The sequence below is a fragment of the Sinohyriopsis cumingii genome, chromosome 13 (assembly GCF_028554795.1).
Source record: "Sinohyriopsis cumingii isolate HCF-2022 chromosome 13, ASM2855479v2, whole genome shotgun sequence".
NCBI classification, from domain to species: domain Eukaryota; kingdom Metazoa; phylum Mollusca; class Bivalvia; order Unionida; family Unionidae; genus Sinohyriopsis; species Sinohyriopsis cumingii.
The window spans coordinates 69,921,021-70,065,199 of record NC_142973.1 but is presented as its reverse complement, the minus strand read 5'-3'; the positions used below and the strand labels follow the sequence as shown (position 1 = coordinate 70,065,199).

Below are 144,179 nucleotides of genomic sequence, written 5' to 3'. Positions count from 1 at the left end.
TTATAACGTAACATGTGTGAATGACTGGTGCCTTCAAGCAGTCGGGTGATATTGTCGTCTCAACTGCGATTTTATTATGTGACATAAGCGATACACACTGCAGTAAGAATGCATAAGCCAGCCGGCATCTGCTACATATACGGAGTTTGTGGATGTATTTTTTTCAGTAATAAATTTCGCACGATGACAACAAAAGGAATGAATGATAACAGTGCAAGGTTAGTTTCTTTCATATTATTTCCCAGCAAGTGTTTTGTTTATCTATTTTATTGCACCGTGCGGGGGGGGGGGACATATATTCAACACAAAATTATTTCGTTTCTTGGGACATATACCTAGAGGAAAAAAGTTTCACCACAAATTATGGAGCAGGAACAAAAATTAATTATTTTATCGTGTCCCGATATATATGGTAAATAAGGTGTGTTATATATATATATATATATATATATATATATATATATATATATATATATATATATATATATATATATATATATATATATATATATATATATATATGTAACACTGATTCTACAGACTTGTACACCTATAAATGATAAACGTCCCAGAGTAATAACACGTATTTCTTGTTTTTAAATCCTTTTTAGTTCATATTGGCTATAACAATGCTAAATAAAGAGTTTGATCTAAGTCTACACTTTGCACCTTCAAAAAGTATTATGATTATTTTAAGCATTAATATTTTTCATTTGCACTAACACTACTGTACAGAGTGATTCTTCATTTGATATATGTTACTTACGCTTACTATATCCCTCTTCTCATATGCACCATAGAGCTTTCTAAGGGATTTAGGAGGATGTAGGACTTTCCCATCCATCATTCTATTCGATCCCACAGCTTCAATCCATTTTTTGTGGTAAACAGGGTCTTTTGGAAAAAGAAATAACCCTTTTTCCCATCATCACTCTTTTCGTTAATTCTATGTGCAGTACATTGCACTATATCTGATGTACAAAAGCACGATCGTAAGATATATTACATTGACATTTACGTGGGGGAAATTAAACAAACTTGACTGGCTAGGTTGAATAGAAGGGATAAATGTACGTCATATCCGTTTTTGGCACGTGGAAACTACCGATTGATCACGGAGATTGACGAATAAGTTTTTTATTTTAAAAAGCTGATTTTAAGGCTAATTAAACATTTTTATGGTGTACATAAGTAACAAATACGTTTTTTATGACTATAATAATATCACACGTTTGTACAATATAGGTGGCCAGTGACCTTTAACACTCTTTGGCTACCTGGTCTAACAATTTTCTAGAGTTGTGGGCAGCGGTATTCGTTTACTTATTTGGGTCCGGAACCCTCTATATCTTGTTGTTGTTTTAAGGTTTAACGCCATTTTTCAGCACAAGACAGCCTATACATGGCGTCCAGTATAAATGGTGGAGGAAGAACCTGGGAATATCAAGGAAAGAACCACCGACCCAGGAGAAGCTACTGGCAAGCTTTCTCGCGTACCTACACTGGCCGAACCCGAGACTCGAACCCATGCAGACAGAGGTGATATGGCAGTGATAAGGAATGGTGAGCTCTTTAGACCACTCGGCCACTCGCCCCCATGTACATAATCAATAACTTTCATCATATCTTACAAATGAAATTATTTTAAGCATGAATATGTCGGATATTTGAAGACTGTTTTATGAAGGATTGTATACACGTAAGGTCATAAATTAGGCATAAAGCACAACATTCATGACATTCAGCTGTGTTGACTTTGTGAAATTTCGTTTTATCGAATATGAAGAAAAAATAAGAAATTGTGTCATATGAATTATTTCAGTTCGAATTCTGCAAAATCTATAAGGGCTATCAGGTAGGCCATAGCGAAATGTCAAAATGGCTGTGCCAACATCTTCTGTACTGACCATGTCTCGACCCACTAAGTTGCCACTGTAGGCTCTTTCCAGCTATTTCAATTAATAAAAATTATTCACATTTTTTAAACAGAATTAATGCATACATTCAAGCATATTTCCTACTACCCAAATATAACTAAATAACAAAGTTTTACCATAGGAATTCGTACACGTTTTGCTCAGCCTTTATTATTAGTCGTTCAGCTAGTAAAATACGTTTCTAAAAGCCTGTATGTTTAGCATTATGTGAATACAAGACATTTTTAACACGAAAAGAATTAACTTATATGGTTGGTTAGATGCGACTGCTACCAGATTATTTCCATTTTTAACAAAGGAAAAAAACAAGCAAGGCTCCAGTAATGAAGTTTACCAAGCGGTATGTGCAGACAAAGAAAATTGGACTCAAGGAATTGGGTCGATAATAGTGACTTTCAAAATGTACTTTGTGAAAACATTTTAAAGGAACCTGCTAGTTGTAAATAACGTTCTATTCGTCATACTGGCAGCCAGTATCATCATCTCCCGGGGGTGGGGAAGTGGACTAAAGTGCTCGCCTTTACCAATAACTGCCATATTACCTCTGTCCGTGTAGGATTGAGTCTCTTGCTTGGCCAATGTCGTTATGTGAGAAAGCTTGCAAGTAGTTTCCCGTGGGTCAATGGTTCTTCCCAGGGTTTTCCTCCACCAGTTACATTGGCCGCTGTGTATTGTCTATCGTGTACAGAAACAAAAAGGAATTGAACCCACAACATCTGCAACAACCAGATCATCGTTTCCGTCTCATTTGTTAAATATTTTATTTTATTTCTTCCCGAAAATGGGTATGAAATTTCTTCAGGATTCTGTAATTTGTTTTATAGCAACATTATTAGGTTGCGTTAATGCCTGTCACAGCGTGCTGCTAATGTTATTGGATCTATGAGATTTTAGTCATGCTTTACTTTCTAACCCGTACGTCCCGCTATATCTAACTCCGGAAATCGAGTCATCAGAGGGATGTAAGTCTCTTTCTTAATAATTGCTTCATAGGATGGAAGGTGTTGAATTTAACGTGTAAGAAGTGGGGATTGGTATGCACATCACAAAGCTGTTATTCGATTTTTAACTTAAGGTAACTTCAAGTCATTAATTTCATGGCGCAGAGTTTGTAGTTGCAGCTTTACGTTATCTTCACACTTTACCACGGTTCTGCTTTAAGTGTAATTTTCAGTGAAGCAGATGTTTAGTCGCGTTGGTATTTTTTTGTGTTTTAAGGCACGGCAACACTTGAAGGTAAGCAGAATAGAGTACCTTGCCCAAAATCACACCACGGTAGCCTGTCCTGGCTGATTCGAACAATGTACCAAAGAGTCGAACTTAGTGATATGAAGAAACAATGGCAACGACAAGTATTTATAACGTATGCAATCTCCTGGAACACGCAGCTCATGCCTGTCTTAAATATTCCTTTACGGCATTATCTCCTTGTCAGGATGAACGGAGACAGTCCATTACAGTATATCAGAGTTTAATATAACGGAACGAACCCACCCACCCACCCCACCCCACCCCAAAAATATGCATTTTTGAACTAACTGGTTAGTCTGTGTGGTGAAACTGCAAACTTTTTACTTAGGAAAATTTGTAATATCAGACAGAGATGTCTTGGTCTTTATTGTTCTAAAGAATATATTAGATAACTTGTTTACTTATTGAAAAGATGAAAATCAGTATGTTGGTGGCATCGCATTGTGGTTGTGATGGAATCTTTAACCGTTCAAAAACAAAACTATAATCACCGCTCAATTCTCCTTTTCACCGTGAAACTTATGGTTTCATTCTGGGACCAAATTTACAATTTCAGCCAAATAACATTGTCTTTTCAAAGTATTGTGATTGTTTAGCAAATCTATTGCTCAAACTCAAGCTAAACAATTTTCTTACTATGAAACAGAAAGTTACAACGTGTTACTTTGATTCATTTATTTCTTATCTCACATATCATGGTTGTATTTAAATAAGGACTGAGTATGACGTTATTTGTGTGTACACTCTGTATTTATAGGTTACTGCATTTGTATGGGAAACTATGAAAGAGGGTTTTTTTGGAGAGATTTACTGCACGACCTTGGGAGTGCTGTATATCAATCCGACAAAGCGAGTTCATCTTTTCTCATACAAATGCAGTAACCTTTTTTTATATGCTCATTTTCGTATTCTACCTAGGGCTTAATTATATAAACAAACATACACTACAAGAAACAAAGTAACTGATTTATTGTGTATTTTTAACTAAATACACAAGCACAGATTCATCAGTACAAAACAATAATATTAATGCGCACATAACTCCACCCAGCTAACTTTAAATTTAGTCGCGCGGTGTACTTTACTTTCAAAATAAATTGTCATTTTGGTCAACTTAAAATTAAAATCTAGAGTCATATTGTGAATGAATGCACATTGCAACAACTTTCCATTAGGTCTGGAACGAATAGATTTTGTTATTTTTGTCAATTCTACTAAATTTCGTGAATGTGGACTGGATTTATTTGTGTCAATTCTACATGCAGTAACATCTCATATGTGCAGCGAGGGATCAACGTGTTGACTCATCGGCATTTGTGTTTCTATTCTATCATAGGATGCTTGAAATCATAATGTGGGAAGAGTATGAACTTTTTCAATTGTAATTGTCAAAAAGACGATATAGAATATACTGTTGATCTCATTAAAAGTGCATTAAGAATGATGTTATTGCACTTGAAATGTAGTCGAAATTACAGTACAATTTCGAAATGTGTCATCAAGCTGTGAAACCCATGACATGTAATTTGGATTACAGAACTAAGAAAGAACATTCTGAGGAAATCAGGGTGTAAAACTGTAAGTATATTTGTTTCCATTCTTATTATCAGCTAAAGAAGATACCTTCATACCTCGTCACTTGCGGGGGCCCCGAGTGGCCGAGTGGTCTTAAGCGCTCTCCGTTACGGATCACTGCCATCTCACCTCTGTCTGCGTAGGTTCGAGTCTCGGATTCGGCCAATGTGGGTATGTGAGAAAGCTTGCCAGTAGCTTCTCGAGGGTCGGTGGTTCTTTCCGGGGATTTCCTGGATTCTTCCTCCACCATTACTACTGGCCGCCATGTATAGCCTATCTTGTGCTGAAAAATGGCGTTAAACCCTACAACAACTACAACTACAACAACTTGTCGCTTGCACGCTATTTGTAGGAACCCCATTAATTGTATGACCTGTCTGGCGTCTATCGCTAGTCTAAATCCGAAACATTGTATCACAAAAGTTAACGCGGAATATTGCAAAGCAATTGGTATGTGGCAGTCCACGAAACAGCTGCTTTAGTTCATTCAGAAACAAATTTGATCAACCAAAACGTAAAGCGGCTACTACATGAGTATAAAAACTTGTTTACAAAGTAGTTCCTAATACATTATACTACTATTACGTACACGTGTCGTCAACGTGAGTGCAGTATGAAGGGTGCAATGGTGTGTAAAATATTGCACGATTCTGACAATGTAAAGTTAAAGTGTGATGATTCCTCATAAGGACTGGGCATGACGTGATTCATGTGCACACACTGTATGTATGTGATCATTCCTCATAAGGACTGAACATGACGAAATTCCTGTGTACATACTCTATGTGATCATTCCTTATAAGGACTGAACATGACGAAATTCCTGTGTACACACTGTATACATGTGATCGTTCCTTATAAGGACTGAACATGACGAAATTCCAGTGTACACGCTCTGTGTGATCATTCCTCATAAGGACTGAACATGACGCAATTCCTGTGTACGCGCTGTATATGTGATCGTTCCTCATAAGGACTGAACATGACGAAATTCATGTGTACACACTGTATATATGTGATCGTTCCTCATAAGGAATGAACATGACGAAATTCATGTGTACACACTCTATGTGATCGTTCCTCATAAGGACCGCACATGAGGATCTAGTCTACTCTCACGCTGTGTATGTGTGATTTTTCCTCGTAAGGACTATCTATGATAAGAATCGTATGTACGCCATGTATGTACGTGATCATTCGACATCAATACTGAACATGACGAGATTCATGTTTACACACCATATGGTTTGATAATTCTTTGAAGAGTGTTGTTCCAATTAGTCATTACTAATGTCACATTTATCACATGTGTTTAAGTATTTAGTCTATTAAACTAGCTGTATATAGACAGTCGTTGTGGTCATGCCGACTTTGAATATTCAGACACACAACCAAGGATAGATCTCAAAATTGTGTACGAAATATGAACTTTAAAAATTATTCTTAAAATTATGAACACATAAAAGAGATTTCTCATTTTATTTCTCCACCTGACTGTTGAAGATTGCTTCTGCTGTCGTTTATGTTTTTATTAAGGATGGTCAATAATTGCAAGTCGTTGTCAACCACTGGCTTTGATTCAGATCAGTCGTATGCTATATCATTTACCTTTGCCCATGATGTGTCTTAAATACTACATGATATGTTTATTCCTGGATTATTACAACATCCAGTATCGGAATATTAAACTTTAACCTTTAAGTAATATTAAAGCAAATATATCACCATGTAACCTTTTCACAAAATGATTTTATTAAATGTAAAATGTTTTGAAAATTAGATATTTAACGAAGATTTTTGGGCTTTAGTACTTTTGCAGGGGTCAATGTTCCATTTCAATTGTTTGATTATGACATGACTTTCACAATATAATGCACATGTATAACCCTTGAACGACTAGCACAGGCACTCCCACTGATCTGTGTATATTATAGAAAACAATTTGTTCCCATTTAAGGCAAACTTCATTTGAAGCTTCACTTCAACCCCTTCTTGCATTAGTTTCATGATGCGCAAATTTTACTTTTACTTAGAGTTATGGCCCTTGACGATCATCCAAATGGCTTTTGAACATTGTAACGTTCCCACATTTCCTTTGATTCCAACAGAATGTACAATGAAGCCTGTAGTTCAACAAAAGCTTGAATGACTGTGAAGGTGACCAGATTGTTACCTTCGTTTACCTCCCTCGAAAGAATTAGAATATACTTTCATTATGATTTGAACATTATTGTCTCTCCGATTTGACGAATTGTCTTTTGAATTTTATTGTAACAAGGTTTCATCTTACTTTTGACCAGTTATTTACCTCAGCTAATGAATAACATAGGCGGCTCTCTGGCCTCTGTACCGATTGTAGTTGATTTCGCATACATTTGCTTATTAAATTCTCCTCAGCAACGTCTTAGATGAGTTTGGATGATGACAGAATTTGGACTATGTTACAGATTTATGTCCCTTTGCCGATTAGGAAAATCCGTGCATCCACATGTAATGTGAACACTTCAGCACCCACATTTTTCCTTCGATATTTTATATCAACTAAAATTGTTTAATAAAAAGGTTAATTTAGACCAAATTTCAGATAATTTTGGTTATAAACAATTCAGACCGTATGTTTCAAATTTATGGGCCCGTATTCATGAGACATCTTAATGTGAGAGGACAATCAAACTCAGATTGTGATAGCTTGCAGTAAGTACATAAATTGGAATGCAAGAGAGTTCAAACTTGCGGTTTCTATAGATAAATATGTCCTTTAAATATGTATAGTTTAGAAATAATACAAAATAAGCAACAACAACACGTAGAATATATGACCGGTTTCGCTTTGTTGCTTATTCAGACTGAATTCAAACTTAATTCAGAATAATTGTATACGTCAAATAAATACATTCGACTTCGATGAGATAGCGCTAAAAACATTATGACTTAAACAAGATGGCGTTGTAGTTTGATTCCTTATGATACGTTATTGATTGTTTTAGCCTTAAATGCACTGGCATGGAAACATATGCACACGGCATGACATAAGGCATGGAAAAATATACACGCGGCATGAAAAAAGCTTTAAAGGCAGATTTTTTGGATGACAGTTGTAATGGGAACAGGCAAGATGTTATGCCGATCTGTTCATTTACACTTTCATTACAATTTTTTACGTAGGTTAATCTCCGTTTCTGTCGTAGTTTTTTATTATTTGTTTTGTTTATAATCTAAACCAGGTCTAGAATGCTGCTTCCACCATTGGCATTAGTAGTGGAAAGTACAAGGTGGCCAAAGAAACAGTACCTACGATGCTAAAGCACCCTCAGGACAAGAAGAGCGATGCTGCAGTCGTTGAAGTCAGAACTGGTGGAAAGTGGTCCGTTTCTTGTGCAGGGGAATCAGCAGAAAGTAGACTAAAGTTCAAGGACATAGTGGGTGCAACCTACTCTGGAGGACATGGCTCGGGAGAAGGTCATACCCAGTGTTAGACAGAAACTAATCCAGCTACTGGAAGGTCAGTGATCCAGGACGAGCATCAGAACGTGGAGGAAGAATGTCGACAATCAAGGTTTGTCCAAATGGGAAGCAAATAGCATAGACCATGTGGTTTTTACCAAAAGGAAGCTAACGTGGTCCGATGTCTGGAATTACGAGTCTTCTCGCGATCCCGTTTCTGCAGAGACAGTGTATGATATTTTGTCGTTTCCACAAACGACACAGATGGGGCCTTCCTGAGACTCCTGCGTGTCCCCTCAGTGGTAAAGAGGTAGACGAAGCGCATCCCCTTAGCATGCCAGACTTCACTTATACAAGCCTGCTACAGACAAATATGTCGGGATCTCTGAGAGCTAGCAGACAACTTAGACAGGGAGAAAAAGAAGAAAACGTCAGCACCAATCACCAGGCCAAAATTTATAAACTTTGATAGGGAGAAACCAGCAACCCCTCACCACAGAAAAGGGTAATCCTCAGTGAAACAATGAATTGGGACATGCGTTTGGATCTTGAGAAAAAAGTGTTCTTCCGGAAATTGTCCAGAGGTCTCTACTTCAAAATGTTGTGATTTGGTCAGATTCATAGAATGAGCTAGTGGTCATTGAGTGGACTGAAACCGTGGGAGGAGAGGTGCGATGAGGCTCATGAAAGAAAGTTGAATAAGTATGCAGAGCTGATAGGGACACACAAGAACAGGGGGTGTAGTAGGGGGTTTCCTGTTCAATCGGTCTGGAGAAAGTTCAGTTTTCTAAGGAAAACTGAAAAACCTCATTGTGACGGTTCAACGATGGCTGAAAAGGCTGAAAGAGCATCAAGCTGGCTATGGGTGAAGCGTGAGGACAAGAGCTACCACCAATTCGTAGTGACTGATAAAAAATACCCCCACGCCGTCAGTAGGGTCTTCCAGGATAAGGAGCAGAACACCCCACTGATAGATGGACTCGGCTGATGGTGTTGGGTGTGCAGCAGTGGATACGCTATATTACAGTATTGAAAATATATTGATTGCAAAATGAAACATTAGGCAAATAGGACGTTGACGTGTTTTAAAGGAAGAAGCAAATCAAATCTGCACTGCTACTGATTAATATTCATCTCCTTTACGCGGCACATTCTGGTAAAAAAAACTGGAAAGGATATTTAATACTAAGGATCTGAAATATTTCTGACGTAATTAAAGCTTCATACATGGCACTAAATTTGATGATAACATGATTTATACGTAGGGGAATTCAATTTATCTTAAGAGGAAGAGTTTCAGAAGAAGAAAACTCAATTTACTCTCAGAACCATGATGGGTTTTGGGGGCATATTTTTCTAGCATGTTTTATTTATATGTTATAATTTAACAACTGGCAATCAAATCAGAAGACGCAAGTGTGCTAGCAATATAGCTTTAAAAAATATGTGTTTGGTCACGTAATGAATGAGTTCAGTGTTGATTCTTGATATTGATTTCTATGTTGATTAATGTATCTTTATTTCTGCCTGTTGAGCTTGGTACTCTCAGAGAAATACTAGTTTTAAGTGTATGCAACTTATTTCATTAAATCGTGTCTCTTATAAAGATTTCACAGCTGTGGCTACTACAGCCTCGGAGTCAAATAGGCATCACAACTGTAGATCTGAACATTAAACAGTATTGATAGAATGACGTATACACTGATCAGGGCGTAACTTCCAATTTTGGGCCTGTCGCAAGTTCAGAAATGTCGCCTCCCCCTCCCAATCTAATAAAACTTGGATTATACAGTATTGGGGCCCTGCTTGAAATCCCCTAGCTACCCACCCACCCCCTTGCATGTGCAGCCATGACGGTTGCTACGCGCCTGGAGCTGGTTGCTCGGATAGAAACAACTACAGAACAGTGGTAGCCTGCAGGAATCCCGAATAGAAGGAGTGCGCGTTCAGATCCTACAATCGGATCATTCTGGGGCGGCTACCGTGCTGAGTCCCTGGGCAAAGCATTTTACTCGATTGTACTTGACACTAAAATGTTCATGTATTGCTTTGCCGTAAAGCACCAAACCAAATATAAGCAAGAAACAAGTATTAAGAAATACCATATACTCCTTGTTTCACTGCAATAAAAGTACAAGATCTACTTTGTGAATCGTATATCATTCATTACCGCTGAGATGAATATGAAAACATTTTAATTAGCTCAAAGGGTAACATTTTACTCATAGTTTTAAGTAGCTTAAAGAGTAACTTTTTACTCATAGTTTTAAGTAGCTTAAAGAGTAACTTTTTTACTCATAGGTTTTAAGTAGCTTCAAGCGTATGTTGCCTTTATTAGGTTGTAAGTTGCTTACAATAAAATAGCTAACATATACAGTAAAGAGTACATTAAAATTTAGGACTATGTATTTGGATTTTGGACTGTACATTAGGATTCAGGACTATACACTGGATTTAGGACTATTCGTTAGGATTTAGAATTATGCATAGGGATTTTGGAGGACTATACCTTGGAATTTAGGATTATACATTAGAATTTAAGACTGCATCAGTATCTCAGTAAGTGGTGATCGGGCCTTTATCCACGGAAAACACTATATTGGCTAATGTACCAACAGCATCGTGCAAGATATTGCTTGCTTAGTTAAAACATTGAAATTATGTGTATATTTGGACGCTGTAGAGAATACTGGTAGCTGGCGTGTGTGTGTGTGTGTGTGTGTGTGCGTGTGCACGCACGCACGCACGTACGTACGTACGTGTGTGTTTGTGCGTGCGTGGGCGTGTATGTGTATGTGTGTGATTATTTTGCAAGATACCTTGAGTCTTGCCTTGAGTTAGCACTTTGAAATTAATAAAAGATAATAGCTGTACCAGTCATATCTTCCCTGCTCCATTGATACATTATCGTGAATGTCGGTTGATTGAGTTGGTGGAATATATCCCAATGTTCACGAGAATCTCGTGATAATAATGACATTCTAATCATTGAGATGTAGATGAAATGTTTATCTTGTCAAATATTATGTCGATGGTCAGAGACTATTTGGGTGTTATAAATGATTGTCAAAGCTAATAGAAATGTCTATTCGAGATTTGGGCGAGGGTGTATCATTGTTTTCTCTGTCAGCTTAATGCCATTTCAAACAAGTAAATGGACTTGAATCTATATCTTAAACACATCTCTCCATCACAATCAATAAAAACAGCCTTCGACCTTGTGATTTGATTGGCTGTTAGACACTGAAAACTGACACCTGATTGAACGGTGAACCAATACACCTTATTAATCACCTTTCAATGTGAATTAGCCGTACAAAAAGGCTAATTATCCAAATACTCATTACACCACAAGAATGATCAATGGGTGTTTTCTTATCGGCACCTTATTTAATAGGTATCTAAGTTATATTACTGGGCCAATCATATTTCGTATATAGCGTACGGTTCGTTCCCTTTATCGTGAGACACAGGTTTCGAATTTTAGCAAGTTCATTGGAGTGTAAATAGAAAACCAACAATCGTCACTACGATAAACCCCACCGAGCAATAATTGTTTTATAACACATGATCAGAAACATTTTTCACCTCTGTGCCCTGATCAGAAAACATGTTTTGCATTGGTAACCTATTCAGTACAATGCCTTCAGCTGGTTTGATCTGGATGAAGGTGGACTGTATTGGATTTTCACCACCCACCCACCCCAAAAATGAAATCACTCTCAATAATAAAAGTGCAAGGTGTTAAGCCAGTTGTATTTGTTTTATAAAAAAAGCCGATAAACATGCAATATGAGAAAGGAAATCAATGAAATCAGGAAAGATTACAATACAGTATTGTTGTCCATGAAAAAGTAAAACTTGTTTGCAAATTTCATTACATAAATTGTATTATTTTATTATCTTATACTTTAGTTAGATTTAAGGTTTAACAGCTTTTTAAATAAAATACAATGACGAAAACAATGATACAAATAATAACAAAAAGAGAGTCATAGTTCTTTCATCAACTATCCTCTTTTCCTCTCAGATTCGAACTTAATTGCATTTGGGAACTTGACGACATCGGAGAACTTGATAGCATTTGGGCTTGCGTGTTGAATACTACTATCATATCACTAAAATGTTCAATTTTCAAAAAAAAAATAATTGTATCAACACTCAAGTCCCTCTAAGCTATTTCTACAATAAAATCGATACTCTGCGTGGTTTTATTTATTAGCAGATTCTAAAAAAAAAGCATATTTGCTGAATAAACACATTTACTTCAGGCTATTTCGGAGAAGCTGTTTTAAAAGATAAGCAAGCATACGACTTGTAGGATCACCAACCTCTGTAGAATCAATGGCATTTAATTAACACATTGAATCTCTGTCATACTCAGTCGGTTTGGGATTGTTTAAATGTATAGAATTTTACGACACAATAACACATAAATGTCTTCTCGTGACAAAAAAAGTCTCTTACAGATTGGAAACTATAGTAGTCGACCCAGGCTGATCTCATGACATGATTTGAACCCTGGACACTCTGATCGGGAGTCCGACACGTTAAACAAGGAGCCACAGCTACTTTCTGACACTCATTATTAGCAACTCTGCATCGTAGCCATCAACGATGTGACAGGCTTCACTTTAAAACAGAGCCTTAATCAATAACTTGCAAACAGGAGACAAGCGAACGTTTTAATTGGATCATACCTAGTGCTTGTTTTGACGCAATAAAAGTCCAGGGGGTGTGTATGTGTGTGTGTGTGTGTGTGTGTGTGTTGATCACCAAAAGAACATCTTGCTCGTGTGTTTCATTTGACGCAAAGTGTTATCCAGACTACTCGGGTTTATTGAACATTTCGAACTTAAATCTAACCATATTATGATAAGTGCAAAACTTTTCTCTTCAAAGCATGTCATTAGCTAAGATAAATAGTACTCATCTCGAGAAAAACATGTTGAGCTTTAGCGCATATTAAACATATTTGTCACATTCGGAAGTATTTTGGAAATATTGTAAATTCTCTGTATATTCTTAATAATTGATATTTTACTAAATTAGACAAATGCGAAACCAGATCGCAGAAGAATTTATATACCCCTCACCCGTGATTAAGTGAAGGGTGTAATGCTATAGTTCTGTCTGTCTGGCCCTTCGTCCATTTTTCTTTGCTAAGTAAGTTTAGTTCTAGACATCGTACCGTGAAAAAATACTTTGTAAGTTCTGCACTTGGTTTAAGAAAAATATGTTGATTTTGGAATTAAAAAGTCATAATTCAAAGTTATAGCAACGCAAGAAATATGCTTTCTACATAATAACTTTAATTTTTGATTATCTATCTTAACCAAATTTTGGGAATGGCTTGCACTTAGAAAAAGTAGGAAACCTTTTGATTTAATGGTGAAAATATTGATGGTTAAAGTCATTATATCACAAACATGCAACTACGTTCTGCTACGAATCTTTATTTCTGGACCACTTACCCTGACCAAACTTTGTAGTAAGCTTATACTAGGGATAAATCCCACTAATTTTGTTATCAAAAGGTTAAAGGTAGAGGTAATAGTGTCAAAAAGATCATAGTTTCTACAAAATAAATCAGGTTACAAACCGCATGCCTGCACAAAACTTTTCGGCTGGCTTCTTGTCATGGTTATGAAGCAAACTGTAGATTTTAGTCAGAAGCTTAAACCGTCTATGTCACAGCGACTCAAACAAGGAACAATAGTTGCAACATGACAATTTGTTTTCCATACCATCTTCTCGCAGTCTGTAGTCGGACATTTCACGCTATATCCCATACAAAATACTAATAAGCAAAATAATTGCATTTAATAAACCGTTCACGGGACTCTTGTTCACCACCTGCTTCACAATTAAGATCTCTGCTGAAAGTGAATCATAACCAAAAGTCTTTTACTGAAATGGATCGAGATCTCTTCACATAATTAACTTGGCGTCTCCTGAAAGATTAGAATTCAGAACAAAACCATCAATCTGTTTTCCGACGACATCACACCGAGGTAAAGACTTTTAAAATATTAAAAACTCATACTAACAATCCGCACTGGGTCATTTCAACACAGCTCCGGCATCGTGTGCCTCGTTATATTTACAATATCTAATTATCGTTTAAAATTACATTTCATCAAGATAAGTTTGTGTCAACTAGTCGTTACTAATGAATATCACTGCGACATTTCCAAAATATTTGGATCCAATATTCAGACCACCTACGATTTCTGACCGGAAAGTCACCAATTAGGCTGGATAATGGAATCATGCAAGCCGAGAATAAATATATATATATACACACACACAAGTTTATCACATTAGTGAATATTGTTAGTAGAGTGTCGCGCTTCTTGTCATGTATGTTAATATTCATAAAGAGCTTTTACTCTGCTTAGGCAGAGACCTAAGGCTGATATAATACAAACATTTTCGCGTGGGTAGAAGAAATGTTGTGTGTGTGTGTGTGTGTGTGTGTGTGTGTGTGTGTTCGTGTGTGCTTGCGTCTGGTGTACCAAAAGCCGACAGAACAGTATAAGAATAATTGGATATTATTAGTAAAATGGCGTGCTTCTTTTCGAGTCCTTTATGTTCATAACGGAGCTTTTAATCTGACTTCGGCAAATAACTAACGCTGACTAAATGAAATCTGAGCTATGCAAATGTCTCGAGTTGGAAATAAAGTAAGTGTGTGTGCGTGTGTGCGTGCGTGCGCTTGTGATGTATAGCAAGCGGAAAGAACAGTATAGAAATACACGTATAAATTGCTTCCAAGAAGAAAAGAGATCAGCTAATAATGAAAGTGGGCTTCTCAGTAGGACACATCAGTGGCATACAATTTGAGAACTCTTGGCCACCTAGTAAATTGAATTAAATATTTTTGTCTGCGTAAATTTTACATTTATGCCCCACAACAAAACCCAAAACCAATATTAAAAATGTATATGACTCTGAAAATTACTACACCAGTCAATTTATAAAGACAATTAGCGAAGCACAGAACAGAGAAATGGCGAAAGCGTCAGAGATACCAGGTAATCGAATGTTGTCTGCTAGTGTACACGTAATATGATGCCGTCTGTTAGTATACAAGTAAACAATTGTGGTATAGCATAAAAGTAAAATATGTATAATTTGATGTTTCAGTGTTTATAAACAGGGTTGACTAGCTCAATAGCAACAAAGAGTAGTACAGTTCAAAAGGTATGCGATTCGATTAATGTCTAATGTAATAGAAATTAATCTATATAATTGAGCACACATGCTCTTCCACCCTCTCTCTCTCTCTCTCTCTCTCACACACACACACACAACACACACACACACAAACACACACATAGTGATAGGCTGACAGTAATGCTTACGTGATCCAACTATGTGGATAGACGGTGTGAGCAAGAATTATAAGGGAAAAAGGGTTTCCTTATATTTAATATCGTTATTAGAATGGCACCATGTAGTTCGATAAAAGGGTGATACAAACCGTTTTAACTTAATGTGTGTTTTACCTCCATCCAGTTGGTATTTTATCTGTACTGTTTTCAGTTTTTCTGTCTATTGAAGTGAAAGCTAATCTCCATTTGTATGAGTGTATTCGGTAGTAAGACGATATTTCGTACTCGATGTTTACTTTTCAGCATTGCAAACAGAAACCCGACGCTAGGCAGCTCTGTTTGTTTATTGATACCACTGATGGAAGGACTAAATCAGGATGCAACAGCAATATAAGTTTCATTAACGTGCGTTTACGGCATAAGTCTGTTGAGCTTAATGGCTTCAATCAGTGGGAGTGTATCCTATCAACACCTGGGGTTTGAGTTGACATTACTTCGGATAACAGGGTATATGAATGTGCCTCAGGTCTCTGGAGACGGTTTCAATATGCCTTGAGGGTGAATAACTTTCGGAAATGGGATTATAGTCACCTCCGTAATTTAAGTGATTCTGCGACGTCGCTTATGATTTTACGTGAGAAATTTGTGAGCTAGGTCAGGTGCATTAAAAACTCAAAAGGTGGCTGCCCCAGCGATTCACGGATGGGCTTTTCCTGATATCTACGATAAAAAGAATATTTAATGTTAAGGAATTCATACATACATACATACATACATACATACATACATACATACATACATACATACATACATACATACATACATACATTCATACATTAATGTAACGTTTTATGTTGGATTTAACTTTGTTCAAAATTGAGTTCATATCTGTTTGTCACGTTTGCCTGCCCGCGATTACGTAAGTCAGGAACAAAGGAATGGGTTAGCGCCACGTGTATGTAGACCCTGCGTCTATCGTAACGATTCGTGTTTGTACAAGAGCCCACATCGTTAGGTGTCAAAACTGACATGTAGACGATGGAAGCTTTGTTCTAGAACAAAGGACCATCGATGCTGTTGTAAACATTCCCGCTTTGACAGATGGCCTGAAGCTCGTCTGTTAAGCTGAACCGACTGGGGTAGAATTGATATCCAATCGGAACTGAGGAAAGGTGGGGGCCATCAATTCGAACCAGAATTTAACAGTCATTTGGGCTGGGAACAAATTAGTCATTGTGAGGCATCGTACTGAGAAGTTATAGCAATAACTCCGAGGAAGCCACTCGTGAATTGGCGGGAAAAGAAACCTTGGTACATTCAAGGACAGAAAGCTTCGTAAAGGAAGCTTTTGGGGACAGAACTACCGGGTAGTCAAGTCCCGAGTCTCAGAGAGACAGGATAGAACAAGGCAGTAGGCCGAGAACAAGCCTAGTTGCTGAAGAAAGAGAGAGAGAAGGAGGAGGAGAAAAGGAGACAAAAGGGGAAGAGGATAGGAAGCATCGCAGTACGGAGAACGCCGGAAGGAGGAAAGGAATTAGCAGAGTAGAACACAGATGAGTAGAAACCAAGTACAGGGGAAAGCCATCTCACACTATAATCACGTGATGAAATAGGTTGTTACATGGTCGAGAGGAAGAAGATTGGTTGAGAAATTAATATCGTTTAAATTATATTAAATTGTTATTCTTTTGAATTTCACCTTTGTGTTCTTAATAATTTAATTGTCGGTATTGCTGACTGGGGGCTCGGAGCAGTATCTCTCTCTCTCTCTATCACTGATTTCACTTCCTACAAAAACGAGCCAGGGTGGGAATTCCATAGTAATTCAAATAAATATTGGGGGCACCCCACCCCCAACTCATAACAGAACGTGCGTAGAACGCCACACTGTTTGACCCAAATCGATTTGTATATTTTATTCTGTGTAAGCAATTGATACATAGCTAAATTATTCTCGATGTATATGGGATTAAATCAGTTTTATTATTAACAGAAGCAAATATGTTTGCGTGGGTCCTGGACAAGGTCTCGCAATTTCCCTAGTATAATCCAGGTTATGGTTTTTACTTTGTAAACATCAGGATCATTCTAAAAGATTTTTTTATATATTTTCCATTAGGTAATTTTTTTAGAAAATGCTAATTGTTACATGAGGTCAAGTAAAGAACTTTATAATCTTGTAACTGAGATGATTTTTTCAGTTGTGCTTTAAGACTTAGCACTTTTCTGTAGTATTATATGTTGTGTCCAGTTGAGCTGAATTTTAGTTCTTCAAATTATTTAATTCAAGTGATTGTTTTCTCTAGAAATACAAAAGTGACCCGATAAAATTCTTGGATAGAGACATTCACTGGAATTTAAATCAGTATTTACCGTTAGTCAATGGATCTGCGTTTTCATGTTTAACAGATATAACATCTGGTATACTCAATGATTTTTCTTCACATCTTTGATTTCCTGGAAATAGCTTACACTGATTGTTAAAATAAATATGTAACTGCAAATGCCTTTCAAAGTCCATATCAAAATTGTCAGAAGTTAATGTGTATCCTTCGTGAATCGCCTAAAGTTTTAAGTTGAACTCTCGATGTAGACAACAGCTTTCCATAGTCTTGCCTTGTAACTGTTGTTGCACACGAGTAAGTACCGATTAGTCGCTGCCAAGCATATTTCTCTAGACAGCAAATCATTTTGACTTCTTTTCTACAAACCTATGTTACCATTTACATTATATAGCCAGAGATAAACAGCATTTGTAATTCAAATTTAGACTGCTTGAATCTCTTCAGGCAGATATTTTGCAAGAGACTCTTTTCTAATTAATTGCTTCATAAGGTCGAGTCATGCTTTAGTGTGTGTGTGTGTGTGTGTGTGTGTGTGTGTGTGTGTGTGTGTGTGATTTAGCTTTTTAAAGTAGCTTAACAATTTTCAGTCATATCCCTACGATGTCTACTGTGTCAGTTTATTGTGATGGCAAGCACTGGGACATCATGCCGCAGACGTGGAACATCATGTTCCACGCGGTCACATTATCCTGGCACCAGGCCGACCCGCCCAACAGTAACCTCTTAATGCTGAGCGGAAAGCGAGGCAACTTAGTACCATTTTTATAAGTATTTGGTATGACTCGACCTGGTTTCGGACCCGCCACCTCCCACATCCGAGGCGAACGCTCTAACCACATAAGCCACCGGAGACGCCATTCATGTTTTATTCACTACTTTATAACGACAATATATTAATATTTCATTGTCATTCAGCAAAAGAAATTGAAAATTAAAAGCAAATTTCTCATTTTGCATTCTTATGGACTTCATTCAAATAATCGGTTCATGGATTTAAACAGTACTTACTTCCTCACAAATTTTCACCATATCATGGATTTTGCTGTACAGGATGAATCATTGCTCTTCGTCAAATTAACAAGTAATTGTTTTATCCATAAATAGAAATATTATCTGTGCTATTTCTCATTCATCAATAATGTTTTAAAGAGGCAAAAAGCAAAGAAATTCCTTCTAAATGATGAAGTATCCGCATCTGTCTTTGACTTTTAGGACTGACGGTTATAACGGTACGGAATAAACTTGATAACTACTCTCTCTCTCTCTCTCTCTCTACTGATCGATCGTTCGATGGACTGATTAAGTCTTTAAAACTGACACAAAGTTTAATACGAAAAAAACATATTCTGAGTTATAATAAATCTTACTTTTGAAATTGACACATTATTTTAACAAGTGATAATTCTGTAAACAACTTGACATTCATCGAATCATCTTTGGCGTACTTAGTAAACTATGAGTTTACTATATGAAGTTTAAGTTCCGTAAGGAGGAAATCCATTTCAGCTTGAGAGTGTTACACAAACAGTATCCCAACTGAGATACTGGATTATAGTTATTGTATGGACAAACTGCAAGAATTCTGTGACATCTCAGATTGTTTAGTTTGTTGATGTTTTATCTTTTCATGGTTTCGTTATTGCCATAGATACTGAAATGTAAAACATTCAAGACAAAGAACGCATAGGGGAGGTTAGGCATAAGTCCAACATTCTCTCTCTCTCTCTCTCTCTCTCTCTCACACACACACACACACACACACACACACACACACACACACACGCACGCACGCACACACACACGCAGACATACATGCACGCGCGCGAGCTGCTACACATACACACACAAAGACAACTAAACGACCTTTGACAATATGTGCATCATTTAATGACATGCAATAAACGGTACGCAGTTGAAGAATTATGCGGATCCTTTAAATGCTGATTAGACCTCACAATATCGAAGTCACGATCGTACACGACATATTTAATGGCATCTTAAATTCCCTGGGCTAAGATTTTATAAATATATGTTCCATCCATTAATACTACGGATGTGATAATTGTTTTGTTTCGTCCGTTGTTGTTTTTTGTGTTTCATTTTGCTGCATAATTAAAGTCATACTATTTGCTCGAGGAATCAGCAAAGCGGAGTGGCTCATGATATTTATGAAGCAGATTGACTGGCATTAGTATTATGCGTACAATTATCTTATTGATTTTATCATGGAGCGTTTTGTAAAAAACAGCAGATATTTTGAGTTGTAGTGTATCTCTATATCATATGCAAATTGGCACAATCAGCAGTAATATAAGTATTGTAAGATTATATCTGAATCTTGACTTTTTTCAAACCATCATCGGTTTATTTTAAGGGACTTAGGCAGATAAGGGTGTGACAGTGTATCAGTATGACAAGAACTCCAATTAAACTTAGAGTGTCCGGCAAATAGAAATCTCATGGCAAGATTCCCAGGGGTTCAATATGTAAACAATAATATTGGTATTGTTGTATGTTTAATAAAATGATTGATAAAGGTTAAAGTTTAAATGGAGAAGACACATACACCTGCATACTAATTAAACATTCATTGGTATATTTCTTCTTAAAATAAATCAAAATGAAATGTAGGGACTTGGTGAACCAATGCCATTAAAGTGAGAATAAAATTGCCTCTTGCAATACTTCTCATAACGATAAAAGAATTGAGGAGGACAAATAGACAGAATTTAAATCGAGTCATGACGAAAAGACTCGGAGATTTATTTAACAGAAATGAAAATTAATATAGACCATGCACTGGTTTGATAGATGCCTCGTGACATATGATAATTTGAAATAAATTTGATATATCTGTAAATGTTTATGACACGAAGGATCAATGCAACATGAAACATGTTAGAGTAACTGAAAAAGAGAAACTCTTGTTGACATGTCAATCATATTTCCTAATCATGTTATAGATGGTAGGTACCATTACGATGGAATTGGAAAGAATTGTTCTCCGTTAGAATCATCAACCATAGATCGACAGTGAGAACACATCGGTAAGAAATGCCTGAATTTTGTTGTTGTTGATTCTCCACAATTGTTACAGTACATAAAAGACTATGTTATAACAACATTGATTTAATAGATATAGTGCCTGAGTAAGTCTCAATTGCGAAATTAAAACCGATCAGCAGCAGATAATAGTACCGTATGCTATTTATTAGCAGATAATAGTACCGTATGCTATTTATTATGATGTTGACAATATCATCGTGCATTAGGCAAACACTTGTAACGAGCGAAATTCCATTGTTTCCTCAGAAATCCATCAACTACGGCTATAAAATATATCGGATAATCAAATGAGGGAAACAAATACCACCAGGGTTATTTGTTTGTATCATAAATTCACAAGAGATGCACGACAATCGTTTAAAAAGAAACTGATTATAGTCAAGTATTTTACAAATAAGATTTAAAATCTAGTATATACAGAATGAGGATAGACAAGTACAAAAACCTAAAATGTTCCTATACAGAGATAAACAAAATTTTATTTTACTAGATCACCCCATATTTGTGTGTAACAAATCATCCCACAGAGAACGCAAACCGGACAAACAGTGATTACATTATTTAAGTTCGAGACTACGAAATTTAATGAGAATGTATAAAGGTCCATCACATAACGAACATAATATGAATTACAAATATATACAAAAATCCCTTTTAGCTCTTTTTATTATAAATTGGTTATATTATAATTGTTTGAAAAGCTTCTATACCACCAAAAGGAAAGTTTTTTTTCTCATCAGTGAATGATTACAAAATATCAAATGATATTTTAATGCCAAAAAAATGTATCCTTAAGACATTTAGTAATCTTCATGATTACTATAAGATGAGTGACACGTTGTTGCTACATTTTCGTAATGTATGTATGGAAGAGTACAATTTGACATGGTAACAAGTATAGTGCTATTGAAGAAAGTTTTAAAATATAATGCGTTTAAATAAGTGATTTTTAACAGATTATGTGATGTTCTTGATGTTCTTGATTATTGGACTTTAAGTATGTAGTGTAATTAGCATCATGAAACACACCTGTGCCGAAACAAATAAAAAATATACAACTTGAACAAGATAGTAAGAAAGGAAACCAACTTGACCAACCACCCATAAACATGGTCACATTTTAGACTGGATTCTTCATAGACCTGATGATAATATTCTACGGTCCTCCCTGGTATCCCACGAACTTACGTAAGATCACCTCTGCATTATATGCCATCTTGACGAATCAGTCCCTAACTCTCCACCTTTATTTGCTACTAAAAGAAACCTCCGTAAGATTGATAGAACCAAACTAATGCATGACATCCAAGCAAACCTAACAATTTGCGTACCTCGTACAGCAGAACAGCTCGATAACTGACTGCGTTCATTGCTTGACAAACATGCCCCAGCCACCAAGTGCAGAGTGTCAGTTCAAAAGTGTTCTCCATGGTATAGCAGTGTTAGGTAGGGACCAGCTTCACACTGCTAAAAGAGACCGCCGTAAAGCTGAGAAGTTTTGGCTTTCAACCAGACTCATTATTCATAAGCAAATCTATGAAGCCGCTAAGAAGAACGCCACATAGTCCATGCAGCGAAATCAACCCACTACAGTAAAGTTCCAGCTGCAAAGAGCTCTTCGAGTTTAGTAACAAGCTAATGTCAAGGAACAAATGTACACCACTTCCAACTACCTTCTCTCCAGTCGACCTTCCGGATCTGTTTGCAAATTTCTTCCGTGACAAAGTACAAACTATTAGAGATAAGCTTGACAACACAATTTCAATTGACTCGTCGTCACCATACAGTTGGGATACAGAATTTGAGCGACAACCATTAGCAGCACTTGAACCTGTCTCTATGGATTTAGTACGTACAATCATGACGAAGAAGTCATGTGAACTTGATAAAATTCCAACATCACTGCTGCTTGAGTGCTTAGATCCAGTATTGCCTTCACTAACTGATGTTACTAATACCTCTCTCTCTCTCTCATCCAGAGAATTCCCATCATTTTTCAAAACTGCCATTGTAAAGACTCTGCTGAAGAAACCAACACTAGACCATAACGATTTAAAGAACTACCGCCCAGTTTCTAATATCCCATTCATATAAAAAAATCTTAGGAAAGGTTGTTCTATCCCAGCTTGTATCTCATTTGAATTCAAACAGTCTTTTTAGCAATGTACAATCTGCACATCGCCCTTGCCACAGTACTGAAACTGCTCTTCTAAAAGTAGTTAATGACATTCTCTCTGCTTTGGATAGCGGAACGATTACAGTCCTCACCCTCCTTGGGTTGTTCTATACCAGCTTGTATCTCATCTGAATTCAAACAGTCTTTTTAGCAATGTACAATATGTATATCGCCCTTGCCACAGTACTGAAGCTACTCTCTAAAAGTAATTAATGACATTCTCTCTGCTTTGGATAGCGGAAAGATTTCAGTCCTCACCTTCCTTGATTTGTCTGCAGCATTTGACACAATAGACCATTATATATTACTTCACCGTCTCCAGCATATGTTTGGCATTCATGATACAGACTTACGGTGGTTCAAGTCCTACTTGGTCAACAGGACACAAATTGTGTCTGCAAATGGAATACACTCCAGCCAAGTTAATCTATGGTGTGGTGTTACACAGGGGTCTGTTCTTGGACCTGTTCTCTTCAATCTATACACTCAGCCGCTCTCATATGTCATAGATAATCATCCGGTGTCTCACCAATTGTACGCTTATGACACCCAAATATACAAATCTAGCCACCCAACTGAAGTTGATGCTACCATCCAAGGTGTACTGAGGTGCATTTCTGATGTGAAATCATGGATGACATGTAGCAAGCTGCAGAAGAATGATAATAAAACTGAGGCCATTCTGATCACAACACAGAGACTTTCTCGTTCACATCCTTTACCTCAAATAATAAATATCAGCAACACCAACATTAAATATACACAATCAGTATGAAACCTAGGTGTTACTCTGGACAGTACTCTCACATTGCACCAACATGTCATGAACATATGCAAGGCTGCATATCTTGAGCTGAGTTCAAAACACAGCTGCTCGGATCATACTTACCCTACACTGGCTATGCATTCGATCCAGAATCAAACACAATTTTTGTTATCTGTGCAACGTTTCAATGACGGACTCCAGTCCAATATGCCTGTCCGACCTCATCCATGTGTACACACCAACAAGATACTTACGCTCCTCTTCTGACAATCGTATACTCATTATTCCCACTATGAAAACGAAGTTATATGGACAACGTTCTTTTGCATACCAAGGCCCAGCAACGTGGAATGAATTGCCCACTGAACTTAGACACAAAGACAAAGTGACCCCATTCAAGAGTGCTCTTAAAACTCACTTATTTCGACTGCAAGAACAAACTTAAAGACCTAATACTGATTCCTACCTTATTTATGTTCAGCATGTTTTTATATTTTCTAATTACATGGTGGGTTTTTTTTATAATCATATCATTATATGTTTTTTTATCTTATAGGTGTTGTCCAATGTTGTAAAGCGCTTAGAGCTTCTAAAGATTGGCGCTATACAAAGTCCTCATCATTATTATTATTATTATTATTATCTTGAGTACCAAAGGTCAATAGCAAATTCATTCATTAATTACCTGGGCAATTGATAAATAAATACGACGGATGACATAATATCTGCTGCAAATAAACGACGACATAAATGATGGCTGCATTTCGAAAGAAGGTTTCGAGACTCCATTACAATTGCATGGCTGTATAATGACTACCATTAGCCCCAGAAAAATTAATTCCAGATGAAAATGATTTGTTTAACTTGCAAAAGATATTGACAGATGAATACAAGAGTGAAAAAGTTAACGGTACATTGTTATATACGTTAAAAACAAAAGAAGATGGGTAATGTGCCAACGAAACAATTGGGTTAAAAACTGCAGGAAAACAAGATAAACAGATTTGTCTAGCTTGAACCATTACCGTGGTGTAAGAAGCGTCGAACTAAGTACAAGCTGATGATAAAAAGCTACCATTAATATCGAGAAATATTTCTTCAAATCGATAAATACAAAAGTGTATGGTAAATGAATGGAGAAAGGAATAAAATATAAGTAACCAAACCATTTTAAAGTGGATTTAAAGTGTTAGAATTTATCTAAATGCCTGATGTGCGACTTCAAAAAGTACTTAAATGGATAAAGACTGATTATGACTGATACTATTTGTTTATCACTCTAGGTTAAGACTGAACACTTTTACAGTTGGTATGAAGGATAATATTGTTTTATGACTCTAGTGACTACCAAGGGATAAATATTTAGTATCTAACAAACTAAAAAAAATTATGCATACATCAAAATGGTATATTGAATGATTTGCCTCATATGAGTTTCGTGGCGTCAGGCCACAGTTGAATGATTTGCCTCATATGAGTTTCGTGGCGTCAGGCCACAGTTCATTCAAAAGAGACAAATGAAAAAAAAAGACGTTTATAGCGATTTAAGAAGAAAGAGATACACTCAAGAAAAATGTTTCAACTTGAAATGCATAAATATCGACTATTTACTCAACAAGAAAATTAACAGGAAATGAGTTCATTATGATGACATAATTATGCGGTTTCTGATATGTTGGTTGACAATAGAACTATATGACCTCACGTACAGGGAAGAACTACCTAATCAAAGTATGAATAATCTCCCTTAGTGCATCATCTGTAAGGAGATTATTTTCAGGCAAGGTGGTTTTACTTGTTTTTATGTCCTCGATGTTGTTGCTGTTTTGGGTTTTACGCCATTTCTCACCGCAAAATTGGATATATGAGATGGTCAGTATAACTGGTGGAGAAAAAAAACAGGGAACTACCGACCCACGGGAATCCACTGTAATCTTTTGCGCATACCCATATCGCAAGGACGAGACTCGAACCCACACGGACAGAGTTGAGATAGCAGTGATCAGTAAATACTAGAGATTTAGACCACTCGGCCATCCGGGGCCCTTGTCTTTGTAAAATACTACTTAAAAACGTGTATTCTGTCTCAAATCCTTGATTGCAAAGATGTACTACCTAACATATATTGAAAAATGTCCACCACTAATGGCTTGTTTGGTTTGATTAGTTGCTTTCTCAGTTGCTGGATTTGTCATTTAGACAAAACTATTTGTACATTGGTCGATATCAGCCAGTAACTCCAAGCGCTATTTAATTGATCCTCAAAATCTATAACAATTACCATGTCATCTTTCAATAACCACTTTCTGATTGAAGTCTTGTATAGAGTAAAGATGGACACTGATATTTGAAACACGTAACTACAAATCTTTCTATATCACGAAAACGCTGTAGTCAATCATCATGAAAATAGCATCACTTGCATATGAAATATTTTGATGTTTTCCGTGTGAATTCTAATTAAATTGTTTACCAGTGCACTCTTAGCATCCCACTTTGCTTTCATATTAACGAGACAAAAGCACTATCTGGTACAATCAATGTATCTCCATTTAGCTTTTGAACTGTTATCTGCAGAAGTTGCTTAGAGATCCATTCTTGGTGGATTATCCGTGACGAGATTATGTGCTTGATTAAGATATTTAACTTAACTCCTTGTAGTATTTGTTACTGCTATAATTTACCGTACGTTGCCATAGATATGCCGACCCCATGCTACAGGAGTACACACAGAAACATTCATCACAAGTGCAAATAACATGTACTCATATTTTGTTTGATTATTAGATGACCAGTAAATATAATTTAGGTTTTGACTCTTGGATTTCAACGTTTATCGTTATTTTCTTGGTTGGTGTGTGATCAGGGGTAATTTGATAAACCCAGATTAGAAAATATTTTAGTCCAAATAATAAAATAATATTTATCTTAGATAATGTGTACGTGATCCTTTTACACCGAAAACGTTGATTGCTTGCCTCTAATCCAATGTAAAATTAATATAAAGTCCTTATAGTTGTATAGGTTAAATATTCGTAATGAAGAATATTGCACATACGCCTAGTATTAGATCAGATGGACATTTTAATTTACTAAATGTATTGTGACATATGGAATTCAAGAAAACTTTTTGGAGTACAATTTGACTCATAACTAATATATATGTTGTTCCTTCATACCTCAACACCCGCAAACCCTATCCTATATATTTATTAGCATTGCTTGTGTCTCTAGACAGTCTAACATTTCTTAGATTTATGTCTTAATCAATATCAACCATATTCTCCAGAGCTGCATCTTGCAGAAAATCTTAGAAGACAATTAATAATGTGTGTGTGTGTGTGTGCGTGCGCGCGCGCGTGTGTGTGTGTGTGTGTGAAAACATGCAGCATGATGTCCCACCCAGTCACATTATCCTGACACCAGGCCGACCAGTCCCAACGCTAACCTCTTAATGCTGAGCGCCAAGCGAGGCAGCTGTCAGTACCGTTTTTGTAAGTCTTTGTTATTACTCGGCGGGGAATCGAACCCACGACCTCCCGCATCCGAGGCAGACGCTCTAACCACTTGGCCACCGCAGCGCTCCAAAACCAATAAATACTTATACATACATACATACATACATACATACATACATACATACATACATACATGTGTGTGTGTGTGTGTGTGATTACAAATATGCATCAGCGTGGAAAGTGTTCTTCCTGCATCCTACAAGAGAATGCGTGATAATATGAAATACAATTATATATGGAGAAAGAATATTAGTCTCTGAAACCCATACCCTCTTGACTTAGCGCACCTTACCTGATAGGATGGAACTTTACTGTGGAGATAGACATTCGCGCGTGTGTGTGTGTGTGTGTGTGTGTGTGTGTGTGTGTACAAATATGCATCAGCGTGGAAAGTGCTCTTCCTGCATCCTACAAGAGAATGCGTGATAATATGAAATAAAATTATATATGGATAAAGAATATTACTCTCTAAAGCCCATACCCTCTTGACTTAGCGCACCTTACCTGATAGGATGGAACTTTACTGTGGAGATAGACATTCGTGTGTGTGTGTGTGTACAAATATGCATCCTACAAGAGAATGCGTGATAATATGAAATACATGGAGAAAGAATATTACTCTGTAAAGCCCATACCCTCTTGACTTAGCGCACCTTTCCTGATAAGATGGAACTTTACCGTGGAGATAGACAATCGTGTATAGAAGACATACTCGCATGGCGAGACAATAATTAACTGTCACCTAAATAAACAGCCCTGAAGATGGGTGTCGTATATCATAGTAAACATATCAAAGCAATTTACATATCAGAAAGAGTTACTTTTGTCAAATGTTTACATAATTAGACAATAAATTATTAGGAAATTCCCTATATTCATGACTAAATTTGTCATTTTACAAGACATGTTTACAATCTCATGAATGCTGTGTTAGAATTTACAAGTGATAACCTGCCTCCCACAAAGTAAACTTAAAATGTATCACTCCACGGCAATTACAAAGCAATGCCATGTGATTTTCAGCTTGAGATGAGTGTGAACTGGTGCTTTAAATTTCAGGAAGAATTTAATTAAAGGCGCCAGTACATCCGGATATAGTAGCGATGAAAATCCTTTTCGTCCAGATTAGTGTTGATTAAAATTCGAACTAGTTTTATTCATTTTGGCAGATGCAATGCTATGTTCATTTTGAGACCGAAACATCCCTTTTCTTTTTAAATAACTTTTAATTATTCCCCTGTTCAGAACTAATCCAAACTGAATGACATCTACGTCCAAAATCTTTAGATCAATCTTCAGAAGATGATGACAAGTTATTATTTGGATTTTTTTCTCCAGACAACACATTATCAAAAGACAACGATCTTAGATCAACTTTCTAAAAAACATTATTGCAAGTTCTTACAACTACACAATTGTCAATAGATTAAAATGCAATGATTGAAATACAAAATTCGACTGATGACAGCGAGAGAGAGAGAGATACAGACATTCAGACAGAAAGACGGACGAAATGCCAACTTGAATGGCATACTTCAGTGTGAAGTGATGACGGTGGGCGACTGCAGTATTTGCCAGGCGTGCAGGTTTCATAACTCTATCAGCCTGAAAAGTATTATTTGGAAGATATTCATATTTCCACGGTTTTATTATATTAATGAATTGATTATCATGAAATCCTAATATATATGACCTATCAATAAATTTAGTATGCAAATGTTAAAACCATTAACGTCAAAGTGGGCATTAAACATGACATACAAGGTATCTGGATATGATCGGTTTGCAAATGGCGTAAATTGCAATCGACATGAGTGATATTATTGTTTTTCATTCCTCTGTTGGATTTACAACATGTTTACGTTGGTAAGTTCAGAAAAACATTCCAATCAAAATGACTAAAACCAGATGTAGACCAATCGCTCATTCTCTACTACTACTACTACTACTATAACAGCTACTACATACATGCATGCGTACATACATGCATGCATACATACATACATACATACATACATACATACATACATACATACATACATACATACTTGTATGTATTTGTTCCCATAACATTAGCAAGGTTATTTTACATCCCTAGAATCCCGGGGTAGAACTATGAGGTAGGCACATAAGAAGTCCGTGGTTGCTTATTAAAGGTTGGAAATTTCCTTCAACTTTTCAGTTTCAGTACACCTCAAAGTCACACTTCGTCAACAGATGATTAAGTCTTTGTAATAAGTGTATTATTAAAATTGAAGGGGAAACAATTCATCTTTAGTTGGTTTTAGGATAAAAATGCGATTAAAGTAATTTATTACGACGTATTTAACGGCGTTAATTGCAGGGTGCAAAACGGAAACAGGTGTTTCGAGACCAAATGGCTACATGATGCTGGACTTCAAACTCCCGGTGGGACCGACATTTTCTACTGATCCTCCGTGAAGAAATAATTAATTATTTCTGAATGGCATAGGTGAGTTTAAGATTCTAAACAGTCTTTTGGGAGATAATGATATTAAGTTTTATCCTGCTTGGTAAATGTCATATTGAAAGTATGTAGTGTCACATAGCTAAATATGAGAACTTATGTGGATGCATCGTGTTATCATCCGAAATAATCATTGTGCTTCGAGATACAACGCAAAATGACATTTTATGACCTGTATTCAATGTCAAATGTTTTCGTACATTTTTTTACATCATTTTAATGTGGGGATTTATTTGGATGGTTTTTGTTTTATTACTTTACCGTTCCTAATGTTAAAAGCTATAAGTGAATGCCGGTGTATGATTGAAAAAGTGACCTCGGTTAAAAGAAAAACAATAAAAAAAAAAAAAAAACAGCCGAGGTTCAGTTTCATTTTTCAATTGTTGAATACTTGAACCGGCCTGATAAGACCTATTGTATAACGAACCATCTGCGGGTTACAAAATGACCCCGTTGAAAAATGAACCTCTATCATCACGGCTGAACAATCAGACCAAAAGCTAATACATGTGAAAATGTGTGTGTGTGTGTGTGTGTGTGTGTGTGTGTGTGTGTGGCAAGCACAGTTTATTTGAATCCAGATATCCCGAGTTCGAGTATCAACGGCCTCACCATTTTTTCATTTTTATTTGCGTGTCGAGCAAGAAAATTCTTTCTTAGCCTTAAATCGAGCGGTCCCGTGTATCGGAGTAAACGTGAAGAATCGTTCCGATAGTAATAGAATTGTAATCTATGTGTAATTTCTATGTGTGTATCCTTCCCTTTTGTCTCAGGGCGGTTGTAGTTATCCTAAATAGTGTATTGCAGAGACTAGAACAACATTTAAACTACTTGAAATGAGATATACCCCTTTTTAAAGTTAAAACTGCATATTCCTTCATTAAGGATGCCAATGTAAGCAGCTTCATGAGGAAAAATTAATAAAAAGATTACCTGAACTTAGATTAGCACAGTTCAAAATTTTCTTTTTCTTACAAAAAAAGAACGAATATGATAGCACAACCTCTTCTTCCTAACTTTATCTCACTTGGTAGTACAGAAACAAGACATGAATGAAATTCAGAGTTGTCTATGCATAATGTTTCACATATTTAAGCATGAAAGATGGCACCAGTATATGTGAAGCCCTTTTTACCATTTCCCTTTTATCTTTAAGTGCCCTTTCGCATGCGTGATTATATGGAGGTGCTAGTTGGTGTATGCGTGAACTGGTGGGTGTGTGGGTGTGGGTGTGGGTGTGTGATTTGGATTTGTAACGTAGCTTTTAAAAAAAAATCAGTCATATCGCTACGATGTCTGCAGTGTTGCAGTTTATAGTGATGTCTAGCACCGGGCATCAATCCGCAGACATGTATCATGATGTCCCACCCAGTCACATTATCCTGACACCAGGCCGACCAGTCCTAACACTAATCTCTTAAAGATGAGCGCCAAGCGAGGTAGCTGTAAGTACCATTTTTATGTCTTTGGTATGACTCGACCGGGCTTGGAACCCGATACCTCATGCATCTGAGGCGGACGCTCCAGTCACTTGGCCACTGGAGTGGTCATGTGAACTGGTCCAAAGGTGTATAGTTCTTTCTCATCTTTATGACTGAAAATAATTCTGGACTAATATAAACTATATAACTATAAGTACGACAAACTGTTGCAATGCTTTGGAAAGGAAGCTGATATCCAATGATATGCAATGCTTTGGAAAGGTAGCTGATATTCAATGATATGCAATGCTTTGGAAAGGAAGATTTTATTTCCCCCCACTTGCGAAATATTGCGTTCAGATCCCGATATCTAAGCATAATTTTCACAGTAAGCCACTGAACGAAGTATTTTATGCTAAATCATGAAACCTTACACAGATAAGAAAGCAACATTCTTTAATGGTGATAATTTAAAAAACAAACATTACGCTCTGAGGACTGTATAGCTGTCTTCAAGAGAAGAGATTTTATGACATGTATACATTATATGCGTATAATTTATTCTTAGTTATTTATGAGGAATTAATCATGTATGTTGAATGTTAAAATCTAAAACAGTATTCTTTGATGTGAGTATATACATGTTAATATCTTAGAAAATCAGAAGAATAAAATCGATCTAAATCGAGGATGCAAATCTACCATTTGTTTCTGAATTTTGTCCGACAAACTCAGTAAGAAGCCATGATACATGTACATGTTAAGTACAATGTACATTTTATCGGGGTTTTTCACGAGTTCTGTTTGAGTTATCCGATTTAATTTTTTATATATCATGATAATTTTTGACGGCTTGGTCATATAATTGGACTGCGTTAATGAAAACATAAATGCCATAATTTTTATATGAAAAGTACTGAATGAAAATATTTTTTTACTAATAAACTATTTCAGCTTTAATATTTTTCACTTATTTGAAGAACAATTTGAAATGAATGCATGCGAAGCGGACTAGTTCCATCTTTAGAATGTGTATTTTGATGCGGTACAACTCTATGGTCACAAATTAAGTAACAGGAAGAAGCAAAACCAACGAGTTTTGTAAAACAGCAAAACAATGAAGCATTAAAGTTATTAACAAAATATGAGGGAATTTACAGTATTATGAAGTAAATCCAAAATAATCCTGTAAAGTTCAATGAAAGTCAAAACTAAAGAAAAGTTACGTATAAATTTCTAAAACGGAAATTTACAGGTCTGCCAAAAATCGTGACGTCAAAATGGTGTTGTCCAGAACTCCTTTGATGTACTGTTTGTATTTTTACGGCTCACCAGCACTGTTAGACTATTTAGCGAACTCTTTTCAATAATTCTCAATAGTTCCAGATAACATTATAGTCCAAATAATGAGCACTTTCTATTTCCACAGAACAGTCAAAACAATGGTTTCTTCTCTCGAATAATATCACAGTACAATATACAACTCGTTTGCAGACTTACAACAGGAACACAAAAAATGAATATGACTCCAAATTAGGAATTAACCTGATTGTGTATATATATATATATATATATATATATATATATATATATATATATATATATATATATATATATATATATATATATATATATATATATAGCTGTAACTCTGTTTCACAACACATGACGGATCTTACTACTCAATTTATCTCGAAGTTGCCTATTCATGTGACCTAGCCCAGCCAATGGGAAGCTACTGCATCTACTAGTTCAATCCTCATCAGCCAAAGAGAAAATAACCGAAAGTCGTCATTAAGTCTTATTATTTAGCTTATTATTAGTAACTGTTAACACAAATGTAAGCAGCTATTTATAGATCCTACGTAATATTATACTCTTAACAGACCATATCACATTGACAAAATCTAACTAAATATGATCTGTACAATTTACAGCCATGAATAAAAAGTACAAAAATTAGATAAAATCACGTACTAGAAATTACAAAAAATATAGATATACATATGACACGGTCTTTTATCTTTGTTGCTTCAATTTCTTTTATTGCGCTTAACAGGATAAAGAAGGTACAACGTCTAAATAACACAAATATATACTTTTCAACTTATGATCATCTCGCTCGCATTTTGCAAGAAACTTTCGTCTTCATCAAACAAGATGCTAAAAACGTTAGGGTATATTTCTTTTGAGGCTTCAAAACCCATTTAATGTTATAATGCACAACTTTGAATTTCTTAACGAATATAAACATTTTCTGTGGACAGCGACCGTAAAATGGCTTTATCTTCGTTATTATCTGTCAGAACTGCGTTCAACAGTTCGGACAAACCACCAGTATTTAGAGGACAGATAGTTTCTGACACCCAAGTAAGGAGTACGTTTAGAGAGAGGCAGTGTCACAATTGCCTACCATGCTATTGCCTTTTTTATGAAGCAATGGCTCAAAATGCTTGTGTTTTTAACGTTTTTTGCTTGAATCTGATGCTGAAATATCTGTACCAAGAGGTGAGTAAGGTAGCCATTAGAAATATTATAATTTGTTGCCTGTCGTGTCCCCCGTTTTCCGAAAACTTTGTCTCGAAAGCCAGTATTTAAATTTTTTTTATTCCACTTGCATGGCCCAGACATCTCTGATTGAACAATATACGCGCCGATTGATTTCGATTTTATCGTTTGAAACAATCCCTTGTTTTCCTTCAAAAAATATATATAAATTAGTCTCTGACTGTAATATTGTATGTCTTTACATCAAACAACATGTAACTTAAAGTTTTGAATAGACAGTTACCATATCACCTCATAGACACTGTTGTTTTTTGGACGCGGCGATATCTTTATTTGTCGCAATTCATGTTTATGAAACTTTCTCATTTTTATTCCCGATATCTGGGGGCCCCGAGTGGCCGAGTGGTCTAAAGCGCGTCCGTTACGGATCGCTGCCATCTCACCTCTGTCTGCGTGGGTTCGAGTCTCGGGCTCGGCCTTTGTGGGCATGTGAGAAAGCTTGCCGGTAACTTCTCGTGGGTCGGTGGTTCTTTCCGGGGTTTTCTCGGGTTCTTCCTGCTTCATTAATACTGGCCGCCATGTATAGCCTATCTTGTGCTAAAAATGGCGTTAAACCCTATAACAACAACAACAACAACAATTCCCGATATCTGACGTTATCTTTCAAGTTTTATTTAAATGGTTTGTATGATATCATTGTAGGCGTATCGGTACGCAAATATTCTACGACTGTGTGATTGCAATCTTGTTTGTTTTAATGCAGATGTTCTTCTGCAAAATCGTATTTGTCTGAAAGATGTTGTTTCAGTATATGATCTTGTTTATCTTCATGGTCATGTTTGTTTGCGTGATGTCTTGTTTATCTGCGCGATCTCCTTTGTCTGTGGGTCTCCTTTGTCTGTGTGGCCTTGTTTGTCTACGCAGTCTTCTTTGTGTGTGGTCTCCTTTATGTGGTGTGGTTTGTGTGCGCAGTCATCTTTGTGTGGTCTCCTTTCTCTGTGTGGCCTTGTTTGTTTATGCAGTCTGTTTTGTCTGTGTGGTCTCCTTTGTCTCTGCGGTCTTGTTTTTCTGTAGTATCTTGTTTGAATGCATTATGCTGCTCGTTTTCATCGTAATGTTCATCATTTGTGTGTGGAAACGTGGACGAACGATCAGAATATATGCATGTATGAATGATAGACGCTTTATCGGAGTTATCCGAGCTTCAAGACCACGTCCATTTCCACATGATTTATTACCTTGATCTTGTTTCCCCTGTTAAATTGATAATGATTTATACTTTCCGTTTTGATGCAGTTTCATCCGCTTTCCTCCCGTAAGCTTTCAGTCTACCTCCATTAACGACACGTTCGTATCGCAGTAAATGGTACTGTCCCTTGTTTAGCTCCTTTTCGATACTGTATATGCAATGTACAGTTAATTTAATTTGTATTTGATTTAACTTAATTGTTTGCTCGTTAGTTTTAATTTTTTTATATTCCATTACATGCTATTGTAATGTAACTTTATTTACTCGATTTGACATTTTCCAGAAAATCAGTTCAGTTCTATTTGACCTGACTGTTTTTCATTTTAAAAAATCTAATAATAGAGACTTTGTCTCTAATGCTGACATAGTGCCTGACCTTGATTCAGAATCAGTAAGAGTTGAAGTAACCAACTTTTTAAAAATAAATTCTTTCTCAGTGTATGATTCATAAAATGAAATCGAGGCCATACTGGGAGTACGTGATGTTAGGCATGTAAAAAGCTTTTATCTTGTTCTAGAAACATGACCATGTGACCTTTATCTGTTTTGTGTCTTAAATTAGCCTATAACTGTTTTCTATAGAGAATTTAGGCAGTCGGGAATCAAACCATTGACAATTAAAGGTAATTTGTTGTGACCAGTATGAGTTGAATTTTTAATTTTTCTTCAAATTATTTTGATTCTAAAAGATTATTTTTCCCTGGAAATACTTGTGTTCTAAATTAATTATTGGACAAGGACAGTTATCAAAATTTACACAGAATTCAAACACTGAAATATTATTTTCTGTGATTCAGCAAAGAACTGTTGACACATCATTATGACGCTGACCAGAGCATACGTCATTGCCTTCCATTTTGGGTTTTTTAATCGGGATTCGAACTCAGTTTCATTAGGACTTTTTATTATAAGGACTTCTTTTCTTTTAATTCTTGGATTATTCTTAAATTACTTTTGGATTAGAATAGAAAAACCGTAAGTTCTTTTTCTCATTTTTACCTTGTTTTTCTAGGAAAATAAATTTTGTTAAATTTTACAAAGCTTGTTGTCTTCACTCTTTTCTTCAAATCTGCAAAGAGTTATTTGAAACGAAAACAACATATACACTCTAATGGAAATGGCACTATACATAGAACCACAATTCATTAATTCCATATATGCTTATCTGGTTCAAAAAGAATACTTTTCATATATTTTTGTCCTGAAATCTCAAAACTTCTTGTTAATATTATATGTGGCAAACATACATAGACTCCCTTTCTACAAGAATTTTACAGACTACGCCAAAAAGATTTAACAAGTGACCTTCGCCAGATACAGGCCTGCTAAATTGTAAATCAATTAATGAAAATGGTTCTTTATTTAGCATTAAATAGTGAACATTACTTGAATGTGTGTCAGCATTCAACGCTTATCATTCATTTTCAAGAGCCGTTGGATTCTGCTTTCAACGTGTATATATATTGTATAACAATAGATTAATATTTTCTTCTATCAAACATACTTCAAAGTATTTGTATATGTATTTAAAGAGAGCATTTTTACTTGTCCTCTATACACGACGGAAGATAGGGAATCTATGGCGCACAAAAATGACCAAATACAGGTGTGCTAAACTCTATAAATGGGAGTGTTTCTTTATTAAACGTTTAATAGTAAACCGAAAGAAACTCTGATTTCGCCACATTTTCAACGGGAACCCTTATTCAATCATATACCTGTCGTGTCATAGAAACTGTGAGATGACGATAATGCTATTTTATGGATTGCATACACTTTCGGCTTTTCCATTTATTGGCATCTGGTCCTTAATAATCACACACTAATTAAATCTGATGAAGCAAACAATGTATTGTGTTTAATCAACCGCCATTTGTCATCAGATTATTTTATAAATATACTAGACCAAAGTCGGATTTAATCCTAATAAGCTGATTTTGTTCCCCCTAACTGGTTATCTTCTAAAGGTACTTCCCGTTGACTGGTTGCCTTCTGATGGTACTTCTACCTCGTTTACGAAAATATAATATGGATAATATTAAGTATGTGTCGTAAACAGCATCATTGTCCTACTTTGATCGATAAAGACACGATCTAAACGGAACTTGTTTTAATTTCTAACCATGTGTCTCTTCTGTATGTTGCATTATGTCGTATATTGTATACACACAAGTTAAAAAACCGCTCCGGGTGACTAAGTGGTTAGTGCGTCCGCCTCAGATGCGGGCGGTCGCGGGTTCGAGCACCGGTCCAGTCATACAAAAGACTTATAAAAATGGTACTAGAAGTATCCTCGCTTGCGTTCAACATTAAGAGGATAGTGTTAGGATTGGTCGGCCTGGTGTTTGGATAATGTGGTTGGGTGGGACATTATGCTAATTATCTGAGACATGATGCCTCAGTGCTAGTCATCATTTATAAACTACCTAACTGCCGACATCGTAGCGATATGACTAGAATTGTTAAAGCTACGTTGCAAACAAACAAACAAATACACAAACACATACGTTAAAAGTGAGTTCAAACATATTAAATTAATTTGAAATAATATGTCAAAAGTTGAGCAAAATGTGTGATTGAAATAATTGATACAATTTGGTTGTGTGCCAAACAACCATGTAGCAAATTGATTAGATTTCACATTAACTCGTTCTGTGGAAAGTTCATAACCCTGTTTCTACAACTCTTCAGATCGGGACTTTCTGGCGCCTCTTTTCATTATCACTGAGAAATACAGCTTTTATATTGCCAAAAGGCTAAGACTTCTTTTGTGAGACTCTCCCTGATCACCTGCTAATTCTAAATAATTGACGATAATGCAAAGACAGAAAACCTGTCTATAAAGCTATAAAAAGTCCACGCCTTAGAACACACACACACACACACACACAGAGATGGATGGATGGATGGACGGACCAAGTGACAGACAGACAGGCAGATAGGTATGTGGATGGATGGATGGATGGATAGATAGATTAGATAGATAGATGGATAGATAGATAGATAGATAGAGAGAGAGAGAGAGAGAGAGAGAGAGAGAGAGAGAGAGAGAGAGATAGATATTCCATCTGTGCATTTTCAATTATCTTGAACTACAGGCATGGGTGCCTTATACCCGCAGACCCAGGTTCGAATCACCGTAGAGTACTAATTAAATTTCTCTAAATTGTATGATAATACTATTTAATCGTATTTATATTTAAAAAACGAAAATCTGCTACTATTATCAAGTATTCTCCTGTAGAATCCAGAGATAGGACATTTCGTTCTCTTTGGTGTATATTTTGTAATTTTCTTTGATTAATTCTATATACCTTGATTTCCGTATTAGAAATCCAGAATGACTTTGTACAGATGACAATTAGTTACTAGGTCGACGTGTGTGTGTGTGTGTGTGTGTGTGTGTGTGTGTGTGTGTGTGTGTTTGCTATGTACGAATGCATATAACACCGACACTGTAAGATCATTTCTGTGTCGTGTGTATGGTCGAGATGGTATAGGAGTCAATGTTTACAGGCAATGCGATGGGTGCCGTTTACCCACAGACCCAGATTCGAATCTCCGTAGAGTACAAAACAAATTAATATTCTCTAACCTGAATTATAATTATATTTATTCGTATTTATAAAATGTATACTAGTATTATCAAGCATTCTCCTGTAGAGTCGAGAGAGAGAGAGAGAGAGACAGGCAGACAGAGACAGAGAGACACAGAAAGAGACTGCATGCCGCAGTCATGTAGCATGATCTCCCACCCAGGCACATTATCCTGACACCAGGCCGACCAGTCCTAATACTAACCTCTTAATGCTGAGCGCCAAGTGAGGCAGCTGTTAGTACCATTTTTGTAAGTCTTTGGTATGGATCGGTCGGGGATCGAACCCACGACCTCCTGCAATCGAGGCGGACGCTCTAACTACATAGGCCACCGGAGCGGTTGAGAGAGAGAGAGAGAGAGAGAGAGAGAGAGAGAGAGAGAGAGAGAGAGAGAGAGAGAGAGGATGCAACAAGGTGAAGATAACAAGATTGGCGTTAGGTCTGAGTTTGTACTTCGCGATCCAGCGACAGGATTGCAGGTAGTGGGACAAATATAGGAATAAAAAGATTTCAACTCCAACATCACTCTTTCAACTCAGCACATATATAGGTGGTTCGACAAATCATCAAGAAGATATTTTATTCTTCTTTTAACAAATCCCAGTGGAATAATAAGTAATGTGTAAGTAATGTGTTTTAACGAGTAAGCATGTAGATCGATGATATTTCTGATACTTTGCCCCAAAATATCCCTTGTATTCATACAAAATAGATTAACGGTCAATGGCCGATACAGCTGCTCATTATCTCACAAGTCTGACATTTATCTGAAATACACAAGGTTCTTTTGGAACCAACTGAAAACCTGACCGTCAATCATCTTATTGTATTTTCTGGGATGGATTAAGTAGATGTGATATGACGTTAATCGAGACTGATCAAAGTAATAGTCAGCTTTTATGATCAGTGTTACATCTATCTAAAACCACAGTGTTTTCATTCAGCTGCAAAATGAATAGGCTTTCAAGATTTATCAGGAAGAATGTGCCATTGAAATGAAACCTGTATCAAAAGACACTGTCTTTTCTGATATTTTATTTCATACATCAATGATCACCGTTGAATTGTGAATGAACAATGTCCAAACTAGGAATGTTTTGGTTATTACCAGAAATGACTAATCTAGCTATTTTTGTTATTACCAGAAATGATTAATCTATCTATTTTTTGTTATTGCCAGAAATGACCAATCTTGCACTTTTTATTATTTGCCAGAAATGCCTTCAGGGAAAGCCTGAACTGTGTACTGGTATCAAACGTTGTTTTGAAAGTTAGCTCTGTGCCTGTGTTGAAATATTTGCTTACTTAAAATTATCATTCATGTTTCTTAAATGGAAACATTTTTCTTCGAAAAATTATACAATTGAGACTTTTTTTTATTAAAGCCTTTAGCTGGTTGTGAATTCAGGTTGCTATCGCTGAAATAAAGTCCAACTGTATTTTACAAATAGCTTAATTGCCCGCCCTAACAAGGAAATAAACAAAAGTATTTTTTTTTAAAGTGGGATGAGCGAGGTTAAGAAAATGTTTGAAGATTAAAAGAAAGATAAAGTAAAACAAACTAGAAAAAATGTGATGGTGCCATGAGTTGATAGCTCGCGATCTCTTGTCTAGACACAGAAAGACAAATACGCATGCTTATATATAAGATTTGCACAATTGCAGTGCTTTTTCTCAATAAAGTCATTTTTGAAATGTGTGATTCAAGCCATTTCTAACTTGTCAATTTTAAAAATTATTTTGGACTGCGTACAAGATCAAAGAGGCTCTTATAGTTTCTGTTTCTTGTTTTAAAAGAAAATTTATCAGCTTGTCTCATGAAAGGAGATTCTTTTATTGTATTTATCCACACATTTTCCCACAAAAGCGCTATTCATTTAAGTAATGAGATGAGATATCAGACTTGTTCAATATTAAATATCAACATTGCAGAGGCGTGAGGAGGGAAGGAGGTCGAAGTCTGTTCGAGCAATGGGACCCCCCATGAGTTTAATCCCACAGACATATTGCCCCTTCCCTACTTCTTAAACCCCGTCCCATCAGTCCGGGCATAATGGTACAATACACAATACACACATACATATGGGCATACTGATACAATACACACATGCATACGGGCATAATGGTATAATACACACATACATACGGGCATAATATACAATACACAAAACGATTACTTTTGCCACACAAAAATTAAAGACTACAAAACGGCGGGTCTCTAGTACGCATTCGAAGAACAAAACTATAAAAGAAATAAGGCAAAAACGTCGAAAACTGTGCGACTTGCAATTAATGTGATGTCCAACAATACCGTACTATGTGTATTTTCAAGAATAAATACTCCTATAATAATAATAATAATAATGACCTTATTTAAAGAGGGTAACACAATTAACTAAAAACTAATCTACCTTGAGGCCCTCATACAAAGGAATTCATTTATTTAAGCTGCATCTCTGAAGCCACTGGTTATATTGGGTTTGGAAGAAGGAAATAGAGTGAGCATTTCTAATCTCAACTGGAATACTATTCCAGAGCAGAGTTCCAGAGTATTGGAAACTTTTTTTAAATAACTCCTTATTTGGTTTGGGAATTTTATATGGTAGACATGGATCGCAGGTGGGGAGTATTACTAGGTAGCCTATACTGGAATAGTGATTGTAAATATTCAGGAGCACTATTATGAGATATCCTGTACATTAATTTGGCTTTTCTCAAACAGATTCGGTCTTTAATAGGTAATATTTTTAACCTACCAGCTAAACTTTCCTTGCTCTCTTTCTGGATTGATATTAGCCCAAATGCTCTTTTTTGAAGATGTGCCAGCTTTGCTATGTTTTTATCATTTGAATTACCCCATACTGTACTACAGTAGTCCAAATAGGGTTGTATGTAACTGTTATAAAATAGTTCTCTGTGCCTTTCAGGGAGAAAATGTCTTATCCTACTGTGAACCCATAAACTTGAATTGACTTTTTTACTGATATGTTTGATATGTTCAGTCCATGATAGGTTATTATCTACCAGAACACCAAGTAGTCTATCATGACAGACCATTTGCAGATTTGTATCCTTCCATGTCAGACATAGTTCATCACTATCAAGATTTCACCTTCTTTGCCGTGTTGAGATAAGTAATATTTTAGTTTTACCAGTATTTACCACCATGCCATTGCATGTGCACCAGTTTTCCAGTTTGTTTAGTGCATTCTGTAAAGAAATTTCGAGCTCATGCTTTGTGTTTTGGATGTCTGACAATGTTGTGTCATCTGCATAGAGATCTGTAGATGATATTGAGTCTCTTAGTAAAAGTGGTAGGTCATTAATAAATAAAATGAATAGTAATGGACCTAGAATTGAGCCTTGTGGTACTCCATATCTAATTGTTTCAGGTTCAGACAGAACATTATTTATGTAAACATGTTGTGTTCTCTCATTTAAGTACGAAGTAAACCATCTAATTGTTCTTTCATCACACTGGTAGTTTCCTCAAAAGGATATCATGATCCACCATGTCAAAAGCTTTCCTGAAATCTACAAATACAGTTCCTATTATTCTACCTTGGTCAAGTGCTTGAAGCCATTTATCAGTTAGGGAGATCAAGGCAGTCTCACAGGAATGGTTCTGTCTAAAGCCTGATTGATTAGGGTGTAACAGCAAGTGTTTGGTTAAATATGACATGAATGAGTCATGGACATGTTTTTCAATCAATTTTGACAAGTTTGGTAGTATTGAGATTGGTCGGTAGTTATCAGCATCATCCTTAGAACCAGATTTGTGAATAGGAGTTACTTTTGCAGTTTTCCATATTTTGGGAACAGATGAGGTTGCAATACTTAAATTAATTATGAATGTTATGCTATCTACAATAGTAAAGGCAGAAGATTTAATGAGTCGTGGACCAATCTGATCAAGTCCTGTAGCTTTCTTGCTATCAAGTTCACTGAGACATTTTTTAACAAAATTTTTTGACACTGGTGGGATAGAGAAACATACCTCCTTAGAGATTTTGCTGTTGCAGAACTTTTTCAGTTCATTAAAGTTGTTTTCTATCACTGGCTCTTTTAACTTTGTGGTAATGTTAATGAAAAAATCATTGAAAACATTTGCAATGTCATTTTCATCCGTGACTATGGTGTCATTTACCAGAAGTGAGTGAATTTTATTTGTCTGTTTTTTGTGCGTTCCTCCAGTGAGTTCATTGAAGACTTTCCAAATGGAGTTTGTGTTGCTCTTTTTGTTTTCAAGCAATGATTGATAATAAGTTTTTTTTTAGCTTTTTTAATCATACTTGTTATTTTATTTCTCCATACTTTATATTGTGCATGGTTTTCCATAGCCTTGAATTTGTCTCGTGTTTTTATAGCATCTAGGATTTCAGTAGTAAGCCAATTAGGTTGAATTTCAGTCTTTACTCGATGTACTTTCAGTGGTGCATGCTTAGATACTACATCCATGAATAAGTCAGTCCACACCCTCATGGCTTCATCAATGTCATCCAAATTTTGGATCATCTTCCATGGAACTTTATAGGTCATTGAGAAATTGTTCTTCATTAAAATTTTTGAACGATCTGTAAGTCATCGTTTTATGTGTATTTTTCTTATTTTTCTTGCATTTAACCTTTCTTGTCAAAAAAGTAGGATAGTGGTCACTAAGACCAACGTTCGGTACATTAACACAAGCCCCACAAGTGCTCGATTTTCTGTTACCCTTGTAGGCTCATTTACAGCTGGTCTAGGCCTCCAGTTGTTCCTTATCTAAGTACTGAGAAGGTCCTTATTTATATCTCCGAGTATATATGTTTCTTTCTCCTGTGCTAGAACATTTTCCATTTGTTTCAAAAAGTTATCATTCCAAAATGCTTTGGAGGAAGGTGGTCTATAAATGAAACCAGCTAGGAAAGATTTTGCATTATTTTGAAAAATTTCCACCCAGATACTCTCAATTTCATGTGACTCCAAGTCAAGCCGCCTTTTTACATTTACATCTTCCCTAATGTATACAACAAGACCCCCCGCTTCAGTGAGTCCTAAGACATGTATATTATTTTCCTTGGAAGACAACATTAACTTAATCTGGTCTATCTTTCCCACTATACCTTGTACATATAAGTGACCTATGTTAAAACCTTTTGCATTTAGTTTCATATCAATTATATGTATGTCATCATGCAATGGGGTACTCACTGAGATTGTCTCCATACTACTTTTATCATTCTGACATCCTATTTCTATATTTAAATGTTCATGTATATTAGCATCTTCAAAGTCACATAAAAACCCTGAAAATCCATTTACATTTGCATCTACAATAGTGTCCATTGAATAGTTAGAGTCAAGAGTCCCACTGGATACATTTAGATTTTTTGTAAATGAAGCGTTGGCATTCTCCTCTTTGCCAGCTTCCTAATATGTATACATTGATGGACAAAGTCTTTGTTTGTGTCCATATTTATGGCACCTGAAACACTCGATCTGTTTGCCATGATGGCATACTTGTGTCATGTGCCCAGTTTCTCCACAGTTGAGACAAGACTCTTCATTAAAGTGCTTGAAAATGGGGGCATACATATTAATATTTCTCAGTAGCTGAGAGGTTCCTTTTCTGCTTAGATGAATTTTGTCTCTGTGGTAGAGACTAAGGTTGACATCCTGATTCTGAAGAAAGAAAGATGTGTATTGTGGAATGTACTGTAGGTTGAAGTCTTCACATAGCTAGGTCAATTATCAGATCATTTATTTCTTTGGCCTTGGTGTCCACACGAGGAGGTAGTCCCGATATCATTAATTTACATGTATTTGGGCTGCAATACCTAGCAGCATACAATAAACTTTCAAAATCTGTTTTGAGTTGATTTAGTGACCTTCCCTCACATGCATCATTTCCACCTACTAAAATAATAATTTGTTTGTATTTGGTTAGGTCAGTGTTCATTATTCTGTCTGTAATGTTGTTGATTTTTGCACCTCTTAGAGTCTGTACATCTGTTTTAAAAAGTCTCCTTGGTATTATACTTTTCAAAATTGAGGAGCCATTTATTAGAGTCCTATCTTTTCTGGCTTGTGATGTTGTGTGTTGGACTCTGGATTGTATTTCAGACACATATCTTGGAGGAAGGGGTACTGAAATTGGTGTTTCAGTTGTGTGAACTACTCGTGTTGATTTTGACACATTTGTCTGAGCACTGGGAAATGCAGTTGTTGGTGAAGGTAACAGACTTGTCTGAACTGCGGGCCATGGATGTACACTTATTGCTGTTGCAGGTGTGACACATGACTGAGAGGGGGGTACTGTTGTTTGCAATGCAGGATAACTTTGGGCATCAGTTTTTATTTGCATGGTTATTTTACATTTTCTTTTGGCTGGTACTGGAATTGTCTGTGTCTGAGCATCTGATACTGTTGATATTTGGGAGTCTGTCTGAATTGCTGTTTCACATGAGGTTACTTGCTCATTAACCTTTCCCTGTGCTGATTTAATAGCATGTAACTGTAGTTTTAATTCTTTGATTTGGGCCTCCAATTTCCTAATTGTTTTTTTATGTACACACATGAAGAAATCATTAAGGCTTAAGCCATCACTGCTGTGGTCATGATTTACGGAGCGTGTAATTGCCTGACAATCTGGAGGGGTGTTAATTTTATTGCCTGAGTCATTTAGGTCAAAGACTTTAGGATCTGTTTCATGTTTGGTAGTACATCTAGTTACTGGTGTAGATGTCAGCATATAACTGCCTTTAGCATGGGTATTCTCATCCTGTCTACATTTACAGATAATATGATCTAACCATGTGAGACTGTTCAGCCCCTGTATATGTAAGACACATGTTGTTTTATACAATGTAGCTGTCACAGTGTTTTTCTCTTGTGTTCTGTAGATAGTAATATTTTGTACACTTGAACTGCATGAAGTCATGCAAGATTCTGAATCCAATATCTGTTTTACAAACTCAAACTTTTGTGGATCTATATTCACAGTGATACTGTATTTATTATGTTTGACCCTCAAGAATTCTGGATAAATGTCAGCCATATTGGATAACTCCAAATCATCATCTGCACCGTTGTTTTCATTTTTATTCTGAACATGACTTTCCTGCATGGGATTATCTGTGTGGCTCTGATCTTCAGGTATATCAGACATACTAAAGCCAGAGAATGATGCAAAAAAGGTTGAGCTTAGTGTGTTGAGTAAGGAACCTACAAGGCTGGTATTTAAATATGTTTCCATGATTCTTATATTTTCAGCTTGTTCACAGCAGTGATAGCAAAAGTATATCAAATCCTTATTTATGACTAGCACATATCCATAAACTTTTGAATGAAACTTGCATAATGTGTTTGAGTTTGTATCAACTGAAGTTCAGATATGGTAGGTGTAGTTCAATTTCAAGTATATCCACTTCGGTAGCCATCTTGGATAACCAAAAATCCTTTGTTCTGAACAGGTTTCCAAATTCACCTGAATACATGAACATGTGCACATAAAATTTCCCTTACACTAACTTAATATTGTCATAAATCCACAGTATAAATTATGGCAACTGGTATTAGCATATTTAACACCAGTTTTTACACCAAGTTCATTGAATTGAGTAGAGCTGTGTTAAGACCATATATACATGGCAGCCATCTTGTTGCTATCAGATGGTAAAGTTCTTACAGAACAGAAAAATAACGACTGCCTGAAAATGCACGAGCGATTCGAGTAGTCTGTTCAAACACCTTTTATTACATGTACAGTTCTTATTTTAATACAAAGATGATAACAGCTTCCTAAAACAAAAATCTTGTAGACATGTGGATCGGATAGCGGAATATTGGGGTAGTGCGTGAAATGCCATTCCTCATTTTCGCATTACTATCTGCTTAATCAACCTACCTTAATGATAAACTAGACTTATTAATCAGAAAAAAACTACTTAGTCAACATAACAAAATATTTCATTTAACATAAATAAACGACAAAGTCGAGAAGGGACTGGGGTAGTGGTGGCGTCATACACCTTCATATAGTTATTAATAGTTGTATTTTGCCCGGAGTCTGAGTTCTATTCACAGAAGAGCTTTTTGCTTCTTGTGGCTAACTGGAAGGCCGAGTGGTCTTAAGCGCTCACTTACACCGATTACTGATATCTCATTTCTGTCCGCGTGGGTTCATTCTCACGTTCGGCCAATGTAGGTCTGTGAGAAAGCTCGCTGGAAGCTTCCAGTGGGTCGGTGGCTCTTACTGCGGTTTTCCCGGGTTCTTCCTCCACTAGTTATACTTGCCACCGTATATAGACCATCTTGCGCTGAGAAATAATGTTGAACCCAAAACAACAACAACGAACCTGGCTGATAGTGATGATTCGTGTACAAACAAATTCAGGTCAATACACTGAGACAGGTGTGCAATTCTTAATCTTAATTGTTAAGTTACGTCACGGATCGGAGGTGATAAACCCCAGACGATTATTTTTAGACCTTTGGAGATAATAACCCTAGTATGTACTTAAAGTTATAAATTAAAAAAATTACATGTGCCGCTAGGTCTGAAAAATGCATTCAGAATGGCGGGACAACATCGCATACCATTGTATAGGAAGTTGATGCACCCTCATCCCCTTAGACTGGTGTGTGTGTGTGTGTGTGTGTGTGTGTGTGTGTGTATTTTTAACGTAGCTTTAACAATTTGAGTCATCGCTACGATGTTTGCAGTGTGGCAGTCTATAGTGATGCATAGCATGGGGGAGGGGGAGGCATCATGCCTCATACGTGTAGCATCATGCCCCACCCAGTCGCATCACCCTGACACCAGGCCGATCAGTCCTAACTTCTTAATGTTGAGCGCCTAGCGAGGCAACTGCTAGCATCAGTTTTATACGTCTTAGGTCATCGGAGCGGTCCCCTCAACTGAGCGACAAAATAAACCATTGATATCCTTTCCTACCTAATCTGAGCATTGTTAGATCTGACTTCTAACAAAATCGTTGCAGAATGAGCGGGTAGTAAAATCACAGCAATAAAACAATAACTACAAGTCTTCGAAAATTGCTTGGATTACTCAGAATCGTATACTATGTAATGGTGAGTATAACAGGCCATAGGTTTCGAAAAAAATTCGACATAAAAATCTGTAAAAATTGATAATTTAACTGCGTGGTGGTCAAAAGGCAATCAGTTTCAAGGCCAAAACACTAATAAATTCATTATCACGGAAAGTAACGGTCAAATGATTAATAGTTGGGGGGGGGGCTTTTTTCTTTCCTTTCTGAGTGACTGTTAGCACCGCCAGCAGCATGTTCTTTATATAAATAAAACAGACATATCGATCACCAGCCCTTTCTGAGACTCCTGATTCCACGTATTTCTTTTCCAGTGTGTAGAAATCGTTACCGTTGCATTGGCGTATTTGCTAATGTGTTCTGCTTGCCCAGTGTGACTTTTGGATAATTATTTTTAGCTTTATCGTATATAAAATTTTATCAGTGCAGCTTCAGAAAAATATAATGCTAACTCTCTGAAAAAAATCGTTTCTGTATTTCAGAGATAAGCAAAATTAGTGTACTTTCATAGGAATCCTAGTGTACTAACATAGGAATTTGACCGTTTTGTCGTTAAAATGGTCCTAAAATTAAAATAATCCTGATAATGCCCCTACAGACACACATGCACACACATGTATATACACAACTCTATGTCTTTTAAAGAGTTTGGGAGATTTGGGGTGTAGTTTTTAATTATGGCCCATTGTAAAGAAATGACGTCAGATTTCTGTGACTTTATGAAAGCCGTTTCCCGAACACACAGAAGACAATGTATCCCAGGATGGGAAATCTCAGTGACTTACCTTTCCCTAGCAGCCGGGAGTGGCAAAACCATATCTTCTGAGCTTCAACTGTTACATGGGTTCGATCCCCGACCGAGTCATACCAAAGACTTATAAAAAGGGTACTAACAGTTGCCTCGCTTGGCGTTCAGCATTAAGAGGTTTATGTTAGGACTGGTCGGCCTGGTGTCAGGATAATGTGACTGGGTGGAACATCATGCTACATGTCTGCGGCATGATGCCCCAGTGCTAGACATCACTATAAACTGCCGTATTGCAGACATCGTAGCGATATCATTGAAAAATTGTTAAAGCTACGTTAAAAATCCAAATTACATCACGTTACATCACATCAACTGTTACACATCTGAGGGAGATCTTTCATTGAGTGTAAAAACATGGAATCCATGTATTGAACCCGAACAATAACAGATCTAGAAGCAACTAGAGATAAGAAATGCTACACATTCGGGAAGAACGAAAGAATGGGTATAAAGTTGCGTATAACACGTTAGAAATGTCAAATGCAATGCCCATCGATTTCGCAGTCGTTTTCTTTTTTGTGCAAGGGAGTGGGGGCGGTTTTTGCTTTTTGTAAATCTATTATATTGGAATCTTCAAGAGAATTTTTAGTTTCTAAGTTTAGTCTGACTTTTTTTCGAGTTAACGGTTCTTATTAACACGATATTACTGTGACAGACGAACGATAACTCTTTCGTGGATTGCAAACTATATAAGGAAAGAATGGGCGGACGGGGGAGAAGGGAATACGCAACGATTATATATATATATATATATATATATATATATATATATATATATATATATATATATATATATATATATATATATATATATATATATATATATAGCCCAATTAATAAATAAACTGAACTGAACTGTCAGATGTCAAACTAGTCGAGGTTCGACTTTTATGACAAATAGTATACAGGGAAAATTTTGCTTTCTAAGTCATCACTGGCCTGTCGTTTTCCAAAGCCAAACTTAACTCGTTTTTCTTGCATTAGTAATAACGATCGCAAATGAAGATGCGTATTCCATTCCTGATAACACGACATCTCAGTTTGATAACACGCTACTATGAATATAAAATTAGCTTTCTTATAATATTAATAACAAAAACAAGCAAGCGAAACAGCAACAACAAAAAATTAATAAACCACAATTGGTTTAATGCAACATACCAATAAATATTTGCGAAATATATACACCCTCGAAGTTGCATTATTATATAACATTTGAAAAGTATAAAGTGAACAAACAAAATTTTAGCGTAGTTTAGCATGACTAATTATTGTTATTTCTTAGGGTGGCAATATATAGTATAGATTAGTGTTATACTCTTCCATTTAGTCACTATATTTCGCCTAATGAAACATTACTGGCACGTTTGGTTAATTGGGTTGTCAAGAAATGTTCCGTTTCGGGCCCCCATTTCACTTTAAACTTCATTAATTTTAGTCCTCACTCATCATTTATTTGGGTTTTAATTATTAATTTGAGCTTCCTTTGTTATTACTTTTATCTTCCTCTAATTTTGTATCGTTACTAGTGTTACGAGTTAGTGCTAAATTATTTATTGCTGAAAGTTTTCGTTCAAACGTTTCAAATGTCTCATGACAACAATAAAACCTCGAAATTATGTTTCACTTGCGACTGATGGTGGCTTTTCAAAGGAATTTCAGCTCACACGTGGAACAGCCAAAACTGAAATAAATCACGATCTGAAACAACTGAAACCATTGAGATGGTTCACTAGAACAACATAAATCATGCATTATATGTTGGAAATAGGAGACTAGAACTTCAACGCGGACAAAATTGGAAAATAAGTTAATTTTTTTTCTCTGACAAATGTACGATATACTTTTAAGGTAGTGTGAAATTACATAAATAATGAGAATAGGGATTAAACCGAAACTATGAAAGTAATTGACGTTCTCACCTTTTCTGGTGAATAAATTGAACAAGCCATAAAAACATATACATTAATGTCAAAGTCGCAAGAATTTTGTCCGGTCAAGTGCGCACATATGACAATTTTGCTGCATGCAAATCATTCCGGAACAAACCTGCGTACTCTTTAGACACATACCGGTAATTTGTAACAGCCAGATCAAGCGCGAAATTCAAAATGGCCACAGGACGGATGGTTGTGCTATTCCATGTGGATTTACAAGTCACCAAACATGATTTGCTCCGGAAATATAATCTACATATCACCAAATGAACCCTTCAGCCGACGGTAGCTGCACAGCAACGAGAAACACCGTTAAGTGTCTAAATATACCTCGATGTGTGCAGTCAAATTTGAATGCAGATAATTGCAGCTTTTAACGAATAGGTGATATCAGCCCCTCACCCGAAAATCAATGTCATCACGGGTGAAGGGCTGATTTATCGGCCTAATATGACGTCACGTTGAAACGGTTCCATAAAGGCATCAGACATTTTCGCTAGCCAAGGTTCCGAAAAACCTATCTACACCTTGGCGGATCGAACAGTTATATCGGTGCTTTGTCTTAGTGACATTTATTGGATTTCATGCGTCGCCTCACTGGGCATGTAATTCAAATTAACTAATAGCGTGGTGCATTGTACATCGGCCGAAAACGGTGGTGGCGATTGACCTAAAAAGGAATACCTTGTAAGTTTAACATCAGCCAATTCAAGTTGTGTGCTCCCCTTGTCTCGATCACGTAGGAACAGTATTAAAATTTGAACCACTTCATTTTGATTGGATACGGTGGCGTGTCGCTGCATCCAATGAAATTCACAGACCCGAAGCACAGAAATATCTGTTCGATATGCCAAGGTGTATATAGGGTTATCGGAACCTTGACTAGGGAAGATGGGCATCATATTGCGAACGAGAGATCCACCTGCTGTCAAGAGTATTTTAATACCTTGATGGAATTATTTGCACAAGTTCAGCTTGTTTGAAAACATTATTCTCGTGGATGTTTCGGCCAAGAACATATCATCTCAGTCTAACCACTAGGATGATATTTAATTTGGTAAACAAAGTAAATGTGTTTTCAGTTATTGGCCGAGAGGCCTGAGCAAGTTCTGATTGCACGTTACTGGTCATTTGGGTCTACCATGGCTATTTCGGCGAGTCTGAAATGTGCCGTATGTCGGCGCAACAATGTACAAAAAAATCACGGGTTTTGTTCGCCGGATATTTATCCGCATAAAAGAAACTCAATCTGTCCTGACCATTTCGACTATTTATACGAATGGTTTGAGCGTATGATTGACAGAGATGTTATGAATTAAAAAGTACTTCGATCATTAGTTACTTGTCCATGGCCATTATTAACATGCAACAGAGTTATGATCTGTGACATTGACCCCGAAGTTCAGAAATTGTCTTGATTTTGTAATTGATTTCTCCTATTTGAACCACATGTTGTCAGGATGGTAGGACTTGATATACAAAATAAGTGAATCGGATATATATATATATATATATATATATATATATATATATATATATATATATATATATATATATATATATATATATATATATATATTGCATGTCTGGTTAAAAGATAAACTTTTATTCTATTGATTTCCAAATAATATTTTTATAAATAATGTATTATTTTAACTAATGATACATTAATAGCGGAGAAGGAACAAAACAAAAACTTGGTCTCACATACATAGCCATACATGCTCATGCGGATAATCTATATTATTCGTGATCAAACATTTAGTAATGTAGCAGATTTTATTGGACTAAAAATATTGGACTATATCAACATGGATAATATCAGAGACTGATTGGTAGGGGTTAGGAAGTTGCAGGCAGTTTCCACCGTCAATCAAATATGTACAGTCCTCTTTATAAAAAAAAATATATACAGAAGTGGATTCCCTAGTCCCGCACCCACTTCATCGGTGCAAATACTAGCGTTATGATACCCTGAAAATCAGAACTGTCGTTTTATATTCTGTTAGGCTCCTAAATTGTTCTTCTACGTTGCACTGTCACGCACTTACATTAGCTAAGATTAAAGGAAAATGTGTACAGGCAGACAAAATTAGTAAAACAATTACGTATTTATCGAACATAAAAAACTACTAATTAACTAAACATTCTGCCTAAATTGTTTTGGTGGCGTATATTTATTATTTTAATTATGCACACAAACAGATTATATATATATATATATATATATATATATATATATATATATATATATATATATATATATATATATATATATACACGTCGTCGACAAATGTTGGAAGGCAGAAAAGTGGCTGTAAATGTTAGACTCTCGCGCCTTTGTGAATAGTGGACATTAGAGATGCCCGGTACCAGATTGCTTTCGTATTTTCGTATTCGTTTTCTTAGAGTATATTTAGTGCTACCGACGTTCGCGCCCTAAGACCCATACTTTGGAACGTAATATATATGTTGGTATTTTGTGGTACATCTGTGGTTGCAGCGCTTTTGGGGCTACCTTACTATCTATTTTCAATATACAGTGACAGTATGTCTCCAATTATCTGCTTGTTGTATAGTAGGACTATTTTTGGATTTTTGTTGTTTGCTTCAGTGTCTTTGGTTCGTGTTTGCTTTGTGTTTGGTTTGGGGATTTTGGTTTATGTTTTCGGTGTTTGGATCTGGTGTTTTGGGATTTTGGGGGTATCTGGTTTTAATTTTGTTATTTGTGTTTGGAGGGTTTTGTGGACTTGGTTTTCAATGTTTGTGCTTTGTTTTTGTTTTCAATGTTTGGATTTTTTTTTTTTAATTGGAAGAGGGGATTTGGTGTTCGTGGTTGGTTTTGTTCTCGGTGTCATTGTGTTTGGTTTTTATTTTCGGTATCTTTGTGTTTGGGTTTGGTTTCAGTGTTTGTGTTTGAAGTTTGGGGACTTGGCGTGTTTGGGTGTTTTTTATGGGTTTGGTTTTCGGTGTCTAGATACCAGTTCGTTGAAAACATGCTTCAGGTCTTTAAAAAAAAAGAAATAGTATCCCCAGTTCACGGTAACTTCCGTTTAAAAAGTGCACACTAATAATAGACTACCCCCATGGCAAGACACTTTCTTAAATTATTAATGTTAGTTATCCACTAGTTGTACATGGCATATCGATCGCCAAAAAGTCGTGTTTAGCGCCCATACATACTAACTGCGAACCTTTATTTCAATAACTCGGGCGATATGCAAAATTATCAACGATTATTGGATATTCGCTATGAATTCGAGCTCGCGAATGCGGCAATTGACGAGCACGTGTTTTAGAAATACGGTACAGTAAGAGGCTCCGAAAGGGAAATAAAAATGAAGTTAAAACACACACACACACACACACACACACTGAATATAGGGGCTAACTGAGATGGTTAGATATTAGATTGGATCGGATAGATCGGGTATATCGTGCCAAGGCAAATGGAGTAAAGTGTCATGCAGAGAGACACCACAGCAGACCCGGCCTGGCCAGTGCAGAATTCGAAGAGACAACCTTCCTGTTGCAAATCCAGCACTCGAATGTTAGAAGAAAACAAGTAACCTTGCATATTAAATGGAAAACAGTGCCGAATTGAAAGATAGATCAATAGACAGATGTGCTAAAGAAAGAACATATAAACAGCACTGGTTTACACAAATTGTTCCGATGAAATGTAACACTACTGAATAACTAAGTGGACTGCCATAAATTTCTTAAATCGATACAGAAAACTACAGAAAACTGGTATCTGATGAAAAATTATAAAGAACCCGAGTCAATAACCGTTCGGAGGGAGTGACAAACCAGAAGAAACCATGTATATTGTTGCTTTCAACATAAACATAAAATTTTATTACGTTTCACTCTTCTGATTTTTTTTTCTTTAGAAGAAATTGTTTAAAAAAAATATGGATTTATATGGCTATACGTCGGAATATTACTGCATGCTGCGTTCATAGAGTACGAAAAAATTTTAAAGGCATTTTTAAATACTTTTATTTAGATATCCTGTCAATGTAAATATATGTTGACAAATGCACACAGCTTCACTTCCAACGGTTGCTTTGAAATGTAAATTATATTTTATCTGATTACAAGCGAGTGTATTCTTTAAAACTCTTCATATAAACTGAAAACAGTGATCAAGGGATGTATTGAATTGTCTATCAAGTGAAAATAAAGCAAAACCTGTTATCTTGGCAAGGAAATTCATGAATAAAATATAACAAGGGACATCTGATTTTCAGAAGAGCTGCAGGCAAACCAAGGAATGATGTACAGCATTATGTAAAGAAATTAATTAATTCTTTCAAAATTTGACTAACATTTGCAACAATCCTAAACTGGTTAACAGTTCTTGATACCAATGACAAAGGCTACTATAATAAAAAAATGACAATATCAGCTTATACATTTCATTGTGTATTTTCTGATGGACTTCCACTGATATGTACCTTAGATGAAGGTCATATCATTCTTTAAAACAAGTATGATAAATGCGATTTGAGATAACGGATACTGATCTAGGTCAAAGCGTTCAGCATCCCACTCCAACCCACCCACCTACTCATGCCTTTCCCGGTGCAGTACAAGCGAGTGTATTTACACGCGAGCCCCCAAGTTAAGTTACCATGACGCATCACAACACAGCTACTTCAGCGTGATATGAGGGGAAAGTCGTGAGGGGCGGGGTAAAGGTTTTGACCTGGATCAGTAACCAAACAAATCGGTATTATCATACTGCTTCCGCCACTCCATTACTGTTCCAAAGTCCGAAACATAGACCTTGTGTTCACGAGTGTAACCTGCGTGAACTCCACAAGTGATGTACCCATGAAGCGCCCTACTGCTGAGTAGATCGATATACAAAAATGTACTCGAATTCACTGTCTATAAATCAACTACCTGTTTTGGGGTCGTAACACCCCAGTTCTGTAATTATCCTTGCAGACGTCGGTGATGTTCTATTTCGGCCATCACTCAGCCATTGTTTGATCCTCAACAGTCATCGTAAGCAGCTTGGTAATTGTATTGATAATGATTTGTGCCACCTCGAGAAGTTACGAATATACATGTATTCGCGAATGCAGCCGTAGCGAAACTATTTTACCAGCACGGCCTGCAACACCGGTTGTTATCGATACACCATGGAGAACAAATCAATTTGGTGTACCTATTATAGTTGCTGTGGTAAGAATTTCAGCAACACGAACGGTAACCGTGGCAACTGCTGTGATTCTACAAACATACAGGCGAATGCATTTCGCGAGTAAAACATTTCTCTTGGCGATTGTTTTCTCGCGTCAGCAACTCTGAGGGTCGATCATAATTCTTTTATTATTATTGTCATCCTGGAGACCAACTGCTTGACAGACTGACCTTGTTCAGCTACGACACTCACAATCGCATACGACGTCTGCAACAAAATCCCGTGCATTGATGATCTGGACTTTGCATGCGCAGAGAATTCAGACTTTCTGGGTTTTAAAAACGTCGCGGGCGGTGATCTTGCTGCTGAATTAGCAAAACTACCCTGGATATCGTGGAGCAAATGCCCTTTTGAAAACCATATCCCCAGATACATTTATTGCGGACATGGAAAACAAAAATGACAATACGACTGGACTCCAATGTTAACGTGCCGATGTATAGTGCCGATGTATATCTCATCCATGACTTGAACGCTAGAGCGAGGCCATGTGTCGGAAAAATAATCTCAAGATGTACCATCAAAGTGGGTATGAAGGCTACGAGTCTCATTGTAGGTAAAGTTGCAATATAATAAACATGGATGCGATATAGTACAGTCCGCTTGTTTATTGGAAGGGTGAAGCTGCAGTTGACAAGTTGGCGATATTATTACCAGCAGCGTTGGGTTCTTTCTGAAATAATTTTTACATATCTGTATTCACCGGAGAAGTTACAAAGTGGGCAACATCGTGCTACTGACTATGTATACTCTATCCACACACACACACGCTCGCACGCTCACACACACATACAAACACACACACACACACACACACATATATATATATATATATATATATATATATATATATATATATATATATATATATATATATATATATATATATATATATATATATATATATATATATATATATATATAACCAGACCATGTGACAGAAAATCAGATTGACCACATCTGCATAGCCAAGAAGTTCAGAAGATCCCTGCAAGATGTTAGGGTGAAGAGGGGAGCAGATGTGGCATCTGACCACCACTTAGTTGTCGCAAGGCTGAAACTTAAGCTGAAGAAGAACTGGATGGGCACCAAAGAGAAGAAAACAAAGTATAACATCAGCCTGTTGAAAGATGCAAAAACTAAAGAAGAATACAGACTGATGCTTAACAACAAGTACCAAGTACTACAAGAGCTTCTTGAAGACGAGGAAGACAATGCAAGCAACAGATGGCAGAAAGTTAAAGAGGCAATAAAATCAACATGCCAAGAAGTACTAGGCCCCATGAAGCACCAACGGAAAGAATGGATTTCAGCTGAAACATCGCGCAAAATCCAGAAGTGTAAACAGAAAAAGCAGCAGTAAATAGCAGTAGGACAAGAGCTACAAAAGTAAAGGTACAAAAGGAGTACACTGATGCCCACAGAGAAGTGAAAAGAAGCATCAAGATAGACAACAGAAACTATGTTGAAGGAATGGCAGCAGAGGCAGAAGAAGCGACAAGAAGTCGAAAAATGAAGAAGCTGTACGACATCACCAAAAAGCTGTCTGGCAAGTACAGCAAAACAGAGAGACCCTTAAAGGACAAGCAGGGAAAGACCATAGCAAGTACAGAACACCAAATTAAGAGATGGGCAGAACATTTTGAAGAACTGTTGAACAGGCCAGCTCCACTAAATCCCCCAGAAATCCACCCAGCCAATGCAGATCTCCCCATAAGCTGTGACAATCCCACCAGAGACGAGATCAGGACAGCCATCACCCAGCTGAAGAACGGCAAGGCAGCCGGACCTGATGGCATCCCAGCAGAAGCCTCAGAGCAGACTTAGAAGCTTCAGTGGAAATGCTATACCACCTCTTTGAGAGGATCTGGGAGGAAGAAGAAATACCGACTGACTGGAAGGATGGACACCTCATCAAGATCCCAAAGAAAGGCGACCTCAGCAACTGCTCCAACTACAGAGGAATCACACTCTTATCAGTACCAGGGAAAGTCTTCAACCGGGTCCTCTTGGAGAGGATGAAGGAGGCCGTTGACCCACAGTTATGAGATGACCAAGTGGACTTCCGGCAGAACAGAATAGCTACTCTTCGCATCATAGTCGCGCAATCGTCGGAGTGGAATTCTTCACTCTACATAAACATTGTCGATTATGAGAAGGCATTCGACAGCGTGGACCGAGAGGCACTCTGGAAACTTCTTCGCCACTATGGCATCCCAACCAAGCTGGTGAACATGATCAAGAACACTTACAACGGAATGTCCTGCAGAAGACGTTCACCAATGGGCGGAGAAATGGGATCCAGTGAACATTGTGGAGTCAACTTGAGGACCTGGATTTTGCCAATGACCTAGCACTCTTGTCCCATAGTCAGCAGCAAATGCAGGACAAGACCTACATACTGGCAGCCACATCAGCACAGTTTGGCCTCAACGTCCACAAAGACAAGACCAAGATCCTCAAGATCAATTATGCCAGTAACAACCCAGTCACACTGCAGGGAAGTCCCCTGGAAGAGGTGGAGTCCTTCACGTACCTGGGCAGCATTATCAACCAGTAGGGTGGCACAGATGCAGATGTCAAGGCAAGGATCGGAAAAGCGAGAGCAACTTTCATACAGCTCAAGAACATCTGGAGCTCCAATGAAATTTCCTTAACTACCAAGATCAGACTGTTCAACTCCAATGTGAAGTCAGTCCTACTGTATGGAGCAGAGACCTGGAGAACCACTAAGTCGACCGTAAAGAGAGTTCAGACCTTCATCAACAGCTGCCTAAGAAGAATTCTTCAGATCCGCTGTCCAGACACCATCAGCAACACCAACCTGTGGTAGAGAACTTCCCAACTTACAGTAGAGGACGAGATCAAGAAGAGAAGGTGGGGTTGGATAGGACACACCCTACGTAAGCCGCCAACCAACATTACAAGACAGGCATTGAAATGGAACTCTCAAGGCAAGTATAGAAGGGGACGACCAAGAAACACCTGGTGACGCGACCTTGAGGCGGACATCACTAAGATGGGTCACACCTGGAGTCATCTTGAAGGGATGGCACAGGACAGAAGCCTCTGGCGATCTTTTGTGGGCGGCCTACACCCCGGTAGGGGTGACCGGCAAAACTAATATATATATATATATATATATATATATATATATATATATATATATATATATATATATATATATATATATATATATATATATATATATATATATATATATATATATATATATATATATATATATATATATATATATTGGACAGGATTGATATCCCAGAACAGCCATCACGTTAGTATCTGGCGCCCGCTGACAAACGACTTGCGCGTCCTCCAAGTAGAGCGTTTGCGTGATAGGAATTACAAGTCGTTCCCAGAGACAGGGAACTCCCTCCAAGATTTATTTAAAATCGCACTGTCGTGGCAACCATCAAGGAATATTAGTTTGGTATCCAGTTGAGGCCAAACTTACCTTGGTGCAACGATAAATTATATTGCAATGTTTTCTCGACCGAATAAGATTCGCCCCTTTACTGAATTCGTGCCACAAGAGTAGACACTCAACATATATATTATGCATAAGATCCTTATTCACAACCATTCGAAGGACTCCTTTTGCTTTGTTAATGTTTTTTGAGCCGCCAACTACGACTGAGTACATTTTGGTTTCAGTCTCTCATGTTCCATAAGGAAATTGTCCGCACATTCTTTCTTAAACATTAATACTACCTTTTAGTTAAAATTGCTAAATAGCAAGAAGTCTCGCTGATATCAAATTCATTTTCAAACTTAATTCAGCCATGTCTGCGTAGATGTCATCGGTTTGTGATGTACATTAATAATGCGTCTGTGTCCGTGTAAAGCATCCTTATGTTAACACCGTACCTCGGCTTCATCCAGTTGTAACTGAACTCGTATATCAAGAGATTGGAAAGATCTAGTACATACGCGTCAACGTATATAGGCTTTGTCAGCATTAATATTTTTACTGCAACAGCAGAGTCCGTTGTCTAATAGTTTGCTTGACTCGACCGCGAGATCAGTAATAAGCCTCCAAAGTTTATACTGCTTCTTGTACCGAACAAGGTCAATGTGGATTCGCTTTCACAAGTTTTCTGGGGGTGGGGGGTTTCTTCCACAAAACTACGTTGCTTACGATTTTAAAGAAATATTTTCAGACTCATTCTTCGTGACCGTTCTCATTTAGATGTATGAAGCCATCCACGCATGTTGGCGAAACCCCATGGGTTTTCAACATACGTATGCCCAATCGCAGATATAACAACAAATTGCATACATGTACAATAGAGTTAAGCTTCGTACGCAGGTTAGGCACCTGTTTAGTACATTTAACAGACTTAGGTCCGGAATCGTCCACTAGCATGTACTGGTATTGCCACAGCCACTCTGTAATCCCAGACGCCGATTTTGGGACCAGCACATAATCGTTGTAGCTGTGGTAAAGCTCATCCGGGTACTCGAGATCAACTTTAAACCTCAGATCATCCGAGTAGTCTAGATCAACTTCAAAGAAGTACCTAATGTTGTATTTTCCTACGTCCACGTACTCTTGATCGATCCAGTAAAACTAACCCAAGGGAATTGCTTGTACCATCGCCGAGCAAAATAATTTCCTGGGTTACAGATATATGATATAACTATTTGGGACAGCAGGATCATATCCGTTCACGTGTTTATTGTTCGCGCGAGGAAGCGATGCTTATCCAGTTAAATACCGCTGATGATACCATGTTCAACAAACAGATCCTGGTAAATGTGAGTGAGCAGTTCAAACTGGACACTGGTTTTATACAAAAATGCCTACCTGGTCATCCCCGGTGACGAAAAGTAGTGCCCGGGATCAAGCTTACATATACGTAATGCAGGATCACGAAAAGTCTCGAATACTACCACATGCAGCAACACATCTGCTTTCAAATGCTGATAGTCACTAAGGTTTTGAGATTCAAAAGCTGACCAGACATTGTTGGCGTGCGTGTAATCGTTGGCGAATATACCTTTGAAAAGACGTTGATAAAATAAGGCCTCAATAAGTGGCATCTGAGTTTCAGCAAAATTCTTCATGTCGCTCATGTACTTCTAGCGATGGCTTCCTTTGCATGTACCCAAGAATTTTATGGAACAGAGCCGGGATTTTTGCTCTGCTTGGGTAAATTATCAGCTATGGAATGTGTGCGGATTCTCTGTACATATCAGCGATGTGGTTGTAATTGATAACTTTAGCATGAGCCGAAATGGACCATCATTCTTTCAGCAATGAGCGGATGTGGAAAACTTGCGTCTTTCTTCACGGGTTATAATCCTGCTCGAGTGCGATAAAAATCGTCGCTGAATCTATTTCGCGATACCCTCCGGTGATTTAAGAAATACCTCGATAGAGTCCCGGCTGAAAAACGTCGTTGGTAACTGTCAATCTGTTACATCTGACTAAAGTGTAGCAAAACCCACAAGAGACTTGTTCACCTGCGTGCATCGTATTCGAGTGAACGTCGCGGGGTGTGTGTGGAAACGAAGCTTCCACTGGAACGTTCAAGCGTTCTGAGCGCGCGTAAATGACACACGGAACGTTCACTTTTCGTTGTACCACTGTAAATTTCAGAATGTTCTTGCCGACATCTGGCATGATTGTACCTGCGGATTTTCACTGATTGCACCGAAATATAATTCATACTTGTTAAGTAGATGTTGGGTGCTAGATGCATGCATGTAACGTGTACAAGGAAATTTCCTTCCCTCGCACTTACTGTGCCGGTACACCGTTTAAGAAATATTTTATCCACACGTAATGATACCGCACCACTGAGCCACGCATGTTCCAAAAGAACAAAAAAATGAAACTCAGTCGTCCAGTATGAATCTTTGCTTTGCTGACATGGGGATATTTCAATCGGCTAAAGACCGTTGTTCCAAACGAACATATTAACTGCGATTCTTTGGGTTAAGTGCTTTAAACTTTTTTAGCAAGGTTTTAGTAACCTGTACAGGGAATTCTATGTTTCCAAGCATGAGTTTAATGTTTGTATTTCCTCGGCAAATCTATATTATTGCTCAATGGGGCCCCGAGTGGCCGAGTGGTCTAAAGCGCTCACCGTTCCGGATCACTGCCATCTCACCTCTGACTGCGTGGGTTCGAGTCCAAGGCTCGGCTAATGTGGGTACATGGGGAAACCTGCCAGTAGCTTCTCGTGGGTCGGTGGTTCTTCCCTGGGTTTTCCAGGGTTCTTTCTCCACCAGTTATACTGGCCGCCATGTATAGCCTATCTTGTACTGAAAAATGGCGTTAAACCCAAAACAACAACAACAACAACAATTATATGCTCGCGGCATGAAACGCGGACAAGATGAACCGATCCAAATACCGGTTGTCTTTGATTTCTAGATTGCTCGTCGCAGACATTGCTTTGGTGTTTTAATATAACTCACCCCGCGGAAAGATTTTTAGGGGAAATCAAGCAGTTGAATTTTCATTTAACTATCAAAAGTCCAACCTGATTCTGCGTATTTAATTTTTCCCATGTCTCAAGAGTCATTGCAAAAGCTCTATCAATTTCATTATTGGTGGTTTCTGTGTCTCTGCGATTTAAGGTCAAATGGGCACCGCTATGAATCAACTGGGTTGCGATTTTTAAAATCAGTTTGGTAAATATTGGTTAAGCAACATAATCAAATCGACATAAAACAATATCCAGCATAACCGCGGAGGTGTCCGTGCGCTGCAATGTTGATGATAATCTTTTAAGTCACGAAGCGCTTGTCTATTGTAAATCCTGGCACATGAATTAGTCGTGCTTTTGCTGGAGCATCAGCGGCATTGGTTGTTGCGATATTACGGCAGCGCTTTTCCTCACCAACAATCACACGTTTAATTTCGGGCCGCTTGGTCCGTAGATAAATTTTGATAATATACTGCGCAGCTTTTTCGCAAAGCTGCTTTGCACTCGGACGCGGAGTCTGTGGAGTAAGTCGGATATTCTCACCCGCTTAAAATCCTTATTTCACGCTTCTAACTTTATAAATTTTACAAGAATCTCGGAATGCGTATTTGAAAAATCTTCCATCTTTTATGCCTCTTTGGCAAATATTTATGATGCCTTTAACCAAAATAGCTATTTAATCTTTTCTGTGACGTTATAAACACACAATTGTTCGGGCAATGTTAGATCTCCTAAACCTTTAATACAATTAGCATCAATATGTGAAGTTTTCGCACTATAATAATCTGCCTGCGGAGTTTCCCTGATATAATAAATTCTAGCTTAAACGGAAACAATCTCTGTAAACTATGGTATATCCAATATCCGCACTTAAAGAAAATCGCGGAATATAGTATAATCTTGATGAATAATCATATTGTTGTACTATTGCTTTTAGTCTAGTATAATATATTCTCACAAAGGAAAATCTCTGCGGAATATAGAAAAATCGCGATCAATAACAGTGGTGCGATAGCTGTTGTGGTTGTGTATTGATCTCATTAGGGTCTTTCGTGGGAACTTCGCTTGTGGGGCTAATGTGCTTTACACTCCTGGACTTAAATCCTGTGTTTCTGGATTTGGAACTATAATCTATTATAGAGGTTTGCTTGGTTATTGATCTTAGTCTATTTCAGTTGCAATAGGGACTGTCACTCGAGCATAGGCCTGCACAGCCACATCAGACGTTGCCAAAACCCCTAAGACAGACGACACTCCAAGGGCGCTACTCGCATGGTCTCGCGAGACTGAGCCGCCAATGATGATGATGATCTTAGTCTAAGCCATCTACACGCATACACTCCATGACGTTCCCATCGCATCACGTTGTAGTAGTTGTCCTATTACAGCCTATTAGTAAATTTGCTTGGGTGGATTGGGGGCTCACGCGTAAATAATACACTCGCGTGTGAAGCGAGGGGAAAATAATTGAGGATGTATAAGACTTTGACTTAGACCAATAGCTAACATCTCAAACATCTATTTTCCTACTACTGAACATGTCACCTGCTTAATGTTTTAAGCATATTCAGACTGAGGAAATTTTAAAAAGAGAAAAGTATATGCAGTGGCTTAGCTAGGATATTTGGGCCCCTATGCTGGCCTTTATGCAAAGCTTACGGATGGTATCCTGTCTAAGCTCTTGTGTTAAAAAATAGTTGGGATAACTATGCTTTGCATACTTTTGCGATGCGGTAGCTACGATTCGGGATAAAAATGTTAAATTGTCGTGATTTTATTCAACTTGTCCGCGTAGATTGGCATGGACAGTTTAGGAAGGAAATTCGCAGTAATTTTTAAGTACGATGTATTTCAGTGTAAAATAATTCCTGAGTATATAAAACAAAATACCTCGCTCTCTCTCTCTCTCAGGATCTGAATCTGTTTCTTTGCTGCTTTGCTTTTCTCACTCTTTGCTGTTCTGCATTTTAATTTTGTTTGTCACGCTTATGCATAATTTTCGCTTTCTAACCAAATTCTAAAATGAATACAAAGTGTAATGAACAAAATTTAATATCGAATAATACCAAAACAATGCTACCGATGCTTGCTATTCTAGTCTGATGGTATTGGCGTTGTTTTGCAGCGCAAACCGCAAATCTCCAACCAAGGGAGACAAATGTTACCGACAGGTACCGGATGAAAATTTCAGGACATTAAATAGCAAGCAAAGATGGCGACAATGTCAGAGCCGCTGCATCTTGAGCGAGGTAAATCTTTGTTACCACCAGTATTTGACTCCGTTCTTTTGTGAGAAACGAAAGAGAAAGAAAAAATAACACTTTACATTTTTAGAAACCAAAGGTTCGACCAAATATTTTACATGTATCCGTCTTGCGAGGGTAGTATATACCTGTCGTGAAATAGCGTACCATGATTCATTTCGTTAGGGTATGCCTACAATGTAAGCATCTACCCTGATATTTACATTTTTATAAGAGATGATGTCTTACATTGTAGGAATAGATCAGACGTTAATCCAGAAAGCAGGCGATTGAGGGAAACTAATTTACACACGTCACCGTCTTGGGTATTTTGAGTACACTAGCCATACAATGCAAATCCTCCACCCTGATATTTATGTTTTGGGCGTTGAGGTCTTGCTGCCCAAATAATGGCGCTATGTAACATGTTCCATTGTCGATAGCATCGGAACGATAAGTCAAATTTTCAGGAATATCACACACACTTGGCAGCCCATATCAACACTTTTCGACAAATTAAAGATATGTTTTCGTCAAAATTTAACTTCTCTAAGGTCTTTTTCCTAAATTCAGGTAGGTTCCCACACAAGCAAATGGACATGTTTTCAGGTTCTTTTGGCCTTCATTTCAGTTGGCTGGAATGCGATGGAAGCGGGGAATACCGAAATAGGATAAAGGATAATGAGAATTTTAAACACAATTAAGCAAACTAAACACTATATTCAATATTAATATATTTTTATTCATTTTATTAAAAAATATATATGTTTCAACTTAACCAGATTTGGCATTCCTGGCTTCCATCGCTTTCCAGCCAAATGAAATTTGAAAACTGGTCCATTTTCTTGTATGAGAATATGAAATATATTAGAAAAAGACCGGATTAAATTAAGTCTGACTAAAACATTATGACTTTAATTTGTAGAAAAGCATCATTATGGGCTGCCAAGTGTGTGAGATATTCCTGAAAATTTGATTTTAGTTACAAAGTCAGTCGACATCAAAACACACTTCACAGTATCATTATTTAGGCAGTAAGACCTCGATGCCCAAAACATAAATATCATGGTCGAGGGCTTAAATTGTAGGACTACACAAACACCAACTTATTTCTCGTATTTATGGAGCAACCACACCATAAACACTTGCCACAGGTTGGAAAGCCACTTCTCCACTGTGGGATCGGGAAAAGCTCAATACATTTTGGAAGAATGGATGCAGTCTTTTGGGCCTGGGATGACTGATACTATTCCAGCTGAGGTCTTGATGAGATGTAGTCCTGCAATGTAAGATGTATGTTTTGGTGCCTCATCTTACTGCCCAAATAATGGCATTGTGTAGCGTGTTCCAGCATTGACTGACATATTAAGTAAAACCACTTACAACACCTCTCTTTTTTATATTGAATCTTGTCGTTGTGTGGACTGCAGAAATTACAGTCTTTAATATTTTCTTCTCCACAGTATACCCTAAGGAACTGAACTTCATCAGAAGTACTGAACTGAAATTTATTTCCTACTGAGCTGTTTATGATTTTTGTTTGTGATGGCACTTTTAAAACAGTGGCTATCATGCAGAGGAAATGGGGCTAAGTGTCTTCTTGAAGGACACGTGGAGTCAGCTGATCAGAGCTGGCTATGACGGGTATTGAACTTCTGACTCTTGGATAATGAGCCCAGTACTCTAGCAACTGAACGAACATGGCTCCCCTGTTTATGAAATACGAATTATCAGATCCATTTTGACTTTAGGAAAGTATCCAGTTATCATTAGCAGGTGATTACAGTGTTTTCCATTCAAGTTCATTTTTTATTGACTACTGCAGTGACATCAGCAGTTTGATATGGTTTTGGATAAATTATTTCATTTGCATCCTTAACATTTTTTCATTATATCTAGCATGAATCATTATGAAACTGAGACATTTCATTCTATGATACACTTGCTCGCCCCTTTTACATTGAGGTAAGCGTGTGTTCTTAAAAAATTTTGTGTTAGGGTTTTTCAAGCATTGGTGTAATATGTATCCAATTTGGGATTTGCATTCACTAAAACATGCTTGAATGTAGTATACAAGTACTTTGGTTTAGTTGTGGGTCTCATGTATTTAGAGTTTGTTTTAAATCAACAGAAAAAAGCAGCCTGAAAATTTTATATGTTGTTAAATGGGAGAATTACAAAATGAGTACATTATTCTTTCAGATTTAAAGTGTTTTTACACTCTTCTGTAAAGTACTATTAGAAAGCTGAAGTATATTCTATTATTTAATGACTGTTTGTTTTTGTTCTTTCATTCAGATATCAACAAAGCTATTGAGTTGCTTGATGCACTCCAGAAAAGTAAGTACATGTAGTGGAAAAATCTTTATATCTGTAGTTTTAAAACAAAAAGAACTAATTTAGCTTGTCCTAATCCAGTCAACAACTTTTTACCTTGTTGGTCAGCATGATCATTTTTTATTTCTTACATCCTACCAGTAGGTCTGCTGGTCATTTGCTAATGTCAGCCTTATATAAATATAGAAGTGAAATGTTTGTTCTTTTTACAAAAGACTAAGTATTCATTGTATATATTCAAGGTTACTGGTAATTATTATTAAAAAGTAGGCCTTGTCAGCTCAAGTACTTTGTTTTGCCTTTGAAGTTTCTCTGGATTTTTTATTAGCCTACAATACATTTTCTATTTCTAGGTTCTATTCTTGAAATGAAAAAAGTGGGGGTCAGAGTCTTTTCTCTTCCTTTTCAAAGGTGGATAGGGGGTCTAATTATTGGAACGATTAAATCAAGATGTAGAGGCATGGCCATAAAATATTATGCACAACTTTAGTACATTTGGTTGATTTTTCAGTGTAATTGTTTAGAAATTAACATTAATCCACTATTGTACATTCCAGAATAGACCCTGTCTTTTTTTAAGTATTTAAAAGCAGGTAGAATAGACCATGGTAACTGGAACCTCCAAGAGTCTTAAGGATGATTGCTAGTGAAATGCTAATCTATTGGAAGAATGGAAATTTTAAATAGATTAGGATCCATGCATTCCAAAATCACCAACAATATGTATAGGTTGGTGTGCATTTTCTAGTACTACTTTTTCCTGAATGGAAAATTATATTGACATTGGGTTTTCAATGAAAGACTTATTATGATACCTAGTTGGTTCCTAAATAAAAATGTATCCACTTGGACATCCAATATGGCCACCACATTGTTGAAAATCTTTTTTTTGCTGCTGTTTCTGAACGGATGGTCATATACAATGGGGTTTTCAGTAAAAGACTTCTTATGATGTCTACTTGGTCATCAGTGAAAATGCTGATAATCTGATGCCCATTATAGCCACTATGGCAGCCATCTTGAAAATCTTGTTTTGTCTAATTCTGAATTGAAAGTCATATCAGCATTGGGTTTTCCCAGGAACACTTGTGGTGTCTAGTTGGTCAAATAACAATTGTACTGATCTGATGTCTAGTATGGCCTAAACAGCAACCACCTTGAGAATCTTATTGTTACTCCTTCAGGATGGAAAGTCATATCAGCACTGGGTTTTCATTAGAAGGCTTCTTCAGTCATAAATGGTACTGAAAGAAAGTACTGCAGATCTGACATCCAGTATGACCACCATTGCATCCATCTTGAAAATCTTGTTATTGCTACTGCTTCTAAATGGAAACTCAAATCAACATGGGGTTTTAACCAGGAGATTAATCATGATACCTAGTTAGTCATGAATGAAAATAATGCTGATCTGACCTCAAATATGGCTGCCACAATGAAGATAACGCTGTACCGATTAATCGTCCATACTCATAATTGGGCCAATTATTAGAAAAATCGGTATCAGCAGAAATAATCAGTGCCGATGTAAACAAATTTCCAAAATATAAATTCAGTAATAACATTCATCTTGACATGGCTTGAATTTTAAATCAGAAATAGATAGTAGAAATTAAGGAATAAACATTTGATTTGAGGGTTGATTGAAAGAAAATATAGTCTTAAAAGAAAATACTTTTTAACACACTTGCTGTAAACTACTGCTGATTGTCTGCACTCAACAAATTATCAATATCATTCATGCACTCATCCCAATCAGAGCAGCCAACCAGCCAATGAGGCCTCACGTGGCTGTTGAACTTCCAGCATACACATTAGCAGATAGCTTGGCAGATTAGATGGCTAGCGAAATTTCCAACTACTACATAGTTATGACTCAGTATAGTAAATCTGTTTTTTAGCCAGTCCTGCAATGCTGCTAATCAACGAATAGCGGTCACACACTGAAGCTGCTGAGCTGCTTCAGCGTACGACTCGCAGCTTGGTGCATGCATCAGTCTAGCCACATGGACAACTTAGTAGGAACTTAGTTGAATTAAACTTTGCAAAGCCTGCATTTCCAGAGGTGGAAAGGATTCTAAAAACTATACAACATCAAATATTGTCCTGCGCTTGCACTGCAAGCACATCGTTGAACATGGCGTGTTTCAGGCAGATAGAAAAAGAAAAGGATGCTGCGCACTTAACCTCAGCAGCTGCAGTAACTCCTCGTACTCTGAATATTGATGCCGGGCTGGACCAAAAGCAGCCAATTGCATTTGACGACCTGAGAACTATTAGTTGGCACAAAGTTATTGCATAGTTCATGGAAGTAGATGTGCAACTATTATGCATTGTTGAAGACATTGGATTTCGACATCTGATGGCCAAGGCAGAACCGCGCTATAAAATTACAAGTTGGAAGTACTTTTCTACATCTTTGATACCTGACATGCATAAGGCGATACAAAGCAAGGTGCGTGATTTAGTTTCTACCCAATCTGACCTTAGTCTGACCTCTGATGCATGGTCAGACACGTCCATCAGCATAGCCTTGTTGAGTCTTACGGCACACTGGCTGATGGAAGACTTTCAGTGGAAACCGGTGATTTTAGCAGCAACGCCTCTCAATGAATTACACACGGGAATATTCAGCAAGCAAACTGGACAAATGCGAAGTATACAACATTCCCAAAACTAGTATCATTGTTCTTCTGCATGACGGAGGTGCAAACATGCTTAAAGCAATGCGTCTGTCTGAAAATCGACATCATTAGCTGTTTTGCACACACGCGGCAGCTCGTTGTCGGTGATGACATTGTCGCAACGAGCTGTCAAAGATGTTTTGGCGATCTTGCGATCCATAGTCAGCAAGTTCCGGCACTCCATCATGTCACAACAGCAGCTCAAAGAGCAGCAGGAAAAATATGGCATTACCCATAAAAAAAACTCGTTTAGGTTGTCCAGACATGCTGGAATTCTACATACAATATGTTGGTTTCATTATAGCTACTCTCTATGACCTGCCTAGCCTAACAGCCCAACAGTGGGTCTTGATTAACAATATTGTGGACATGTTAGGCCCATTCGTGTACATTACCAAGGAAGTAAGTGATAGCCAAACATCAGTATCCATCATTCTTCCTATGCTGAAAATGCCCCGAATGTTGCTGGCTCGAGAGCATGAAGCGAATCAAGGTATTCAGACAATGCGCCATGATATGTTGATGTCACTGAACGCACATTTTGCTGACGTTGCCAGCAACAAGAAGCTTGTGTTGGCCACAATCTTGGATCAGCAAAGAATTACTTGTGACCAGATCCCAACAATGGCTTAAAGCAGAATTCATCATAGTTGTGTCAGCTGACAAGCAGGAGGAACTCCTGACCAAAAAATGAAAAACTGAAACTGAAACAAACGCCACTGGACCATCAACATTGCGTCCCTTGGATTTGTGTTCTGTGGCCTGTGATGAACCTGTCTGTACCATCAATGAAACAACCGACATGGTGGATGATGCCGTTGACGTGATGGTTGAATTGTATCTGGCCAGCCCTCTGTTGCCACGAGAAGAAGATGTATATGGCTAGTGGAATGCTCACAGGTTTCAGTTCCCCTACTTGGCCAAATTAGCTAGACACTTAGAGTCTGCACCAGTTTCAAGCATTCTGAGCAAGCACCTGTTTAGTGGCACAGGCCAGATTTTTTCAAATTGTTGTGGATTGTTACTCGGCGAGAAGGGAGAAATGTTACTCTTGCTTAAATACAACCTACCTCAACTATGCTTTCAGTATTAGCTGCAGCCAGTATACAGTGATGTCTAACTTGAGTCTTAAAGTATGCGTATTATTAATTTTAATTATTATTGGGCTATCATTATTACATTTTTTTAGTCATTTATTGAAATCTAGTAATGGTGACCTGCATCATTGAATGTAAGTTAAAAGACTAGCTTAATACATTTTCATTCATTTATATCTTGAATTGGCAAACCATAAGTTTTATCAGTGTTAGTTTTAAAGTTTTCCAAGTTTTATGTTTGTGTGATCGTTATTTTCTATAAACAGCAATTTACTTCTGACCCGGTTTCTGTTTGTTTTTGTTTAGAAGTTCAGATTCACTTGCCGCATAAACAACCTTGTTATAACTCATGCAGCCAAATACCTTCTTGCATTACACTAATAAGTTCATGTTTCTGAACCAGTCATTGTTATAAAACAAATAATGATGAAATAATCAGTCTCATAATTGGTATTGGCAATTTTAATAATTGGCTATACGTGGTTTCAGCATAATTGGCAAAAGTGACATTGTTACAGCTGTAAATGAAGATATTGAAAATCTTGTCACTAATTCTCCTGAATGGATTGTTTTATCAACGTAGTTTTCACTAAAAGTTTTCTAATAGTGTCTAGTTTGTTCTAGTAAAATTGGTACTGATCTTACATCTGATATGGCTGCTATGGTGGCTACTTTGGAAATGTTATAGTTCAGAAATATCATATTGTTTCAACACTCATCAGTTTCAAAGAATAAATGGTCTTGTCTTGAATTTATGGAAAATTTTTTGCACAGTGAGTGTCACTCCCTTCAAGATACATGTACTCTTGTTAAAGGATAGACAGAAATGTAAAAGCACATTGACACTAGTACATGGGTTCAAAAGCATCTTGGTCTGAAATGATTGCTTGTAACGACTGTGATGGTAAAAGGCCCTGGGGCTGAACACTGCATTGTACCACTGAAGATATTTTAAGATAAAACTTTTCCCTAGTATATATAATGACTAGATGGTTTGTTTTATAATGGTCACGCCCTCCTGCTGCAACATTAAAGTTTCATGGTCATGCCAGGGGAAAATATAGTTCTTTTATATTTGTCTTACTATGGTGGGTAACCTTTGAACCAAATAAAGATATTTTAATGAAAACATTTCTCTATTTTATATAATAACTAGACAGTGTTTTAAATACAATATTCATGTAGGTCAAGGTCACAGCTGAGGAAAATGTATTTATGCAACTTGTGTCATTTCCAGAGTATAACTTTTGAACCACTTAAGATACTTTAATTTTACTTAACTATTTATATATCATGAATAGATGGTGTGTCATATGATATAGCAATGCCACCTGCTTCAGGTCATACCCCATGCGTCAAGGTCAGAACAAGGTATAATGCAAGTCAATCACCTGTTGCTTCGTGAAAACTGTCACTGTTTAACCCCTACATATATTTTGTATGAAACATTACCCAATTTACACCTTATTTTTCAATAAGTCTTGTTTCTTGTTCAAAGGTCAAGGTCATTAACAGGGAGAAGATCATGCAAAAGGTGTATTGTGTTCTGCTGTTATCTGGCTGGAGAAATGAGCTTCACTCTACCAGAAATCTTATTTGGTTTCTTTTCTATCGCAGGTGGTCAGGTTCCACCACAGAAACTTGCAGCCCTTCAGCGTATTTTGCAAAGTGATTTCCTGAATGCAGTGCGAGAGGTTTATGAGAGTGTCTATGAAACGGTGGACATATCTGGTAACCCTGAAGTTAGAGCCAATGCTACAGCAAAGGTAATCACATGGCCAGGATGGACTAATGTATTATCTGCTTAAAACTTTAAATGTATATTATCAAAAATATATAACTTAAAATAAGCTTACAAATTTCACATATTGTATTGAAACTGAATTTAGAATAATAATATTCACCCAGAAGAGTATATTGTGGTACATATTTTATACATAAAGACTGGCACAGGTAGTATATTTTCTGTGTATCAGTAAGCTGGTCTAAATTGTACCATAGAATATCTTATGTGCCATTTTCATTTACAGATAGAAGTACCAGTCTCCCTCATTATAACATGGTAGTATGGTTCATGACTGCCTGTTGTGTTATGTACCAAACTGTGGTGTAGCAAGAACAGTTGAAATTCAATGCATGCATATGTAGGGGCAGGTAGTGGGGTAAAGAAAACATCAGCCCAATGTATTTTTATAATTTTGGATCTATAAATTAAATACATTTTTCACTTCATGGTGGTATTTAGGCATTTAATTTGTCAAATAATAATATAGCTTTATGTATATATATATATATTTATGTTACATACTCCTTTTGCAATTGGTCTGTAATGCTTTTGTAGGTTTATAATTCACCTGTGTTAGCTAAGTATATAGTGAGATATATGTATCACTTTGTGGGCAATGACAGCAGCTCTGATTTGCATTTTAAACAATTTTTATTTTATTTTATCTGAAATCTTTGTTTTCCATTTCTTGAAAGTTACAAGAAGGAGACCCATGATTTACATGGATGCTGAATAAAATCACTTTCAAGATGCATATAGTCATTTATTTCAAATGCACATGGAGTGTTATAAAAATGTGCTGGTGTCAAGCGCCTTGATACATTTATGGTTACAGCATTTCTGTAGATTTCATTATCACACTTTTATCCAAATTTGTTTAAGGACTGAAGTTGGGTTAGTCATCTAACTCCAAATTGTTTCTCCCAAATGAAGATAAGATGATGGTAGTTTAATAGCTGACAGAGCCAAACTGTATGTTTACCTAAAACTATTCATTGCATTACATTGTGATTAATATTAACAACAAAACAGAGAACACTGAACCGAATGACACTTCCGACTGGTTGTACATCGTATGCATGTGGGCAGGGCAATTTATAAAAATATACATCAACAAATATATACCAAAGTGAACTTAATTTCAAGCTCTGTAAAGAGTCATGGAACCCTTGGGATCCAGTCAGATGTGTAGTGGGATAAGTAAGCACTCAACTGTACCACCTCATTCACAGCAAGCAATGTCTTTTGTGGAGTTTTATATAATAAATAAATTCCTGTACTTTGCTTGGCAGCATTTGCATCATGCACAGTGAATGGATCATCCAGATTGTCGCATATTTAAAAAGCATAAAAATATGTCTGGCAACCGAATACAAGTTGAAATCTTTGCTGAGTTATTAAAATGTGTAATTTTCTGCAGGTTTAAAAAAAATGTACTTCCAGTCAAGTAGAACATGTTCTGATCTTTCCAATCATAAATAAATTTAGAAAGGATATTGTTTAGTATCTACAGTATTGTAGACTGGTTGTATGTTGGAGTAAGGTGTATAGAATTCTCAAATCGATGTCATTGAGTATAGTATTGTTGAGACTAACTGTATCTTGCAGTGTGGCGTATAGAATTCACAAGTCTAATACGGTTATATAATACAGTATTATAGATGCTATTATATATAAGTTACACAAGTCTAATACAGTATTATAGGTGCTATAATAATTATGGTATATTGCAATATTGTGTATAATATTCTTAAGTCCCAGTTATCTAGTACAGTATTGTATACTCTGTTTATGTTATATTACATTAGAGGAATATAGTATTAAATCCTTGTTATTCTCCTTTTCCAAGGCCACTGTGGCTGCATTTGCAGCCAGTGAAGGTCATGCACATCCTAGGGTGGTGGAGCTGCCCAAAACTGAGGAAGGACTTGGGTTTAATGTAATGGGAGGGAAAGAGCAGAACTCTCCAATCTATATCTCCCGCATCATCCCAGGGGGTGTGGCAGACAGGCATGGTGGTCTGAAGAGAGGAGATCAACTGATTTCTGTTAATGGAGTTGTAAGTTAGATGAGTTGGCTCGCGGATTCTGGCCATACTTAAGTTGAATCAAAATCTGATTGTATATTCTCTTGAGATGAAAGTTATGTATATTTAGGCACTAAATATGAAATAGAATGCCTCTCTTGTACAAGACGGTTGAAGGGTCTTGAAGAAGTAATAAATTACCTGCCTTTGATGTTCAGTGTTTTTTAAAAGCTCTCATAAAATTATTTTGCAAATCAAAGAACATGTTCTGTTAGTACAGGCATGTTCTAGTTAAAATTAAACATTTAAAATATAGCAGTGTTAATGTGTAGGCCATGACAAAAATAGCCTTTTTTCGCTTTCCTGCTTGCTGACCATAATTTTTCCAGCCATAAAAGAATTCTGTATTTTCTGGATGTTGTGACCAGTCCAGATTTAATTTTGTTCATAAGTAACAGTAATAGACATCATGCTCATGAGGGTGCTTATGATTCTCTCTGTATTTTAAAGTGCCTGCTGAACAGAGACCAGAAAGCATGATTTGGTAATGACTACTTTTAATTTTGGTCAGCTTGAAATTTGCAGCAAAAACATATTCCTACTAACCAGCAAAGTTTCATGAAACCAGAAGCACATATTATTGTCCCATGGTTCTCTAAGTCACACCTAGCCCTTCATTATAAAAATTGTTTGATAGCAGGGATAAACTGTAATATTTTTTGTTATATTCTGTCACATGCATTACCTGATCACATTACATAAAGATAAGTTTATCTGCTACCTCTGAATCCAGCCCCTAAATAAAGAGGACAAATGTCTTTCTGTATGTATATTAATTACATAAACAAAATGAAGCAACTCTTTCAGGTTAAGTCTGCTTCCTACCTGCTAGGCGGGAGCTGTTATACCCAGATATAACCAGTTTTAACTTTCACTTAATGCTGTAAACATGTACATCCAGGAATCTGATTTATTCTATATTTAAACTCAACCTTCAATAATATTGTTTTATTTTGGTGCATGCGTTTGTGAATTCCTGTGAATTGGTTTATATTTTTGCAATTATCATACCATTTTTTATTGTCACATGTGATTTTGATCAGTAACAAACAATTCCATTGGTGAAATGTTTCGTGTGTGTGTTGTACTTATCAATTGTAAAAACTGAGCAGGCTTTTTAATACATTGGAGCAAGAATTTTTAAACATATACTTCATGTTTGAATCTTTGGATTGACTCAAGAGAGATGATGGCATGCCCCCTCCACCCCTCATGACAATGCACAAACAGTGCCACAACATACTGTATCTGTAAATACAGTGGAATTGTTGATTAGCCTCAGGGGTGATGTCATGATCTCTCTACCACTCCTGAAAATGCAGAACAGCATCAGGACATACTGTATCAATTAATACAGTAGAGACCACAGGTGATTCCAGTCAATCATTGGAATTGCATATGATCAGAATGACTCAAAGACTTTGTCATTGATATGTTGACAAGTAGAAATGATGATTATATGTTGACAAGTAGAAATGATATTTATATATTGCAGTCCTACTGGGGACAAGCCTAGGACCACACCAATGATGTGTGTGGACTCACAAATAGGACCTTGTCCATGAGGTGTGAACACTTGTAATTAGATACCACCCCCATCTATGAGACATGAGTGTACAAGAATCATTTACTCCATACGTGCATGAAAATATTAAGAAATGAGCTAAACACAAAGGTTTGCAATTTGACCAATATGTGCCAGCCAGCCACACTGACTAAACTGCACTAGCTGGCCAGACCACAAAGCATATATCATCTCTTTTACACTGTTCCAGCTGTCATCCAACCAGTCTTTCTGTACAAATGAGCTATGTATAATCAAGTGGTCAGAAGTCTGTTATCTCTGACTGGTGGACCAGTTGGCTTTCCACATCTTCTGACAGCAATAATGTGTCAAGCCAAACAGACTATACAACTAGCAGGCCAGCAGACCAATCAAGCGGTCTGACCATTGTTATGAAATTCACAGTGAACCAGCATTGCTTGTGGAGCCATCTGACTGAGCCAAACCAGCTGTACTGGAGTGGCATTCTAGAATGTTATCACTACAGATGGGATATCCAATGAGCAAAATGATGCTGCACACTGATGCTAATATGGAGGGCTGTATCCCTGTACTCAAATGTACAAGAGGAAGACAATCCCCACATTAATGAAGGGAATGAAACAGTAATTCATTAACATGCCAATCTGACAATGGAATGGAAAGAATTTAGTTAAGGCAGTGTCAGAGAAAATCTATAGAATTCTGTGTGGGACTGCTCTCCACCACCTTCAGTCAATTCTAGTTACAAGGTTAGTGCCTCTGTGGATGTATCTGTTGATTACAACAGTTCATCATTCAGAATCTTGCCACAATTGTTAAAGACTGCAAATAATACAGGACCTCTCTTTGAGCAATCACAATCCTGGTAATGCAAGAGCTTTATGCAGAGTCATTTCCCTGCAACTTTCTCAAACCACTGGTAAAAAGTCACATACTGAAATATTTTATCCAGATGTGCTTTGTCCTGGGACAATTCTGTAATACTGTGTAAAAGTTAGGATTGTTGTGTCAACTTCTTGCCTGTTTGACTTTGCATCACATGTTTTTTCATCTAGTTCAAAAGGCTGGTAATCATCATAGACGGGTCTCAATGTGAACTCTCCATTTCAGTTCTCCGCTATTGTTAGGGCATCAAATTGGAAGGCAAGAAAGCAAGAGACACAAGAGTTGCCTCATTAGCTTTCAGCCCAAGATCCTATCACTGCACAACTCGGTTGTAGAACATAAAGAGAAGGAACAATTGTCACCAGAGAATTTATGGGCAGTTCTCAAAAAAGCAAGTTTTTGGGCATGTGAGTTATGATCAGTTTTTCAGCCCCTTTTCAAAAGGAGATGGCAAGTACATCCATCTTTCAGTGCAATGCATAGAGTACAGGATCAATCTTCAGATGTCTTATGCCTACTTTTATATACTAATTCATACAGCATATCTTAGCTTTACATACTTGTGGGTTGTATACCATATCCACATACCTTCACTAAGTGTTCAGGAGATCTACGGCAGATAGTGTTCTTGGTCAGTACATTAAAAACACATTGTCAGTTTGGTTGTACATTAAAAACACATTGTCAGTTTGGTTGTACATTAAAAACACATTGTCTGTTTGGTTTTGGACTTCCTTCCCTCATTATAGGGTGGATAATCAATATAGAGAAGTCCAGTCTTGTCCCTTCTTAACATTGTGTCTATTTAGGTTTGGAAGGGGCCAAAGTTGGTCAAGTGGTCCAGGGTGCTTACCTTTACAAATTACCTGTAAGAATTGCTTTCTTTGCCTGTTTATAATATAAGGACAGCATTATGTTTTTCATCATTCTAGAAGGGCTGGATTTAGAGGTAGCTGAGAGTTATTCAAACAGGGTCCAGAGGGACCTTGAAAAATGAATTTGTAACTCAAAGCCTTGAAAACACCTTGAAAATTCAAAATATTTTCTATGGACATTGAAAAGCCTGGATTTTCTTGAAACTAAAAGGAATTAATAAATATGTTTAGTTTTACAGATTTAAATAAAACAAAAAGGATAAAAAAAATTAAAACTCTTGCTGAATTTGTGCCGGAATGGAAATTTCCACAATTGGCCACTGCACAGTCATACTTTTTGAATTTCCAATTGTACGAAGCCCGGATGTAGCAGCGGTTTAAATTTAAATCAATCATTTGTACTCTTTGAAATTGCTGGCTGCTGATTCCAACTTCGGTGGCCAGACGAAGAAAAATATAAAGTTTGGATTATGTGATCTTTCTCCTAGAGCTTCGCAAAATGCAAATTATGCCAGAAGGATATTGATTTGCATGCAATGGAAGAGAGTGCTCTGTGGTCACATGTAACTGGGAAAAAAATACCAAGCTCTCATTATGGCGGCTAATACAGGCAAAACAAGAAGCCTTCAGCATGAAATCATTTTTGACCAAATTATTTCTGTGAACAGAGATTCAAGTTTTAAAATAGTAATTGTATATAGTTTTAATTATGAAGTTAGTTCAATCTGGTTCTATTTTTGGATTGAGTGGAAATAGGAGAGACAATAATTATTGTCAACACAATAAATCTAAAAATATAGAATACAGCTAAGCTGTGAGAAATATTAATATATCTAATATGAAAAAGTTTAAAAATATCCATATACTCTTTTTAATTAAGTGAAGAAGAAAGGCAGGTACTGAAGAAGACAGTGACAGCTGCTACTGACTATGCATTGAAAGCAGAGATCAATTAGAAAATTTCCTTTATCATGACATCAAGAAGTTTGAGGAAAAGTATTAAGCACAAAATTGCAGTTACTTGGAGTTATTGAAAAACAGCTTGAAGACAAGTTACAAGAACTGAAAAATTCACTCTAAAATATTTTGGACTTTGTAAATAGTGTAGTGTAAAGAGAGTAAAATGAACATAGTTCAGTGACTGTACATTATTCTAATGTTCAGATGTTGGAAGTTTAGTATTGATGGGAATGATATCAATGATCATAATCTTGACTTCATGTTTTGTTTAAAAATAAATTTGCAAGAAATGTTTCTTGTATGAAGTAATAGTAACTATTAACTTGTGTTTATATAGTTTCATTGATGTATCCTTTAAAATTAATGTAAGAATGCACCTTGAAAACCATGATTTTGAACCTTAAAAATTTTGAAATAAATATGCTACTAACCCTGTCCAAAGGTAGTATGGTCAGGTAAGTATAATCAGAGAAACATAATTTACTTCAAATTTTGCTTTCTCTGACTGGGAATACACTTTTTAAATGACTTCCATAAGTTAGGATATAAATTTGTGCTGCATTAAATCAGTCTTTGTACTAAATGTCACCAAGTATTATATATGATGTAGCATTTCAGATAAGTCCAACCATCATGATGCAGTTATAAATAAAGCTAGATACATCTCAGAGAAAGTTAGCAGAGTTAATGATTTGTAATGAATGAAAGACAAAATAAGTTACATATTTTAAAAGCAATATTTAGGATCTTGTCAATAAATATCCAAGTTTATCCATTTTATTTTTTTTTTATATATTTTTTTTCTCTTTCTTTCTATATCACAGAATGTAGAAGGAGAGCACCATGAGAGGGCAGTAGAGCTATTGAAATTGGCCCAAGGTAAGCAAATGACACAAAAATGAGTTTGACTTGTCAGTGTCTTTCATGATTGTCAAAAGAATGCATAGTAAAAGCCTGTCTCTGTATATGTGTGTGTTTGTATGTTCAAGTATAAATGCTATACAGTTTATACTGTTAAATATGGGCACAGAGATTTTTTTAAAAAAATGTGTGATGGATAGTTGTGGGCAAGTTTGACTGGTTATTTGATATTTGTTCTTAGGATACAGTATAGTGTTCTTTAATTTGTTTATTCAGAGTAATGAAAAAGAACATAAAAATGGGTGTGAAGTGTAAGCCCCTGAAACTAAATTTTGTAAGGTAACATAGCAAAATAAAAGTTTTGAGTGCAGGGAAATTGAGATAGTACAATTTCCATTTAGTTTAGTGTAGTATTATTATATATTACCCAATGAAGTATGAACTTGTAATATTGGTGTTGCGGCTGTTTGTGAGGTATGTGTTCTGAAGTGTATCATCCTCAGTTTTTGTTTTCATTGTGCAGGGACAGTGCGGCTAGTTGTGAGGTACACACCTCGGGTGTTGGAAGAGATGGAGGCAAGATTTGACAAACAGAGATCATCTCGCAGACGCCAGACACCGTGATGTCTTCTCCAACATAAATGGAACAATCAGTTGGACATGACTATTTACAGACTTGGCATGTGGGATTTCCAAAAATAATTTTCACATCAGTCAAAACTGTTATTGCTATTTCTTGTCATTAACCTAATTACCTGCATAGTTACTCCTTTGGGAAAATAAGAAATGTAATACTTTATTATAGGGATCATCTAATTGACATTCCCAAAACTTTTATAAGAATTACCTTTTATTTTTTATGAATTTACAGAATTACAACATTACAGACTAGCAGTGGCAAGTTCAAATGCATTGCTACAGTTTGCATCAGATTTTGGTCACTATATGAAAAATTTCAGCATCATAAAAACATTCTTACAATCAATTTCAGAGGTCATAATGTAATTTGACCAAACATGACAACCCATATTTATAATTTAAATTTGTCATTTCAATTTATGGTAACAAAACTTTTCACTCTTTAATGCCATACATACTTAAATCATGTCATTTGTATATTACTTGGTGTGTGTGCTAGCTGTAAAGTTTTACAAGTCATTGTGACATTCTCTACCCCCATGTTTCAACAAAAGGCTTGTATCACATTGTCATTTCATACAGAGGTCCTTGCAGTACAAATTTGTATAACATTAAAAAAAATACACCTTTCAGGATAACTATGTGGCATATTTACTTCTAGATATTAAATATTGTTGTCCATTTGTAGTAGCTTTGAAAACAAGCTTTTAAAGATTTGTATGCGTTATAAAGTCAGATCTTAGAGTGTTATGTCATACAGAAATAAAATCAAGTCTGAAATTCTTATTTTCCTTAAATTTGCTAATATCAGCACAAACATGATGTATTGTAGCCTTTTATGTATTTAAAACATTTTTGGTATCAATTTATTTTCTAGATTTAATAGTAATATTTCCTGTATGCATATAATATCATATAAATGATTTTTATTATATGCTCATTTTTTCTCCGTTAACTTTACATTGTCAGAATCATTCAGTATTTTATGATATTGCACACCTTCATATTACACTCACGCGCAGGACACGTGTGCCCAATAGTGTATTAGAAACTACTTTGTAAACAAATCATGTACTCTTGTGTAGCAGACGCTTTACGTTTTGGTTGATTAAATTTGTTTCTGAATGAACTAAAGCAGATGTTTTGTGGACTGCCATATACCAGCTGCTTTGCTACATTCCAGGTTAACTTTTTTTGTTACAATGTTTCAGATTTTACACCAGATTTCATAAAATTGCTTGGTACCCACAAATAACATGCAAGTTATAAAGGCATAAACTGTCTCCTTTAGCTGGTATTAAGAATGGCAAAAAAATATACTTACAGTTTTACATTCTGAATTCCCTCAAAATGTACTTTCTTATTTCTGCAGATCCGAATTACATGAGCCAAGTTCTCAAGCTTGATTACACATTTTGAAATTGTACTGTAATTTTGACTATATTCCAAGTGCAATTACATCCTTCTTACTGCACTCAAAATGAAATAAACATTAAATAGCGTCTTTTTGATAATTGCAATTGAAACACTTCATATTTTTCCCACATTATGATTTCAAATAGTCAGTGACAGAACAAACACACTTGCAGATGTAAACATGCTTCTCCTGCCCTGTTTCAGTCCAATGTATTTCATGTACAATTTGCACAGACAAATCAAATCCATAATCACGAAATTTTGTAGAATCAACACAAATACCTAAATCTATTCATTCCAGATCAAATGGAAAACTTGTTGCAATGCGCATTTGTACACAGTATGACTCCAGTTTCAATTTTAAGTAGACAAAAACTCCATTTTCTTTCAAAACTTATGTCTAGCACGCTACAAGTTCAAATTTATCTGGATGGAGTTATGTGTGCATTAATAATGTTGTGTAATGACAAATCTGCGCTTGTGTATTTAGTTTTGGAATACGGCATACATTCATTTATTTTGTTTCTTGTAGTGTATTTTGTTTATATAAATAAGCCTTAGGTAGAATAAGAAAATGAGCATATAATAAAAAGGTTACTGCATTTGTATGGGAAAATATATGAACTCTTTTTGTCTGATTGATATACAGCACTCCCAAAGTCGTGCAGTAAATTGATCAGAAGAAAAGCTCTTTCATAGTTTCCCATACAAATGCAGTAACCTATAAGTACAGTAGGTTGTGGTTTACATTTTTATTAATAGATTTTTAAAATTGCACTAAATAACAAATGTTCTCATAACAAAATGTTTTCATATATTCATTTTCATATACTCAATTTCAGATCATATTCACTTAGTCATTAAATGAAATATTAAGTCAAGTGTTCTATTTTGTGTTTCTTTCTTCAGTCCTAGGATAAACTTTTTGTATTCATTTCACATTTACCCAACATCTTAAAACATGACACATAGGTCAAATTGTTATTTGTTATCCAGTACTTAACTCTGTCCACTGCACCTGAAAGTGGGTGGTAACCAGACTTTGCATCTTTTTTAATTGGATACCTCGAGCTAAATTGATTATAGGAGATTATAAGAGATTAAATGGTTACCACATGGCAACATTTACTAAAGCAAGACAATGATGTTCCTTGACTATAATTAATTTACTAGTACATGAATATAAGCAAAATATACTGTGTAATGTTTTATTTAAATGTTAAATACTGTACAGTCACCTGAATTCTGTTTATCTTTTTTATAATGTATCCTTCGAATACATTCCGCGATCACACACACCTTCTGGATCCAGTAAGGACAAAAATTTGTCTTTTCTGTCTATAGACAAAGGGCAATAATTCTTGACCATTAAACCCCCAACCCCTGCCGCCTACAGGTGATGCTAGTTTTACGCTTTCATTAGTGAATTGACATTATTTACTTAGCCTTCCCAAATGCATTGCAAATTTATGCTACTTTTCATCCCATCCATTGATGATTTTATTTTCAAATGTACAGGTTGTATATCTTATTTTCTGAATTTCTACCATAATTATGTGATTTTTTTTTTACAAGTGCAGACTCAGTTTCTGTGTTCTCTGACCAAATGGCTCTGCACGGGACTATTCTTTTGGAACATGTTGAAGTTCACTTTCACAAACACTCATTCACCTGCAGGTTTAGTAATGTCACTGGCTGCATTTAACTGGGCATTTTTTATTTTTTTTTCTCTTTCTTTGTAATTTCAATATTAACTATGACTATGTGAGTGAAATACAAGAGTGCAAAGCCAGCAAGAAATCTCCTGATGCGTGTCTCGCATGTACAAAGTGTATTATGCTGGCTTTGTACAGCATGTACACAATTTGGTCGGAGAATACACGACTGACAGTTCTAAGAAAAACACAAGAAATGGAGTGATGTAAAAAATCAAAAGACGGAGTACTGATATTTTGAACATTCACTTTATACTGAGTCTTTGACCAGCCTGGTGGAGGATGCCATTATATTGGGGGAAATGGAAGGAACTAAGGTTTCTCAATCATTTACACCATCTCTGGAGTTACAACCAGGTGGAATCACAAATTGCCCACCTTTGTGTTCCAGTACCAGATCCCGAGGCTTGGTTTGTCAACACTCTTTGTTGGGTGGATCCATGGTCCTCTGCCTACCTCTCCCCCCCCCCCCCATCTTAGTTCCTAAGATCATACATGAAATTGAGGGAAGTGCAAAATAAATCTGATCACCGCTCTCTGCCCGTTACAACGATCTTCTTGATCTAGCAATCAATCTACCCGGGACTTCTTTTATTGCAGAGTATTCTTTAAGAAATTCAATGCTTTTAAGCAGTTTTAAAAATTTTGGGTTGCTATATAAACTGGACTGGTAATATACCAGAAAAGTTATGTGATGGTCTATTTTATTCTCTTGTCTAGCACAAGTTTGTTATTGCTTCTCATGAACTACTGGGAGGATTGTCATGAAATTTTACAGACACATTCATCCCAAGATCTAGCCAATCCTATATAAAAACAGTGCCCCTCAAGCAGATATCATGGCAGCCACCCAATAAGTTTTATCACTACTTCTCCTGAACGGATGGACATAATGACATGGGTTATGACTAATCCTTCTGTGGACATGGGTGGACATGTTGACCCACTGAAACTTAGATATCTTGTTGATCCTAAATAAAAATGGCGTCTGCTGGGCATCCAATGTCTGGCCATCTTGAAAAATATATCAATACTCCTCCCAAATGGATGGTCATATTGATGCATGATTTTCATTGCAATCTTCGACATGGCTGCTGTGGAAAGAGATATGCTACTTCTGAATGGATGGTGATGACATGGGGTTTTACTGAAAGACTTAACTGTGCCTAGTTGGTCTTACATGCTGACCTGACATCCAAAATGGTCATAATGGTTTCCATCTAGAAAAACTTACCACTACTACTACTCATTAACACAGTCATATATAATGGCATTTTCACTAAATGACTTTGTATGATGTCTTGTTGATTTTAAATTAAAAGGGTGCCTGTCAGAGATCTATACAACAAACCAGTGTGGCTGCCATGTTGGCCAACTTGAAAACATAAATAATGCTCCTGAATGTATGGTCAAATTAACTTGAGGTTTTCGTTAAAAGATTAAAAGACTTCTAATAATATTTAGGTCTTAAATGAAAATGGTGCTAATATAACAACATGAATGATTGCCATGGTAGCCAGCTTGTAAATGTTGGTATTGCTACTCCAGAGTCCTAACAACACTAAAATACTTGTTGTGTCTATTTGTTTCTAAATGAAAATGGTGCTGGAAAATCTTGTTCTGCTTCTGAAATCCAATATGGTCATCAGCAGCAGACCTACCAACACTGACGAGTCTGTCTCAGTAAGGCAGTTGATTTTTTTTCTCCACAAGATTGACCAGTTTTCAGTAAGGTGTAACAAAATATCAATAACTGCTATTGTAAAGCTGGAAAACGTAATTAAAAGTTTGATGCATCGGCGATAAACATTATGTTCAACTGAAAAGTTTGTAAAGTATGCATTGACTTTATTTACTACTAATACAGTTGCACAAACTATAGTTCCAAACCCTATGCGAGTCAATGGCTTGCTGATATCTCTTAACTTGACATAATTCTTGGAAATTCTTTTCCATTTCACATGACTATGGGTATCATATCTCCCATAAGACATACTCAAATTGGCATGTGATGTCCAATAAACGTAATTGTGTCCTTTCCAACTTTTATTCACAAGAATCTGAATACTCCTTTTTATTCTTCTGTGTTGATTATTAACACTTTCTATAGGCTTATTTTCCCTTTTGTCTTAAACATGCATCGCTTTCTGGACGCCATTTTAAAAATTATATAATCAACAGTTTGATCATGCAGACGCTTCACATGAACAAATAGTGCAGCTTAAAGCATCTGAGGTGCTGCTGTAAAGTTAGTCTGGTTCCCTGACCAATTTCACTAATTCTAATATGAAGTCCAGATCCAAATAAAACACATAAACCAATCGTCCAGACTTTTTGGCAACGATCATTGTTCTGGACTTTTTGCTTGTATGCCATAAGTCTGCATTTTAAGGTTAATTTTCGTAAGACATGGCAAAATCATAAGAGTTTGCAGGTCTACAGCAGCCAGACTAAAAAACTTGTTACCATCACTACTTGTCAACAATTATCATACTACTATAAACATTAGGTTTTCATATAATTTCTAGTTAATCCTAAATGAAAATAGTACCAGTCAGACATCCCTTCAAACCAATTAATATGGCTGGCACAGGGTACATCTTGAAAAAATTATCAAAACTCCTGATTGGATGGTTGTATAAATGAGATTTCTTATAATGTGGAGCTGGTCTTAAATGAGAATGGTACTGATATAACATCCAACATGGCTGCCAGATTGAAAAGTTTGTCATTGATACTCCAGAATGGATGTCCATATCACCATTTGGGTTTTACTAAAAGACTTATTATGGTGTCCTGCTGGCATAAAATGAAAATAGCGCTGAGCTGATATCCAATATAGCCACCATTGTGGCTTGTTACCACATATCTGGATGGTTATAATGATTTGGTGTTTTTTACTTTTTGCAATGATCCTACATGTTGCCTATCAGTCATCTAATATTACTACCACAGTGGACATCTTATCATTGTTCCTCCTGTATGGATGTTTGCTTTTACACGCAGGTCTTTGCCAAAGTACTTATGAGGTCTAGTTGGTCCTAAATGAAAATGATGCCGATTTGACATGCCACAATGGCCACCTTGAAAAGCTAGTTATGTATTTAACACCATTTTTCAGCACATTATAGGTTGTTGTTGTTGTGGGGTTTAACGCCATATTTCAGCACACAATAGGCTATGCATGGTGGTCAGGGAACCACCGACCCACAAGAAGCTACTGGCAAGCTTTCTCACATACCCACATTGGCCGAATCCAAGACTCAAACCCACGCAGACAGAGGTGAGATGGCAGTGATCCATAACGGAGAGCGCTTTAGACCACTTGGGGCCCTGCACATTATAGGCTATACATAGCAGCCAGTATATTTGGAAAAAGGAAGAGCCACCAACCCACAGGAAGTTATTAGCTTTCTCACATACCTGTGTAGGTTAAACTGAGATGCAAACTCTCAGAGGTGAGATGTTTGAGTGATTTGTCAAAGCAAGCATCTTTGAAGACTCAGTCATTCAGGGGCTTCTCCTCTTCTTAAATAGATGGTCATATCAATATAGAGTTTTCACCAAAAGACTTCTTATGATGTTTACTTGGTTCAGTATGAAATTGCTGCCAGTATGGAAAGAAAAATTGCTACCATCTTTTTATTGTTACTCTACCCGAGTTGATGGCTGTATCAACATGGGGTTTTCACTAAAAGACTTGATGTTCTGTTTGTATTAGGGGACCTCAGGTGGATGAATTGATGGTTGTATGAACATGCATGGGGTTTTCACTAAAAGACTTGATGTCCTGTTTGTATTAGGGGACCTCAAGTGGCTGAATTGATGGTTGTATCAACGTGGGGTTTTCGCTAAAAGACTTGATGTCTTGTTTGTATTAGGAGACCTCAGGTGGCTGAATAAATGGTTGTATCAATGTGGGGTTTTCACTAAAGACTTGATGTCCTGTTTGTATTAGGAGACCTCAGGTGGCTGAATTGATGGTTTTATCAACGTGGGATTTTCACTAAAAGACGTGATGTCCTGTTTGTATTAGGGGACCTCAGGTGGTTGAATTGATGGTTGTATCAACGTGAGGTTTTCACTAAAGACGTGATGTCTTGTTTGTATTAGGGGACCTCAAGTTGTATCAGTGGGGTTTTCACTAAAAGATGTGATGTCCTGTTTGTATTAGGGGACCTCAGGTTGTATCAGTGTGGGGTTTTCACTAAAAGACGTGATGTCCTGTTTGTATTAGGGGACCTCAGATTGTATCAATGTGGGGTTTTCACTAAAAGACATGATGTCCTGTTTGTATTAGGGGACCTCGGGTGGCTGAGAGGTCTAAGATGCTCTCCATAACAGATCACATACTTCACGTCTGTCCTCATGGGTTTGAGTCTTGGCATGGCCAATTTGAATATGTGAGAAAGCTTGCCAGTATCTTCCTGACGTTTTCATGGATTCTTCCTCCACCAAATATACTGGCCATAATGCATGGCCTATTGTGTGCTGAAAAATGGCATTAAACCCACCAAACCAGACCACAGCAACATGAGATTATTACCGAATGTCAAGCTGGTCTTAAATTGAAATGGCTCTGATCTGACATCCAAAATGGCCACCATGCTATCTTGAAAATTGTGGTATACAGTGTAGCTTCATTTCCTTAATGAATAACCATCGCAACATCAGGTTTTCACAAAAATGCTTTTTATGAAATGTTGTTGGTCCTAAATAAAAAATGGTGACAATATGACCTTTAACATGTGGATAACATCAATATCTTGTTTTACCTTTTAACACATGGTCATATAGGCATGAGATTTTCTCTAAAAATCTTTGATATCTAGTTGGTCCTAAATAAAATAGTGCTTATAAGACCTCCAACATGATGGCTATCTTGAATTTGGTTGCCACTACCCTTCTTTATGTTATTGTCATATTGACATTGGGATTTGCCTTTAACTCATTCTGCCCCAGAGGTTTTAGTCGTTTTCGCCTGAAATGCGAGTAGGAAAGACATTTTGGGGGCTATTTCTAAATACATCGTAACACATCGGCTTTCAACAGATTTTCCATGAGACGAATGCCTAGTTGTATTAGAAACATTGTTTTCCATTGGTTATTTTGCTTGTGCATGAGCAGAAGGGTAAAAATTTGATTTTTTTATTATTTTTTTTGCTTTATGGACCCATCATTTTCGTATGGAGACCACTCTTTATTCCAAATGCCCACCTTATCCTAGTTTTTGCAATGGTTCACCTGTCTTTGTGCAGTTCAAACTGGTCTGCCTTAGATCTGAGGCCAAAAGGTATAAAATCCAGACACAAAATCACATCCTGACCACAAGGAAATTTTGGATGAAAAAAAAAGCTGGTCCAAAAACTTAGGTTTTTCCCTAAGTATTTTGTAGTGCAACTAGAACTTCCAGATTTTTTGGTATCATTGTAGAGCTATATCTGTCTGCTTTTTTGTAATACCACCCACTTCGGTATATCTTAAACGACTTTGATGCAGAGCTTGGAAATAGGGTACAGCCTCATCATGCCTACAGGCGGGACTAGGACCGAATGAGTTAAAGACTAAGGACTCTGTACAGTTAGTCCAAAATAAAACTAGTGCCAAAGTGACCTATAATAATCTGACATTTCTTGTAACAGCTACTTCTCATGAATACGGATATTTAAATAATTAAAATGACAAAATGATGCCTCTTTCCTGCAATATACAATTGTATTAAAATGTTGCTGATCAACTCTCTAAATTGGCTGTCTTGACTGCCATCCTGAAAATCTTTATATTGCTATTTCTAAACAGACAGTCATGTGAACATGGTTCTAAAAGAAAATGGTGCTCATTTGATTTCCAACCTGGCACCATGATGGCAATCTTGAAAATACATCATTAGTTTCCTTGCATGAATGGTGACACTGGCATGTTTATTTTTTCATTAAACACTTTTTGCATGAATGGTGAGAGTGACATGGGGTTTTTCAGTAAACACTTCTTGCAGAAATGGTGACACCGACATGGGTTTTTTCATTAAACACTTACTGAAATATTAGTTGGTTCTGAATGAAAATGGTTCAGATCTGACCACCAATGTATCCCTGCTTCTGTGAAGGAGTTTGAAATCTAGACCTAATTAACCTTGAGGTCATGTTAAAGGTCATTGCATGCAGTTTGGTAGTTCATTTAGCTGCATTCTTATCAACAAGTTGTCCCTGACATTGATTTTAAGGTCAAAGGTCTTGACTCGTTTTAGCTGTACTGGCTTGTGAACACATTAACACAAAAATGTATGAATGGATTTTTATGAAAACCATTTTGTGCCTACATACTTTGAATAATACCACTTCAATACCTTGATAAAGGGGGAGAGGTTCCTAAAGGTATTAATTACAAGTATTGATCTACCATGTATGTATATCTTGACCCGATCTGGGGTAAGTTCATAATACTGGGTTTGAGGCCATATGCCATGACAAAGAATTTCGAATTTCACTTATAAGGGTCTAGTTTAATAGTTTTACTACCAAGTTTTGTATGTTGGAGTTTCTAGAATATAACAGAGATGACTTCAAAACTCTGCAGTTAAGATGAATAAAACAAAAAACTTGCTCATAGTGGATTCCTAGAAATTCATTTCCACCAGTAAAGCATCAATCCATTTGAGGAATCCTTACATTTTATATTTTACCTTGTGCTTCATTTTTACATTTTTTTAATACGGGTTTGTTTCCCAATTTATTTTTGCAATTCTTTATTTGTAAATTTTTCTGTCTGCATGTGGTTGTCACTATGTGCCCACTGATGTGCTGCTGTGCTGTAAAATACATACATATCCTTAAAGGGACTATTGTTCTGTAATCTATTTAGAGATAAAACAAGAGACGCAAGTGGGTCTGAGAGCACTCAGCCAATTGCAAAAGCCAAGAAATCTGGGTCAGTAGGCTGCCTTGTGTTAAACTTTCCATTAACACTGTTGATTGCATAAAGCAAAACTTTTTCAAGATTTTTGCATTTTCATCCATATTTGATGGTACATCATTATCATTTGTTTAATACTGAAATGCTCTTATGCCAGGACATTTCACATCAAAGTTGGTCAAATTCTGCTCGGCGCTTTTTAGATCTGGGCATTAGGTAATGTGAGGTTATGGTGTGACCTTGTGTCAATCATGCATCATCTAAGCAGTTGTTGAGAAGTTATTTAAAGTGCTCATTTCTGTTTTTAGTAAAAGCAGTTAATATCTGTCATATGACCTAACTTGAGGCAATACCAGCTTCACCTGTAACACCAGCAACAAAGGGGTATATAAACCTCTCACTGTCAAGACAAAGTGGTTAGTTGAACAAATGAATCAACCATAAACAAGTCCCTCTGATGAGTTACAATATTAACAAAACCTGTCAGTGACCAGGGTTGACAAGACCACACCAGCAGATGCGAGGGAACACCTCCACATCCATGCAGTCATCATCTTCCCTAAATGAAAATGGCACCTAAAATGACCTCCAGGAGCCAGATTGAAAATATTATTGCTACTATTGGACATCCAATATGGCCTCCACATCAGCAAGACAAAACATTACCTCGACTGGAACAGGTTGTTGAAAATTTTGTTACTACTACTTATGATGTCTAGTTCATACTTAGAAAATGGTCCTAATGTGGTATCCAGTATGTCTGCCATGTTATCCATCTTGGAAATCTTATCTCTGCTTTTCCTGAATGATTATATCAACACTGAGTCTCCACTTAAGGGCCTATTATAATGTCTAGTTGCTAGTAAATGAAAATGGTGCCCATTGAACATGCCTTGCAAGATCCAATACGGCCACCACTGGCTAGCTTGAAATTCTTGTCATTACTCATCCTGAATGGGTCGTCATATTGACTTGGTGTTTCACTAAAGACCCTATATTATGTCAAGCTGCATCTAACGAAAACGGTACATGTCTGACATCGAATATGGCCACATTTGCAGCCATCTAAAAAAAATGCTTTTACTTCTACTCTTAAAAATGGATGGTTCTTCTGGCATATTTCACTTATAGGCTTCTTGTGATGTTTAGTTGAAAACTTTTTTATCCTTGCTCGACCTAAATGGACTCTTGTATCAACATGAGGTTTTCACCAAGAGATTTGCAATTTCTACTGGGTACTAAATTAAAAATGGTACCAATCTGACCTCCAACACAGGTGTGAAATATGTGATTGCTACTTGATTGTTATCATTTATGCCATTTCTGGATACACCTAAAGTATGAATGATATCATGTCAACAACTTTTTTCCTCCAAAAAATAAAGATTTAACCAATTAAGCATGTGGTTATATCTTATATAAGTTTGGTGATGTACTATCCATGATATCAGGTTTAAAATTAAATACCAAAAAGAAAATATTTTGTACTGCACTTATCAGGTATCTTGTGTACATGTAATAGTTTTCTTACCAAATATGGAATATTGGAGTTTCTCAAGGCACTTCTTTTTGTAATGGTGGCAATATTTGATGATAGAGTTGCATCGTTTTTATAAAATATAAAGGTCTTCATGCCAGAGTGCTTTCTGTCAAATTTGGTAAATTCCTATTAAGTGGTTTTAGAGAAAAAGTTTCTAGCAACAGTGGCTATGTTTGACTTTAGAATGGCATAATTTTTACAAATCTGAAAGGTTTTCATCCCAGGATGCTGGCAAATGTGATAAGTTTCTTTCGATTGGTTTTGGAGAAGACGTCCTGTCAAGTTTTGCCTGTTTATAGTAGCAAGGCCATTATGTAATGGCAGGTTGGTGACAGACGACAGACGGGTTTTCTATTTGCAGGCCATATTTTAAGGTTAATCAGCATCATGCCATGAGGCTTTCTGTCACATTTTATGAAAAAGTTTTTTTTAAACATTCTTTTAAAGTTTTTTTTAAAGCTTTTAGTAATGGTGGCAAATTTACATCATGCATATAATTGTGAAAGCCCTTCATTCCAAAATTTAGTCAGTTTGATGCATTGGTTTTTGAGAAGTTTACAATAGCAATTATTGAAGGACACAAGGCCATATCATAAGCTTACTTGGCCTTAATGGCCAAGTGACCTAAAAAGCAATGTAACAACTGGCACAATGGGTCCTGCTCATTGAACTAGAGCAGCTGGGCTGTAAACAGAGCAACTTGTGTTGTGAACCAAAGTTAGGTGAATGGACAATCAGGAGATGTAAGATCTCTCAATGATGATGTGGAATGCTGGAAATCAAACACTTTTAAGTTTCCACCAACATAATCTTCTTCTTAAATTTGGCTGAAATCAAACATTCCTTAGTAAGGTTATGCTGTGGAAACCAAAGGTGGACAGTCAGTCAGTCAATCCATCCAAAGGTGGACAGTCAGTCAGTCAATCCAATGTTCTTCTAAATGAAAATGTTGAACAAGGGTAGTACAAATGTATGGGTGTGGCTACTTCTAGCATCACTTGTCCCCACCTCCCTCTTTCTATAACAGTAATTTACATGAATTGGCTGATATGAACATCACAATTCTTGCACATATCTTCATTTCCATTAAGACCATCTCACCTGTTATTCAAAATAACCAAATCCAAATTTATTATTTTATTAGTCCACAGTTCATCACAACATCAATTTCACTGGACTCGCATGAAATAACTTCACCAATAATCCTACAGATACTTAAATCGTGTGCTGTGTATTGTTTATCAGCAATTCAGTGACTTGAACTTAAGAGTTTAATAAATTAACAAAACTGGCATGAAGTATTATTGCAGAAAAATGCTATCCATGAACTAGCTACCTTGAACCATAGCCCATATTTGTATGAGGTATTCTGTATAAATTATGCACACGGCTCTGTATAGAGCTTGGCTGACTTGTGAAGCTGGACCCTACAGAAAATAGGTGAGAAAAGAGACTAATGTACCATGCTTTTCAAAATATATTTATGTAGAAAAGAAATTTAGTTCAAAGTATTGATAAAATTTATGACACCAGCCATCAATGCAAGAAAAAAGATCTCACTATACAATATGCAGCAATGATTTAACCAGATTAAAGTATTTGCCTACCCTGTCTGCAGTTTGTAACCCCAACCAATTTTAAAAACAAAATGCACCATGTACAAAAATGTAATTCTAGTAATCAATTTATAATGTCTAACCTGACTGTTACCAGGGGTCTCTAACAGTCATCATGTACAAGTTTAAGCTAAATAGGAGTTCCTTTACTAACATAGCTACCATATTTACATCGGCAAGTATATTTTTCAGACTACAGGAGTGATGTAGTTCGTCTTTGATAATCTGCAAATAATTCAATAAGTATCTGTAATTGAAATCACTCATGTACATATGAGTTACACCACCTGCCCTGTTTTATTTTGTTGAATTATTTTGCAAAATATAAAACCACACATTGTAAATATTATATGCAGATGATGCAGTGTTTACTTTCTATGTATGGAGTCCAAAAAGCTTCCCCCTCCACTGAAAATGGACAGTGAATACAAAGATAACCTCTATTTCTTTTAAAAGTGCAAACAAGATAACAGTGTTAGGAAACCCCTGGCAAAAGTCGGGTTAGAAATTATAAATTAAGGGATGAAACAACTAAGTTTATTGCATTTTCTAGATCCGTCACACTTTTGTATGCAAGTTATAAACTGCAAGTGGGTAGGCAAATACTTCAGTCTACAGGGAAAATGCTTTGTAAATGTAGTTGTTGTATGGCCATTTAATTAATTTCAAGAAGTAATGATCCCAGAAAAGTGGCAACAATTGCAAACCTTAACAAGGAAACAGAAATGGAAGTAAGCAAGCCCCATTTTCCTGTATGAAAGGATTTCATCACATATGCAAACAGCTGTCTACACACATATGCACATAGCTGTCTACACACATATGCACAGTTGTCTACACACATATACAGTTGTCTACACACATATACAAACAGCTGTCTACACACATATTCAAACAGCTGTCTACACACATATGCAAACAGCTGTCGACACATAAGCAAACAGCTGTCTACACACATGCAAACAGCAGTCTAAACATATGCAAACAGCTGTTTACACACATGCAAACTGCTGTTTACACACATATGCACACATATGGCATACAAAAGTCATACATTATGTCAAATCTGATCTACAATTCAAGCATTTGTTATTTTTGAGGTATAAATAGTAACACAAACTTTTGCAACATTGGCCACTATACTATTGTAACATAAAGCTTCATATTTTGCATACAAACTCCAGCTGACCACAGTTTCTAGATGGACACTGCAGTATAAGCTTGTTGGTAATGTATTTCCTGGGATTTAAGTATAAAAAAACAAGCTTTCTACAGTGAGATTTTGTCTTTGTAGGTATTCTATATTCTATCACAGTTAACAGATTACTTTATCTTTTGGACAATTACAGCATTTAACAGTTTGCCTTCTTCCAAAGTCTCATTTTCATTGGTTAATTCCTTATTAGGAAATGTTGTCATCAACACAAACATACTTGAAGCATACTGTGGTCGAGATCTGAAAGACGGTTAAGGAAGATAATCACACTTGATCACCATACCACTGAAAATTGTCATTTCAATACAGTAGTAAAGCCTTTTCCAATTGGATAGATTGCTTTTTAACAGCTGGAAATATCCATAAAAGGCGTTATTGATGAATCAAGATATTTAAGGACAATTAACTGTGAGACAGATTGTAAAAAATCTGTTGTATGCTAACAAATTGTCCTCTACACCATATCATCATATATCAGATATAGTTAAACTTAATTTATTAAATAATAAATTTAATTAATAATTGCTATAATTACTCTCCATAACCATATTTGAACTTTACAATAAAAATGACTGCAAATTTTGCATCATCATAACAATCAGTATGATTGTATTAGATGAATTACTTGTTCCTGACTTTATCCAAACCCCAATGTTTGTTACTTATTTGCTCTCTCAACTAATCTTTTTAAAAACATACACTAAATTAAACCTCCAACAAATATGACCAAATACCTGAAACTGTATTGCTCATTACAAATGTCAGACATGTTTAAGTACTTTATGCTTCTCTGAGAAAAAACAGTGGGTGTGATAAATTAATATTATACATTGCAAACTAAAGGAATGGTGAGCAATTTGCAATATATATATATATATATATATATATATATATATATATATATATATATATATATATATATATATATATATATATATATATATATATTCTGATCATTATAATGACATGTACTGTGTTTGACAGAAATCTATTTTTTAAAAATGCAACAGTCTGTGAACATAGTGCAAGTCAAAAATGGTAATAACTCTTAAAAAAATAATGGCAGCACACAGATTTGTCACAGTAATCCATAACAAGAGCCCCCCGATGGGACTCACACTCAACTCACTGAAAGGAAAGTCCAAGGATCCAATACAAGATGATTTCTTTACTTTAACTGCTCAGTATTGAAACCATCTCTACAGCAATAACAAGATTTTAAAAATGGGTGATGACAATATTGGAAGTAATCAACACTATTTTCATTCACAACCAACAAAAGATCATTAAAAGTCTTTTGGTGAAAACCCTATATCAATATGACAATCCAATCAACAGGAGCAATAGAACAAAATTTTCAAGATGGCCATAATGGCAACCATATTGGATGTAAGACTGGTACCATTTTTATTTAGGACAAACTAGATATCTTAAGAAGTGGTCATGTTGGCTTAAGATTGGGATCATTTTTATTTAGAACCAACTAAACACAAGAAGTCTTTTGGTGCAAATGCCATGTAGATGTAACCATCCTTCTACAAGTATCAATAACAGGATTTACAAGCAGATTGGCATCATTTTTATATAGGATGAACCAAACATTAAAAAAAGTCTTCTGACAAAACCCCATGTCAATATGACTTTTCCATTCAGAAGGTAGAGGACAAATAGGATATTCTATATGGCTGCCACAGCGGCATTATTTGAAGTCATCACAATGTAAGTTTAGGATCAATTAGACATCATTGTCTTTCTGAGAAAACCCCATGTCAGTATGACCATCCATCCTGGAGAAATAACAATAACAAGATGTTGATGACTGGAGGTCAGATGGACACCATTTTCATCCAGTTCAGTCTAGATATCATATTATGTCTTCTGGTGAAAAACACATGCTAGTATGTCTTTCTGTTCAGAAGAAATAATAATCAGGTTTTCAAGAAAGGTGCCATGGCAACCACGCTGTGTGTCATTTGGGCAACAATTTAATTTAGTCTTTCAGCAAAAAACCCATGTTGATAAGACCAAATTTTCATGAGTCGCAATACAAAATTTCTAAATGCCCTCTGAGGCAGCAATACTGAATGTCCAAGTGGCATCATTTTCATGTTAGATCTTGTGATGAATGATGTGTGTGTATAGTTTAATGCCAATCCTTCAAATAGTTTAGGACGAGGAGCTATGGACAGACAATGGACTATGGACAACAGGCCACCCCACAAGTTCTTCTGGTCTGTGCCTAGTAGAGCTAAACAAAAATGCAAGGCAAGTTGTACCCAACATAGTCTATCTTGCACTGCATTCAACTACAGGACAAAAAAGGCAATATCTCTGGTAAAATTTCAAGAGCACAATGATATGTTACATGTATCTTCATAAGACAGCCATAACATGTACAAAGTTTCATGAAAAACCATAAAAACACTGAGACCAGATTCTGTCATACACTGCAATCTACCAGTAGCTCAAAGTCAAAGAAGACAATATCACTAACAAAAATCAGTGAAGTTCACTGATTTGTCAAAAAGTGCATTTTCTGATGATCATCATTTCACAAGTTGCATGAATATCCATGAAGTCTGTAAAACTAGCTGCACTCCCAAGATAAGATCATACACTGTATTCTGCTGCAAGTTAAAATGGGCAACAATTTTGATACAAATTTAAAGAGCAGAGGGATTTGTCAATATACACATATTCAGGTGATGACTATAAACTTAAGTCTTATGGCAATACATCAATTAACTGTTGTTATGTATATTTAATTTATATTGTGTGTTAGCTTTTCTCCATGAATATATGTGGTATATATTTATACTACATGTCTGACCTTACTCAGTAATAAAGCTCAGGGCCTACCTGGCTAATGTATTGTTATTTTGTAAACAATATATTACATAGCTAATATTTCTCACAGATTTTAGATTGTATATTAAGATGATTATTAATTCAAGGTAAACATGTTTATAGACGGATATGTTATTGTGTCTTAGTTAAATATTATTTAAACGTTGTTTACTTCAAAATCACCAATTTTTATCTTAACATCTGAAGTGGAATCAGTCTTTTAGTTGTATTCAGTTTTAATTTGAAGCAATTATTTACTTGAATTATTCACTGGAATTATAAAGTGCTCATTAATATTTTTCTGACTAAATCATTATTTTGCAATTATTGTGAATTCATTCAAGGACATTATGGAATATATCATTATGATACATCAAGACTGTTAGTTGATAAACACTATTCCAAGCCACTGGCACATCAGCACATTCAGTATTGGAATTCATTTGGAATACCACTGGAATTCATTACAAGTACTCTATGTTTTTGAACTTGTGATAGAACTTTTAGGACTACTTGGGATTTATTCAAAATACCGTTAAGTTCTTTTTAAATTTTCAAGTTTTTATTCAAAGAAATAAATTGTTGAGTTTTAAAAAAAACTTGTTGGTTTTTCACCCTTTCTGTTAATTAGTTTAAGTCCATAGGGTCTGAACACTGGGGTACAAGTTGTGCTAAAAGAGATTACGTCATTGAGTGCATGAAGTTATAAAACAGAAAAGGAGAGGAACTATACCAAGATGGTGGAAGCCAAATTATTTATCAATATGCACATCTTCAGACAACAACCATAACACTTACTAATTTTTCTGGCAATCCATTATAAATGTTAGACAAGTCAAGTTCACAAGATTCTGTCATATATGGCATTCAGCTGCAAGTCAAAATGGGCAACAACATAAAAACAATAATAGGACCAAGGTTATTTATCAGTATGCATGTTTAAGTGATGACCATAATCTTTAGCAAGTTTTTTCTACGGCAAACCATCAAAACCTGCAGGACTAGCTGTGCTAATGAGACTGTGTCATACAGTCATTCACTGCATTAAATCAGAAGACAAAAAAAGGTAATAACTCAAAAATTCAGAAGCAAATGATTTGTTGACATGTGCATCTTCAAGTGATGACTAACATTTTACAAGTTTCATGGCAATCCTTCAAAAACTGCAGGACTAGAGTTAAAAAGATTGTGTCATACACTGCATTAATGTTACCAGTCAATGCTCTTAAAATAAGTAACAGAAAAGAGCAAAAAGCAATAAGCTTTGCAAAATTCAACAAATAATTTATTTCCCTAGAATACAAAGTGAAAAATATTCCTAATTAATTCACTGATATTCTGAATGAATTCCTATACTGATGTAAAAACAATACAAAAAAATTGTGGTATTGCAAAAAAAATCCCAAATATTCCTAAAATTAGTCACAAGTCCTAATAATAATAGTTCTGAATAAACTTTATTGGAAATCTAAATTAAGTCCAATGCTGAAAGTGTTGATGTGCCTGTGATGGCTTGTAAAGTGTTGCTGTGCCCACAGTCTTTTGTTGGGTCACAATAATACAATCCAAGAAGAAATCATAATTCGAAATTTCAGTATAAATTCAAGTCTCTATTTTCAAGAATGTTATCAGAGCACTTTGTATTTCCAGAGAAGAAATAATCTGAATAATTGCAACTCAAATACTGTACACAACAATTCGATCCTTCTTGGATGTTAAAGCACAAATGAATCATCTTTCCAGTATTAAGACTATATAGTCTTCTACTTGACCTCTGGTCAACATTTCCATTTAACTTTTTCTAAAAAAACAACCATTACCTAACAGAAAATAATCTTTTAGAAACTTCTTAATGTTCATACAATAAAATGTCATTTATAATTAGAAAGTCCATTACTAAAATTATAATATATAACCTGGACTATATCAGGTACACCAGGTAAATTGTAGAATTCCAATAACCTAAACCCAGAACCAAATAAACATGTTTACTTTCATTAATAATGACCCTGACTGATACACAGAGAATATTTTAGCTACATATAAGTTGTTTAAAGAATTTTAAAAAATCAATAATTCGGGTCAAGTAGAAAACAAACTTGATTTTGGATGAGGTTACAATTTTTTTCAGAAAGTATCTAACAAACATTGCAAATTTAAAAAACATATTAATTAAGCTACCAGAAAAAACTAAACAAACAATTACACAATTAAAAACTGCAATAGCAAACTGACTTGTTATGTGCATATTCTGGTAATGGCCATAACACTTTTGAAGTTTTATGGTGTCCAAGAAGAAAGTATAAATGGACAGACATGATGATTACAAAATACCCCTGCCTCAGGGTATAAAACAGTTATACAAATTGTAAATGACTGTTCAAAAGGATACGAGATGATATAACTTCGAACATCCCTCACTCTGTGGTTATTATTAAACTTCGCAACAAGTCTGAAAAATAATATAAACAAGGTTAGAGGAATGATAATCTATGTCAACTGTACATAATTCAATTTTCACGATTGATGTGACAGGTAAGACATACTTGAAGGACCGACTGGATTTTCAAATTTTAATTTAATTATGAGATCAGATATAGCAAGTGCTATACTCATACACAGATGAAAATATAAAAAAATCAAAATTCAATTCTTATATGTACTATAATGGCTACTTGTTTTACTGAACTGCTTTTATTCATGAAGTTTAATTTGTGTTGACGTTTACGGCTACATACATTGTGCAATAAAGCCCTGCCTTGACTTATATGCATCCCAAAATATAAATCTCACAACAAACAAATGACTGGATGCATGTTATCAAATTTGTTCTACTCCATTATACAATGCACTCGCTAGAGAGAATACATTAAGAAAGAGTAAGTCAATCAAAAAACTGCATTACTGCTAAAACATTTCTGAGATCAGTCAAGTGCAAGTGTCAACCACTGTGATAACAGCTTTTATGGCAGTGGCTTGATAAAAAGAATAATATATTAAAATTGACTGCACTCAGAATTTTTAGATAAAGACGCTAAAAGTTCTATGTGGCAAGCAGAACAAAACTGCATTTAATTTAAACACAGCTGAGTGTGGTTTGTTCTAAAACAGTTATAGATCAACAATAGCTCAATGTTTCTAAACTAAATGAATTCATTCTTTCAACATGAATTCCTCAGAATATGTCCTCCTTGCTTTACCATAGCACCATCATACAACCTTTTAAAGTCAAAAGAACAAGGAAAGTAGGGCATAGTGACCCACATTGGCCTATGGTGAGTAGCACGCTCCAAGATGAATATAATCATTAAGTTTCATGACTGTACATACAACAATGTCACAGACACAGAGCCAAATACAACATCTTAACATAATCACTGGAACATGAAGTGGGTCATTGTGACCTCCATTTGCCTGTGATAAGCACTACCCTTCAAGATGAATATTCTCATTAAGTTTCATGACTTTGCAGTTTTCACAGAAAAAATCAGCTAAATGCAAGATTAGACCTTAAGCAATGACAATGCTGTCAGAAAAGTGACCCATATGTTTTGCCTGTGCTGCATAGGTGAGACAAAATGTTTGAATACAAAACAATACACATTGGTACTGGCACTTGTTTGTGCAGAAATGCCTTGATTCAGTGAAGGGCCTTCAGTATGAACAATTTATTATGAAAAGAAAAACCAGCTAGACACATGCATTAAGGGAGCATTTAAAACTGTCAGGCAAACTGACTGGATTTCTTAACAAGAGTGCCATAAATGGCACAGTATATATCCATCCAATGTCTAGCAGACTTCATTGCAGATAACTGAAACTTTTACAAAGAAACCATTTTTTTTCATTTCAATCAGTTTTCTTTACCCTTGACTCCAAAAGGCTTCTTCCTAACCCTAAGTGCAGACCATTCACAAAAACTGGTCTGTGATGTAGAACTAATGTTACTGTGTAGAAATTAATGTTCCACTTTCAGTCAGTGATCTTGACTTTTGATGTTTTGAATAAAAAATCTTCCTTAACCCAAATGCAAGCCATCAACAAAGTTTGAGGTATGTCATTAGAACTAATGTTATTGTGTGGAAACCATTTCTGTTCTTTAGTTGGGTACCCTGATCTCTGACTTTTTTACTCTTAAATTAATAGGTTCTTCGTTCCGTCTAAGCCATCCACAAAGTCGGGGAATATCAGATGAAACAGAACTGAAGTTATTGAGTGGTGGACAACCAAAGATGTGAGGACACTAAATTGGCATCAGATGAATCGATGCATTACTGCTGTCATAAAAAAATGTTTCCTCTCTGCTATGCTTGAGAACACTACACCACTGCCATGCGTGTGTGTGTGTGATTTGGATTTTAAATGCAGCCATAGCAATTTTTCAGTCATATCGCTACAATGTCTACGGTGTCACAGTTTATAGTGATGTCTAGCACTAGGGGATCATGCCGCAGACATGCAGCATCATGTCCCACCCAGTCACATTATCCTGACACCAGGCCCACCAGTCATAATACTAACCTCTTAATGCTGAGTGCCTAATGAGGCAGCTGTTAATACCATTTTTATAAGTCTTTGGTACGAGTCAGCCTGGGTCCAAGGTGGACATTCTAACCACTAGGCCACTGGAGTGGTATATGCTGTAATGTAAGCTATTACTTACCCATTTTATCTAAGATGGTTGGTCTGACACTTCAAGCTGATATTTAATCCATATTTCCACACTGCACGCTCAAACAAGAATTATTTAGGTGTTTTCACTTAAATCTTTATATCTTCTTAGATTTACTCAATCAAACTTTAACAAATTCCAATTCTGATTTTTAATTTCATTCAAACAATTTAAAAATAATTTAGAAATCATAAAATATGGCATATGTTGTAAAAACAAAATTGCATGCATGTTTTGTTCAGAGTTGGAGGAAAAAAACTTCTTTGATATGTCCTTTAGACAAACTTGATCCTTCTTCTCACAGATGCAAAGGAGAGCAGGAAAACATTTTTAAGTATCACATTCTTGAAGGAGGTTTCACTCACCAGATCATAAGAGGCTTTTGATAAAACCCATAACATGCATCAGAGATTCCATTTAGGCATTAGTGAGTCAGATACTGGTCTCTGCACTTCAAAATACTTGATGAGATTGGAAAGATGAGGGTCAAAACCAAAGACTGGACCTTTAGAGAACTTCAGCATATTGGATAGGGTTACTGTATAATCCTTTATAGTAAAAACCACATATCTTCTGCCTTTAAAGGGATAAAGAGGAAAGTCAGCCACAGAACTCACATATGGACAGCTTCCTACTGTACCAACTGCAAAAGATTCTCTTCTCTGCATCACAGACCTTGAAAGTAGATCATTTTGTGGCCTGGACAATGCAGTTGGCAACCTTACTCGGAAACATTTTCTTTCGAATATATCACTTGAGATGAACCAATTATGAAGGTGGAGGACCCCTGGCAGTGAAAACAGATCCCTCCTCTGATGTTATGTCCTGGGCTGATCTACCAACTAGTCAAGTAGAGTGCTAAACCATGATCACTGGGGCCGCAGATAGACAATCAGACTGAGCTGAGCAGAGGAGGTAATGACCTTAAATGTTAGGTGAATATAATTAATCTCTGAGGTAAAGCTTAAAATTAAAGAAACCAGTCTATTTTCTTGGAAATGGGTCATAAACAGTTGTAATAAATAGAAAAATTAGGAATGTACATGTTGATCTATGATGGGCAAATTGTTAGAATATTCTCAAAATTTTAAGATGTTTGGAATAAAAAATATGATATACTATATATATATGTACCAGAAAAGTGAAATCCATGTACATAGAAGAGCATGATATCATTTGTGTGTATGTGATTTGGATTTTTAATGTAGCTTTAACAATTTTTCAGTCATATCGCTATGATGTCTGCAGTGTGGCAGTTTATAACGTCTATTACTGGAGCATCATGCCGCAGACTTGTAGCATGATGTCCCACCCAGTCACATTATCCTGACACCAGGCCAACCAGTCCTAACACTAACCTCTTAATGCTGAGCGCCAAGCGAGGCAGCTGTTAGTACCATTTTTGTAAGTCTTTGGTATGACTCGGCCGGGGATAGAACCCTCGACTTCCCGCATCCAAGGCGGACGCTCTAACCACTAGGCCACCAGAGCGGTCATGATATCATTTGACGAAAACAAAGTGTAATGGGGACTAAAAAGGAACACAGGAAAGAGGGGATGCCAATTTATCCCCTTCACTGTTCAGCAGAATGGAGATTCGGGGGGGGGGGGGGGGGGGGGGCTATTAACTTAACTACAGTGACTACTATTCAAATACTGGTGATCAGTGACCAGTCAAAGACCGATCAGGCAATGATAGGTAGTAATTCTTATAGCAGGCAAACATGCAATAGAATAATTTTGAAGCAAGTACTAAAATAAATTTCCAGAACTACCACACAAGTGGAATTACTCACCCAAACACTGGGTAAGCAAAGAGGGGAAGAACAGAGAAGCACAACACTAGATGAACACAGTGCAATAAAATCCCCAAAATTATCAAGGCAGCTAACACCACAATCAAATAATGCAAGGACTTGGGGGATGATAACTCAATCAAAATGGAAAATTAGAATAATTTGCCAAAAATCATAGTTAAACACACAAATAAAGGCAAGTTTCCATAAGCAAACTGAACACATCATAGCATTACAAGCATCCGAGGAAGAATATCCTCCATGAGTTGATGATGTGTTAGTCCTGCTGGATCTGGGTTCTGTCCGTTCTAGATTTCCAGAATATTCTATGTAATGGGAGGTTGGAATTATGAGCTTGGGTGAAGAAACTTAGCATCCTGTAAGGTGAGAAAGGCAATAGTGACAGAAAATGTATTAATGCTTTAAAATATTAATTTTACCTACAAGTCTTATCATACCAGATATGTGTACAAAACTTCCCTCAGTCCTAAAACTTGTAGTGAATGAAAAACCACTCTTTTACCTTGATCCATCTGCCAGCCTTATTTGCAGAGTAGTTGTAGGTTTCGACTCATCAACATGTACTGACAATTCTCTTGCAGTAACAGTGGCAGATGCAGGGGCCACTGCTGATCCCTTGTTCACCATATATGGAACAGGGCTATGCAATATAAGACAAAGAACAGGGATCAATAATAGTTCTAACTTTATGCTGTCTCAGTCTCACACACACCAGACTGTTGTATCAAAAAAGCTCTGAATTTAGCAAAATGCCATTTCTCACAAAAATAAGAGCAAAATAGAATTTCTTCTGTCACATTATCTTTGTTTCATTTATCCAATTTTCAAGAAACAGGCTCTTTAAAACTAGTCATACATCAACTCTGAAGCATGATTTAATTTAAAAGGTCTTGATCAACAACACAAGGAAAAAATATATTCTAGTTTATTCTAGGACCCTCTATAGTTTTTGCTCCTGTCTATATCTGACAAATACAAAAAAATCACTAAAGTGACATCACAATTGACATCAAAATGATGAAATTCTAGTATTTTCAATTTTTAACCAACCTTCTATATCTCCATGCAAGCGCTATCATATATACGCTTCCACTTCAAGTGAACAACTCTATTAATGTTAACCTCAAGGCATCTTAGTCCAGGCAACTCTGATGCGTGTTGATTACAAAAGTTGATCACATTTGTGCAAGAGACTCAGTTTATGCTGGCTGACTTCTATACTGTCCTTAGCAATGTTTTAGCAAATTGGGTAATTTTTATGGCTTTCATCACTTCTCAATCCCAAACTCATCCAGCATCATCACAACATGTATTTGGATTTCTCAGTCACACACAAACTCATCCAGCATCATCACAACACGTATTTGGATTTCTCAGTCACACACAAACTCATTCAGCATCATCGCAACATGTATTTGGATTTCTCAATCACTCACAAACTCATTCAGCATCATCACAACATGTATTTGAATTTCTCAATTACACACAAACTCATCCAGCATCATCACAACACATATTTGGATTTCTCAGTCACACACAAACTCATTCAGCATCATTGCAACATGTATTTGGATTTCTCAGTCACACACAAACTCATCCAGCATCATCACAACATGTATTTGAATTTCTCAATTACACACAAACTCATCCAGCATCATCACAACATGTATTTGGATTTCTCAGTCACACACAAACTCATTCAGCATCATCACAACATGTATTTGAATTTCTCAATTACACACAAACTCATCCAGCATCATCGCAACATGTATTTGGATTTCTCAATCACTCACAAACTCATCCAGCATCATCACAACATGTATTTGGATTTCTCAAATCACACACAAACTCATCCAGCATCATCACAACATGTAGTTGGATTTCTCAAATCACACACAAACTCATCCAGTATCATCACAACATGTATTTGAATTTCTCAATCACACACAAACTCATCCAGCATCATCACAACATGTATTTGAATTTCTCAATTACACACAAACTCATCCAGCATCATCACAACATGTATTTGGATTTCTCAATCCCAAACTCATCCAGCATCATCACAATATGTTTTTGAATTTCTCAATCACACACAAACTCAACCAGCATCATCACAACATGTATTTGAATTTCTCAATTACACACAAACTCATCCAGCATCATCACAATATGTATTTGAATTTCTCAAATCACACACAAACTCATCCAGCATCATCACAACATGTATTTGGATTTCTCAATTACACACAAACTCATCCAGCATCATCACAACATGTATTTGGATTTCTCAAATCACACACAAACTCATCCAGTATCATCACAACATGTATTTGGATTTCTCAATCACACACAAACTCATCCAGCATCATCACAACATGTATTTGAATTTCTCAATTACGCACAAACTCATCCAGCATCATCACAACATGTATTTGGATTTCTCAACCACACAAACTCATCCAGCATCATCACAACATGTATTTGAATTTCTCAAATCACACACAAACTCATCCAGCATCATCATAACACGTATTTGGATTTCTCAACCACACAAACTCATCCAGCATCATCACAACATGAATTTGGATTTCTCAGTCGCACACAAACTCATCCAGCATCATCACAACACGTATTTGGATTTCTCAATCACACACAAACTCATCCAGCATCATCACAACATGTATTTGAATTTCTCAATTACACACAAACTCATCCAGCATCATCACAAAATGTATTTGGATTTCTCAATCCCAAACTCATCCAGCATCATCACAATATGTTTTTGAATTTCTCAATCACACACAAACTCACCCAGCATCATCACAACATGTATTTGAATTTCTCAATTACACACAAACTCATCCAGCATCATCACAATATGTATTTGAATTTCTCAAATCACACACAAACTCATCCAGCATCATCACAACATGTATTTGAATTTCTCAATTACACACAAACTCATCCAGCATCATCACAACATGTATTTGGATTTCTCAAATCACACACAAACTCATCCAGTATCATCACAACATGTATTTGGATTTCTCAATCACACACAAACTCATCCAGCATCATCACAACATGTATTTGAATTTCTCAATTACACACAAACTCATCCAGCATCATCACAACATGTATTTGGATTTCTCAACCACACAAACTCATCCAGCATCATCACAACATGTATTTGGATTTCTCAAATCACACACAAACTCATCCAGCATCATCACAACATGTAATTGAATTTCTCAACCACACAAACTCATCCAGCATCATTGCAACATGTATTTGGATTTCTTAAATCACACACAAACTCACCCAGTATCATCACAACACGTATTTGGATTTCTCAGTCACACACAAACTCATTCAGCATCATCGCAACATGTATTTGGATTTCTCAATCACTCACAAACTCATTCAGCATCATCACAACATGTATTTGAATTTCTCAATTACACACAAACTCATCCAGCATCATCACAACATGTATCTGGATTTCTCAATCCCAAACTCATCCAGCATCATCACAACATGTAATTGGATTTCTCAATTACACACAAACTCATCCAGCATCATCACAACATGTATTTGGATTTCTCAAATCACAAACTCATCCAGCATCATCACAACATGTATTTGAATTTCTCAACCATACAAACTCATACAGCATCATCACAACATGTATTTGGATTTCTCAAATCACACACAAACTCATCCAACATCATCACAACAAGCATTTGGATTTCTCAACCACATCACAAACTCATCCAGCATCATCACAACATGCATTTGGATTTCTCAACCACATCACAAAGTCATCCAGCATCATCACAACATGTATTTGGATTCAGCTAGACATGATCTACAAGAGGTTCCAAATAGTGATTGTTATGAGTCTAGGTCTTTACCTATGTAACAGTACTGTGAATAAAATCCCAAATAATCCTAAATGTCCAAAAGTTGGTCGTGTTCCTAATGAGGCCAATAGTCTTGAATATCCTGATGTACCACAATGATGCAATCCAGAATGTCTTTGAATGAGTTCACAATAACTTGAAAGAAAATTGTCAATCCAAAGTCATTGAGCACTTAGTAATTCCAATGAATATTTAAATAAATAATTCCTCTTGAATTATATCTGAATACAACTGTAAAGTCTGATAAGAAATGGATTCCATAAACTGGTCTTAAAAACAGGAATGAATTACCAGTATTTATTTTACCAAGTCACTATATATACACATCCCAACCTGACCTAGATATGAGTCATTCTTATGGAAAATTCCATCAAATTGTACATAAGTGTGTTTCTAGAATATTCTGAACCCAAACCACTAAATTAACATCTTATTTAGAACTTACAATCATGGAAAAAGTGAACTATGTAAACATGTTGTTTACAAATGACCATTATCTTAAAGTACAATCTACAATCATGGATAAAACACAAAAATATAGATATAAATAACAATGGATATACAGGTTTGTTTAAAATTCAATGAAAGTTTTAGCAATACTTTGCTTTTATTTAGACTAGTATAGATAGGGATACAAACAACAGAGTGTCCTTAAGACACTGTGGTAAGAAATACAAATGCACTGACCTTTGACTTCTTTCCTTTACAGCCTACACAGGCAATAAAATCTAACCAAGCTAAATACTGACTTTTTTCACATTGTTGTCAAATCATAAGTGTTAAAATATAGTCCTAACAATATTGCTACTAATTATTTTACCACTCAATCTCACCTCTGTGTCTCCTATAAACTTATTTTAATTTCTGCTCCCAAGGGTGTATATACAGTCAAACTTTGCTCTAGTCCCATGGGTGTATATAGTCAAACCTGCCTTTGGTCCCACAGGTGCATACAGTCAAAGCTGCCTCTTGTCCTATGGGTATATATAATCAAATGAGCCTTTGCTTTGGTGCCATGGGTGTACACAGTCAAACCTGCCTTTAGTCCCATGGATATATATATATATATATATATATATATATATATATATATATATATATATATATATATATATATATATATATATATATATATATATATATATATATATATATATATACATACAGTCAATATGCCTTTGGTCACATGTGTGTATTCAGTCAAAACAGCCTCTAATCCTATGGGTATATATATATATACGCTCAAATCTGCCTTTGGTCCCATGTCTGGATACAGTCAAATCTTCCTCTAATCCCATGGGTATATATAGTCAAACCTACCTTTGGTCCCATGGGTGTACAGTCAAACCTGCCTCTAGTCCCATGGGTATATATACAGTCAAACCTGCCTTTGGTCCCAAAGGAGTATACAGTCAAACCTGTCTCAAAAGGTCACCTTTATTAAGACACTTTTCAAGATCCCTTACAGAAATGCAAAAAATTTGTTTTTCCCCTGAATTTTCATATACCTGTTATGAAATAAGTTAGTTCCTGAGTAAGTGATTTTTAACATTGATATTGGTATTTTTTAAATCTTATTCTCACTGATTTATACTAGCCAAATCCCCAGCTGCATGCTCAGAATGAAACAAAGGTTTGATACATTTCATTATGTGAGATGGATTCCATGATGATATTCCAATTCTGAAGGTTTTGGACTTTCTACAAGAGTGCAGTTTATATAAATATCTGACTGTATGTAAAAGATTTTACCCCTGTTTGCCATTATCTTTATCCTGTATGCCCACACTTACTCTGCATTATACAGCCAGGCAGCATGCAAAATTGCCACCAGCTCACCAGTCCAACACCAAGTGATTTCACAGCAGACTGGTGCAAAAAACAAGTAGTCAGTCCATCTGGCCAGTTGGATTTTTAGATATATTGAGCGGATTTAATCTAAGAAGTGTATATTTCATTATCTTAAAAAAAATAATAGGAACCATAATATACATATTTAATGGCAAATTGTTTTTTGATGATCATTCACAAATCTAGAGCTTGGCAATCCGAACTTCTGATCAAATGAGAAGGAACCAATTTGTGTAATAGTCTGCATATAACAGATACTTGCAACTCCTGTTCAGATCTATGGACAATCTTTTCAACATAGCTGGGCCATGGCATGAAAAACGACATTACTTTGTTTTAACAGTGCGAATAATGAGAATGCGAGTGTCGGAAGATGAGCTCAAGTTTCCTGATGGAATGTACATATGGGTGAGGTCAAATAGATTGGACGTGAGCCAGTCAATGAAACGTAGCATAGGGAACAGATTTTTTGCTTGATTCTGGATTGAATGAGCATCCAGTGATAGTTACACAGCAGGGGGAAGGTATGCTCTGTTCTTGATACTCAAAGGATGATCTAAGCAGACATGTTTTGAACATTTTGAAGTTTCTTTTGAAGATATTGAGACAAATTAGGTAAAAGTGAATTACGATTGTCCTGTTTTGAAAATACTAAGGAACACACAAGTGTTTTGGTGCATCAACCAAATAAAAATTGCGAATGGAGCTGATCCAGATATGTATCCTTGCATATATATGTTCACTATATTGTTGGTTCAATGAGATAGTATTGTCAAAAGTGACACCTAAGTTTTGTACTGACTGTTTAAATTTGATGTTTGTATTGCTGATACCTTTTGTTTGAGGTAAAGGATGTGAATGAAAAATTTTGTGCATGTTGATTAGGATGGCTTTGGTTTTAACAATGTTCATCTGCAGCTTGTTACATGTCATCCATAACTTCACAATGGAAATGCCCCTCTCTACACTTTGGATAGTAGCCTCAACTTCAGTTGGGCAGCTAGATTTGTATATTTGAGTGTGATCAGCATACAATTGGTAAGACACCAGATGTTGATCTATGACACCTGAGAAGGCATGAGTGTACAGAATGTAGAGATCACAGCCAAGAACAGAGCCTTGTGGAATACCAAAACATAGATCAAATGGGCTGGAATGTTTTCCATTGTACAAATAATTTGTGTCCTGTTCATTAAGTAAGACTTGAACCATAGTAAGGCTGTACTGTGAATGCTAAATATATGCTGGAGTCGGTGAAGTAATATAGCATGGTCTATGGTGTCAAATGCTGTTGACAAGCCAAGGAAGGTGAGGACTGGGTGGTAGTTCTTTAAATTGTTAGGGTCAAGTGTCTGTTTCTTCAACAGAGGTTTTACAATGGTGGTTTTGAAAATGATGGGAATTCTCCAGAGGAGAGATAAGTATTGATAACAGCGGTTAGTGACAGTAATATACAATCGAAGCACTCAAGCAGCATGATTTCCAAATTAGGTAAATTCACATGACTTTGGGGCACTATTCATCATAATTGTATGTACCAAATCCATAAAGAAATGTTCAACTGTTGCTAAAGGTGGCTGTGTATATTCTGTATCACAACTATGGTGACAATGAGTCAGTTGAAATTGTGTTGTCAAACTTATCTCTAATGCATTGAACTTTGCAATGGAAGAAATCTGCAAACAGGTCAGGAAGGTCTATCACAGAGAAGATTGTTGAAGTAATATACATTTATTCCTTTCAAATTAACTTGTTTGTAATCTCAAAGAGCTCCTTGCAGCTTGAACTTTCAGTGATCTTGGTACTGTAGCAGGCTGATTTTTTGCATGGACTATGTTTGTGACATTCTTCTTAGTAGCTTCATAGATCTGCTTATGAATAATGAGGCTGGTGGAAAGCCATATCCTCTCAGACTTATGGCATTCTCTTTTAGCAGTGCGAAGTTGATCCCTAACACTATTATACCATGGAGAACACTTTTGAATTGATACTCTGCACTTGGTTGCAGGGGCATGTTTGTCAAGCAATAAATGCAAGCACTTGTCAAGTTGTACTGCTGTAGGAAGTAACGAAATTGTTGGGTTTGCATAGATATCATGCATTAGCTGGGTTCTGTTCTGCATACAGAGGTTTCTCTGTGTGTGTGACTTGGATTTTTAACACAGCTTTAAAAAAATTAAGTCATATTGCTACGATGTCCCACCCAGTCACATTATCCTGACACCAGGCTGACCAGTCCTAACACTAACCTCTTAATGCTGAGCGCAAAGCAAGGGTGCTATTAGCACCATTTTTATAAGTCTCTGGTATGACTCGGCTGGGGTTCAAATCCACAACCTCCAGCATCTGAAGGGGATACTCTAACCACTAGGCCACTGGAGAAGTTTCACTTAATAGCAAACTGAGATGGAGGGTTAGTGACTGATACACTGATATGGTATAAGACACAGAGATGATCTGATGCAAGTTCTTGGGACATCAATGAAAACTGGAGAATATTATCACCAGGTCTACGAAGAATCCTGTCTTTTCAAGCCTCTTTGTAATATAAAAAGGAAGAAGAGGAAGCACAAAGAAATCTGATAAGCATACAAACGGCCATATCAGGACTAAAATATGTGGCCAGTCTGCAGAGGAAGTCACTGTATATGATACCCTACTATAAATATTATTTTACAGGTTATTTAAAACATTAAATAATCTGCAAATCAAAGAAAGTGTAAATCAAAATTTTTATTTATGCATTAAATAAACAGGACTAAACTTAACCCATATGTGTATTGATAAATCAAGTCAAGACGCACCTTCCTAACATGTGCCCCTCCCCTGCAAAAGCTTTGATAGGCACTTTGGGTTTGACAAAATCTTCATTGCGATGATCCTCCATGTTCAGATTTACCTCCCCTCCTCGTGCCTGGCGAAGTAACTCTTTAGGCACCTCTCTGAAAAGTGCATCAGGACTCCAGAGTCACTACATGTATAATACACTAGAAATCTTAATCTGCACATTCGGTGGAAAATTAAAGAAGCATTGCCTAAGAGTTAAAACATTTTTCTATGAATCCTGGAAAACATTTCAACAATGCAGACTATGTAAAGTTAGCTTATAAAAGTAATAACCACCAGTAAAAGAAACAAATCTTTACAAATAAAGATGAACATAATCATTTTCCTCCTGTTGCTGAAATATGAGGATTACAACCACTTTACCAATGCATTTCTAACGGCCACTGAAAATTCTACCAAACAGAACCCATGCATATTATGGGAACCACAATGAGCACAGATAAAACCAAATATACATTTTGATGTTACATGAATTGACAATGTCTTAAACCAGCAGATATAAAAATCTGTTGCCCCAAATGAGATCTAACCAAACTGACATGTAAGAATTTTCCTTTCGTTAGCAAATGATATACCTACCCTCGTGCAATAGAGTCTAAAAACTCCTTGTTGGCAGGGTCACTATAATCTCGCAGAATCCCATCATCTACACTAAAGCCATTCTTCCATAACTTCAACACTGTGTCCACCTGAAGGATGAATATATTTATCAGTTTTAAACCAGGAATGAAGATATTTTTTCATTTTTTGATCCTTTTTCTGATTTTCATTCTAAATCATAAGTCTAAAATCTATATATTCATTACAAACAAGACATATAATAATAAATATCCTGTCAAAAAATCACAAGTACTTTATACTTTTCAAAAACCATTCTTCAGAACTATTTCTTCTCTTTGTTTAAGAACTTGAAAAAAATTAGACAAGGAAAGTGGAGTAGAAAAATAAAGATGAAAATAATATAACACACATTAGTATGCATTAGTTTCCCTCAGAGTGAATCCAACCCTTGATTTATATTACATAAACCAACTGAATGAATTCAGTGATGAAAAATGCTAAAATGGTGTTATTTTCATGTAGACAAGAAAATGATATTTTATGTCACTTTCCAGGATTATTCTGACCTGTCTAGGTCTTTCCGCCAGTGGTCGACCACGTACAACGTCCTGAGGCATTGATGCCTCTGTCTCTCCAAGGCGATACCCAGTTCCCCTGAAAGCCACTTTCTCCTTACCAGGGGAATTCTGTGATTCTGAACTGTCCAGTGTTTGAGCACCATGTCTGGAGGAAAAAGTATCAGCACTTTATATATATATATATATATATATATATATATATATATATATATATATATATATATATATATATATATATATATATATTTATTTTTTCAAAATTATGATACTGAGTGACAAAAAAAGTAAAGACTCAACAGAAATATTACAATGTCACAATGGTATATTAACAAGACTGTTCTTCTGAAAAATTCTAAAATAGTCACCGTGTTCCTGACACATTTTTTCATTTATTTTTACTATTACTATAAATGTAGTTTTACAATCTCACACCAGTTAAAATTTAAACAGTGACATTTAACATTATGTTCTATTTCCTCACCAAATTCCAACTTCTTGAATTCCTTATACAACCCTCAAGGTAACATCACATTATCTTTACATGCTCAAAATGTTACATAATATGATACTACCATGACCACCTTTTCCCTGCAAGTTGTCGGACTATTACTACTCTCATTTTTGGGCTTGCTGATAAAATACAAATTAAGTGTGCTTGTAATTGTTCAAAAAAAGTTGTTCCACCATGCAAAATAAATTAGCTACAAACTCAATAATTTTTTCACTATTTTATAGCATTGATCTTCAGTACATCATGCAATTATTTCCCCTATATTGAAGTTAAATGACACACATCATGCAATTATTTCCCCTATAGTGAAGTTAAATGACACACATCATGCAATTATCTCCCCTATATTGAAGTTAAATGACACACATCATGCAATTATTTCCCCCATACTGAAGTTAAATGACACACATCATGCAATTATTTCCCCTATATTGAAGTTAAATGACACACATCATGCAATTATTTCCCCCATATTGAAGTTAAATGACACACATCATGCAATTATCTCCCCATATTGAAGTTAAATGACACACATCATGCAATTATTTCCCCCATATTGAAGTTAAATGACACACATCATGCAATTATTTCCCCCATATTGAAGTTAAATGACACACATCATGCAATTATTTCCCCCATACTGAAGTTAAATGACACACATTGTGTTGCCTCAGACATATCCCCATGGGTAACATAACAAGCATTGGGTGAACAATTTTGTGTATAACCTACACATGAGGGCAATAAAGTATAATCATGTTACCTGGACTGTATTTCAAAAATCAAAGTGAGGTCTGGACTTAAACTAAAGTGAAGAATCTAGCAAATCTGATTATATGAAATTTAAGTCTAATGAAAGAAGGACTGATAAAACCATAAATCTATAAATTTTAACTCCAAGATATGTTGGTAAAATTGAAGCATACAAGACATAAATATAATTTTATAACTCTTGTACTAACACATAAAAACCCGAGATGGTAAAACTAATTTCTCTGTAGGTCTACATGTTTTCACAAGTTACAATAAACACAGAGATAATCTTCATTATTGTCTGAAAACAGTTGTAACTGAGAAACTATTGACTCATTCTACAATGATAAACAAATTAAAAGACAGCATATACCAAAAGAAAGGAAAGATAAAGATAAAAAGTGAAGTAATCAAGAAAAGCAATACTAAAGATTTTGTTTGATATTTGAATCTTTTTAAAAAGGTATTTCTGACTTACTCTTTTGCAGATTTAAACAGATCATCCACAAGATCTTTGTTCTCTCCCTTCTTTCTAGGTGGCCCAAGGACTTGTTGACCACTATGTTGCAAGATAATTAAAAAAAAAACAAAAGCTCAAAAAAAATCCATATGATCATTGTAAACAGATTCTTAACAGTGTCAATACATTCCATAAGCTTCCAATAAGTCATAAAATAGATGCATTTTAACACCAACCAGGGTTTAAAGGACAACTTAATTAACTTGGATACATATTTTTTTCAACAGTATGGTGCGAAAGGTGCAATCCGTTGAAAAGCTCCATCCCTCTAGAATCTACAATGCTGATGGCTGAATAAACAAATTGACTTTATTAGAACAAGTATGATAATTATAGGTTACTGCATTTGTATGGGAAAATATGAACGAGTTTTCGGATGGAATGGTGCACGAACTTGTCAGTGCAATATAGCCTTCTGACAAAACGAGTTCATATTTTCCCATACAAATGCAGTAAACTTTTTATTATATGCTCATTTTTTTATTCTACCTAAGGTTTAATTATATAAACAAAATACACTACAAGAAACAACGTAAATGAATGAATGCCGTATTCCAAACTAAATACACAAGCGAAGATTTGACATTACAAAATGACATTATTATTAATGCGCACATAGTTCCGCCCAGATAAATTTGAACTTAGTCATGCGGTCAACATAACTTTCGAAAGAAAATGGCGTGTCTAGTTAAAATTGAAATTTGCAGTCATATTGTGAATGAATGCGCATTGCAATGACTTTTCCATCTGATCTGGAGTGAATATATTTTGGTATTTTGTTTCGATTTGACGAAAGTTTGTGATTTTGGACTGGATTCATCTGTGCAAATTATACGTGAAATACATCGGATTGAAGTGGCGTGGGAGAAGTGTATTTACGTCTGCAAATGTGTTTCTGCTTCTGTCATTGAATGTTTGAAATCATAACGTGGGAAAAATATGAAGTCTTTCAATTGAAATTTTCAAAAAGACGCTATGGAATTTAATGTGTTTTTCATTTTGAATGCAGTAAGGAGGATGCAATTGCACTTATGATCGAAATTACAGCACACTTTCAAAATGTGTAATCCAGATTGAAAACCTATGACATGGCTCATGTAATTCGGATTTGCAGAATTAAGAAAAAACATTTTGAGGAAATTCAGGATGTAAAACTGTAAGTATATTTTATTTTGCCATTCTTATCACCAGATAAAGAAGACAGTATATGCCTTGTCACTTGTATGTTATTTGTAAGGACATAATCGTCCGTCTTTTATATAATGTAGCTAGCCTAAATCTGTAACATTGTATCAACACGGAATGTGCCAAAACAGCTGGGTTTTTTTTGGCACTCCACGAAACATGTTTTAGTTCATTCAGAAACAAATTTAAATAACGACAACGTAAAGAGCCTCTTACGCGAGTGTATATGATTTGTTTACAAATCAAAAGTGCTGGTGTCTGCGTCATTGTTTGTTTACAATAGAAAGTAGTTCCTTTATTCATGTGAATGCTATATGTGTATTGTCATGCGCGTTCAGTATCGGGGAATATTGAACAATTCTGACAATGTAAAGTTAACAGGGAAAAAAATGAGCATATAATAAATGAGCTATATCTAATATAAAACATAACATATATACTAGCTTATAACTCTAGTCCAATGGCAAACTGCACAAATCCCTGATCTGCCATCACAAAATGTACCAGCACATCTGGGTCTGTGCAATTTGTTAGGAGTAATCAATAGAACACACATAAACCCTAATCTGCCAGCACATTTTGAGATGGCAGATCATGATCTATGTTGTTTGCAGTTGGGCTTTACTTTTGAAAGGAAGTATATGTAGTAGATACAAAATTATACTGATAAGCCTAACTTGTTATCTGAAGAAAAGAAATATTTTTGTATAAAAATTTCTTTAGCTTAGATTTGTGGCATTACCTATGTTTTTACATGACTTGAACTATTCACACAGAATTTTAAACTGAGCTGCACATAATGCCATTACTTTAACCCTCAGTGCCTTCATTATTATCCCTACTTCTATGTCCTCTGCCTTTCTATGGCCCTTACACCTGCCTCTTTCCACATCACTAAAATACCAACTTAAACTGCCATTTTCAATTTAGACCATATCTGTTTTAACTATTTGATGTAGGATTGTAACAAAAGTTACTTTAGTTCATTTCACTTTTTTTTTTAAATGACATCCTGATTTTGTCATTGGCATCAAGCCTCTTTATTCCAGACACACGATAGAAGTTATCCCTCTTGCCACCACTTTGCAACACTCCATAGAGCACTGATACTAATAGTAAATGGTACTTCACACTACAGATCAATAGTCTTTACAGTGTACACACCTTGTGTTGTTCCTTTCATTAGAGTAGTTTTACTCTGTGGATTTGTCACATGACTGTCATGAACACTAAGTTAGTCAACATCCATACATAATGGCAAGAATAGTTCAAATTACCTTTCACTGGCATTCAGTTAACTTAAGGAGTGATTAGACAAAAACAAAAATATGGTGGATGATATCAGCTGAGACACATGTCCAAAACAATCGACACTTTCAAATGGGTGAATGTACAAAAGTCACATCTGATTCAGAGCTGGATCTGATGGAACAGTAATGTAGCCATGAAATTCAAAATGGTGACAGGAGGTAAAGTTTTGTTATTCCAAGAGGATTTCAAAGTTGTCAAACATAGGATTTGAGTAGTTGGTGCTCCATGCTACAGATAGATAACCCATAAAGTGTACACTGGTTGTTTGGTTTCCTTAATTAGTAATAGCTGGTACTCCATGCTACAGATGGATAGCCCATACAGTGTACACTGGTTGTGTTGTTTCTTTAATTAGTAATAGGCAGTAATCCATACTACAGATGGATAGCCCATACAGTGTACACTAGTTGCATTGTTTCCTTAATTAGTAATAGTCAGTACTCTATACTACACATGGAAAGCCCATACGGTGTACACTGGTTGTATTGTTTCCTTCATTAATAAGCCCTTATATTGTACACTGGTTGTTTGGTTTCCTTAATTTGTAATAGTTGGTACTCCATGCTACAGATGGATAGCCCACACAGTGTACACCGGTTGTGTTTTTTCCATAATTAGTAATAGTTGGTACTCCATACAATAGATGGACAGCCCTTCCAGTGTACACTGGTTGTGCTGTTTCCATGATTAGTAAAACAATAAAAACTGCTATGAGTGATCTCTGCTATGAGCAACCACCTGTCATTTCTGACCCAATCGTAATGCACAGATCGATTTTATTATAAAAACACTCTGTTATGAGCGACCACCTGCTGAGCATGTCCAGCGACTGTGATGTCTTGGCAAAATATGCATTTCGACACTGCTATGAATGACCGCATAGCAAAAACAAGGATAAACTCCACCGACCTTTTATTTAATCCATATAAGAACAACCGCTCTTACAGTTCTAAATAATAAAAAAATAGGCTGGCTACCGATGTCTGAATTATTTTAGTTATGCTTATATTGTTTTATAGTTTAGTAAACCAGACTAAAATGTATGTAGATTATTTCATAATCTGGTTTCTTGCTTTGTATGCTCTCTGCGTTGTTCTCAGCTATTCATATAGGGTGAGCTGCGCAAGGAGCATACAAAGCAGGGAACCAGACTAATTATTCCCACATTTTGCCAGCTTCCCCACCTTTTCGTAGGACCTGGCATCCCTATGAACAACCGTATCGCGAGAACAGACAGACACCACTGACCTATATGTAATCAATTGTTACAACGACCACTTGATTAATAATGATTGTTATGATCAAAAACAAACATAAAAGGAATATTTATAAAAAAGGATTGTTGCTACTGGTGATAGATGCTACAGTCCGCAAACCAGGCTAATGTACATGTTATGAATTGCCATTGTAGTGCCAAAGCTGACATTGTGGTCATGTATATTGTTTGTCTTTAGAGTTAATCCATACTGCTGGGGGTGAATAAGGCCATTGTCTATTAAAACAGCAAGAGAGAATTGTTTGCGGGTTTCAATTGATAGTGTTCAAGACTTGTGTTGTTTGTCATTCTTCCCTCCCAATGTTAAGTGATTACATCACAATCACAAAGCCATCGTCTGTTCAAGTTAGTGTGATCGGGTTACACACTTTGCTTTTAGAGTTAATCCCTGTATGCCATCTCTAAATGAAGCTGTTGACTTTTGTTTCTGAGCAAATGATTCTGTTTCTGGATGAGATAAGTATTTCTTTTTATTCATTAAATGTTAGATATGCAAAGCACATGTTTAGATTTTTCATATTTCCCCACAGTCCAGACAAAACCGTCTTTACGTTCGATATTACAACTGAGCACTAATAATTTTAATCACCTACAACCTTAATAACAATGGACGAACCTCCAACTAAAAAGAGACAAATTTTAAGGCTGGAGAAAATAATTATTGTAACTGAAAGAAGAGAAAATGAGCAGACCACTCACAAAAGGTGGTTTGAATGTTGGTAAAACAAATTGCTTTTAGATGAATGCATACAATATTTTAGCAAGAACTATTAATAAAGAATAGAAAACATGTACAGTGATTGTGGTTATTTTTCTTGAAATTGTTCTGAAACTGGACCTTGGAAACTGGTCCTTTTGTGCAAACCTGCTATGAGAGACCACCTGTCTTGAGAGACCGCTTTTTGTTGGCAGAAGGGGTGGTCTCTCATAACAGGTTTTACTGTACTCCATACTACTGATGGAGGTACTCCATACTACTACTGATGGACAGCCATTACAGTATACACTGGTTGTATTGTTTCCATAATTAGTAATAGCTGGTACTCCATACTAGAGATGGCTTGTGATATTCCCTTGATTAGTTGTAGCTAGTACTCCAGATTACAGATGGATGACCCTTACAGTACACACCACTGGACAGGTATTGTTTCATTGATCAAAGCAGTCAAACCCAATGCTTCCCACTGATTCAGGTGTCTGTGGGCAGTGGAATAAATTTTCATATCCTGGAATAAATTATCCTATCCATGCAGATTTAGACTGGCTGGGTCATGAGGGGAACGTCACTTTAAAACTTTAAGTACAAATTTAATACTCCAGACTTAGAAACTCAGTGTTAGAATCCATTCATTTCATTCCATAAACTTTTATACAATCCTATAAATTTCATTGCTGCAAGTATATATATATAAGAAAATTATTTGCCATCAAAATTTCAAGTCTGGACATCAAAAGACTTTACAAAACTTGAACAGCATTCCCTCATTCCCTGATGGAAGTTATCAAGTATACTGCCTTACACTGAGATCATTCTATAATGAAGTATATTATAATTAAAATTGTACTGCCACCTAATGTAATGGGATTCATGATAACACTTGCCTCATAACAGGAACCACATTACAATGAAGGACCTTATGACAAGGAAGAACAGTGTATACCCTCAAAGACCATTTTAAACGCTTCTTACCTTCTCTCTGATCCACCAGCATAGAAAGCTTGTCCCTCCTCCTCAGATGAATCAGATTCCTCTTCAGCCCTCATGGTCGAAATAGTCCCAAACCTGGAAGAAATAGTACAAATACTGTTAAAAACATCTATCCATTGAAGCATGCTTGTAGCATTGATCTAAAAGGACAACTTTAAAATACATTTGAAAAAATGCTAGAACCAACAAAAATTGCTGGATAACAATTTAGAAAATGCTGGAGACTGGACAAAGTCAGAGGAGTACTTACTGTGATGGAATGTTGTCCTAATACTTTTCAAGACCATCTCTTAAAAAATTTACTCAGAGACCTATTTTACAAAAACTTTTGAAGGGTTGGAGTGTCAACAATATAACCCCAACTCAATTTATCACAGCAAAAAAAAACAATCTTTTCCAACTGTTGCTCAGATTGTTTAAAATGTTGGATACCTTGTCTCTCCAAACAATAATGATTGATAATGGGGACTCAAGCTGGTGTTGGAAATACAAGTATTAAATTGACATGGTTACAAATGTAGATAAAAAAAAAAAGCATAGTGATCAAATGTTTCTTCTAGAAAGTTAAAAGACTGACATAAACTTTTTCTCTCTCTCTCTTTAGCTTTTTTACACCTAGTGACTTAACTTCTAACAGGGTAAGACCAACAGGATGCTTCTTGCATAAGTGACAAAATCAACATAATAAAGGAGGCACACAAAGTACTGCTAGTGCTGCGTGTGTGTGTGATTTGGATTTTTAACGTAGCTTTTTCAGTCATATTGCTATGATGTCTGCACTGTGACAGTTTACAGTGATGTTTAGCACTGGGGCATCATGCCACAGACATCTGGCATGATGTCCCACCCAGTCACATTATCCTGACACCAGGCCAACCAGTCCTAACACTAACTCTTAACGCTGAGCACCAAGTGAGGCAGCTGTTAGTACCATTTTTGCAAGTCATTGGTATGACTTGGCCGGGGATCGAACCCACGACCTCCCGCATCCGAGGCGGACGCTCTAACCACTAGGCCACCAGAGTGGTTGCTAGTGATGCAACAGCTTCCATCAACTTATGTCTTGAAGGACATAAACATACCATGAGTATAACAAGCATCACCATTCATCAGATTAAAGTACAGCATATGGCAATTACATATCAGTATGTTATTGGTATTACTATTTATGACAATTTCTGCACATTATTGGCTATAACATGCAGAGGAAATGGATCCCAAGTGTCTTTCTCAAGGAAACACTGAGGCAGCCAACCTGGTCTAACTGGGCGGGTATCAAACTCAAAACCTAAGGATTATGACTCAGATACTCAGGCTACTAAGGATACCCTATATACTCACTTACATGTTGAATCAAACTGCAAACAACAAATATCCTGCTCTGCCATAGCATAATGTACCTGCAGATGAGGGTTACAGTTTTTTTTGTTCTATTTATTACTTCCAACAAACTGCACAGACCCAGATCTGCTGGCACAGACCTGGGTCTGTGCAGTTTGCAGTTCGACTCAATTTATAAGTATGAAAGTATAACATTATTGGAAGTTAAGGTGTAACATTACCTAGCCATTCAAATAAAGGTTTCCTCATGGCTAAAATTTATTTTCAATAACTGACATTTTTATTTATCGCCCAATGTCTAATCTAGTATGATTTTCACTGACCATACCAATATCCAGCAAATCTGAATCTGTTAAATCAGAATTTTTTCAAACTTTATAACTTAAAAATATCAATTTGCTACAATGAAAGTTGTCTGTGGCAAAAAATTACTGATATATATATATAACTGATTTGAAGTTCACAGTGTCACAATAGACACATCATCTTATTTATATGTATTATACACAATGTACTGCTAATATTTACTCCCTGTGGGCATGTGATTGATTTAAAATAAATACATATAGTAAATATTACATACAACATTTTGCATTCTAATCTGTGATTGCTGTAACTTCAAATTTCGAAAAACACTATATTTTTTGCAAACACAATTATGCAAGTGTAATTTGAGCTTTTACATTGGTTTGAAACATACATAACAAACACTGAATATTTATCAAAGACCTCAGACACTTATCATACATGTTTGTCATACATTACTGTAGGCAAGGCAAATACACAATCTGTACTTATATTTCACGTTTACGTTTTGAACTGAAATTATTGTATACCGAAATTATTGTATTTGGGCATAAGCAGATGAAGTAATTTTTATCTCCATCTGAAGACAAAGCTGCCACACACACACACACACTCTCTCTCTCTCTGGGTTTATTGACATTTTTCAGCAAATGATAGGTTATACATGGCAGCCAGTATAAATGAAGAATGAACCACTGACCCATGGGAAACTGCTTGCAACCTTTCTCACATACCGAAGTTGGCTGAGCACAAGACTACTTATGCAAACAGAGGTCACATGTCAATGATCTTGAAAGACCAGTGCCTAAGACCTCTTGGGCATCTGGGATCAATGTGTGTGTATGTGTATGTGTGTGTGCACATGTGTGTGTGTGTGTGTGTGTGTGTGTGTGCATACACATATATACACACACAAGTAACACGATGAACAACAAAAGTTCAGTGATGAATAAATTTTCACAGAATAGCTCTTTCTTGAGAAAATGTCTGATCAAGTGAACGGAAAGCTTTGACATCTTTTGCAATTTAATGTGGCAAACATTTTCCCCAGACTTTTATCATCTCCTACATCTCACAATTTTTGCAATTTACAATACTGCTTGTACCATTCCATCCTGCTGCAATGGACAAGAAAATAAACATAAATGACAGAGATGCAATATAAATGTTGTAACTTATTTAAATATAAAGCATATGTGATAAAATGTAACAAAACGATGAACAGAAATAAGTTGCTGTTGTTCTTGTTGTGGACATAACACCATTTTCAGCACATAACAGGCCATACATGGTGGACAGTATATCTGGTGAAGGAAGAACCACCTACCCATGGGAAGCTAGTGACAAGTTTTCTCACATATAAAGGTTGGCCAAGCCAGAGACTGGACCCCATGCTGACATAGACAAGATGTCTATAAACACAAGTACTTTAGACCAATCGGCCAGCCAGGGTCCCAACAGAAATAAGTAATATATGTATACTACATACCAAATCCGATCATTTAACTACATCTGTAAAAGACAGGCAATTTTCTCAAGATCTTCTTACCAAGACACTTCCAGGAGAGAGGCAATGTCTTCAAGGATTTAAGGCCATAGATTATACAACTATTTATAACATAAAAGGTACTGATTTGATCTTAACCACATGCCATGAAAAGAGGACTGGATCACATCAAGATCAAAGAGCAATGCTTCCAAGTATGACTGCATTACCTACCTTCAGGGCTCAGGATATATGATAATACTGAATGATTTTTGTTGAAACATAGTAAATATTTAAAAATGATCAAGATTTTGTTGCAGGAAACGGATAATGGAGTTAAGGACACACTAAGGATGACTATGACAAAAATACCTTTACAAGTGGCTGGGCCTTAAATTGTGACAATGTCTTCATGCATTTTCAAACTGCTCATACTTTGTGGGGGTTTCCTGGTGTATGGTGATACCTGTTTTGCTGCGGGTATGAGTCCCTCCTTAATTAAGTCCCATTTAATGACACTGCTGAATCAGTGTAATAGGTTCTTGATGAAAACTGTGTGTAATCTCCCTCACTCCCACTATTTCATTACAACTCAAAGTTCTTGTACATGTTTACATGTACAGTGCTCATCATTTGAAAACAGACAGTTTCTATGTAAATCAAAACAAACTCGGTTAATGTGCTAACACAAATATTTTTAAAAAAATCAAACATTATAAACTTCAGCAATAAAGATAGCTTCCTGGTGAGAAGATTTTTTTTTAAAAGTGCATATGATATATATGCCATTTTACAAAATGTATTTATGGTTTAAAAGAACTGCTTGCAATCAAATAAATTTGACATCTGTTTTTGACAAGCTATGATGAAAAAGGTTGCAATCTATGTCAGACTTATTGCTTGCTTATGATTCTGGAAACTGATGTTCTGCCTGTAAAAAGTACATTATGTCATATGTTCCATGTAACAAACTTTGTATACATTGAGGATTACTTGCTATATATCAACTAATGCATTTCATTTTTCTACAGCTACATACATCAGATATAAAGAACTTTGTGTCAACAACAAATTTATCAATCAACCCAAAAAATATGTTTTCATTTAAATGGGCTTAATATAATGAACTCTAAAATAATTTGAGATGGAATGCAAAATTATTAGTCCGAGACCCAATATTTAAAGTCCTGAGTCCAGCTCTAGATGACATGAACCTACACTACAATCAACTTCATAGATTCATACAATGTGGATGACAATGTTTTTTTATTTTATTAACCTTGTATTTTTGCTGCTACTGCTGCCTCTACTGGACCCCTTTCCCTTCTCTCTGCTGGATGACTCCAGCACCTGAAGAGGGGGTTGTACAGGTGGTATATCTAGTGAGTCTTGATATTCATCATTGTCTCCGTCATCTTCATAAAATCCAGCCATGGCAAGCTGAAAATTTATTGAGCCTAACAATCAATGTGATATTTACATGTACATGTAATTGACTGTGATTTAAAAGTTAAGGTATTATCAATGCATCTTCCAAAACGCTGACAATATTGAAATCACTAGAAATTATGCCTTTTGATGCCCTGTCCTGTCTCAAAGTAGAAGCAAAAGCTTCCTAGTTTTGGTTCAGCATAAAGTGAAAGATTTTCTACATTTATGATTTTAATCACTTCTAAATTGATAGAAACTTGTCTTAAGTGACCCTTTTCAAACTTGTTTGTTTTGTGATAAACAAGGAAGAAAGAGAAATTCTCTCATTCTATAGTCAATTTTCCATAATCTAGTAAAACATTTGACCCAAGTAGTAAACTAAAAGAAATTGAATTTATTTTGGTAAAATACATTTCTTCCATAAATCATACCTGTTCATCTCACAAATATAACATTCCCACACAAAAAAGATGCTAGCCATGTCTTTTGGCTTGTTTTAGATGTCCTAAAAAGACGTCTTCTTGCCATGGTGGTCTATCCTAGGACAAGGTAGCCAGTTGTGTTGTTGATATATGTCCCACCTGGTAAAACAGCCCTTTGGGATGAAAGGTCTCTAAGGTGAAATCATAATGAATGTCAGCTCTGATGCATGCAAAGTCTATGCTAATGGTGACCTCCCTAACCTCATAAGCCAATATATTTGAGTCTTAATCTGATCCTGGGAGACTGCTCCAGTGGCTTAGTGATTAGAGCATCTGCCTTGGATGTGGGAGGCTGCAGATTCAAACCAAGGTGGAGTCATACCAAAGACTTTTAAAAATGGCCCTAACAGCTGACTCACTAGACACTCAACATTAACAGGTTAGTGTTAGGACTGGACAGCCCAACATCAGGATAATGTGACTGGGTGGGACACAATGCCCCAGTGCAAGACATCACTATACACTGCCACAATGCAGACATTGTAGCAATATGACACCAGGCTGACCAGTACTAACACTAACCTCTTAATGCTGAGCACATAGCGAGACAGCTGTAAGTACCATTTTTATTAGCTAGAATGAATAGAAAACTGGTTTTATATGAGAGGTGAGTCATGGAGACTCTAGGCAGTGGTGTGAATGTTGTCTTATTCAACCATGCCAGATCCCAAAGACAAAGGGCCAAATCTTTTGGTCAAAATGGATGTTGTCTTATTCAACAATGCCAGATCCCAAATATAAAGGTCCAAATCTTTTGGTCAAAATGAATTTTAAGTTTACCAAAAAAAAGATCAAAGAGGTCTTTGTTATTACCTAGATTTTCCCAATCAAGCTGGAATGTGTCTGATATTGTGAAATGGCAAATCATGATGGGAGCTAATTTGTTCTTGACAAGCCATAGGAAATCAGCTATCCATGATGCAGAGTTTTTTTAATGGGACAGACACGTTTCCACTCACACAATTGGTGGTTAAAACTCTAAACTGCCCCTAAAAAAGTTTCAAAGTGGTGGGCTTTCTTATCTAACCAATCATTTGTTCAGTACTGTAACTGATGGCTTGCTTGATGGTATCCAGGCATGCAGCTTCAGCATATCTGCATCTGGATGGAAAATTAGTATTTCCAGCTGTTTCAGAGAAGACAGGATTTTCCTGGTAATCTCTGCTGCTAAGTTCAATAGGTCATTGATCCTTGATGTTTCCCACTTGATAAGAGCAATCAGGTTTAGAGAGAACTCCAATTTTCTTGCTTTCTGCAAGTATCTGAAGATAAGCAGGTTTGGTGAAAATGCCATGTGCATCGAGACACTTTTCCTTGAGTATCCAGGCTTACATGGCTGGAACTGGAGAAAAGAGGGCCACATATTTTTACATTAAATCGCATCACAAACATGTCCACAAGTGGCTGACCACAATAGACTGGTGAATGGACAAACTGGTATGAAATAGATATTCCATCAGGACAGCTAGTCCACTAGAATATTTAACCTGTCTGAGAGGTTCAGGACTTTGATGTGAATATCAGGACAATGACATCACCAAGAAATAAGAAGTCAATAGGCAAAGGTCTATGGACTTGGTTCCCCTACCCTCTGCTTTTTGATTTAACTGGTATCAGACAAATTGTGAGACAGAATAAGAATGCCTTTTCCTGACAGCATCTCTTGCTCTGATTAAAACTTATTCACCAAGACCTTCATCTCCAGGAGACCGATGCATAAAGTGCATTCCTTAACGAGTAAAAATCCACTCAATTTGAAGAGCAGAGGCGGGCAACACAGCTAGTCATTCTGGCATCTGTACAGATCATATGGTACAGTGGTTGATCTTCAGAGAAACTGACAGAAGGTTCATCCATTTGCTCTGAGGATACCTTATACAGTGTGATAGCGTGCTCCATTATAACATGAATTCAGATATTACATCGTGGTGGCGTGGCTCCCAATATTTCATGTACTTGTCTCAGACATGACATTTTTTCTTTCTTAAAAGTATGAAAAGAAATGTGTAAAAAGTTGATTATCATTTGTGGCATGGCTCCTGCAGTTTCATATAGATGTATCTTTCTCAAACTCGATAAAAAAACGTACTTTTCCTTCTTAAAAGTATGAAAAATAATGTGTAAAATGTTTATTATCATTTTTAGGAAAGAGATCATTTATGAATTCTAATATAAGACGATCAAGGCATGGCTCCTGTATTTTTCTCGTACTTAAAAAAAATTGTTATTTCTTCTTAAATCTACAAAAAATATTGTTTAAAAAGTTTAGTTAGAGATTATGCTGACCTTCGCCAATGTTGCAAATTGTGATTTATATTCTTTAGTGCCAACAAAATATACCATCTGGCAATTTTTTTCCATGACATTATTGACTCTTTAAACTTGTATATACAACCTTGGGTTTGGAGTGAAGAAATTCTGAGGCATCATGAAAGGAGGCCACAAACTTGATTTAAAATGCACTGGAATTTATCTATTGTTAAATAAACAAATTCTTTGTTCATATTGACAAACTATCTTAACACTGAATTGTTATATCATAATCTGCTTAAACTGACATCTACACCACTCTGGTGGCCTAGTGGTTAGAGCGTCCACCTCGGATGCAGGAGGTCATGGGTTCGATCCTCTGCCAAGTCATATCAAAGACTTAAAAAAATGGTACTAACAGCTGCCCCACTTGGCGCTCAGCATTAAGAGGTTATTTTTATGACTGTTCGGCCTGGTTTCAGGATAATAATACTGGGTGGGACATCATGCTACATGTCTGTGACATGATGCCCCAGTGCTAGACATCACTATAAACTGCCACACTGCAGACATCATAGTGATATGACTGAAAAATTGTTAAAGCTATGTTAAAAATCCAAATCACACACACATTATCCTGATATCTGGCTTGAATCCGTAAGCTGTGATATCTTGGCATTTTCTTTTTAACATTTCTGGTAGTGGAGATCAACCAGACGAGGCACTATCTCATAATGGATCTTTTGGATAAAAGTGTCAGATTATTGGCCACTTGCTAGTAATTAATATAATTATTTTCACTGACCTCTGTATGTGCATGGTAAGTAAAATCCCTCTTCTTTTCATTCAAATAATTAAATCCTTCAGAACATTCAAATTTTCTGTAGCAATCCCTAACAGGACACCTGTGTATTCATCGCCTGTTGGCCTTTTTTTAAATAAAATTTTTGGTGCATACATGAAAGGCAGCATTACTCCCATACCTGAAATGTTACACCCCCCGCAAAAAAAATGGAGATCTACTTGTTGGTCTGCTTATGCAATTGGGACTAACTACAACATACCAACTTTTGAAGGCAGGAAAAGCAACTGCTACAATTGACCAAATGACAACAAATTCCTTTTGTTTCAAAATAGTTTTACTGAAACATCAAAGAAAACTGATTACCTCTGAAGCACCGATCTTTCAGTATAAATAATAAGCATGTAAATAAAACTCAGTCTGAATGTTCTACAATTATTTTAATTTGCCAACACAATAAGAAACACGTCTGTTTCATCCTCCAAAGATATCCATTATCAGTGACTTCAATAACACATGCACCTTTCATCAAAGAAAGCAGAGTATAATCTATAATATAAACAAAAAACTTTCATCAAAGGAAGTCAGCACCAAAGTTAAAGAAAAACAATGGAATCTGACAGCTTGGTGCATTTTTCAAAGTGACTGGAACACGTTTATTGCTCCATGAAAGTTTCATTTTGGCAGAGAGAAAAAGTATGCTTACTGTTGCTATCAACAGCAGCAATGCAAATTAAATTTCCAATCTTTTGAAACAATAGATATATGGCCTTTAAGTTAATTGAAGATGGGGTATCTTGGAAAGATGTTTTGTTAAACATTTTAATTTGTTCATTTTTTTCTTCTTACCGTTATCAATAGCCTCATCCCCAGGGTAGCCTTAGCAAGATGACTAGTTCATCTTCATTTAATCAAAAGCTTTTATCCCCCACCCACCCACCATATTTCAGGTAAATGTATCATTTTCTTCTGCTAATTGACTAGGTTAGTAATAACATGGTTTAGTCTATAACATGCTCAGGTTCAATGGACCCCAACTACCATGTTATTGCAGGGTAACACTGTATAATCCAAAATTCTTTATACTCAGTCTGACAGAAAAAGTCTGGCTGCAATGAAGGGTAGGATTGTGATCTGCAAGGGCCTTATTAATTGGAAGGGTTTGCAGCTGCACAAAGAAGACCAAAGTACAAAGGCACAGGCATTTTTACCAAGGACTCTTCAAGAGGATGAGGAAACCAATGTAGTGATCCACATTGGATGTTCCTCTAGGTGACAAACTCCAAACCAATGGGATTTTTGGAAACCATGTTCAAATGAATGAAGATCTGGTACTGAACAAGGTGATCCCAGAGTGGCCGAGTGGTCTAAGGCTCATTCCTTTGCAGATCTCTCACACATCTCACCTCTGTCTGTATGGGTTAAAGTCTCAGGCTCAGCCAATGTGGGTATGAAAGCATGCCTGCCAGTAGCTTTCCACGTGTTGGAGATTCTTCAACAGGTTTTCCAGGGTTCATTCTCCATCAAATATAGTGGCTGCCATGTATAGCCTGTCATGTGCTGAAAAATGGCATTAAAACCCACAACAGCAACAACTAAATGAGGTATAAATTGTCCTTGTCAACAAGGAATCCGAGCTAAGTACAAGCAAAACAATGGATTTTGTGTCCTGCTAAAGTGGAATGCTCACCCAGTACTTTTGACATGTAAGTTATCCCTTCTGAATGAAGATGGGGGCTGACCTTGCGGCATTCATACTAACTTGGTACCTTAAGTTGTTGTTGTTGTTGTTGTGGTGCTTAACACCATTTTCAGCACACAATAGGCTATACATGGCAGCCAGTATTAATGGTGGAGGAAGAACCCAGGAAAACCCCAGAAAGAACCACCGAAACACGAGAAGCTCCTGGCAAGCTTTCTCACATACCAACATTGGCTGAATCCAAGACTCGAACCCACACAGAGGTGAGATGGAAGTGATCCATAACAGAGAGTGCTTTATACCACTCTGTCATGCGGGGCCCCTGGTACCTTATGAGCTATAACCCTGAAAAGTCATAGAGTAACATCATGGAGCAGTTGTGTTGGGTCACAGGTTCACTTCCAGAACATTCTAAGCTTGAAAATAAGGCTAGACCTTGAACTTAAATATCAGTAAACAACTTATAATTATTTATAACTTACAAACAAGACAAAAAATGAATAGTCTGGTAGGTCAAACCTATAACCTCAACTATGGACAAAGGTCAAGTACACAATACAAATTAAATATGTATAACACTGAAAATACGCTCATAAACATCTTTAGTCAAACGCATTTAATTATACAAGTAAAGCTGAAGGTAAGTTAAATGTAAATTTCCTTGTCTTAAATCAAAATTGTTAAATCAAATATTTAAAGAGTAATGTATGGTCTGTTTTTGATCCATTGTGATAATACAAATCATGGCTTAAACAAATGCAATGCTATCTCACATATCAAGGAAGCTGCATTGAGGTAATAATATTTCTACAGGTGTTAACAAACTGAAATATATCATGTTTTATGCTCTTTTTTATGGAAATAAATATGTCCTTTGAGATTTATTGCACCAGATTAATTTATCAAAAGTCCAAGAGAAGTCTTTGATGAGCATATAATTTACCTGTATCATCACGGAAATGCAGGTAGCATTTTACCTGGACTAACCAGTAACATAATTTCTCCAAAACTGGATCCAAAGAAGCAAGAATTTTTCAATTTTAGACCAATAGTTAAATGTCAAAAATCATAACTTCTATCAATATATGAAGGCTATAAGAAGCCTTTTTTTAATACGACATCAGTCCATGCACTTTTGTGCTCACTAGGGAATGTCGCTCGCTTTAGGTGTGCATTCACATTTGTAAACTTGCTATTTCTGAAAATACAGTTTCTTTAAAATATCTGAAAATATTCAAGAGGTGTTCTATCCAATACTTGTGTTGTGCCTATGTATTTGAAAAAATGTGTCTATATTATGATCCAACTGAGATTTAGTCCATTGATGAAATTAAGGTGTGGTACACATCAGCTTGTTCAAAGCCTTTAAACTACTCACTGTCATCACTAATACCACCAATAATCATCCATTCTTTTTGTAAATGTTCCCTCTTTTCTTCATGTATATTTACAATATCAAAATTCTCATACTTTCAATTGTTTCCTCTCCAGACAACTGCATCTCGTCATCAAACAAGTCCATATTAGATGTACTTAGGTGACTTCAAAGATTTTGAACATTTATAGACTGGAAAATACATATTTCTTGTCAACAAACAAAAATAAAGTCTCAATGTATCCAAATGGTATGCAAATGTATTACACTACAAATCAATTACTAATCAAGTGCCCCCAACACTGACCAATCAGAGAATATATCATCAAAATGTGACATGTATGTGAAACCAGTATACCAGCCTGCAGTGTTGAGCAGGAGTTATTGTTCCTGGACCAGTTTACCAGTCTGCAGTGTTCAAAGGGTTAATACAGAAGGACTTTGCCTAAAAGATGTAATTTTTAATGGTGCAATCAAATATATGGGGATGGAAAGAAATGAAGTATTTCATTTATTTACATTCAAAGACAAATGGGTTTGATAATAAATCATAGTGTAAGTTAGGGAAATAAAGAATACTATGTAAATATATGTACTTGTTGTGTAGTTTTATGACATTGATATTTTTTCCCTCATTTTTTTAATGATAAATGCTTTTCTAAAAACATTTTGTGAAGCTAACGCATGCTTACCCTGAAGCTATCAAAATGTTCTGGGGGGAACAATGTGCTAATGTTTTGATTCAGGAAATCAATGGTGGAAAATTAGTCTTTTTCTTGATGTCTACACATGAATTCCAAATCAGATTTTCATTGATGGCAACTCTCATATACTTATCACTATTATCCGTACCTACAAATAAGACTGTGAATGGTATAGCCATGTTTTAAGGGGCTCCTGTGGTTGGTGATGACAAGTACCTTACAACTGTCTGAATTTAAATTCATCTGCAATAGGTTTCCCCAAAGTTTGTGGTAGCCAAGGTCCTTCTGGGCAAACAAACAACCTTTCAGTTGATTTAATTTTCCTACATAAGAGACAGTAGTTAGCAAATAGGTAGGCCTGGGATTGGACATAGTCTCTAAAGTCAACCATGAACACCAATATATGTTAACAAATAATCATTATTTATTGACTCTGTACAGAATATCCGAACAAAAACAAAATTACTGCATATAATTTTGAAACCATTAAGAATCATGCAGTAAAATATCTGATTCTGTGTGGAAATGTATTCAGGTCCCCTACACACAGGAAGTATATTTGTGGAAATTCATTCAGGTCCCCTCACTCAGAAAGTATATTTGTGGAAATTCATTCAGGTCCCCTACACTCAGGACGTATATTTGTGGAAATTCATTCAGGTCCCCTACACTCAGGAAGTACATTTGTGCAAGTAGGTATGCCATGTTTGCTGGAATCTCAGTACTGTAGTGACTATATTGTGCCAAAAAATGGAAAATTGAGTGTGTGATTTGAATTTTTAACATAGCTTTAACAATTTTTCAGTCATATCACTATGATGTCTGCAGTGTGGCAGTTTATAGTGATGTATGCCACGAGGGCATCATGCCACAGGCATATAGTATCATGTCCAACCCAGTCACATTATCCTGACACCAGCCAAACCAGGTTAGTAAATAAGGCAGCTGTTAGTACCATTGTTATAAGTCTTTTGTATGACTTGACTCCCAAATCCGAACTGGATGCTCTAATCACTTAGACCACTGGAGCAAAATTAAAAAAAGTAAAATGAATTGCACAAAAAATGTAGGAAGGTAATCCTTTCCAAATAAATATAAACATGAAGAGCATCAAGAGCAAATATAAAAGGTAAAGATTTTGAAATTCTGCAAAATGTATATAAAAATAAATGATGATGATAACATATAAGATTCTTAAACATATTCAGGGAATAAAACTGGGATGGTCCAAAGTTGTGATTCTTTTGTTACTTTGTGAGATCATGGAAATGTTACAACAAAATAAGTGGTGAGGGGGACCAGGAACTACTTGTGACACACAAATGTATTTGGCCATGCGTTTACACACTAAATGGTAAAATGTAAATGGGTGTGCAGCCAGATCAATAAGTAGTTCTCTATTTTTTTTCTTCTGACATAAACGGTGGTGGAGACAAACTGTGACGAGGCATAAATTGTGCTGCAGCATCAGAAATTTAAATTGCTGACACATGCATGGAAGGCAACAGCACCCCATGGTAAGAGTAACGCTTACAAAGCATCTAGACAGTGGGGATTATATCACTAGGAACTAATTCTTGGAGCAAACTAGGCCAACAAGGAGATCTTTTTTTCTTCTTCTGACATTAGTGTTAACAGAGACCAATGAAGCCGGACACAATTTGGAATGAAGCTTTCACCCACTGATAAGTTCGGACTATTGGCCGCTTGCTAGTAATTATTTAATTTATTTTCATTGTATGCGGATGGTAAGTAAAATCACTCTTCTTTTAACAAAATGCATTAAATCCTTCAGAACACTCACTTTTAGTATTTATCCCTGTCAGAACAGAACTGCTATGTATCAATCGGTTACTAACCTCGTTTTAAAATTGCTGATGCATGCATGGAAAGCAGCATCACTCCATGGTAAAAGTAATACAGAGTTCCTAGTGATATAGTCCTCGCTAGACAGTCTCCATGAATTACTCTGTCACTATCAAACAAACGTATTTTCGTGTTCCATTGACACACATTTCATTTGACTGAAATATGATGGAAGCCAGGAATGATAAAATCAGATAATGTTGAAATATGCTTAAATAATGAAACAAATGAAAGAAAAATACTGATATTCAAGAAAGTGTTTAAATTCCTTCATTTTGTTCAACATACTTATGTACCTTTTAACCAATTTTGGAATTCCCAACTTCCATTACATTCCAAACCATTAAAATGTTGGTCAACAGAACTTGGAAACACATCAATTTGTTTGTATGAGAATTAGAATTTATTACATAGAAAAAGGCATAAAAGTCCAACTAAATCTACATGACTTTAATTTGTGGAAAAACGTCGATATATGCTGCAAAGTGAGATATTCCTAAAATTTGGCCTCTCATTCCAATGTAGGTCGACACTGGAACACACTACACAAGGACGTTATTTAGGTAGCAAGCAGTAGATGAATTCATGTACCTGGGCAGCAAGGTCGCTACGGATGGAGATTGCACAAGGGAAGTCACCACAAGAATCAGCAAGGCCAACCAGGCCTTCGCAATGCTGAAACCCATCTAGAGGACAACAAACCTCAGCACCCACATGAAGATCCATATCTTCAAGAGCAACGTGCTGAGCGTCCTTTTGTACGGGTCAGAGTGTTGGAAGACCACTGCTAACATAGAACGCAAGCTCGAAGTCTTCCAGACCAAGTGCCTGCGACGGATCATGAGGATCTTCTGACCAAACATGATCTCGAACGAGGAACTCCGGCACAGAGCGGGCACAAGCACCATTGCTGAGACCATTGCAACTCATCGATGGAGAAGGTTCGGCCACGTCTGCAGAATGCCCCCTGACTCACTACCAAGGGTGGCACTGAGATGGACTCCACAGGGTGAATGGAACTGTGGCAGACCCAAAGAGACCTGGCGCCGAACCGTGGAGCAAGAACTCAAGATCAGAGGCTTCACCCTGCAGACTACCCCCATAACAGCAGCTGACAGACCAAAATGGTGCTCCCTTGCTGTCACCTCAAGTACCAGACGGTGCAGAGAGGATTGATTGATTGATTGATTACCTATTCGACTCCATACACATAGGCCTACCTGTTAATTGTTAAGCAGTGTAGTGTATGTTACGTTTAATAGCGATTTTAACCATTTTACTTTTTTCTTCCACATCTATTATGTATGGAAAAATTTAAGAGTAAAGTCCGATCGTTATAGGTGTGTAATTATTTTTCCCGGAAGAGTTTTTTATGTGCTTTAAAATCTTGAGAGAACTTGTTCACTATCAAGTCAGTGAAACCGCGTGACCAACCGTAGCTGCCATTTCTCATACTCGAAATTTACAAGTTCTTTGTCTGCGTCTACATCACTAAGTCATCTGAATTTGATAATTTATAAAAACTAATTGCTACCTACATCAATATCAGAGCCTTTACCTAAGTTATTGAAGCTTTCATAGTTGTGATTCTAATCGTGAAAAGTACTGAACAAAATCTGCGACCTCCATTTTGGAGAGTGGAGAATATAAACCAGTTACTTTAAATAGCAGATTTCAACCAAAGCATAAACAGCGACCACATGATCTGATGTAATGGTCATTCACAGCAATGAATGAGGTATCTAACTGGGGGTTTCCCCAAAGGTGGAACTACGAAAACACACTAACAATGGCAGATGTTTACAGCAGGCGTCAAAAGGCGTGTCCATGCGAATGGAGTAGAGGCGTCAAAAGGCACTTCCATGTGAATGGAGTAAAGGCATCTAAAGGCGCTTCCATGTGAATGGAGTAGAGACGTGCAAAGGCGCTTGCATGAGGTAAAGGGTTAAGGTGAAATATTATTCTTTAATGAAACGAATAAAAATATATTATACCTATTGGAACTGTAAGTAACATTTTGTTTCATTCAAGAAACATATCCCCCCATCAACCTACCTGAACATACTTTGGCATAATACCTCAACTACCATCGCATTTCAACAAATTCAAATGTATGTCAATAGAACATGAAAATGTATCCATTTGCTAGTGTCAGATTTTAATTTAACCAGGATAAAAACAGAGCAGGAAGTATATTAACTGCTTATCAATTTGTGGAAGAGTGTTGATATTGTCTGCCAAGTGTGAGATATTCCTGAAACTTTGATTACTTGTTCCGGTGTCAACCGACATCGGAACACGCTATACAAGCCTGTTATTTGGGTAGCAAGGCATAGCACTACAAAAAATAACATGTGCTAAGTCTAGTCCTACAATGTAAGACATAGCACATGTTGTTTTTGTTTTAGTGCTATGTCTTACTATCCAAATAACGGCTTTGTATAGCCTGTTCCAATGTTGGTTGACATCAGAATGAGTAGCCAAACTTTCAAGAAAATCTCATACATTTGGCCGCTTATATCGATACTCTTCCACTAATTTATGTGCAATTAATATGCTTACTATGCTGTCTTTATCCTGGTGGAATGAAAATATGACACTAGCAAATGGACGCATTTTCAAATTCCATTGACATACATTTGAATCTGTTGCAATGTGACGGTAGTTGAGGTATGCTGAAATAATTTTAAGTGGGTTCATGTGGTGGATATGTTTCTTGAATGAAATGAAACATTGCTTACAGTTCCAACAGGCATGATATATTTTTTATTCGTTTCATTAAAGATTAGTATTTCAACTTATCCCAATTTGGCATTTTTGGCTTTCATCGCTTTTACAGCCAAATGAAATGTAGGCCAATGAAACTTGAAAATAGGTCCATTTCTTTTGTGAAAATTTGAATTTATTAGAGAAAAGACATCAGGGTAAGTAAAGTCTGGCAAAAACATTATAACTTTACATTGTAGAAAAGCGTCGTTATTGGTTGCCAGTTGTGTGTGATATTCCTGAAAATTTTAATTTCGTTACACTGTTAGTCGACATCAAAACACGCTACACAGCGCCGTTAGTTAGGTTCTAAGACCCATCACCCCCCAGAACAAAAATATCGGGTGATGTGTCTTACGTTTTAGGGCTACTGTAGTGCTAAGTCTTACAGTCTACGTGTGCGTAGTAGAACGCTATAAAGTTCTAGAATGCTATCACCCTACCTCTCTCGCGCGCGCGCGAGCGTGTAAACCGAATTCTAGAGATTCAGTTGCAGAGACATATGCATATAATAGAACTGTGCGTATGTTTAACTAAAAATAACTGATTTTGTGAATACAAAAGGAAAATGACCCTACATCAAGTTTCCATCCCGCCGATTCTAGATAAAACTTTGCTCTGTCCTCATCAACTCCCGTTATTCCCATAAAATTTTCTATCAACTCTTGTTTAGATCTATCTGCCATGTTTCAATTTTTTTTATATAGTCTCTGCTTTTGAGCGCAAATTAAAAACGATTTACAAAATAATGCGTTTCAAAATATCTGCGACACCTTTTCCGTGAAGAGCTTTAACGAATTTGCCTAAAACCATCTTATCATCTGAAAGAAGACACAGACACGGAATCTAATAAATTCATTTCTTCCATCAGACAGAATGAAACCAAGAAGAAAGTAATCAGTACATAATATAAGGAGTAAACGAAACTGCATAAAAAGACAAAGAATAAGATTAAGTTTTAGAATTTTATATTGACATTTTTTTATTCAAGTACTAAGATATTTTATTCGTTGATAATTCATATAATACATATTCACAACAATATAAAATGATAACTATTGTTGAGCAAAATTTGCCAGTGGCATTCAAACATGTACATGCCGCCAAACAGTAGGATGACAAAAGAAAAAAATTACAAATTACGGCTTAAAATAACTAACTAACTAGTCCGGAAAATATTCGCCAGTCTCATACGGATCCGTAGACGCGATAAAACATTAAATAATGCACCTTCTCATGCCATAAATACATAATGCGTTCGAATCTGACAAAATGATAACAGACTTCTGTATTTCAAATAATGAAATAATAAAACTTATCCGACATGTATGTTTCGATCTTCGTTTGACACAGTCGATTTGACACCTATGATGAGCATAAAATAATGTCTGTATCTCCAATCAAATTATCGTGATATTGAATTAATTAAAAAGGCACTTCTGTTTGAAAAACCAGAGTTGCCCCCTCCAACATCCACCTCTCATCTGAAACAGTGACGTTGTAAGTCAGAACGGTCTAAATTAATTCAACAACGAGAACTAAAAATAATCGATTTTTAATCATGCTATAAGCAAAAATACTTTTCTTGGGCAACATATAAAAAGGTGTGATTTATAATCTGCAAGTACTAGCTTACTTGTTGCTTTATATATGCAATTAGTAAATATAAACTGAACCTTCTGTTAGCATAACTTGTTTGTTGATCACACTTTCTCCAAACGTAATTATTTCAGTTTGTTTTAGATCCACTACTAAACAATTGTTTTAACACGTAACATTTTCTTGCATAGGGCTTTTCGGAGTCAAAGTCTGCAATACCGTAAAGACATTTAATGTCTTAATGCTCGTAAATGATGGGTACTTGCACTTGTCCCTCTTGCTAGACCCATCAAAACTTGTCAGTTCTGTTTAACGTTATAATCGCGTATTTGTTTTAAATTATTGCCACCACTAATTTGCTTTCTTGAGTAATGAGTAGCACAACTGCTGTACATTGAAACAAAAAACAGAACCAATATCAGTGAGTAGATCTAGACAACCACGAAAGTCTCCATGGTGCATATTTTGATCATCCTCTAGCGCAAGAAAAAGTGTGTGCACAAAAGGAGTGGTTTAGTGAAAGAGATTATTTACAGACATGATGGCAAATATGCTGAAGTTTTAGACAATGGTAAAGACAGACTTTATTGGCAAAGGAAGGGAGAAAGCTGAAAGTTGCTTCATCGTGTCTCTGCTGTTTAAAATACGTTCGGAGTAGGTGCGCTGGTTGATTCTACACCTTCTCCACCACAAAAAAAGGGTTGACCAAGCCAGTGCGTAAAGGATATCAGTGATTATTTTGGCTAATGGATTTAAGGTGCCAGGCAGTAATCATAGACGGAATAGTATCATTTATGCTGCGTATTGCCTGTAGCTGATTAGGGTTGTGCAGTGAAATGATTACCCCATTAACAAATCCCCTAAATGGCTCATTTCATATAGAAACCGCAATACCCGCCACTTTCATCTAAAAACTGTTATCGTAATTTTAGTTACATGCATATTTGCTATCATATTTCCGAGTAATTTGGAAACTATAAAACTGAAGCTGGCGCTTTGTCATGTACACCTGAAATAACAATTCTTGGTGGACACTACAAACTAACAATATTGGACAAATTCAATTAATTGATGTACAGATAGAGCGTGAAGGCAGGACGGACGTAGTTTCCTGTATAAAGTCCTTACTTTGTTGCGATCTGGCCATCGTCAAACCTGATTACTCGCGCATCCACTATAGTGTGCTCGTTTTCAACACGTCCTAACGATAGTCCTAGCTGGACCTGAAATTAACGCCTTAGCTACGCCGAAATACTATTAGAGATAATAAGCGTAATAAGTTTAATGTAAATAACAATATTACAAACTAGACAAATAACAGATAATAACCAATCATGTTGTCATAGGATAATCGCTTCAATAGCGGGGCAAAGTATGGTAGCCATACCAATCGGATGATGATAAAAGAGAACAAATCAGGCAGATGTTTATGTACAAGACGGCATTTCAATTCAGGTTTTCTGATATATTTTATAAATGCACACCTCTTTTTCCTGTAAATTTGGAGGAGGAGGCTCGCAAATGATTTGTCAGTAGTACAAGCAGCGCCATAAACCTTTGAAAAAGTAAAATAATCTCTGTTGCTTGGTATGCAACAATTGGGTGTAGTGTTTGTGTGATCGACTATCTAGCTAAACTACCTCCAACAGAAATACGCGCACTGCAAGTTTTATCACATGAAGCTATATGGAGTTTGAATGTGTGCTGTATGAATTCACGGGGTCCACAAAACATCCCAGAGTTCCAGCAATTGTTAATGCTGTGGAGGAATGTCAACAGCAAAAAACTTCCATCATAAAAGACTTGATGATGGAATTACAGCAGCAGAGGGGGCGAATCGGACATTTTGTCCAATCGTCATTTGGCTTAATTAATACCTTCTGCACTCAGCGGATCCAGCGTCGTCAGCGCCCGGTAAAAAAAAAAACGACGTCGTCGTCGGGGGGTAAATCGAACGTCATTTAGTTTAATATACTTTCTGCACTCAGCGATCCCAGCGTTGTCAGCGTCGGGTAAAAAAGCGCGACGACCGCGTCGATGTCATCGCCCTCTCTGCTGCTAAGTGGCTATTTACAATGATCTTACAAACAGAGTGATCACTAACTCCTCCTCTTGTAGATCAATCAGGTTATTTGACTGATCGGTAAGTCTGAAATTAATTCTTGTTAAAAACCGATTATGGCATCGCATATAGACTGGATTAATCGGACTCTCAACGATTAAGAATCCGGGAGGGGCTGTTGGTGAAAATGAATAAAGGATATACCCCTGTTGAGCCTGATTTGATTGCTTGGTATCCACGTGGTAACTCCCTTCGATAACATCACACACTAGATTGATTGCTATCACCGATGCAATATTTACGTTGTACGGGGCAATATGCCTACCACCCTCTCCGTTATCGTGTCTGAGGATAGTTGATGGACCGAGAGAATCATTAAGAAATTTTTTTAGTTCTGGCGCATTGTATCCTGGAAACTTGAAATCGGGTAAATCGGCTTCTATGATATTATACTGGGTTAGAAATTTTTGTTTATTACCATCGCTGTTAGCGGATATTGTTTTAACGATTCGCTCATTCATATATTCCATGTCTGATATGAGTTGATTTAACACCTCAACGTGTTTTCGTGCTTTTGTTTTCCGTAGCTGTTCTAGTTGTGATTGGCAAATATAATTAATCTCGGTAAAAGCACCAATGATATTATTTAAATTAACTGTGACCACGGCGGACGATTCAGGAGTTTCCTTATACGGAAAATACCATTGCATGGTATTCCTGTTTTGAAATATAAACCTACTGGGTAATAACGTGTTTTTTATAATAGACAAATCATCTCGATACCCGGGATTAATCTCGTGATACGATTGCGCACTCGTGTGCAAGTCCGCGAGGATTTCATGAGGTGGATTCTTGGGCCAACCTAGTATGGTTCTTATTGAACTGTTATAAATATCAACCATATACCCCGGTGTGCTTATTTCAATCGTCGACGATAACGTCGGTTCATGAACCGTAATAGCTATTTTTGATTCTTTTTCTGTGATCGATTTTATCCTGCGTTGAAATTCTTTATTGATTTGTTCTACTTGGTATGACCCAGTTGGTATTGTAACCTCCTTCCAGTCTGGGGTCCCATCGGGTTTATTTGTCCATGCAAAAACCAGCGAGTTATTAGGTTGTTGTCCGTTAAATGCGTCCGCTCGGATATTGGGCCAACTGTGATATACTCGCAATTTTGCCAGCGCTATTTCCTTCACTGGAACCGATGATGGGAAGTTCACACTGAATTCGGGTTTCGTTGACGTTATCGATATCATACTTGTTTGTACCGGAGTGGTATTCTCCGCGATCCGTTGAAGTAATTGAAACCCTTCGGGGTTCAGCGACATTATTATTATTCGCTGTTTCTAGTGTTCAATTTCAACACCGAATATTAACAACCTGCTTGTTTTCGGGAGAGTGTTTTAAGCCCATTGAAGTGGTTTCAGCGACGTGGTTTTCAGCTTCCAGTTGGAAATCCTCGATTTTTGACATCGCGGAGTCATACAACTGGACCATCGTGGAGAATTCAACATCGGATATAAACGAATTATCTATCGCCAACGAGATCAACCCGGATAATTTCGAGTACGCGTCGGATACTATTTGATGTTTTACTGTATACTGGTTGAGTTTTTTCTGAGAACACGATGATATCTTTCTAGTGATTGCGTTGGCGACTCCAGCAATTGTTGTCGCCGCGGAGATAGCGATTGGAACAGCGATCGGGGCCATCATGGTCACCGTGGATAAAATAACACCGGTACCGGCTACTATACCGGACACCGAGTACACGGCCGCGTCGATGGCGGTTATTTTTCGACGGTATTTTTTTATTTTTATACGGTATTGTTCGGAAAGCGTTTTGAAATTCGCGGAGAATTCTTTTACGGTATCGAATCGATATTGATGTGACGTCGGTGATACCTCTGATTCAATTACCTTGGTGGTCATTTTATTTTAAAAGAGCTAGTGTTTTTAATTACTTAGATCCACTACAAATTCCACATACCATGTGATGTTTGCCCTAACTAAATTTCTATCAACGGCTCTAATTGTAAACGGTTCAGTTGCGTCCTTGTCTATAATTGTTGATATTGTATTGTTAAACCCGGATGAACTCGACGATGATATATTAAACTGCATCATTGAAACCAGTGTCAATCGATAAATGCCTTTAATAGTTGCGGTAATATTTACTATATTCTGTGTAGAAGATGTCCAAGTGAATGATCCATGCCGAATTGTGTATACCGTGTTGATGGCGTTCTCATGAGGGACTTTTATTCTTGTCATTCCCGGTAGTTTGTCTTTAATCGCTGCAACATCAGTTTTGATCGTTCTTATTTCCACTTCATGCTCGTCTATATTATTCCTGTGCGCTGCAACCTTAGTAATGAGTATATTTATTTCCCGTTCATGCACGTTTGCATCCCTTCTGTTCGTTGCAACATCAGTTTTGATTATTCTTATATCCTGTGTATGCGCGTCTATATTCCCTTTGTTCGCTGCAATATTAGTTTTGATTATTCTTATATCCAGTGTATGCGAGTCTATATTCACTTTGTTTACTGCAACATCAGTTTTGATCGTTCTTATATCCCCTGTATGCGCGTCTATATTCCCTTTGTTCGCTGCAACATCAGTTTTGATTGTTCTTATTTCCTGTCCATACGCAGTGATGTCGTTTATAGTTGTTGTAATTTCATCCAGCTTGGTATTTTTTTTGCCAAAGAATTTATCAAAGTTGTAATCGATCCTATTAACATTTTTTCGTAACGTGTAAAATTGGCCCGACAGCGTTGTAAACTCCGAAATAGTACTTTTTATCCCCGCAAGATTTGGTTCGGTTACCGTCGGGGTCCCAAAAAAACTAGCGGTAATGAGTTGCATACCTGTGACAGACTTTTCCACCTCGGCGAATTTATTCACCTGCGCGTCAAGTTCGGTCACCAATCTATCTAACCTTATAAAACCGTCTTGGATTAATGTTACCCTATCCGTTATCGTCGATAGATGTTCACCCGGTTTGAGTCGTCCGTCGCTAGTATACAACGCGATAGTGTTCTCGGCGGCATCACGCTGTCGTATTAAAACATCGTC

The 144,179-nt window shown here is 36.4% G+C and overlaps 2 protein-coding genes across 2 annotated transcripts; one reads left to right on the top strand and one right to left on the bottom strand.

Moving 5' to 3' along the window:
• The first annotated feature begins 64,327 nt into the window (after positions 1-64,327).
• Positions 64,328-82,442, top strand: LOC149785796 (protein lin-7 homolog C-like). The gene is made up of 6 exons (XM_089979718.1): positions 64,328-64,395; positions 66,688-66,729; positions 72,125-72,273; positions 74,143-74,352; positions 79,470-79,524; positions 80,030-82,442. Exons 1-6 carry the CDS (start codon positions 64,359-64,361, stop codon positions 80,128-80,130), a joined length of 594 nt encoding a protein of 197 aa, XP_089835844.1. The 5' UTR covers positions 64,328-64,358; the 3' UTR covers positions 80,131-82,442.
• A 10,408-nt stretch (positions 82,443-92,850) lies between these two features.
• Positions 92,851-138,218, bottom strand: LOC149785795 (NSFL1 cofactor p47-like). The gene is made up of 10 exons (XM_089979717.1): positions 138,013-138,218; positions 125,336-125,496; positions 120,906-120,998; positions 115,402-115,482; positions 113,648-113,804; positions 113,100-113,209; positions 112,478-112,615; positions 104,399-104,536; positions 99,800-99,859; positions 92,851-94,800 (listed from the first exon to the last, which is right to left on the bottom strand). Exons 1-10 carry the CDS (start codon positions 138,118-138,120, stop codon positions 94,668-94,670), a joined length of 1,179 nt encoding a protein of 392 aa, XP_089835843.1. The 5' UTR covers positions 138,121-138,218; the 3' UTR covers positions 92,851-94,667.
• Positions 138,219-144,179: the final 5,961 nt, after the last annotated feature.

Excerpts from the sequence above, each read along its gene's own strand:
- LOC149785796 (XM_089979718.1), top strand. The coding sequence starts at position 64,359 with ATGGCGACAATGTCAGAGCCGCTGCATCTTGAGCGAG. Across the intron at positions 74,353-79,469 it reads TGATTTCTGTTAATGGAGTT|AATGTAGAAGGAGAGCACCA; the intron begins GTAAGTTAGATG and ends TCTATATCACAG. Across the intron at positions 79,525-80,029 it reads GCTATTGAAATTGGCCCAAG|GGACAGTGCGGCTAGTTGTG; the intron begins GTAAGCAAATGA and ends TTCATTGTGCAG.
- LOC149785795 (XM_089979717.1), bottom strand. The coding sequence starts at position 138,120 with ATGGCAGATAGATCTAAACAAGAGTTGATAGAAAATTTTATGGGAATA. Across the intron at positions 113,210-113,647 it reads TGGCGGAAAGACCTAGACAG|GTGGACACAGTGTTGAAGTT; the intron begins GTCAGAATAATC and ends TTCATCCTTCAG. Across the intron at positions 104,537-112,477 it reads GAGGGGCACATGTTAGGAAG|CCCTGTTCCATATATGGTGA; the intron begins GTGCGTCTTGAC and ends TATATTGCATAG.